Raw genomic sequence first — 144,179 nt, forward strand, 5'->3', positions numbered from 1 at the left:
AATGCCAATCGGAACACCGACTCTGACGCAAATCATTCCTGTGCATCTGAACTCAGATACAGTAATCAATAGTTCTATTCTATACCGGTGTTTTTTCTGAGAGACCACATACACCAATGTTATATTCGACTCATGTTGCCATTTCCGTACACTCGTTTAGATATAGTATTTCTTCTAAACTTTGCCAATAATACAATGTAAAACAATGACACAAAACCGCTCTAGTCTTTTTTTCTAAGAGGCGGAAACTAAACATTAATAGACGTCCTCACTTCCGGTCGGGTACCGTCTTCGACAAACGGCGCCGGGAACCACAGGAGGGGGAACTTATGGCAACAGGTAAATCATCTAACCTCCAGCACACCAGCCTTTACGCACTTTCTAAACGCCATTGAATGGTATAGAAGCTCAGCATACCATAGCGCTTTTTTGTCTATTTTACTATCTCCACAGGTGTACCCGCCTGTTTGCAGTCTTTTCGAGCGTTACAGCTCTGTTCTATTCTCCTCCCGGTTACAGTCACCTAGATGAGCCCGATAAGGTATGAATACATTTCTAAAGTCTCATCGCCGCGAGGTACTTAATTTCCTTAAATTCCTTTAATGGCTCTATATGTGATCTCGCTGTAAACCCCGTGTTTTTGGTTATAGGAGCTAACCTACCACGCGTATACAGCGCGTCCTTCATACACTCGCCTTTCTGGGCGTTGGTCTGATTACCAATCCCGGTTTCTGTTATTTAAAAGGGTGAGTTTCATTAACTTTTATTAGTTTTCATTCACTATTTTTAGCCTTAGGACATGACTAGATCGTTTCCTACATCACACATTTCAACCCACCACCAATACAAAGAAAGTTGCGTAAAAAAACTCTGCAACGCAATCATATCTTCCACGTATATGGTAATTTTTTGCGTTTGGTGTTCCAAATACACACTTAATAGTGTGTTTTTCATAAAACTACACCCAGAGATTAACTATCCTCCTTTTCCGTGTTTCGACACTGAACTTGACCAGTAGCGGACATAGTGACCGCTTCTTTCCGTTCAAGGTTAACACCACATGCACCTCATGAGTGCCCAAAATTAAAGCATCACTTCTCTACTCTTCTACAACCTCCTTAGCATTAATTCATAAGGTCCTATATGTACCGGCCTTACTCTATTTAATGGTCGATTCTTTTAACAGATTATTTTAATATATGCTTTGATCATACAACGTGGTATGAAACGGTTACCGGTCGTATTGCATTAACTAGTCGATGTTCTTCACAAAATGTTTTGATACATGTTTAGATCATTTAAGAACTCACTGAGCGGTCACTACATGTCACAATGGGTTGTACATCCTATCACTTGCACTTTATTTCTTTCGTCTGGAAGTATTGACGTTTTCAAAATGTATTTACGTGTACTGGTCAATGTGTTTTCCCTTTCAGAACTTCCCAACCATAAACTTCATACAGTCACTTTACACACAAACTGCTTAATCACGGTATAAAAACCTCACCAGTCACATACACCAATGTCACTTCAACTATAGAATTCAAGTCATACGTATTTACACCTGGTCACTCCATGGCATGCCCACAATGTATCACGAAGGGTCCACCAACCACCTTTCTTCCATTGCTTAGCTCACATAGGACAACCATACAAATGCATTTTTTGTATCTATACCCAGCCCTGAAGATTCGCAGTCTGGTTTCCCTGCGATGAAACACGTGTTGGCCATAACAAGAGAAACAATAAACTGCTTCCCACAACAAGAACTCTACTCCTTATCAACCTTCTTTCCTGGCATACCGCCATCTACTGACTTTGATATATGTTGATGTGCTTGTTCTACTACTGTTTCCAAAACCAGAAACTACTGTGACTTTACTGCATTTTTTCCTAGAGCAGGGGTATTTGTTGCTTTTTGTGCCTACCTGTGTGGATTTATCCACCTTGAGCGGTCACGAGGGATTACCGCCCGCCCCTTTGCCTGGAATCTGTTACTTGAGCCTACCTTATAACCCTGCGAACACACGGTTGTGCGCCTGTCCTTATCTGGAATACCTAAAACCCTCCCAGCTGTATAATAATTGAGAATATCAAAATTATATTTGATCTTTTGACAGTGTTTAATTCTTTTACTGATTGGTAAAATGGTTGGCACAGAAGAATGTTGACAGATTTACCCACAGAATTGGTAAACACCCTTTGATACATCCACCTCCATTTCTAACAAGTCAGAAATGATAGCAGGCCACCTCCAAAACACCCAAGCTTTAAAAATTGAATACAAGGTGTAGTGACTGGTACCTGTGAAAAGAGTGGTCATCATGTACATAGGATAGTGATAACATGACACAGTGCTTTCCACTAGGCATGTGCAAATCTTGAGCAATTTGCTATAGCATAATTCAGCAAAATTACCACAAGATTACACAAAATTACATGAAATACATCTCTCACTCAAAAAGACACTGCTGCCAGCGTTCAGATTTGTAGTTTTAAGTTAAAACAATTACCTGAACCATCTGCAAAGGTAAAAAAAAAAATATATATATATACCTGAAATGTTTGTCGACCTGCCCAATTTAAAGGTACAATGAAACGGGTTCTAAACATTGCTGTTAGTGTTCAGATTTGTAGTTTCACGCTCTGCTCAGGTTTAAAAAAAAAAAAGAACTACCCAAGATCCACTCACATTCAACTTTTACCCAAACAGTACATCTCACGTTAAAATTTCTACCAGAAATTACACCATATGGCGTAATGGTGTAATCTCTGTATTTTCGTGTAAACTATGTTACGCAAAATCACCCAAATAACACTGCTGTAATTAAAATTCCTCCCTGGCCTACTTGAGACATACCAATCCAACTTCATAGCTGCAAGATGTCCCACAGTTATGTGTGACACCTTCAGCTAATCCTAGCTTTTTATTCAACTGCACTTAACTGCTGGCGGTTTTGACCCCACAGGAACAGTGTGTAGGAAAGTAGGATCTGCTTCTTATGGTTACCCCCATTTTTTGCTTGATGTTACACTGTTTTTGACTAGTCTGACTGAGGTCCTGCTAATCAGAACCCCAGTCTATCTGCTTTCTCCCTAAAATGTTATTTATGTACTCCAGATTGGATACAGGGGTACCCTAGTCAGTCCCTAGTATATGGTACACATATAGCCAGGGCATAGGTACCCCAGAGGCCTCCCATGGGCTGAAGCATGTATTATGCCACCCATGAGAAACCATGCGAAATGGAACAGGTCTGCCATTGCAGCCTGTGTAAGATGGTGCATGCACCACTTACTTTAGATATAGGTTTACTAAATCTATAGATCACTACACTTAAAACCTATCAGTCACCCCTCTAGCAGGTCTTGACAATCCCGAAGGCAGGGTGCTGGCTTTTAGGGTGCCCCTGCCTGAGCAGAGCCCCTCTGCAGTCTTCGGAGACCATTCTCCCGGGTTGTCGGTGACGCAGCCAGACATATAGGTAGAGGTGAAACATTATATGATCTCCTAAAATGATATCTCAAAAACAGCTGCAACAAAACAGGTCTTGTTTGGTAGCTAACACCTTGGAATCATACCTCCACACCAGTAACCGGTGTGGGAGGTATGATTCCACCCTTCTGAAGCAAGCTTCATGGGGTCACTGGTCTTCCCAGTACCAGCCTTCTCGACCCGGGCAGCACAAAATGGTTGCTGCCGACCAGAGACCATTTTTGCCCTCCTGATGTGCCAAGCTTGAGCAGGGGAAGATAGGACCAGCTCCCAGACAAGATTTAGTGTTTCGGGGCTGGATGGGTGCACTTCCAAAGTACAAAAGGGCTTATTGGCTGTAGGACCCTAGATTCGACATGGACAAGATTCTGATCAATAAACTACTGACCTACGACCGTCTGGACACTCTGGACTTCGACTGGGCCCGATTAGTCTCCCTCTCCATGTCTGTGCCCGTGCACCATACAGGCTCCGTGCAGGACCTGTGGAGTGTCAAGGACACTGCAGTATCTCCCTTGGGGTGAAGGAGTCACTCCCCTGCATTCGCAGGCACCGTAACACAACTGACCGGTCTGCTGATCCTGAGCTCCTGTGGACCCGAAGGTTCCAGTAACACAGGAGGTGGGTTCCTACGCTCCTTGAGATCGAGCTGCCCTCTCAGCTAGTTTGAGGACATTATCCCTCATGGGGACCGCATAACCCGAACCCCTGTGCACCGCATACATTTGCAAGTGCATATGCTTGTTGGCGTTCCCCAACCAAGTGCATTGGGCTATCAATAGCCCCAACCGCTGCGCACATTTTGTACAAAGGACTTCGGCCTCCACACACTCTGTTCCCTGTAAGCTGTTGTTTTTTGAAACTGCTTGACGTCCCCTCACGACTCCGGTGCCTTCGGCCTTTGAGTCCATTTGAGGGACAACACTGCTTTTCTTGGGCTCCGCTGGTCACTCCAGCTCTGCTCTGATTCCTCTTGCTATGGTGAGTCTCCTGGTGCTGCTGGGCCAGCCCGGGACCTTCTTGTGAGTTGTATCTGCCAAGGCTTGTTGGTGCTCCCGCCAGACACCGACCCCTCAGCATTCGACATCCTTTGTGGGACAGCTCATATCTGGCTCCTGGTCATCCCAGACGTCTCCGGGTCCCAGTGGCTGCAGAGTAAAGGCCTCCCTCTTCACACCTGAAGCACCAGACATTGGTGGGCATTCGTCTACTGAGACCCTGGTCACTCCTGAGTGACCCAGACTCTGTCCCCTCTGCTTTCAGTTTCCTTCCTTAAAGAATTCACCTGTGGGTTTCCGCCAGACACTTTTCTTCTTTCCAGCAGTGGCATTTCTTTGAAGGCTCCCATTGAGAACGATGGCGATTTCAGACGCCACTTCGACCCTATGCACCCGGCTTCCTTGGGATAGGTATCTCTGGTACTTCCATATCCATGGGCAGGGTCGCTCTCCAAGCTTCTATGTTCTAAAGGGTTTCTTCGTAATCTACTTGGAAGGGTCCTTAAACTGTAAAACAGTTGTGCTCTCACACTGCACCCGTCCTCCATGGGGTCTCTCCTTGCTCACCTTGGGTGGTTCCTTGGGGTCCCAGCGGTTCTACAACCCCCTGTCTTGACTTGAGTTGTTGTTCATATATCACGATTTTAGTATATGGTTTGGTCTCTCCTTAGAGCCCACTGTGTATTAGTGCTACTTATGTTTGTTTCTGTGCTACAGTATTGTGTGCTTTGTGTTTATCTGTATGTAGCAGATACTGTGAGGTATTTAAGGTGTGCTAGAATAATAAATACATATTTTTATAACTACCGAGTGGTTCTCCTTTCATTTAAGCAATACAATAAGGTTGCATCATTCTGGTAAACCCAGCTGCTTGACATTCCTTTAAGACTAAGCCTGAAGGCTGCTCCGCACAGATACCAATTGGATAGCTTTCTAAAGTTACCTTTGACCTCTTAAATCACCATAAGGGTTGTTAAGACTGGTGCAAGGTGCCCACTTTAATTAGTGGACATCATATACCAGGCCAACATCTTACATACTGTTAACAACAAATGTTTGAATCTCTGAATACAATGTGATGTCTGTTAAAAAGTCAGGGCTTCTTTAAAATGAGACATTTCCCATGAGGACACTTCCTGAATATATTAAGGTGGTGCTACTGTTGTGTAAAGGTTCATAGCTGCCAAGAGTGCAAAAAAGCCGGATGAGTATGATTAAATCATTAGTTAGAAGGTGCCACAGAATGCAGGGCTACAGAATGAGCTAGTGCAATTCAAAGTTTTAAAGGTTTCCCAAGGCACTATGCAGTTGGCAGGTTTGACACCCCTACAATGTCATAACATTCAGTAAAAAATAGTTGACTGACCTCCAACTGTTCCCAGGTAATTATTAAAACATTTGAATATAGCACTCTTACTTTTTTAAATCCATGTACAGTCATGGAAACCAGTGTCCTGAAACTATTTGTGTGTGTGAGAGGGCAATAAGATGCTAGTGTGTGAGAGAAATACACAGACTTTCTATGCTTTAAACAGTCCAACATGGGTCCATTGGACACACTGCCAATGGGGAGACACTACATACCCTATATTAAGTCTCTTTAAGTTAAATATGTGCTTTATACCAATCGCTGCAAAAAACACTGTTTTGTAAACACTGGCCAAGCACGGTTTTTGCCTGTTTTGGAGGTTAGGCAGCTGAATAAACATTGATAAGCACCAATTTTAAAAGGTTTGGAAAACACCACTGAACCCACAAAAACTAAACACTGAAAACAGGGCAGCCTACATATTACCAACTTGCTGGTGAAAAGTTGAAAAATCATGGATTGAGTTCTGTTAACTCAGATTGTCGAGCAAAGAGGAAAACATAGGGCAGCCAGAGAATGCCAAAAATGGGCAGACACAGATCCCTTTGCCTATTAAACTTTTAACCCTATATTGACACACCAGCACACTTCTTAGGGTGCTGTATCTACAATAAAGTTAATCTCTGTACGGCATGGTATTTCACTGCTCAAAGGAGTTTATCAATGCATCTGAATGTCACCCACATCCTTAGTTAGTCTGCTTCTCTGCTAGATTTTAAGAATGTGCCTTTTAATTAAACCTAGAAGAAAGATGTACAATCTCTCACTCCAATAATATAAGCATTGTGCAACATCTCCCATTCGCTTTAGCAAGAAGTATTAAACAGTGTCTTGATGTGGTAACGTATGGCAAAATATTTGTCACAAGAAGCTAATTTTCAAGTGTAAATAGTAGATACATTGCATATGTTTGAACTGATTAATTTTTTCAACCAGGCTACTAACAATGAGAGTGAGGGAGTGTGTAAGCCACAGCTTTTATTGTACATATAGAGTATCATGAATTTATTATTACACATTTGGGAGGAAGGCATTGGGGGCAAGGTAGACCGATGTTAAAACTGAAAGGTAATGTCTAAATATCCTGAGTAGGAAAGGCACGCATACCGTGCAAACTCTTCAGTAGAGCATAACAGGGCAGCGAAGGAAACTACAAAGAAGGTAATACATCCTAAACACAGTTCTAAGGTAGTGCAGTTGTACTAAGGTATACATATTTTTGATCAAGTAGCACCAATATAATACATACACAATTTACATCACATCATACGAATAACGACAGAGAAAAACTTAAAGTTAAACAGCTCTGCTTTTTGATGTATGTGGCACAGTTTAATTCCCTTCTCCTTCCTGTCCTATGAAGTGATCTGAAAACTCCTGTTTGGAAATAATATACACAAGGACATCCCACACTTTGCCGTAGACAATCTTGTCCTCAAAGTTGGAGTCACACTAGCACATGCTTTAAGAATAGCAAAGATCTGGAGGTTAGGAAGACAGACAGAATTAGATAACAAAACAAATTGTATCCATCCAAAATGCAGCTCACTATCTCTTGGCACTTCTCTCTTGGAGCTGGATCATGAGGTTAGTGTTCATGTTAGGATGGTTTCGGGCTAGGCAAGGCTTTTGGAACCAGTTCGATTGCTACATTTAAAAAAATGCTATGGTGGATTGTTTTCTTGAAGTTTGCTCCGCAATTCAGTGGCAGTAAAGTTTATCAATGCTCAGTTGTTTTAGACTAATTGTAAATTTAAATGTGTGATAGCCTGCACGCTGATAGTTTTAAAATCTTCCAACTGTGTCCTGTCTGTTACCCTGTTTACAGTTCGCACGCATATGTATGTGTTTGTCCTCCAACTTACGAACGCTTGCAGGGTAATTTGGTCTGTGTCTCAATGCTGTTAACATCAGACATCCTGTACAGAATAGCTTGTGTTAAATAATCGCCAACTCTGTGGGCATTAGGTTAGCTAAAACGGCTACATTCTCAACAGAATAACCCTGTAGGAGTGGAACCTCATGTTGTTACATTTGTATTCAACCTTCTCTTGGGGTATACAACGTTTACAACGCGCGCGGTACAACGAAGTACCATTACCACGCAGTTATAACAACGAAAGTTGTTACAACGAATTGCGCTGGGTGGCGCTCAAGGATAATAAATCCTTTAATTTACTATGCCAACACCTTCCCTACTATCCACGGGGACTGGTGTTGGAATAGTAAATTATATTTTTTAAATTTGCGCCCCCCCAACGCAAGTCGTTGTAACGACTTGCGTTGTTACAACCGCGTTGTAATGGTACTTCGTTGTACCGCGCGCGTGGTAGTGACATACATCCTTCTCTTGGTTATGTTGTGATTATGATTAAAGATGAGATGCAAATGTATTATTGGCTTCTCCAATAATCCCGCCTTTGAATGGCTATACTGCGGTGTAAGCAAAAGGTATATCTGTCCGGCTTTGCAATTTCATTCTCACTGAATTTCCTTTCAGTGCAGAAATCCTAACTTGACTTTGCAAAGTCATGATATGGAGAACTAATACCTGGAAGGGTTTCTGTCACTTAGGAGCTGCAGCCCATGTGCTATGGACAGCCACTGGTGAATTTAGTCCCAACCGTTGTTGCTAAGCATCATTTTTAAAGAGAGTACCGTCCATTGGAGGAATGGAGTCAACTACAACTCAAGAACCGCTGCCACAGAACAAATTCCAACACAAACCACTATTGGGTCACCAAATTCAGAAATTTGAGCAGAAATTGATAATATACATCATTGGTCGAACATGATCACATTGGACTGAATGGGGACAATACAAGGCCTCGCTCACAGAAAACTATGAAGATAAAAAGTTTAGTTTTCAAATCACCAGATAGATTCATACCTTTAACAGAATAGAATAAAATAAGCAAGACACTACACAACTGTGGGGGCCACGTAAACTGTGGCAACTATCAGTACTTGTCACAGCTTTGTGGTAGAAATCCCATCGCTTCTCCTGGCTCCCATATATTGCAGTTGGGGCAGGGTAAGATGATGTCGGCACTTAATTAGGGTACTATGATGGACGGATGAAAGAGACTTATCTGTTGGTTAATAATGTGTAAACGATTGTTAAATGCACACGCTTCCCCTAAAGTTCATAATTAGAAGAGGTGCTTCTTCTTCCGAAGAATATTTTATTCCCACTGACCTGCGTAGAAAAGAAAAGGTGATCTCGACCGAAATGCACTTTTCTTGCGACTCACCATAAATGCATTTTTCCAAAAAAGTGTAAAAATGTACAATGCATACCGATTCACATACAGATGCACTGCAAGCACACCCAACTGTTTATCACTTTATAATCAGTGCAGTTCTTCGGTGTTAAATTGCTTTTCCTCCAATTCACACCTGGTAAACCACATTTTGTGGACTTGGGTTTAGCTATTAATTTCCTTCTGCTGATCAATTGATTTCGGAAATCTCGACGTGCCTTCATATTGCTCAAGCGCTTTATTTTGACTTGTGTGCACCTATTTTCCATGCCTATGTGGATCTCTCACCTTTTGGATTGATTTGAAAATATGGAACCGGGAGGTGATTATGTCTGGGTAGGGCTCTTGTAAGTAATTTGCAAGCAAGAAAATATTAGATTCTACCTCCTATCTTTGTCTTGGATTTGTTACCTCCAAGTCAGTAATTAGGATTAAGATGGGGGACTGCCATGCAAATATTTGCTTGAACAATTGAGCCATCTACGCACGCCAGTACGTGATTCCTACGGGCTTTACAGGAATCTTTTGCCAAGCTAATAGTGTCCAATGGGTAATCTAGTGCATTGTAAATTGGGTTAACTGATCTACAATCTTGTGTTCTTGGCTATCCCTCCTTTTCTCCCACAGCACAGAGGGCTGTTGCTCTTGCTTGGGGGGTCCAGACTGCAGGAGCACTGGTGACATAGCAGAGTCCTGCTTAATACCAGCAACTAGTGCAACAGAGTTATTGCACACATTGAACTTTACATGTCTAGAGACCTGTCCTTGGCTTAAAATATTGGCAGTTGTGAAGGACGTGGTGGGAGTAAAATACATTTGAGGGCCTAAATCAATAGGTGAAAAATTAGCTTGAGGAAAACCTTGTGGAAATCTAAACAATGCTGCTGCTATTACAGAAAAATATTGTGAAGGTTCAAATTTAAACCTTGAAGAAATACTTAAAGGCTCAATCACTGAACTTTGCTGAGAAGGTCGAGAATTAATCTTGGATACTGGATAAGAAGCAAATACCAACAGTACTGGAATCTGTTTCAAACTGTTGTGCTCTTTTTGTACTTTCTATCTCCCAGTTTGCCTCTCCCTTAGTCTTGCTCTTTTCATCCTGGTGTCTGGTTTTTGGAGTCTTAATACATAAATCCGTATTATAGATTTCGAAGACCTTTCCTACTCGGGATTGATTTCCGAACACCGAGTGAGGCTTAGAATTTTGGAACACAGTGAGGCTGCAGTGAGCCCAGTTAAAACAAGTAAGGGACCTTAGAGATAGAATTCTCACACCCGATGAAAGTGATCAGGCACTGTGCCGATCTCTCTGCAGGAGACTGATAATGACCAGGGTTCTCTGCGCCAGATTGGTCAATTTACAAGACAGGAACACTCCTTCATTGCAAAAAAATATTCTCACCTGCCTTCAATAGATAAACCAATAATGGAGAATCCTAAATCTAGGCTTTTCAATCAATAAACACTCTCAAGTGCATGTCCATAAGGGGTACACCTCCTAAATAGTCAGTCAAGAGCATCAGGAGGAAGGAGGTAATCCTCATATTGGTACCGAAATGCAATGCTTAATCACTCCTCCCTAAATGTGACAGACGGTATGCTTCCTTGAAGTCAACAGTCTCTTGCAGAGCTGGACTAACTCTCAATATAAAAAACCTTTTTGTCCCCATCAACTTTGGTGGATTCCAGCACAGAAGGGACAGGAACTCACGGGTCAAGGTACTCCAAACAGAACAATTTGCATCTATTTTTCAATATACAGTTTGTTAGAATGACATTTAGGATTCTGCTGCCATAGATATCCAGTGTTCACTGATAGCAGGCGATCAAGCAATGTATCTTAACACTTTGGGAATATCTTCTTTATTAACATCCACATTATAGTTTTTTCAATAAAATCACAGATGACACCAAGAAGGCAGTGCCTAACAGCAGGGGTGCTCTTTATAAGTAGGTTAAGGAATACATTGCTCCTATCATGTTGCATATTGAAACCCAGGTGGACCATTTGAAACCCTTTCATCCAATTGGTTTATTGCTTTCTAACCCGTATTTATTGATTTAACTTTCCCTAGTTTTATTAGCTGGTTGTTTGTGGTATTATTGATCAGTTATCAATACTCTATCACCTTGAGGTTTGGAAAATGAATCACCAAATTAATGTTGTATGGTGTATTATAAAAGAAAACATAGTGGTCTAGCAACCCATTAAGATGTTATGCGAAATCACTTTTTGTTATTTGATTGGTATTAGGGAGCACAAATTGTGACATCACTTTATTTTCTCCAAATGAAGACGGTGAAACATTACCATAGCTGTTTAACAAAACGGTTAGGATTCTTCAGAACCTCTATCTATGCCATTTCAAGTAACATAATCTACACATTGTTATACAAATTGTTTTAATTTAAATGAAACATGTTGAGAGCATAGAATGTTGTTCAAAGTTGACAAAGTTAAACAAGCTCAGGATTACACTAAATTCAACTTTAACAGTAAAATGTGAACTGCAGCCAATGGACTAGGTGGATGGGTAGGAATTGTACTGCTTGGTAACAATAGGTCACCAGGCTGGTACCAGAAACATGTGAGAATGCAAGTAAGAGTAGATGACTCGTGTCCATCACGTCTCAAATTGATTAACCCCTTCCATGCTCATGACGAGCTCAGCTCGTCATGAGGCACAGTTGAGCTGTGCTGATGACGAGCTGAGCTCGTCATGAATAGTAGGATTCAAGGGATATCAGAACTCTGGGGGTAAATGCACAGCAGCCAAGGTGTTAAATAACCAAATGTGGGGTTGAAGCCCTTTGTTAGGGAAGTTTGACCTGGTACCCCATAAATCATCTACAGAATGCCATAGTTTTCCCATCTGGATTAAGATGATTTTGGGAACATTGCTGTACTTTTGATCCACCCATTTCTTTTGGACAAGGCAAAGGTTTTTCAAGAAAATCCATCCAGAATGCCAGAAATCCAAAGAGCATTCTAAAAAGGGGAGATTTTATACAATGTAGACAACTGGAGAAAAAACAATCCAGAGACTCTAAATGGGAATATTGCACTTCACCACTCATGATGGTAAAGTGATGTACAGTTCTAATATTATTTTTAATGTAATGTTCTTGCAGTAACTGGATTGAAAAGAAAAAAAATCCAAAAATCAGGAATGGTGGCAATTAAAGCTTTGTCTAAAGGCACTGGCTCTACAGATCATGCTTTTGTTTTTTGTTGCATTGTATGGGAGAAACAATGACAATCCAACTAAATCTTTCAACAAACAAAAAAAAATATCAAAACGTTCACCAGTTTCACTTATGGGTATCAGTGTACTTACCTTTTCAGTTTAAAAATGTTTAGCCTTTGAAATAAGACCATGGAGAAGTCATACTCTGTTTGATGTTTAAGGCATCTAGAAACAGTCATAATAGGCAAACCATTTGTGACATGGGTCTGGTTTCAATTGAACAAAATCACAGGCAAAGAGCTCTCAACTAGTACCACCACTACCTGTCAGGCGTCATCAAAATGCGCAACAATGTATTCGGTGAGTCAACTAAGTTTCCAAGTACCAGGCAATCTTGTTTCCTGAATAGTGTGTATGCTTATCTGAGTGAATCAAATTTAGGTACCATTGAATCACTCTTCTCAAAACAAAACAAAACAAAAAAAGCAACCTTATGACATTTTCTTTCTTAAAGTTGTTTCATAGGAACAATGTAACATCATTTGCTCTTTTCCTTTACTGATCCCTGAGAATCAACAATAATTAATCGATAACCCTTGAAAGAGGCTGGTCAGACAAAGAACTTTTGCCCACAAAGGTACAACATTGAAAGTACAGCAAGGAGAAAGTAAAGATATAAAAAGTAGGTTTAAACTAAATCAAATCAACTCAGGACAATCTCCTGTACAACATGAAGATCCAGTGAAAAAAGGGCTAAAACCAACATACAGAGTTATATGCATTGTGAGACTGGAAGCATATTGCCAACCAGAGGTTCTGCTTTGCACACCCTGGCATGACTTAGGCATGTCTCACTGTTCCAGCTTCTTGGGTTGCATTACATTTGAGGAAAGCTTTGCGAGATGTATTACTCCTCCTCTGTGACTCCAAACCCACAGTTGTTAGATCCTGAGTTCACATGTAACTGTTCTTGTCCTTCCCTCCTCAGCTTTGATTTCTGGTTCTGTCCCCCTGCTACAGACCGTCTTCAGTGCTACATTAACTCCAGGTCCCAAGTATCAGTGACCATCACAGCTGCGTTACATTGAAAGCATGACCTTCATGCCATACAGTGCTGCAAGCTCTCTACGCATTCAGTAGCAACCTCTGTACAAAGCGACCAGCTATAAGTAGAGCTGCCTCACAAAAAGATACTCTCAGCAGACCTGTAGTGGCCTTGCTCACACGGGGAGAACCTATGCAGACACAGACCAGCATCAGGTGAGTGTCTAATATGGACAACCACACTAGCAATTGATGGTTCTACCTCATCTGAGCACATTTTGCTGACAAAGACCACCTCTAAGAGGCTCTGCATACATGAGACAGTCCCTGCAAACACTGAACGCCCTATGTGGTTTCACCTCACATGAACAGTGCATGCCAAGACCAGCTCTAAGCACTTCCATTGAAAGAAGAAAATCCGTGCACAAGCATAAACTGTGCTACAGACATTTCAGGTGGGGACAGCTCAGACATATTGGCTTTGCACAGGCAACCTCTACAGTCACAAGCAATAGAGTGCAAATACATTTTTTAGGCAGCACCAGCTCCCAGCTGGTTGTTGGATTGTGAAATTGTCAAGAGAAAAGGTGACATAGCACACAGGATACTCACAGACACAAGACTTCCCTCACCTAACATGTCGGTGTTAATGGTCTTTTTGTGCGGGCAGGGCTTGTATCACCACAAAACTAAACAGAATGCGTGGGGATATAGACTGCACACAAAATAGGTTAGTCTGTTAAATGGCATTAAAGATAAATATTCCCGACATGCCAGAGTCACTGGATAAACATGATCCAGTCAATCCATATATTTCTAAACATCAATTTCACCTTTTGCTAGTCTTTACAAAAGTAAATACAGTTGCAAGTAAAATTGTTCCACTTAAGTACAGGCCAGAGAACTTATTCACCCTGCATGGGAATATCCATGAACGAACCTTTACACAAAGCCTTTTAGTTCACGTACCTAGAGTGGCAAATCTTACTGAAAGTTGCTCTCTGACACACTAAAGAGGGTTCATACTCTGCCATTAATGGCAAGGTCTTAATTTGAAGAAACAACTTTTTTGTAACCACCTTCATACAGGCACAGGAATTATGAAATTTAAAGTGAAGTTGCTTTTTTGAGCTGTGCTACTTTTAACATTCTGTGGTAGTTGGCAACGCTATTCAACTTCAACCTTGCCCCCAAATGTTGAACTTAATCATCATATTTCATTTGCAGAGTAAAAGGACACTCAGTTCAAACCAAACCCCTGCTTGGTTCCTCCAAAAAAAAGGAAGTAATATTTAGGAGAAAAAAAAGACCGTATAAACAGAGACCTTTAAACACAACCCTAATATAGAGCAAATTCATTGTCAAGGTCTTTGAAAAGATGACTACATCCGTGTAACAGCCAATCCCCCTCCACCCCCCCAAAAAAAATGTATTTTATTTTGGTGGCAATCCATTTTCTTTTGTACTCTCTTCCACAGCCACCTCTTGACTTCTACATCTTGGATACTGGACAGCTTGAAAGTCATTTGAAGTGAAACATTGTCAGTATCATGTGCTGAAATCCCATCCAATACAGAGTGCAACAATAATCACCATGAAATGTTCTTCAAGAACGGACACAGCCATTGAGGATTCCTAACAGACAGCAATCACATTGAATGGGGGGTCCAAGCATGGAAGTCTTTCGGAAAGGGTAATAATCCATAGTATAACGTGAGAGACGTGGCACATGGAAGCTGAAGTATCCGACCAAGAACAACCTCTATCCGTGTCCATGTGGCAATTACACATCATGTGTCATAGCAAGAACCAGGTGGATTAGAGAGGGTGAGGACTGTGCAATAAGAAGAAAAAACGACAAAAGAACAGCCAAACGCAGTTCATGAGTTCATGAACCGTCCCGATACTGTTCATCCCTTGGAGGTCTCTGATAAGACACAAAGTACATACCCCAGGGCTCACACAAATATGTACGTACGTTTAAAATAAAAAATAGTAGCTTCAAACGTCTTTTGTTTCCCTCTGGAGACCACAACCTTTTTTGGAACCATAATAAGAAGGAGGACCTCTTGCTGGTATTGTGATATTTGGCTCGGAAGGGTCGGAGTATCAAGGTTGTAAACGTTCCAGATACTGGGGCAGAGGGTTCTCTTTTACAAACTTTTGAATGTACCAACAGGTGAGGTGGGCCTTCAAGTCTTCTTCAACCACAAAATCCATGGCTGCCTGTGGAGCAAAGAGATGATGTTTCAATAAAAGCACAGAATATATAACTCAAACAATCCTTTCCAACTGTTTTAATGCACTTTATACCGGACATTATGTAGGAATGCAGATCTGCTGGTAAGAACTCCATTAACACCCAGACGTGTGATTTTACACATCACATACACAAATTCAATTTTAAGTTTTCAAATATATAATCATCGTTCAGTCAAGTGACTTAAAAAATGCCCCACAATACTAACAATGCATCAACACCTAAAATGTGTTTAGGTGAACGTAACAGTCAACAACAAAACACAATCAAGAAGGCAAGATAATAACGTGGATTACAAATCCTTCTCAACACATGGGGTCTCCTACCCTTACTGCATGCCCAGCATCAAGTAAGTCAGCATCCCATAACCAGAGTGTAAAATTATGTACCCAGCCATGCAGAGAAAACCACTCAATGAGGAGCGAAGATATAACACCCAATTGTTCTGCAAATCAATAGTACTCAAATACTGGAAAGCATTAAAACGTAGTTAAATGTAAATGTATAGGCATTTATATAGCGCACTACTTACCCGTAGGGTCCCAAGGCGCTTCGACCGCTGCGAAACCCTTCCTGGCTTCCCTGAGAGATGGTCCCTTAATGGGTATCTCCAGGGTGAGACCAGGCATCCCCGGCGGTCTGGTGGGGCCATTAGTGAAGATGAGGCAAGCTAATGCCCAGAGTTGCCGAGTGTGATCGCTGATCAGAGTGGGCACCGAGGCGAGAGAATTATCGAGTCCGCTGACCCTGGTCCAGAAACCTGCCGCGCCGGGAATCGAACCCTGGTCCCGGGCCGTCCTCTGCTCTCGGGTCTGCCGCCTCTAACCAGTGAGCCACACCACTTCACACTAGTTCAACAAGCAGATCTCTTAGGCTGTCAGTGCACCTATGGGATATAGGAGTGATGGGCTTGAACAAAGAGCATACATTCGCAACTCAGTTGTGCATGAGCTGGAGATCTACACCAGATTGACTTTCTACAGCTTGAAGATCATTGACCAAGATACGCTGAGATGAAGACACAGGAATCAAGATCTTCTGCTGATAAGATGGGACACCAGCCCAGGCAGAACTTAAGGACTTTAATACTCGTACTCGGCAACAGCTGCAATTTTCACACTCTGTTGGGCAATTAGACAATCAGAAGAGACGCTCAAATCTAGGTAATAGCTCATACATCTCAAGCTAGAGGCACATTCAGCAGCAATTATGCTTCCATGGATTCAGTGGAGGGAGGTATTCTTTAAAGTACCAACCTTTGGATGCATCACACAAACCGGCAGATTAGAGGAATAGTTCAGGCTGAATAAGTGAGAATCTCCTAGGTGTTAGAGCAAACTCTGGCACAGAATGGGACACTTAAAAAAGGGTCAGGGGCATGATCACAGTGAAAATATGAGCAAAATAGATGGGAAGGTACTGTTACTCCAGATATTAGAATGAAAACACCACACAAGTAGTTTATATATGTTCTAAAGGGGGATTTAAAGTCCATGACCCAATTCAGATCCAGGTGGTCCAAAGGTGTGTGCTTTTCTTCGGAATTCTGAGGAAGCTCATGTGGCTTGCTCAAAGCGTTGTGGTTGTTGGACACAGCAAGAGGTAAGGAAGCAATTGGGGACACAGTGTAGACTGTGAGCTGGGGAGATGTAGACCCAAAGTGGTGAGAAGCAAAGGGAAGCATCCTATCCAGTCAGAAAAATGATAGCTGAGAAGTGGACCAGTGGCTGAGATCAACTGGTGCATTCCAGCAATAAGTTTTCACATTCCTCAGTGCAATGCTCCAAGTGCATTTTGTATTCCCAGACGTGGGTCTTGTGCTCACCATGACACTGGAACCAATCTACACACTACTGCAGAGCTTCAAATATGAGGAAATTGCAATTGGTGTGCTTATGATTCAGACAGAACCTTGCCAGGCAGTTCAGGCTGGACTGTTTGTACTGGAGCAGAACCAAGGCTGATTTTCAAAAGGCCGATTCTTGTCGGAGATGACATGGTGGGTAAATGATGGAATGCAATGCGGCCTAGAGTGATTACCAGTGGGCGAGATTAATTCAAGCATTCCACCACCATTTCTTCATATTCCCCAGTTCAAATGTAATCTAGTTAGAGTTAACAGAAAATTCTCACTGGTGTAACTGAGCCCCAGCAAGACCCAGTAGGAGCTCCCTGTGCCAAAAGACGAGAAACAGAGGAGGATTCCAGCAAGGCACAAGATGACATGGATAAGAAGAAAGTTCAGTCCTCAAGTACATAAAGATTTCTTTGCACTATGCTGCAGTACTGCAGCGGACTGAAAACCCGACATTCTGGCCCAGGAAAATATGGGTAAAGGAGTTGGGTGATCTTATTAAGCAGGAAAGGCTGGGTGTAGCCTCATTAGAAGTACTGCATTAAAGATAAAAAAGACACTATGAAGATAAAGACTAGGCATAGATGCAAAGATATAATCTATAATTCCAGAGTGATAAAAAAAGTGCAGGTGAAGCCAAAGCAGGGTGTTATGGGGCATGCAGACCAGAAAATTCAGCTAGTAAAGACATGAGAGGCAGAAGAAATTTAAGGTACATGAAATTCGATCTATTATTCAAACCAAAAGAAGACTGGAAATACAAGAAAATGTGAGTAGGGCGGCCAACCTGAAAGTTTTGGGGGTTCCCAAACCATAGCAAGTGAAGATATGAGGGGACAGATCTTGAGCATTTTGAGCCAAGCAGGATACTCACACAGAACTGAAATAAAGACAGATAAAGGCTGCCTAATAAAGGGAAGAACGAACTGTGCCATTAATCAACTCAGATTTGATTGTTAGAGATGGTATATTAAGAGTGGCATTAACCTATAAAGAGGAGCAGAGTCCCCAGGCAGAAGGTCCTTAGGGTTTGAGGATTCCCAGATGTTATCACTGAAATAACAAAGTTCCAGGTCCCCTTTTGAGAACTGGCTGGCACAGATATGCAGTTCTCTGCCTGGCCATTGACACAAGTTAGTAGGAAAGACAAACTTCTATATGCTTCTTGGACCACGGCAACTCTCTTCCTTTTTCCATTCAGGCATGCCGATACGCTGTGCATATTATTATACAACTTCTTGACATAATTCAGCCCAGGACACTCTAACCCATTCGAATATAATGGACTAGGCCTACAATTGAATTATTGGGGACTCCAGCCATACCGGAGGTGTACTTTACTCATATGTGTATCACATTAGTATAAAGCTTCACCACAGGACATCATTATCTTTAAAACAAAAAGCCCCAGGCCTGCACAGCATACAGGAGTCATAACACCTCTTGGCTGTCCTAATCTCCTATTTGTATATCCTATTGAAGTTACAATATAGACGACAACTTTAATTGTTTCATTAAATGTAAGAAATGTACTTCACTGATTTTGCATGAAAAATGACCTACTGCTTTTTCTATGTCTTTTTAAACATGCCTAGCATCCAACCAGAAAGATACCTTACAAAGGCAAGGTGAGCTGTTACAGGGATCTACTGCGTTGGTCAGCATCCCATTGGGTCTAGTCATTCCCACTAATGGCTGATCTTGTTGCAGCTACTGGAGATTATCTGGTCATTGAATACGGGACACCTTCTCTAGATGAGATTGCATATCATTTTAGGGTTTTTTTTTCTGCCATTTACCTTTTGTTTTTAAAGTGGCGCATTTCCTACACATCCATTAACTGAATGCTCTTGCTTTTAATTATTTGTACCTGGCTGGTGGGGAACCCTCAATTCACTACGAGTCGTACTATTGTTCCATTGTCCTATGCATTATATACACTGCTGCACAATACTCCTGTTTTCACTCACTGTGTGATTGCAGGTGTTAGGTCTGAGGCAAATCTGCCTAACGAACTTTCCTGCTTTTGAGTAAGCAGCAGAGCAGGTCCCAAAGTCCTAGTAGTATAATTACTTTGCTACTATTCCGCTTCCAGTCTGATGTAGTTTGTGCTTCTGAGTGTGCTCAGATGGCAAATGTGGTGAAATAATTTTGTAAATGTCAACTAAAAGCTTAGTGCTCTGTGGTCTACACGTGCTGAGTGCAGCTGTATGAGGTTCTTGTTATCAGAGGGGTTGTGGCATAGGCGGTTTAGGCTAGAGTTCTGATTGGCTACTAGGGCTACAGTTTCCTATTGCACTTGGGGAGAAGGGCTTTGACTGTGATTGGCTGTTAGGGCTAGGGCTCTGATTGGTTAATAGGGCCAGGTCTCCAATTGGCTCTAGGGTTTAAGGCTAGAGTTCCATTGGCCAATAGACCAAAGAGGACAAGGGCAGGTGCCTGTTTGGGCCTGTTCGGGTTGGGCCCAAGTCCAGAGATGCACACCAAAGGATACCCGAGAGTTCGCTAATCTTGAGAAAACCAAATAAGTTTCCAGTCCTGGCACACAACAATATCAAGATTTATTGCACTATACAAAGCAGCGCCACCCTAAAAACAGGGGTTTCAGTCCAATAAGATTTCAACTTGAAGGCAACAAAGCATGATAAAGAGCAATGTTCTTGCAGAACTAGAGATCCATAGAGCACACAATGAAAAACCCAAGACGTCACCCACTTAGAAGCAAACATGATGAGCATATATCTTTGCCCCGACAAACAACATAATCCTCGACTTCTACATAGTTGGTGACTGAAATTGACACTCAAATAACTGGAATACATTCTATTTTCACAACTTGTCTCATCGCTTGTTATTCAATACAAACCCTACATCAACACATTGCAAGGAGAACAGCTAGATCTCATACTTTCATCGAACTATATTCCTTACCAGATCCATTATGAACCCATCAACATTTAATCATTACTAAATACACTTACAAGTTAACATTACCATTGACTTCGTCCCACAACATCATTATGCCATTCGATCAGTGCTCTGAAACAAACTGTTAATACATATTATACACTGCACATTCTCCCCTCACAACCTTGGTTAGCGAAATGTTTTTGAAATCTCAAAGATAAGTTATACAACTTCTACTGAGTGGGAACAAGGTCACCTCAAACAAAAGGGGACTAAACAAACCATTCTTCACACAATCTGATGCCGTGACAACTCAACATCTTTATACTTTTAAAACGTTATCTCTCTTCAACTTCACCTTCAATGACTTGCATGCACTGTTAACAACCTCCTTTCTCCTCTATGCTCACTCATCAATGACCCATCCTCATCTGCTTATGACTTTGCCACATATCTCTTGAAAATCACAACTAAAAGAGAGGCTCATACCTATGTTACATATGACTCCTCGCCAATCTAACATCTCTGACCTATTCAATTACACACACACTTTGTCACTAGATCCCAAATCAAACTCATTCTAACAGCCTTAACCACAAATCCATCCTGTGCACTATCCAACTCATTGTCCTCACACCATCAAACTGCTTCAACTCCCCTCCAGTGTTTACCTGATTTTTCAGCTACTCTCTCACATTAAGAACAAATTTAACATATTTCCTTATAAAAAATGTTTTTAATTCTACAGCTGTCTCCTCACCACTTAAGACCCAGTTTCTCAACTCCCCTGTTCCTTCAAGATACTGGAAAGAATGGTTTTCAATTGACTCATTTTCCATACCTCTAACAATGTACTTTACCCCTTCAATCGGGTTTTCTTATTACCCACTTCAAAGAAATAACTTGTGTATCCAAATCTAAGATCACTGTTCATCATATGCTTTCTTCCATCTTCACCACCTTTGAAGCTCTGAACATCCTAATCCACCCTCTGTTCCATACTCCCTTGGGATCGCACCACCTGCACTCATCTGGTTCACCTTAAACCTCTCCAGTCACTCTAGACTCAATAACAAACACTCCCCCTTTCAGTAGGCATTCCACAACCCTTTGTCCTTGATTTCTCCTTTCTTCACTCTACAAAACCTAGATATTTTCTCATTTGGATTCTCATCTCAAGGTTTTGCTAACCATACTAAAACATTTCCCTCCTTTCGCACATTTACACCCCATCTCCTGTTACCCATCTCACGCTACTTCCTGCCATCAGATAATGGATGGCACTAGGTCATTCATCTAACTCCTAAAACTGTGGTCCTATGCTTTACCTTCTCATCAGTGCACAACTCACTCACCAAAACTCTCCACTTTCCATTAGACTACCTAATTTCACCTTATTGACCAGAAGTCTTGAGGTTCTCTTTAGCTCATTCGCAAAAGCTTTCATGAGTAACACAGCTACGCAGCACATTTTGTATTATTTAAGATTTGGAAGATACACTCACACACATCAGTTAATACATCCTAAACGTTAGGCAACTCATTCGTATTCAGAATGGACTACTGTGATAGTCACTTAGAAGGGTATCCCTATTACCCCTTCATGCCACAATTAAAGCGCTTAACTATGCTACAAGTCAAACCCAAGAATAAGGCTGGGTTCATGCTAAAAACTTTTATATACAAAGAAGTCAATGGTCTAAATCTAGCTACCTGTTTTGCATTATCATGAACCACACATTTGAATCTTAAGATCCATTTATCAAACTTTTAGTCATACCCAAGCCATCCTTCGCCACCTCCAATTCTCAGTCCTACTTCAAGAATCCCTGCACTTAACTCCCTACCACGAGACATCTGTGCAATGCGCTATCTTTAAGCACTTGGAACATCACCGAAAGGACATGTAACAACTCAAAAGAAAAGAGTGGTTTATGCCCAGTCAGCTATAAACGTGTTGCATGAATTTATGTTCTATTAACTAATGAAATGATATGGCATTAGATATGCGTTTGCCTTAGCCAAACATATTTGCACAACTGACATACTTAATCTATGCCTTATGTTAATTCCCTAAACTATGCTATTCTACACCCTCAATTTATATTTCATCATTGCTGCTACTTAAAACATTGCTGATTGAAAAGAAACGTTACCCCTGCTAAATAAATAAACAAAATACATTCTCCATCTTTTCTCCCAGAGCCTGAAATCACCTCCCTAACATTAAATCTCTGCCACCACCCACCATCATCTACTTTATAAAAGAACCAAAGGTTTAGGAGTTTCTACAATACCTCCCAACTTTTAGTTCTCAGAGTCTACAATACCTTAGCAGCTACCCTCTTTCATATTCACTGGTGTAATTTTGCCTACCTGCGAAAACCAAACGACAGGCTTTCCTCTTTGCCCCATTCTCAACATCAGACAGCTTTGCTTTAGCTCAAAGTCCTAATTTTTAGAATTATTTTAATAAACCATCTGTTATTTCTATGTAATCTATAAAAACTGGGATCTCTCATCTGTTGTACTTCCCGCCTAGTTCACGGTTTACTCTGATGGGATAACTCAGTGCTTTTAATATTACTACCAACTGAGATTAAAAATAAAGTACAGATTACTGAAGCAAAGTTACACTGGTACAATTAGATTAAGAAATGTATTTATTAACTCAATGAATTAGCACTTGCGCTGAAGACTGGAAGCATTGATACAAGGACTCGTAGCTCTGTGTTTTGTGCTGGTGGCCACACCCATGGGACAGCCATCAATTTACACTCCTGTTCATGGGAGTCTTCAAAGCCCCACTCATTTGCTATGAGTACAGGGTGCCATCAGAGACCTTAGTTTTCAGCCTTAATGGCCCTAAAGTGGAAATCATAGGCCCATGGCTTGAGCTAACTTGCATCTTATCTAATGTGGAGGCTCCAACTAAAGTTGTAGGCAGATGTTCGGTTCTAGAGATGAGGCTTTACCTTCATCTCATTACCCTTATCTTACATAATCTATAATAGTCAATTAGAACAATGCACATTATTTCTTACTTTATTTCTAGGGACTTTAAAGCTTTTCAAAATACAGGGCTTTTTTAGATGTTGCCTTTATTCAGCAGAGGTACACTATTTGGAGTCTCCAATCCCCTAAGAGGAGTCTTACCCATACAAGGTTTATTCCACGTTGCACTTGGAGGAAACATATTCTTCACCATGTCGGAGAAAAAGGGGAACTGACTTCCATAGGAGCTGCGATGTCCCCATGTCTGCATCTGCTAAAACACATTTTTTTAAGCTTGTTCTTTTCTGTTCTGCAAACTAATTTTTCAAACAGTTGTTGGCAAACATGCAGTGGTCCCCTCTAGTGCGTGCTTATGATCCTTTCCTGACCCCTCAAAAGACAATTTACTTGGTCTATCCAAGACGTCTTCAAAGCTTTTACCTGAACCAGCGAGATTGGCAACCTTGCCGTGAGCAGAACCTGTGGTACTTATTGAGAGGGTCGGGGCTATTGATCGGGGGATATTGATTCCTTCTGTTGGCACACTCCCCATCTGAGGGCCAATAAGTTGTTTTAACCTGCACCCATATTTGGCTCATTAAAATTGTAGTATTTTAACGTTGTGCGCGGTGACTACGACCGTGTTATTACTTCACTTTGTTTATTTTAAGTACTATGTGGTGATTATGACCACTCACTCCCTACCTGTCGTTCCTCCTGTGCTGGTCCCCGTTCCACCACGGCTTGTGCCGGTTGTGCTGAGGGACAGGAAGCACCGGCGCACCAGCAGCGTCACCAGAGCAGCCCCACCCCTTCCCTACTAAATTCACTACCTAGCGCGGACGCGGGCAGCGGCTCGCCGAAGGCAAGCCCGTCTGCGCCCGTCCGCCGCCCAAACCCCTGGTAAGTTTAATAACTTGCGAGACTCCCTAGCGGCCTGTTGTACATTCATCATGATTTGCTACAACCGGCAGGAACTGCTCGCCTTAAACTTGCACAATCCATCAGAATCCTGGGCAGTCTGTTCTACCACCATCCCTTTTAGGAATGAATTGACTAGGGCAGCTGTTTCCTCTTCTTTCACTGGGGGTTCTGAGGAACTTGTGCCTGAAAACCCTTCTGAACTGAGCAATATCAGTCCGAATACGGATACAAAATTATTTACAGCCCTCTACCTTAACACTAGATCTATCCCTAAACACGCCCTAGAGCTTTGGTGCTTATTGGATAATCAGAAACCTGACATTTGTTTCTTTATGGAAACGTGGCTCAATAGTCAGGCCTCTTCTGACATTGCCACGGCATTCCCTAGTGAATACCATCTGATTAGGCAAGATAGAGCAGGTAAACGTGGGGGAGGCATTGTAGTAGCTGCAAAGGCCCCCTTAGAGATTACCTGGCTTGACTCGCTTTCTAACGACACGCTCGAAATTCTGATAATTAATATAAAATACAACACTGTGTCGTTAGGTAGAGCTGCCCTGGTATATAGACCCCCGGGAGGAAAATCTGAATTCGTTAACAATCTGTTAGATATTTTAGCCTCTCATGTGTTAGCCACAGATAATTTTAATCTTACTAGGTGACTTTAACCATCATACAGAGCTACTATATGACACCGACTCTTGTCATTTATTTTCAACCATGGAAACCCTGGGACTAACCCAACGGGTACAAGGCCCCACCCACCAAGCAGGTCACTCATTGGATCTAATATTTTCCAATATAACTGATTTAAATTGTGAGACCCCTTTGCAGATGATTTGGACTGATCATTTTTTAATAAATTCTAATTTTCCTAAACCTTCCAGGTCATGGACCGCTACTCATAAAGAATCCATTTCTATTCGACCTTGGCATAAACTGACTCCCGAGGCCTTTCTGAGGCACTTTAAGCCTCTGGACAATAGTCCCAATAACATTGAAACTATGGCCATTCAATTAGAATCGTCTATTCGTAATACTTTTGATGTAGGCATCCCGGAAACGAAAGTCATTTTAAAAAGAATCGCCTCACCTTGGTTCACTGAAATTTTGAAAAGTGAGAAAATGGTCTGCAGATCGGCGGAAAGGCTATGGCGGAAGTTTAGAACGCCGGAAAATCGCAAGAACAATAAACTAACCCATTTCAATTATATAAAACATATAAAAGCAGCCAAATCACTGTACATCACGCAATGAATAAATAAGGCCTCCCAATCCAGCAAAGAATTATATAAAATACTTAGGGAATTCACCACCCCACAGGTGGAGCAATCAGCATTTGCTCCCACCTTGGAGTGGGTAAACTCATTGTCGTCTTATTTTTATAGTAAAATTCAACTAATCTATTCTTCGTTCCCTCCCCCCCATTTAAAAGTGGCCTTAAGTGAGGCGGCTTGTCCCAGTCTTGAGCCCTCCCTCGAAACCACTGACTCTTCTTTCATGACAGAATTTGAACCCACTTCCCCAGCAGAAGTGCTATTGGCACTTAAAAAAATTAAATCAGGATCTCCCACAGATTCTCTGATTCCACGTAAGTGCAGCGAGCTATTTCCGTTGTTAGCAGATAGTTTGACCAGTATCTTCAATACTTCCTTTGATAGTGCTACCTTTCCTAGCAGCTGGAAACTTGCTCAGGTTAGGCCGATCCTTAAAAAGCCCAACAGCGACCCTTCCATCATGTCCAATTACAGACCAATATCTCTACTGCCTTACTTTGGGAAGGTTCTTGAATACTTAGTCAACAAACGTGTCTCTTCTTACATCGAAACACATGCACTTCGACCCATCGCAGTCAGGTTTCCGTGCCACTCACGGCACTGAAACCGCAGTGATCGAAATAGTGGACAACATCCGACTCTCCTTGGACAGAGGCGAGTCAGCCATTCTGGTCCTATTGGATCTTTCTGCTGCTTTTGACACCATCTCCCACAGCATTTTGAAACATCGGTTGTGGGATATTGGTGTCAGAGGCAATGCCTTGGCCTGGTTCGTGGACTATCTCAAGGACCGTCACTCCTACGTTAAGATGAACTCCCATGCATCAGTTAACACCCCTGTTTCTGTCGGGGTCCCACAGGGATCGATCCTCAGTCCCTTATTATTTAATCTTTATCTCTCTCCTTTAGCCCACATCATAAAATCCTACGGCTTCACTACAGTGTCTTACGCAGACGATACGCAGGTGCTTATCACCTGCAGATCCAATCTCCTGGAAACCTGCACCAGATTTAAACACTGCATGGTTCACATCAAGAATTGGATGAGTGAAAACAGACTCCAACTCAACTGCAGTAAGACCGAAATTTTGCTATTCGGCAAGGCCAAGACCATCTGGTTTCAGGATTGGTGGCCTCTTGATCTAGGGCCTTGCCCTGAACCGAAAGAAGCCGTTCGAGATTTAGGCATCACGCTTGACGATGCTCTCTCTATGAAAGCTCACGTCAATCAAGTATCCGGAACTTGTTTCAGAATACTACGGCAATTGCGAAAGATCTTTAAATGGCTTCCACTCGAAACTAGAAAGCCTCTGGTTCAGGGACTGATAATCAGCAGGCTTGGTTATGGAAATGCGATGTTTGCTTCCATAAATGAGAGTCTGCTGACCAAGTTACAAACCATCCAAAATACGGCTGCAAGATTAGTGTTGGGTCTGCCTCCTAGATCTGCTTCCAAACCCATCCTTAAAAAGCTGCATTGGCTACCTGTGCGCCAAAGATGCCATTTTAAAATCCTGAGTCTAACCCATAAACTCCTGCATGGCATCGGCCCCTCCTATTTAACAAAAAAACTAATCCGGTATATTCCCGCCAGAGTCCCGCTCTAGCTCGAAGTTCTTGCTGTCCCAGCCTAGAGTCCGGACGTCCAGGAATGGATGTCGGTCTTTTTCATATGTGGCCCCTCAACTTTGGAATAAATTACCTATTCATCTCCTGTCCCTCTCCAACCATCTGGAGTTCCGCAGAGGTTTGAAAACGTGGCTCTTTCCCTAATAGACTCCCTGTGACGTGTCTCTGCTATGGTAGGTTGATGCCTTTCTTCTGCAAAGCGCCTTGAGACCTCTGTTGGTGATAAGTGCGCTATATAAAAGCATTTGACATTGACATTGACATTGAATGGCTTACCTGGGCTCCTACCTCACCATTTCTGTAGATGAACATGTCTTTACCTGGGGTATGTAGATGTGGGGATGGAATTCCTTGAGAATCCTCTTGAAGTTCAGGGAGCCAACCAAGAGGTGGAGTACCTGAGAAGATGTACTGTGCACTGATCACTACAACAGTGATTAGTGGACTCTGCCACTTTGCGGAGTGAGTAGGTTACCTGCTGCCTTGATACCCATATTAGACATAGAACTACTGCCAGCATTTGGGGTAGGGCACATAGCCAACGCAAACCTTAAAATAGGAAGGCAATATTTATTTAAATCATGGAATCAGTCAGTCGTTATAGGCTCTACGGCAAGACACATTTTTCAGGAGCAGAGTGATTATTTCTATTGCAGCAGCACCCAACCATGACAAAAGAGCTTGTGCCAGAACATTATTGGAAGTGAGCTTTAAGTAAGAGAGCTTAGTATATTATTTATTGGGTAACTACAAGCCAAATTATACAGGTTTGGTCCTTTACACGTTAACAGTTTTTAACACAATAAAGCAGCAGGTCAAGAATTTCCTGTAGAAACAGTCACTAACATTAACAAAGAGATATATGCCAGACAATGCACACCTCAATGGGGTGTTCAAAGATAGATGATGTGGCATTCTTCATTATATGGATCATCATACGACGTACTCAGGTTCATGAGGAATGACAATATGCATCCTTCCAAGGTGGTTACCGATAAGCAACCAAGACCATTACCCAGCTCTCTACATGGTGCAGTCATTTGTCACCTGGGGGCTCAGCTAAAGCTAATCACTTTTGCTAACCACTATCTTCAAGCATGTCTATTAATTATACCTGCACCCATCTATCTGCATGTTTGGTTTAAACATGATTTCAAACTTGTGCTGAAGAAATCCTAAGTATCAAAATGGTCAGTTTATTGTCTGACAGCGTGAATAGGTTTACACATAGATGGGGTAAGATTTCCTTTGATATATTCTAGTCCTATCATTGCAATAATTTCAAGAAAACCTTAGAAAAGTTAATCTTAGAAAATTAACACTTCAGCAGAAATACTCCTTACATTGAAGAAATAATACTGAAACAGCAGCTACCTTGATGACCGCATGCAGGAAAGTAACAGGATATTCTGTATGCATATAAGGGTGTGAAAACCACAGAGAAAAGTTTGAGCCTTTAGAAAAAGAACTGGGATGGATGCTGGTCGATCTAAGGGATTTTCTTTCTATTTTCAGCCTGAGGGTAGAAAAGGAAGCTAAACCAGGATGCAGGAAACTCTTTCCCTTGCTTTTACCTTAGCCAGGTGCTTGGCGATGCCTCTGCCTCTGAAGGCATCAGGAACTTCAGTGTGCTGCAAGTCCACTGTCCGTTTTCCAACATATTCATACAGCAAAACTGCCCGGTCATGGCATCCTGGTAATATATATAAAAACCAAGGCAAACAGTTAAAGGGAGCAAGATGCTCATCAAAAGGAAGAGAGGAGTCATACTACTCAGTATATTTTTGTCCTTCTCAGAGCTCCTAATCTAAACATTTAGGGCAAAACGAATGGAAAGAGGAGGCTCTTATATTGGGGTTAATTAGACACTTCTTGTACTCATGCAGTACTACAGCTAAGAATATCAGCATATGTGCTTCTCCACAAATAGAGAGTTGAGAACAAAATGATATATGGGAGACAATGGGCATAATAGTATCTAATAAGTTTGAGATTGTTGGAATTAGGATATAGCAAGAGTGTGTCATATACACACTTTTAACCAATACAACTCGGTTGTATAGTCATCTCTTACCTTTATCCAAAACTGCAAAAAAGGTTTTAACCAAAAAGTAACATACCATCACTAAACTCGTATTCACACTGATTAATAGTACTGGCAAATAAAAAGGCACAGAAAAGTTACCTTCCCTGGTTTCAAAGTAAGAAACAATAAAAATAACAACTCGCACAACTTTTTCGACACACAAGACGTTTACTTGTACTCGCAGTTTCTGTTATGGTCCTCCATTACTTGCCCACATGGGTTCAAGATCATGTTTGGAATGCCCAGGCAAGGTCTGGGGTCTCTATGTTCTCTAGCAATCAGAGTGGCGCTTTCATCCTTTCCCAGTGGTTTGTATTAAGAACCATAATTTCTCTGCTCATATTGTTATACAAAAGAATACTTCTTAGAAGACTGAAATCAGTTCTTTGGGTACACATCTAAGAAAAGTTGCCATCTTGGCTACATTGGTCTGCATCTGACTTTTATGCACAAATGTACTGCAATGTTCTGCTTGCATACAGTTCCAATGTAAAGGTGGGTGCATGCAATTACATTTTGCCTGGTCAGGAATATGGTCTGTCGGTGTATTTGGTTCACATTTTCCATGCTAGGACTTTGTTCACAGCAACTGGAGGTTTCTCACACAAACATGGTTATTCGGAGGCAACAGATGGGAATATTGTACATGAAGTCTGGTTATATTGTTTAAGTTGTAAGTTTGGTTATGGGTTTTCATTTTGACATTCCATTATATCAGCATTGTATGCAAGCAAACATTATGTGTGGGCTATGTGAAGTAATACGGTTATTCTCCTAATATGAAAGATGGAAAGGATGTAACACACTATTACTATGACGGTATCTTAAACATGTCAAAAATAATAAGTGAAAGGTGTAATATGCTATCTATTGCCATTGTGGAGTGTGGGGAAGGGGTAAACGTAACATGAAGTGAAGCCTCAAGTGGGTTATGTAGTCCCATTCCCCAATCAAAAAATGGCAATAAACAGCATATTCTCCGCATATACAGTTAATGAAATTCTGTCTTTTTAGGTTGAGTCTGTTGTGAGGCATACTGTGGCTTACCAAGAACATAGAGGAGCTTGGAGCATTTCCAAGGCTTACCATTGGTTAGTTTCTCCTGTCACTTTGCATGCTTATTTGTGTCCCTGTTTGCCAATTTTGTGTTTGTCCCACCCATGGAACATTGCCGCGTTACTAAGCCTGGGCGGTGAACTCCGCTCCACTTGCGGAGTTTCCGAAACTTAGCGTTACGCGGAGCTCACAGAGTTCAGGAAAACTCCGCTTAGCGTAGCAGAGTTTTTTTCCTCGCTTGCGATCCTCAACGTCAAGTTGGCGACGACGAGCGAGGAAAATCAACTTCCCGGTGAGATTTTTCCTCGTTGGCGATAGTCAACATCAAGTTGGCGAGAGTGGAAAATAAGCATCCCAGCGAGATTTCTCAATGCGGGGTGGTCAGGTTTGTCATTGCGAGTGTTCGTGTAAGCTCGCGACCACTCGCGATAAGAATCTGCTTGTTTGCGTTGAGAAAGCTGCCGTTTGAGTAAAAATCTACTTGAGCTGCAGAAAAGAGAAAGAAGGGACCGCTTGCGCTGTACAAGGTGCCGTTAGCAATGATTGCACAGTGCGGACAAACATCCCCACTGTGCAATTACCGCAAACAGCATTTTTCTATGGAACTCTGCCGCTTGCGTAGCGCGGCAGAGTTTTTTTTGCCACTTCACGGAGTTGCGCGTAACTCCGCCCAGGGTTACTCATTACCGTCTCTTTGCCTGGTATCTCTGCTTCGATGTCTTGCTTTTCAAGCACTAGTTTTATTCATTTGTGTTCGGCACTCCATGAGAGTGCACGTGTTTTTGAGCCGGAACCTCATGTACCTCTTGCCCCTTGACTCGTGTTTCTCTCTATAGTCCAAGAGCTTCTTTCTGCTCCCTCTCTGTAGTGGTTGCCTGCATGCTTCTCTCCATCATCTCCCTGCCCCATCTGTGTTGCTTCCCCCACCTGCACTCTCCTTCTCTCCCAGTTTCGTTCCCCCCACCTGTGCCCTCTATGTTGCTTTCCTCAAACCTGGGTTTGCTCCCCATTCCTCTTGCCCTCCAGTGTTGCTTTTGCTGCCCTTCTGCCCTCCGCGGGTTGCTTGAACCTCCCTCTCACCCACCTCAGTGTTGTCTACATCTCCTTCCCGCCCTCCCCTTGTTGATTCTACGTTCCACTGTCCTCTCGTGCATGTCTGGTGCACATAACCAGCGGGCAAAAAACCATTGTCAAAGCCAATAGGTCACAAAGGTGAGACCAATTGGCTTTGCCAATGCTTGTTTCAAGTGTGGCAGTTATAGGTAAAGGTGTATTACCATGTGCAGAGCACATGTGGTTAAATGCATGCAATCTGACAATCAAAATAACCAGAGCGGATTACAGACCTGGTTTCTTCTGTCCTATGAATGTAGTATGTAATCTGTTAGAAGAGAAACATTGTTTTCTGTTGTCAGTTAAGCTGCACTGTGCTAATAACATGGGATTTGGCCTTTGCACTGCAGTAATACTTTGGTGAAAATGTGTTTACTAGTTTCAACTATTGTTATGCCAGGTGCTCAAACATGCACCGACAACCATAACGGTTTTCGAGTGGAAATACAATTGTACAGAGTTTGCATGAGTACAGTGCATTTTCAAGTTATTCTAGGTGATCGTTCCGTCTTCAAATAATAGGTTGTGCTACACAGGTTGCTACCATAAGTTAGTGGGACAGTGTTGAAAGGAGCCCTCTCTAGCTATCCCCCAGGTCTATTCCGTAATGTTTATCCAAGGACCCCATATTATTAGGAACTTCTTTGGGCACCCTCTGGCCTTTTATGTGACTTTTTCAGCCCATGTAGAAGCCCATCCTAGTTTTCCATTTCTGAAGGTTTGGCTGCTCTGCGGCTTCCTAGTACTTGGCCACGAACTATTGTGTTATTTAACCACATTTATTTCCACTGGCATGGAATAAATATATAACATGACACAAACACAGAATGGTTTCAGCACACTAAAGACTGATCAGTATTATAGATTTTTAGACACAATTAAATATCAACATATATTGCAAGTAGACACATAAGAAAAGGTCAGAATATAGTCGATGTTCTTTTTTTACCAAATCTTTTTCTTCCTTTATTGTTCAATTTACGAAAGTTCTTCCATTTCATAAAATATCCAACACATAGCCAACGCGTTTCGTCTCTTTTTCTAGAGACTTCTTCAGGGCTTTATAATGAATTGTATATTCCTCTCAGTGGTTTCGTGTGAGAAGAAAACTTCCCGTAATCGAAGGACCCTCGATTACGGGAAGTTGGACGTGCGGTTACGATGCCACTATGTTCGACCTAATCACTTTATGAAGCTGCAATAGAAGGTTGTTCTTACTTATGAGAATAAAAATTTGAGTTGGACCATAGGCTCGCCAGTTCTCAGAGGAGAAGCGATATTCAATTATTTTCTTCTCACACGAAACCACTGAGAGGAATATACAATTCATTATAAAGCCCTGAAGAAGTCTCTAGAAAAAGAGACGAAACGCGTTGGCTATGTGTTGGATATTTTATGAAATGGAAGAACTTTCGTAATTTGAACAATAAAGGAAGAAAAAGATTTGGAAAAAAAAAAAAAAACGAACATCGACTGTATTCTGACCTTTTCTTATGTGTCTACTTGCAATATATGTTGATATTTAATTGTGTCTAAAAATCTATAATACTGATCAGTCTTTAGTGTGCTGAAACCATTCTGTGGTTGTGTCAAGTATTTGTAGGTTGTTACTTACAAGTTGTGGGGAGTGGAGGGGGAAGCACTCCCAGGTTTCGTGCACCTAGTTACAAAACAACACTACCACTTAGGTAGAGTGCGGGTTCTATTGGCCTCTGCCCTCTGTAGTTTGCTAGTGTGAGTAAATATATAACATGGTGCACTAATGGATGTGCTGATCTGGGATGTAGATCACGTTTTGCCACAAAAGAATGCAATGCAGATATGTGGCACAATGTACAGTCTTCTGTATAAAAGGATGTAGACTCCTCACCCACACTAGCTGGCGTGCTTAACCACAAGGGATGCTCCTAACCAGGAAACAAGTTGATTCAGCAGATTCACTATGTGAACTTTCTTTGAACGTGTACGGATGTTTACATTTAGAATTGGCCTCTTTCTCTGTTAAGATTGTATTGAGTAAGAAAATCCTCTACTGTTCGAATATCTATGATCATAATAATCAACGGCACAAGAGCAGACAAAAATAATTGCACATACAGTAAATTCGCAATTAAAAAAATTAATCAGTACGCAGTTCTTTTTACCCAGCTGTAAGCCCCACATTTGATCTAGTTTGTCGACAAATTATTTTGAGTGTACCTCCGCACCAATTAAAGGGAATCTGCTATTAGGCAAGTCCGTGGTGCTAACAAGCATTTTGCCCTCGGCTATCAGGTCTTCTGTAACTTTTTTTATCCAATCTGCTATTTTGCCACTCTGTAAACCCGGTCTTCCAGGCTTCTACTTCTACTGCCATAGAGGTCACTCAATGTATTCCATTCTGCCTCCTTGTGGACACCATACCAAGCGGGATTTCATTTTTAAGTGTTTCCAACATGGTATCACACCCATCACCTCCACTCAGAACTTCGCCAACCATGGGCAAGCCCACGTTTAATCCTTCAATCAAGTCCTACTTGGACAAGTCTAATCACAAGAGTTCATAGAAAACCTCCATCATCCTACAGTGGTCAATATGTTTAGCCCTGAATTTAATGGTCTTGAATTTAATGGTCTTAAATTGGGCGGCTTTCTTCAGAATCTAAAAGGACTTTGCTCCCTGGCTAACCTTCATTTCCCTACTGTGTCTCATGTGTCAAAATGATGATTGCGAAGGATGAAAGTAGAAACTCGGTCTGTGGTGGAATAAAGTCCTCCGTCACTTTTTATTCAGTTTAAGAAGGCTCAGGATGGTCAACTTCGTCTTTACCACGGGTGTCGGTGCATACTCATCCGATAGACATCCTTCATTTGCTTTTAGTGCCATGGCTGTCAGCTTTCAATGAAGACCTTTAAATCCTGTCAAAAGCTTTCCCTACTCACGAGGAAGTTAACAGGAGCCTGCACCTAGGTTTCTCACACCCTTATAATGATACATATACCAGTGACCCAAAGGCTGGAGGTACACACCCCATTAAAGAGGGACCCTTCTAGGTACAGTACACGGGAGTAGCAGCGCAGGTTCTACACTTTCTATGGAACGAGACTCCATGTTTCTCCCACTTGTTGGAGGTACCCAAGTCTGTTTGATCGCTGCTCGTCAATTGAATGGATGGCCCGCTCCAAACAAAAACAATAAAGGAACAGGCAAGGTCCAAATCTGTGCCATATTAAGCTATCTTCATAACTCAGTATGTGAAAGATGCTTGCTCTCACCACAATCTAGCACCACTATTCCCATCAAATCCAGGCAGGTGGCAAACTCATCAGCAATGGAAACAAACCGGTAACAGGCCATGAGTACATTTAATCCCTCCCAGAGTGGATGGGTGAGCACTAACCAGCTATTTCTTATTTCTAAATCTATTAGTAATAACTCATCCTCACGCCGCTGAGTTTGCACTTTGATCAGGCTGTTTTTTTAACTAATCTTTCTGCAGAATGCCGAAAATGATGTCATCAAGTGACATAGTGGTGCAACCTAAACCGCCCTAGGAAACGTTTAGCGAACGTGATAAAATGTCCGCCATTTAAACAAAAAAATTAAGAAACTGCCTTTCTTCACACGCAGTTAGTATTTTAAATGACTTTGCAGGTGTTAATATATTAAGGTGGATACAAAATATGGAGAAATTAAATATGTAAAAAGTAGATCTTGTTTCACTCTATACAATATCAACAAACAGAAAAATGTAAGGCGCATTGAAGCAAACTAAGCCAGAATCCCCCTGCTACATAAGGATAAAAGGATCGCTGTAAACAATTGTATATTATGACCAGCTCCTGCCCCTTCTAGATTGTCAGAAAGTTAACAAATGGATTCTAATTTCAGAGGGTAAATATATTGTTTAACAGGAGAATTCGCCTTGGACTCGAGTTGCTTTGGAGTGAGTAAGGGAAAGACTGTAAATGAAAGTGAAAAAGAATAGCAAGGTCATACCCTCGTCAATAACCATTTATCAGTGTTAATCTAAAAGAGGTTCTGCCGAACATGATAATCACTTTGCTATATACTATTCAACTAACCATGTCCACCAGTGTGCTCCTCATTGCGATACATTCAAAAGTTCAGAGAATATACAAACCTGCACTACGGAATAAGCCCATTGGCGCGAAAGACAAAAACACAAAGGTTTTCAAACAAATTCACCTGTGCCACAAAACAATCACCCCTGCCCTGACGACCAAAACCCATCTTCTATATATGAGAAAGAGAATTAAGTAAGGGAACAGTTTCCAAAGTGCAAAAAAATCTGACCCAGTGAGGTGAAAGTATAAAGCCAATTGTAACTGTGAATAAACGCAAACAAGTCTGTGATTAAACCAAACTGCAGTAAAGAAGAAACCTAATCATTGCCAAGATTATCCCTATAGTGCCAGAAAATGCCCAACTTTGCGACAGAATAAACCCGACTGCCCTTAAGAATAAGCTCGGCCAGGCAAATGGCCCAGCTCTGTCAGAAAATCATCACCTCCATGCCAGAAAACAAACACAGCTCCAGCACAGTCCCAGAGAATGAGTCCAATCAAGCCAGAGAAGAAGCCCAACCGAGCCAAAGTTTAATCCCATTATTGTGCCACTGAATAAGACTGCTGTGGAAATGAGATGGTCAACCACTGTGATGCTGAATATGAGAAACAGTATCAGAGATAACTTCAAGTGCTGAAACTATTCTGATGAGTGGGCATGTATAGACGCTACTAGGAGAACATCTGAATTTCTTTATTTGGGATGCTGTTGGAACAGGTGTTACTTCATTTGTGTAGCAGTTCCAGTTGCTTCTTTTTTTTTAATAAAGCAAAAGACAAACCTGAATACAAGGGGGACTAGGGAAGGTGGAGAGTGACACCTGGGTGAACTGCAAGCAGATACTACGGAGAGCCATGAGGAAAGACTGAGAAACTGAGTCTGATGATAGAGGGCTATAATGAAGCTCTTAGGCTCAGAGGACATCATACCAAAATGATCAACAGCTTACAGCCAAATCAGAATGGTCCTTACATTAGGCCCAATTCTAACTTGACTAGTTGAAATACTGGCCAATCTTCTTGCTGAAACAACATGATGATTACGCAATTCTGATTGGTCAACTATTTAATCAGTAAGAATTGTCCCTATATCAGGATCTGTAGCATGTTCCGAATTTTTTTATTATTTTTTACATTTTTCATAGAGATGGTCATTAACTGGATCCATTTCAAAAAGGCTTTGTGCGAAAACATGTTAACTAATTGGGGAGGTTGACTGCATTTTGTTTGCAGAAGAAAAACTAAGATGTTTCCAACATGAAAGCAACTTTAAGCGCCAAATTATCACATTTGAATGTGACAAATTTGTATTTTTCCACCTTGCCAAAATCATTACTTTGCATCAAGTTTCACACTATTTTTGTTTCAAATACTGAAAGCTACAGACTCAAAATGCTATTTGTTGTTTGTCTCCTGTGGGCCAAGACAGCGTCTCAAAGTTGTTTCAAAACAAATGCATACTCCCACCCAATGCGGATTGATCAAGTTGCCACTCTGGTATTTTCCGGGTGGGCTTCAGGGAAAGGGGGCTGTATAGGTAATGATCCAATAATGCCACCATACTTGGCGAAGCCTCAAGCCTTGTACACTGCAACAATGGTTTGAACATTTTTGTCAGAACTCGTTTGATTCTCCTTTTCAGCCCTGCCCACTTCTCCAGTATATGTTTATACTATTGAGAAGCTCTACTCTAATGTGAAATTCAAAACAAACAAAATCCTTCGAGATTATCAGACTAAAAATGTGGGGGTGTGGTTCAGGAGTACACCTTGCAAATATTCATACTGCTGGTGTATTTGCAGTATTTTACTAAGTATCTGTAAGCTTCTAGGGTAAGAATCTTGACACATGAGCTTTGTCCACTGCCCACCAGCTGATATCTACAAGCTTTTCAACACCCATTGGGATGAAGGGTTGGAACATTGGGAAACAAATTTGAATACTGGCCTCAGCTCAACATCATGCAGTTCGAAAGAGGAGGGAATCATTTTATTTGCCTATGATTTAAATTTTTTTTAAAATAGTCTGGTTATGTTGCAAGCATGTTGATGCCTTTGTGTTAGGGTTGGGCTATAAATAAAACAACAAAAAAACGGTTTTTAGACAAAATATAGAGTTTACAATATTAAGTGACAAATATCGGAACTTGATGATACAAATATAGTAATGCACTAATATGGTTTACATGAATACCGATTTTTGAGGCAAGTAATATAGTTTTAAAGAGTATTGGTGTTTTTAATATCGTTTTCACTGTTAAAAAGATTGTTTTTTTAATAATTTAGTGGCTATATTAATTTTATGTGTTAACATTGTTTATATATATTTTTTTTTAGAAATATAGCTTGCAATTGTAAGTGATTTAGCATATTTAATTTAATTATGAATAGTAATTTATAGTGTTGTAGCGGGTTTTTGGGTTTGTAGGGGTATAGGATCAATCAGAATCTTGATTTGGGTAGGGAGGGGGTTCCAGGTCTTGGCGGCAAGGCAGGAGAAGGATCTGCCGCCGTATGTCATACGTTGGATGCGGGGGACAGCGGAGAGAGCGATGCTGGCGGAGCGGAGCTGGCGGGTCGGGTTGTGGAAGCGGAGTCTGCTGTTCAGGTAGGCTGGTCCGGCGTTGTGGAGTGCTTTGTGTGCGTGGGTGAGGAGCTTGAAGGTGATCCTCTTGTCGACAGGGAGCCAGTGTAGGTCTCTTAGGTGGGGGATGATGTGGCTGCGGCGGGGGGACGTTGATGATCAGTCAGGCGGAGAAGTTTTGGATGCGTTGTAGTCGTCGTAGGTGTTTGGCTGGGATTCCTGCGTAGAGTGGTTGTCCTAGTCCAATCTGCTGCTGACGAGGGCCGGTGTCACAGTTCTTCTTGTTTCGGTTGGGATCCACTTGTAGATCCTGCAGAGCATGCAGAGGGTGTTGTAGCAGGAGGAGGAGACAGCGTTGACCTGTTTGGACATGGAGAGGGAGGAGTAGAGGATGAATCCTAGGTTGCGTGCATGGTCGGTGGATGTTGATGCTGTTCCCAGTGTGGTCGGCCACCATGAGTCGTCCCAGGCTGAGGGGGTGGGTCCGAGGATGAGGACCTCCGTCTTGTCAGAGTTCAGCTTCAGACGGCTGCTCCTCATCCGGTCAACGACGGCCTTCATTTCCTCGTGGAGGTTGGTTTTGGAGGTGTGTGGGTCCTTGGTGAGGGAGAGGATGAGCTGGGTGTCGTCGGCGTAGGAGATGATATTGAGGTTGTGGTGGCAGGCCACTTATGCAAAGGGGGCCATGTAGATGTTGAACAGCGCCGGGCTGAGGGATGAGCCCTGGAGGACGCCGCAGATGATGTCGGTGACTTCGATCGGAAGGGTGGGAGGCGGACGGTCTAGGTTCTGCTGGAGAGGAAGGACGTGGTCCAGTCAAGGGCCTTCTCTTGGATTCCGACTTCTTGGAAGCGTGTCTTTAGAGTGCAATGACGGACCGTGTCGAAGGCGGACGGCAGGTCCAGGAGGATGAGGGTCAGGGCCGGACTGGGACCCAGAACCGGCCCTGGCAAAGTGCTCGGCCGGCCCCCCTCCCCCCCTCCGGGAGGAGAGGGGAGGCGGGAGAGGTGCGACCGCGCTCTGTGCCAGGGCCGGTTTTCGGCTGTTTTTGTTACAGGGCCGTTTTTGCAGCATAACGGCCCTGTAACAAAAACGGCCCCAGGGGCCCAAAACTGGCCCCCAACCATGCGGCCCACCGGGGGATTGCCCGGTGCCCTCAACGGCCAGTCCGGGCCTGATGAGGGTTGATGTTTCGCCGTTGTCTAGTTGGCGCCTGATGTCATCACCCATCTGATCTTCCAACACTTTCTCTACTGCTACACAGACTGTGAGAATAATACATTTTACCATTTCAAAATCCAACGAATTCCCAACAGTTGCCCCGTTTGGAGTGGGATTAGTAAATTTCTCTCCTCCGAAGTCCAACACTTTCCCTACTGTTGCTTTGACTGGAGTGAGAATAGTAAATTTAACCCCACCGAAGTACAATGGTTTTCCTACTGTTGCATAAATTAGAGTGGGAATAGTACATTTATTATTCTTAGACTCTAACAGTTTTCATAATATTCGTTATATAGATTTTATTGCATAAATTGGTTTAAATATTTATACTATTTGTTTTTACATTTATTTCACTGCTTATATTAATTTTAGTAAATGTGTTTTTTGGGGTTTTAAATTTTTTATATTTTATTATTGCATAAACAGGTTATTAGGTTTTTGATGTTGAATTGGTTATATTTTTGTATGGGGATATATATATTACTGCCCTGCACTTCAAACGATTACTTTCACATGTTGGTGCTCAGCAGTGGGTACAGGACCCACTTAACATCACACAATAGAACTGTGCTGAATCCAACACAAGAGCCCGCATTCCACAATGTTTAATCCGCAAAGAGTTTTAATCAAAACTGAGAATTACTTCATGCTACTCTTTTCACCATGTCTACAGGTGATGTTTTTGTTTTTTTAAGGGAGCTTGTGCACTCTTCACAAGTGGTTTTGACAAAGTCTGGTTGGTTGAAACGTGTTTTTCCATGAATTATTTTAATATATATATATATATATATATATCTATCAGAAGAAGGGTAGCCGAGCCCGGTTCCAAAGCATAACACGTCCTTTATTTTCATTCAGCCACTCGAGTCCTAATGCATTTCAGCTTAATAAAGCCTTGATCACAGGTAGGAATCATTGCAATTAATTACGCAAGTGCTCAATTTAAAATGTCATGTGACCTTCATGCTGGCACTCCAAGTTCCAAGATGCACCGGTATTCATAGTGTAAACGTGGGCAATTTGATATTACTGCTGCATAGCGTTCATAAGCCTACATTTGACACTCTTTACAAATTGCATTGAGGAATATATAGATATATCACCGCGTGCCTACAGGAATTTGAGAGTATTCAGGCAAGCATGGACATCTCTAAGTGGTACGAGTGAGGACGTGAACTGGCAGGAGATCTGTACCAGAATGTAGCTCTTCTGACCTTTGAAGAGGCACAAGACTGGTTCCAGGTGCCAACGGGGTACTTCCTGCAATATGAGAAGATCTTGCATATGGTTCGTGAGATATGGCCCACATTTCCAAAGGAGGCGCGCATGCTGACGACACTGCTGGACCCAGGCTCAAGTAGGGGCCTGATTTCGCACATTTACAATGCGCTAAAGGAAGACCGTATGACCGACTTAGCAGTCAGGGGGAAATGGGACGAGGACTTACCTATCCCATTGACAGATGGGGAGTGGAAAAGCGCTCTAGCACAGGTGGCAGAAGCAACAAGTAATGCTAGTTTTAAGCTCACCCACTTCCATTACTTGCATCGCACATATTGGACCCCACAGTATCGAGCGTGGTTTACTCCAGGGTTCACTTAATCCTGTCCATGATGCGGCACAGACCCTGCCACATTTGACATATGACCTGTATTTGTATATGTCTACAAACGTACTGGAATCGGATTGTACAGACTCTTTGTGCTGCAACAGCAGTGCGTATAGAGGGCTCTATGAAACAGTGCTTATTAGGCACACTCCCAACTCTGAAGAAGGGGGCATGGATACGGTACAGGTTTGCAATGTTGGGCCTGGTTCTGGCAAGGAGGCGGATCGTGATACATTGGATCTTCCACGCGCCCACCACGTTGGATAAATGGAAAGATGATGTGCGCGAGTGGGGTGCGGCAGCAGAATGTCGCCTCAGGGTAGGTAGAGTGGGTGAGAACACAGATTTGACAGAATGAGGACAAATGCTAACAGAAGTGTCTGACAATAACCCAGAGCAACGATGGAATTGCACCTACAGTCACTCGACCACACTTCACCGGTACTCACCACCGAAATATGCTAACGGCCCTCTCACACACACCTTAAATTAGTTATGCCGGCTGGCCTGACTGCCCACAAAACAATTAATAGTGCCGCTGATAGCTGCCGGGGGGTGGGGGTTTCATGTATCCTGTTATATGTTCTATGATTATTATAAAAAAAATGTAAGTATTGCAATATATAGTAATCCACTATTTGAGTGGAACTTGCAGTACGTCTTCATGCAAAACAAGCATTTGCAATGCAATAGGTCTCGCATTAGGAAAGTTTGATCTATTGGTATTGTAAATGACAATTATTTTATTTATGTGTTGGTTTTGAAAATAGAGAAATTAATAGCTTTGTCATTTACAATGCCAATAGTTTTAACTTTCGCAAATATGACACCTATAGCATTTGCAATGCAATATGTGTTGTATTTACGTGACCTAGATGTATTGATATTGCAAATAACATACAGCTAGATTCATCAAGCATTTTTGCGGGCGCAAACGGTGCGAATCGCTGAATTTGGCCGTTTGGGCTTGCAAAAATGGCATTTGGAATTCATCAATGGGTCATGAACTCGCAATTTGAAAAATCGCAAAAAATTGCGATCGCATTTAAGGAATCTCAATTTGAGATTCCTTAAATGCTATTCACGAACCATTAAAAAATTGCGATTTCGCTATTTTTTGCCGCTATTTACCGCGAAGTCTGCCTTCATGGTAAATAGCGAAAACTGAGAAAAATGCACTTTTGTGCATTTTTCTCAGTTGTATGTTACACACACACACATGTCCTTTGGACATGTGTGTGCGCAACATAAGTCTAAATTTTCATTTATGGGGTGCTACAGGGTGTCCTTTGGACACCCCTGGCACCCTTGAAATTGCATCCTTATTTGTGATTAGCAAATTGCTAATCGCAAATAAGGAATAACTCCCCATTCATTCCTATGGGCCTTAGGCCCATAGGAATGAATGGGGAGTTATTCCGTATTTGCGATTAGCAATTTGCTAATCACAAATAAGGAATGTGTAGGAATCGCAATTTATTTAGCGATTCCTACATGAATCACGTTTTGCAAGTCCTTAATAGCGATTCCTTAATAATCGCTATTAAGGACTCGCAAAACGGGACAATGATGAATCGAGCTGAATGTCTTTTTTTGGTGTGGAAAATGTAAATATTTTTTAATTTTTGTTTATGTTTTTCAAAATATAAAAGTATTAATTTTGTTATTAGAAATGCCAATAGTTATTAGATTAGCAAATGTTACATCTATAGCATTAGTAAAGGTACATGTTTAGTTTTCCCCTGTCTTACATGTATTGATCTGACAAATCACAATGTTTTAACAAGTACAGAAGTGAAAACATTTAACATCTTTTTATGACATTTGTAATAAAGCTTGAAACATTGACAGAAAATATTTGAACCAGTTGTTGTTGAATGTTCTGGTGCCACTGAGTGATGCTGTGGTGGTGCCGAGTGATTCTAGGGTGATGCAATAAATAGAGTGAGTGCGATAGATAGATAGATAGAGGGAGGGCGATCGAGGGAGGGCGGTAGAGTGAGGGAGGGCGGTAGAGTGAGGGAGGGCGGTAGAGTGTTAGGGTGATGGCGGTAGAGTGGTAGGGTGATGGCGGTAGAGTGGTAGGGTGATGGCGGTAGAGTGGTAGAGTGAGGGCGGTAGAGTGGTAGAGTGAGGGCGGTAGAGTGGTAGAGTGAGGGCGGTAGAGTGGTAGAGTGAGGGCGGTAGAGTGGTAGAGTGAGGGCGGTAGAGTGGTAGAGTGAGGGCGGTAGAGTGGTAGGGTGAGGGCGGTAGAGTGGTAGGGTGAGGGCGGTAGAGTGGTAGGGTGAGGGCGGTAGAGTGGTAGAGTGAGGGCGGTAGAGTGGTAGGGTGAGGGCGGTAGAGTGGTAGGGTGAGGGCGGTAGAGTGGTAGGGTGAGGGCGGTAGAGTGGTAAGGTGAGGGCGGTAGAGTGGTAAGGTGAGGGCGGTAGAGTGGTAGGGTGAGGGCGGTAGAGTGGTAGGGTGAGGGCGGTAGAGTGGTAGGGTGAGGGCGGTAGAGTGGTAGGGTGAGGGCGGTAGAGTGGTAGGGTGAGGGAGGTAGAGTGGTAGGGTGAGGGCGGTAGAGTGGTAGAGGGAGGGCGGTAGAGTGGTAGAGGGAGGGCGGTAGAGTGGTAGAGGGAGGGCGGTACAGTGGTAGAGGGAGGGCGGTACAGTGGTAGAGGGAGGGCGGTACAGTGGTAGAGGGAGGGCGGCATAGTGGTAGAGTGAGGGCGGCATAGTGGTAGAGTGAAGGCCGTGAGGGCTGTAGAGTGAGAGCGGTAGAGTGAGTGTGTGAGGGCGGTAGAGTGGTATAGTGAGTGCGGTAGAGTGAGGGCAGTAGAGTGGTATAGTGAGGGCGGTAGAGTGTTAGAGTAAGGGAAGTAGAGTGGTAGAGGAAGGGCGGTAGAGTTGTAGAGGGAGGGCGGTAGAGTGGTAGAGTGAGGGCGGTAGAGTGGTAGGGTGAGGGCGGTAGAGTGGTAGGGTGAGGGCGGTAGAGTGGTAGGGTGAGGGCGGTAGAGTGGTAGAGGGAGGGCGGTAGAGTGGTAGAGGGAGGGCGGTAGAGTGGTAGAGGGAGGGCGGTACAGTGGTAGAGGGAGGGCGGTACAGTGGTAGAGGGAGGGCGGTACAGTGGTAGAGGGAGGGCGGTACAGTGGTAGAGGGAGGGCGGTACAGTGGTAGAGGGAGGGCGGTACAGTGGTAGAGGGAGGGCGGCATAGTGGTAGAGTGAGGGCGGCATAGTGGTAGAGTGAAGGCCGTGAGGGCTGTAGAGTGAGAGCGGTAGAGTGAGGGCAGTAGAGTGAGTGTGTGAGGGCGGTAGAGTGGTATAGTGAGTGCGGTAGAGTGAGGGCCGTAGAGTGGTATAGTGAGGGCGGTAGAGTGAGGGCCGTAGAGTGGTATAGTGAGGGCGGTAGAGTGTTAGAGTAAGGGAAGTAGAGTGGTAGAGGAAGGGCGGTAGAGTTGTAGAGTGAGGGCGGTAGAGTGAGGGCAGTAGAGTGTGTGAGGTAGAGTGAGTGTGTGAGGGCGGTAGAGTGGTAGAGTGAGGGCGGTAGAGTGGTATAGTGAGTGAGTGCGGTAGAGTGAGGGCGGTAGAGTGAGGGTGTGAGGGAGGTAGAGTGTGAGGTAGAGTGAGTGTGTGAGGACGGTAGAGTGGTATAGTGAGTGCGGTAGAGTGGTAAAGTGAGGGCGGTAGAGTGAGGGCGTGAGGGAGGTAGAGTGTTAGAGTGAGGGCGGTAGAGTGAGAGTGCTAGAGTGGTAGAGTTAGGGCAGTAGAGTGAGGGTGGTAGAGTGGTAGAGGAAGGGCGGTAGAGTTGTAGAGTGAGGGCGGTAGAGTGAGGGCAGTAGAGTGTGTGAGGGCGTGAGAGCGGTAGAGCGAGTGCGGTACATTGAGGGCGGTAGAGTGAGGGTGGTAGAGTAGTAGAGTGAGGGTGGTAGAGTAGTAGAGTGAGGGCGGTAGAGTGACAGCAAGAGTCGCCATATACAGAAGCAGTTGCTCAAAGGGCTGTTTGCAATAATCTATGAAGGGGATGCCTCAACTTCTCTAAACTGATTGGTAAGAGGCTGCCTCTTTCGACTGACCTCTGCACCCTACATGTTTCTTCTCTAGCATGCTGGAGATGTCAGTAGATTTCTAGACAATCTGGTGTACCTAAAAAGCCGGCGAGTTTGGGGTTCATTGCAGGATGGTATAGACGAGAAGTAGGTCCCTGTCTCGGAAAAGCTGATCGTGCTTCACGGGGGTGGAGACAGGATTGCCCAATATGCCAGCACTTCTGAAGAGCTACTACAGATAGTACAAACAGCTTGGGTAGAAATGATATGAAAACAAAGACAAAAGAATAACACACGTTTGTCAGCCTACACAGTACCATGTGCCTTACTGAAGCTTGCAAAACAGTTTTACTATGCAAAAGACAAAAAGACCGACTTTGTCAATGTTTGCATTTAAAAAATGAAAAAGAAAACTTCAAAGCCATTTATTAAAGGGATGTAAATGAATACTGAAACCATCAAACTAGTAAGATCTACTGCCAGCGGTAACTAAAAAAAAAAAAGAAGGAAGGAGCTGGCCAACGAGCAGTGGAGCCATTCTATTTAAAGGACGGAGCCACACTATAACAGGGTGGACATGTGCAGAACGAACGGGATGCGGTGTAAAAGGTGTGGGGCAAAACGCTCAATGGTGAGGCATTGGAGAGACACAGAGACGGGAAGGGACTGACCAGAGGACAGAAGAAAAGAGGAATGCCTCTGGGACACTAAGGTGACACTGGGCATGGAAAGGGAGGCGACAGTGAAAAACAAGAAGGGGGAGCAGCAGGCCATGCAGTGAATAATTAGGGGAGGAGAAAGGCCGGCCTGAGGCAGAGCGCACGCTGGGAGAAGCATGTGGGAGGGAGGCTGGGCTGCCTTTGATGTGGTGATGCGAGGCAGGCAGGCGGCTGGTGGCAATCAATCAAAGCATTTATATAGCGCACTACTCACCCAGAGGGTCTCAAGGCGCTAGGGGAGGGGGGTCCGCTACTGCTCGAACAGCCAGGTCTTGAGTTGCTTCCTGAAGGCGAGGTGGTCCTGGGTCAGGCGGAGGTGGGTCGGGAGGGAGTTCCATGTCTTGGCGGCGAGGTAGGATAAGGACCGTCCCCCTGTGGTGGCTCTTCGGATGCGGGGGACGGCGGCGAGGGCGTGGCCGGTCGATCGAAGCTGGCGTTTGGGAGTGTAGAAGTTGAGGCGGCTGTTGAGGTATCCTGGGCCTTGGTTGTGTAGGGCTTTGTGTGCGTGGGTGAGGAGACGGAAGGTGATTCTCTTGTTGACCGGGAGCCAGTGCAGGTCTCTCAGGTGTCCGGAGATGTGGTTGCGACAGGGGATGTCCAGGATGAGTCATGCTGAGGCGTTCTGGATCCGCTGGAGTCTCTTCTGGAGTTTGGCGGTGGTTCCGGCGTAGAGGGAGTTGCCGTAGTCCAGACGGCTGGTGAAGAGGGCCTGGGTGACCGTCTTCCTGGTCTCGGTGGGGATCCAACGGAAGATCTTACGTAGCATGCGCAGGATGCTGAAGCACGACGAGGAGACGGCGTTGACTTGTCTGGTCATGGAGAGGGAGGAGTCCAGGATGAAGCCCAGGTTGCGTGCGTGGTCTGTTGGTTTGGTTGCGCTGCCTAGGGCGGGGGCCACCAGGAGTCGTCCCAGGCGGAGGGTGAGGATCCCAGGATAAGGACTTCCGTCTTGTCAGAGTTCAGTTTCAGGCGGCTGTTCATCATCCATTCGGCTACCTCTTTCATCCCTTCGTGAAGGTTGGCTCTGGCGGTGGCGGGTCGTTGGTGAGGGAGAGAATCAGCTAGGTGTCGTCGGCGTAGGAGATGATGTTGAGGTTGAGGTTGTGCTGGTGTGCGATGTCTGCGAGGGGGCTCATGTAGACGTTGAAGAGGGTTGGACTGAGCGAGGAGCCTTGAGGAACGCCGCAGAGGACTTTTGTGGCTTCAGATCTGAACGGGGGGAGACGGACTCTCTGTGTCCTTCCGGCGAGGAAGGAGATGATCCACTCCAGTGCCTTCTCCTGGATTCCGACATTGCTGAGGCGCTGCACTAGTGTACGGTGGCAGACAGTGTCGAAGGCCGCGGAGAGGTCTAGGAGGATGTGGGCTGCGGTTTCTCCATTGTCAAGCAGGGCTCGGATGTCATCGGTGGCTGCGATCAGGGCGGTCTCGGTGCTGTGGTTGGCCCGGAAGCCAGATTGCGAGAGGTCGAGTGATCCGTTCGTCTCGAGGAAGGCGGCCAGCTGCTTGTTGACGGTCTTCTCGATGACTTTTGCAGGGAACGGGAGCAGCGAGATGGGGCGGTAGTTCTTGAGGTCGGTGGGGTCGGCTGATGGCTTCTTTAGTAGAGCGCTGAGTTCGGCGAGCTTCCAGCTCTCCGGGAAGGTAGCGGTGTCGAAGGAGGTGTTGATGATGTCCCGCAGGTGGGGTGCGATGACAGCGTCGGCCTTGTTGAAGACGTGGTGAGGGCAGGGGTCGGTCGGAGATCCGGAGTGGATGGAGTTCATCGTGCGGACGGTGTCTTCGGTGCTGATCGGGGTCCAGGCGCGGAGGGTGTGGTGGGGGGCGGTGGTTCGGTCGTGGCGTGCGTCGGTTGAGTGCTGAAGCTGTTGTGTATGTCCGCGATCTGGTTGTGGAAGTAGGAGGCGAGGGAGTTGCAGAGGTCTTGCGAAGGGGTGATGTCGTGGTTTCCGGCGTTGGGGTTGGAGAGCTCTTTAACGATGTTGAAGAGTTCCTTGCTGTTGTGTGCGTTGTTGTCCAGTCGTTCCTTGAATGCAGTTTTCTTGGTGGCGTGGGTCAGTTGGTGGTGTTTTCGGGTGGCGAGCTTGAGGGCAGTCATGTTGTCCGGTGTTGGGTCTCTGCGCCAGGTTCTCTCGAGGGCTCGGCAGTTCTTCTTGGAGCTCTTGAGTTAGTCGGTGAACCATGGGGCTTTCTTGCTGCCGGGTCTGCTAGGCGGGATCCTCAGGGGGGCGAGGTCGTCTGCGCAGTCGCTGATCCACTTCGTGAGGTTGGTGGCCGCTTGGCTGGGGTTTGTTGCGCTGGTGGGTGGGTTCTTGCTCAGGGAAGTCGCGAGCTGGTCGGCTGTGATCTTGTTCCAGCTTCTGCGTGCAACCTGTTGCTGGTGGTGGTGGTTCGTGGTCCTTCTGAAGCTGAAGTGGACGCAGCTGTGGTCCGTCCAGTGGAGTTCGGTGGCGTGGCTGAAGGTGATGTCCTTGCTGGATGAGAAGACAGGGTCGAGTGTGTGTCCGGCGTAGTGGGTGGGGGTGGTCACCAGCTGCTTGAGTCCGAGGTTTGCGAGGTTGTCCAGCAGGGTGGTGGTGTTGCGGTCGTTGTTGTTCTCCAGGTGGAAGTTGAGGTCCCCGAGGAGGATGTAGTCAGCGGAGGGGAGGGCGTGCGGGCTGACGAAGTCGGCGATGTCTTCGCTGAATTGTGTGCGTGGTCCCGGGGGTCTGTAGATGAGGGTGCCTCTGAAGGTGGTCTTGGGGTTGATGTGGACCTGGAAGTGCAGGTGCTCGGCGGGTGGGAGGGTGTCGTCGGTGTTGGTCGTGATGCGGATGGTGTTCTTGTGGATGATGGCGATGCCTCCTCCAGTCTGGTTGATGCGGTCCCTTCGGATGATCTTGTAGCCGTCTGGGATGGCGATGTCGGGCGCTGAAGAGGCGTTCATCCAGGTTTCCGTGAGGAAGGCGACGTCTGGTGAAGTTGTGTCGAGCAGGTTCCAGAGCTCGACGGAGTGTCTGTGGACGGAGCGGGTGTTGAGCAGGATGCATTTCAGGTGGCTGCTGCTGTTGCTCGTCTTGGTCGGTGCTGGGGTAGTGCAGGTCCGGATGCAGGTGAACTTGCAGGAGTGGCAGCTGAAGGGTCCGTGGGTGCGTCTCGGGGTGGCTCGGTAGCAGCCCGGGATTCAGCCGGCGTTGAGTGCGTTGAGTTCAGTGGTGTCGTAGGTCCGGCGGGTGGGCTGGTGTCTGCGGGGGCCAGGGACCCTGGCGCTGGGCGCGGTCCAGGCGCGGACGGGCGCAGACGGGCTTACCTTTGGCGCACCTTCGGCGCTCCCGCTGCACGCGTCCGCTGCGCGGTTGCTCTGGGGGCGTCATAAGTAAGGAGCCGGGAGGGCGGGTCAGCTGGGTGGCGGGAGCGGGGCGGCCAATGGGCTGGTGGTGGGCGGGGCTGCAGGGAGGCAGCGGCGGGACCTCTGGATGGCGGGTGTCTGGGTCGCGGAACCAGGGTCAAGCGTGGGAGGCAGGGGGAGATCCGGGCGGCCCAGCGGCGGCTGGGTCGCTCAAAGCAAGGAGGCAGGCAGCGGCAGGCGTGGGAAGCAAAGGGGGTGACCCGGCCTCGTTAAAGGCGCAGCGGTCACTTCCTAGCTGACCCCGCCGACCCCTTAAGTAAGGAGCCGGGAGGGCGGGTCAGCTGGGTGGCGGGAGCGGGGCACCAATGGGCTGGTGGTGGGCGGGGCTGCAGGGAGGCAGCGGCGGGACCTCTGGATGGCGGGTGTCTGGGTCGCGGAACCAGGGTCAAGCGTGGGAGGCAGGGGGAGATCCGGGCGGCCCAGCGGCGGCTGGGTCGCTCAAAGCAAGGAGGCAGGCAGCGGCAGGCGTGGGAAGCAAAGGGGGTGACCCGGCCTCGTTAAAGGCGCAGCGGTCACTTCCTAGCTGACCCCGCCGACCCCTTAAGTAAGGAGCCGGGAGGGCGGGTCAGCTGGGTGGCGGGAGCGGGGCACCAATGGGCTGGTGGTGGGCGGGGCCGCAGGGAGGCAGCGGCGGGACCTCTGGACGGCGGGCGGCTGGGTCGCGGAACCAGGGTCAAGCGTGGGAGGCAGGGGGAGATCCGGGCGGCCCAGCGGCGGCTGGGTCGCTCAAAGCACGGAGGCAGGCAGCGACAGGCGTGACAACGGGAGGAGAGGTCCGAGCGGCCCAGCGGCGGCTGGGTCGTTCAAGCACAGGAGGCAGGCAGCGGCAGGCGTGGGAAGCAAAGGGGGTGACCCGGCATTGACGGAGGGGTGAGAGAGCGGAGGGAGAGAGAGAGGAGAGCAGGCAGAGGGGGGATGGGGAGAGGGAGAAAAAGGAAAAAAGGAGAAAAAGGAGAGCAGGGGGAAGGTAAAGAGAGGGAGAGAGGAGAGGTCAAAAGAGAGCACGAAATAAGTAGGGAATAGTATGGGATGACAGCGAGGGAGAGTGCAGGAGACCAAGGTCAAAAGAGAGAGCACGAAACAAGTAGGAAGAGAGAGGGCGCAGTGAGGAAACGCCCTAAGAAAGACCCTTATAGAGTGTAGCTACAAGATGACCACATGCCTTCAGGGTACCGAGTTTCCTTTTACAAGTCATTGTTTTAGAAACGTTAGTCCTTTCTTTATATCTGTTGAGATGAATCAAGACTACAGCTCCCAGAATGCAATAGTCTGTTGGAGGAAATTCTGAACTGGCCTATGGTCTCCCTGATGACATGGAGTTATATCGTAATCTTAACAGAATACAGGGAGCGAGAAGGTGGTAATAATATTACTACATTGGCAGTGTCAATTACATAAAAGCATTACAACCATACACAAACGAGAACCATGGACAGAAGAAAGACATTGATTAAACACAAGTTTAGAAAATCATAGCTGGGACTACCCTAATAATAACAAAACATAAACAAGCAGTTAATCAAGCCCACCGTTCACTATCAAGACCTTGACTGGATTTTTTTTTACAAATTATTGGGTCCAAAAGCTGAGCATGATAGCCACAGCGATCAGTGACTGCACGTTCATGTCCACTCCTGGTGTTGCCACCACGTGCTAGTCCCTTTAATTTTGCCGCAGATATTTCCATAACGTTGATAAGACAGCCTGTTAACTGCTAGCTGTTTCCTGAAAAGCAAACGGCCCTTGCCAAATTCACAGTCCGTTTCCCAAAACGGTTGCAACAACGCCAGGGAGGGGGAGAGTGTGTGTAAGGGGGCTCAGAGGGTGAGAGGAAGACCTCAGTAAAAATCAATGCCAGGAGAAAACATTACATGTTGTATTAATCCAGGAGCTGGCTAACGAGCAGTGGAGCCATTCTATTTAAAGGACGGAAGCCACACTATAACAGGGTGGACATGTGCAGAACGAACGGGATGCAGTGTAAAAGGTGTGGGGCAAAATGCTCAAAGGTGGGGCATTGGAGAGACACAGAGACGGGAAGGGACTGACCAGAGGACAGAAGAAAAGAGGAATGCCTCTGGGACACTAAGGTGACACTGGGCATGGAAAGGGAGGCGACAATGTACAAGGGCGCAGGACAAGCTACACGCAGATGCATGGGCCATAATGCAGGGAAGTGGCCTGTAAGACTTGGAAGCACCGAGGTTAGTGGGATGTTAAAACAAGGACAGGCACGGGCACTGACTGCGGCACCTTCTGCACATGTTGCATCTCTTGAAGGCAGAGTCAATGTGAAAGAGGTGTGCGCGTGAAGCACTTTACCGCCTTCCGAAGCAGCGGTGGCGACTGAAACACTGAAGAGATCACGAGGAAATCCGGCTGGGGCCCACAGAAAGACTGCTACAGTGCAGAAGTGACAAAGAGGTACGGACACGGTGGGGAGAACGTTAAGTCCGACGAAGAGAGATTGCAGTGCGGATGGGGGCGGGGGAGAAGGGGAGTGAGCGAGTTGAAGTGTGAAGCAGTTCAAACAAAAGTGAAGATCTAAGGAAGGGTGGGAGGGACTTTGGCATATGGGGGGTGAGGGGTTGAAGTAAAAATCGAGACTACAGAGAAATGTCTCGATTATGTAGTTAGTGTCCAAATGCTCATGTTCCAATGAAGTAATGCCTCTTCGGCAATTATGCATGAAGTTTGGGCAACGACGGTCTGCGGCCAGGGGAGATGTCCTCGGGTGTGGGCTGCCAGCACAGTAGGAGAGTGGAGCGGGGGGGGGGGGGGCAGAGTCTTTTTAGGCCAGCTTTGAATGAGAGTCACGGGCTGGCGGCCGTGAAGTGTGAAGCAGTGGGCGGGGAAGCACAGGAGCAAATGGTAAGGTCGGGTCTGATGTGGCTTTGAGGTGGGGAAATGCGTGTGCTTGTGGTCACGTGATTTCACGTGAACTGTTGGAAATCCGCACTCGCAATCCGCCTGGTTTAACTTTTTGGTTTCACCGCAATAGGTCTCTCTGCGAGACCTAAAAAAACATATATATATATATATATAAACACCAAACTTCCTCCTTGCTGTAGAAAGAAATGCACTGCTCACTGGACTTGCGGGCAAAAGTGGGTTTATTTCAATTAGTACAGCAACATAACAGCAAAGTCCTTTCGTGAAACCTGACGCGTTTCAGCCGTCTTGCAGCCTTGTTCACAGGTGAGTTCAGGATTGTGGCGTAATCCGCTTACTGGCGCGCCTTTTGAAGACTCCCAGAGTCCAAAGTAGTCTTCCAGTACTACAATCCCCATAATGCACAGTAACTCATTTCCGGATTGGCTTCTTAACATTTTGCAGTTAGTTTTCCTTTTAATTTCATATTCGGGGACACTGCAGTTAGATGAAGCTTTAAACGGGGAGCCTCAATCCCTCAGGCTCCTTCCCGGAGAAAAGGAAGTTGGTATTTCAGACGTTGCGTCTAAAGAGGAGCCCCCCGCCTGCATGAAGCAAAATGAAAAATAAAGGTTTGAAGATTCCAGCCTTTCAAATTACAAGCGTTATCAGGCAAGGGAGTGAAACTGAGTTTGTCGGTTTCACGAAGGACAGAAAGGCTCACAAGGGTTTTCAAAAGACTTACAGTGATGACAGCGTGGCAATACGTGAATGTTTTATGCCAAGTAACCCCGTTTAAAGCTTCATCTAACTGCAGTGTCCCCGAATATGAAATTAAAAGGAAAACGAACTGCAAAATGTTAAGAAGCCAATCCGGAAATGAGTTACTGTGCATTATGGGGATTGTAGTACTGGAAGACTACTTTGGACTCTGGGAGTCTTCAAAAGGCGCGCCAGTAAGCGGATTACGCCACAATCCTGAACTCACCTGTGAACAAGGCTGCAAGACGGCTGAAACGCGTCAGGTTTCACGAAAGGACTTTGCTGTTATGTTGCTGTACTAATTGAAATAAACCCACGTTTGCCCGCAAGTCCAGTGAGCAGTGCATTTCTTTCTACAGCAAGGAGGAAGTTTGGTGTTTGTGTTTCTAGGGGCTCTCCGTCCCCTAGCACTGCCTGCCCTGAGGGATTGAGGCTCCTTCCTGGAGAAAAGGAAGTTGAATATATATATATATATATATATATATATATATATATATGACACGAACTCCGCTGTGTCCCAAATACCACTTCGGAACAAAAACGAAAAGCCAGACCCAAATGGAAAATTGCAAATTTTATTTATTTAATCCTCGTGCAGAAACACACGCCGCCATTATATATATATATATATATATATATATATATATATATATATATAACGCTCCAAAGTCCTTCCCACTCCTCCTTGGAAAGAATACAACAGCACTCGAGGTTGAGGGTTACAAACGCGCTAGATTTTATTTAGCGGAGGGGTGCACACAGATGCGTTTCGGCGGTCTGCCTTCGTCAGTGTGTGATGCACTGTGTTTGTTTCCGACATTATTTTTAACATACATGGTCACTCCCACTTCCAGTCAGGTGTGGACACAAACAAGGGGACTAAAGCCTAGCATGAGACAGAGGCGGCCATCTTGTAGTGTATAGTAGATGTAACACGACAATAGCAAATTGCTTTGTAAAGCCCACAGATGGGCAATCGCATTGTTCCCTGCTAGGCTTATCACAATAAAACGTCATAAAATCGACGTAAACAATAAAGCCGTGGATCGGCTTGTGTCCCCATATACAATACATATTCCAAATCACCTGTACACAAAAGAAAAATGAATCAAATCTCAAACCACAGCTGAAAGCTGGACGTAGCTGAGAGGGGGGTTGAGACAAGTGGGTATAGAGTGAGATGCATCGCGTACAACGTCAGAAGGGGCATGTATAATTGTTCACAGTATTCAACCACATTTCAAATGAAAATTATAACGTGAATTCAAAATTAGAACAAATGTGATTAAAGTGCATCTTATATACAGTGGAAAGCTAAATATGTGAGAGACATCTAAGTTAGACTCCTGCATTATACCCAATCAAATTTAGATTCATTCAATCTGGATCACAAGGTATTAGTGATATTTCCTAAATTCATAGTAGTAGGTTATACGGCAAAACCAGGTACTGTAGGTTAAGTAACAATGACGTGTCTCTCACACGCTGATATATATAAGACGGAAAATCGGATATAGGTTTCAGAGCTATTATATACATTGGTATACATTTGTTTCAAATATGATAATGTAAGAAGTTCTAATTCCTGTTCAATAAAGTGCACTATCATCTAAGAATAGTGTATATCAGTTGTTGTTCTCCGCTCATTTCCCTAGATGGAAAGCCATCTCCTCCCCACTGTTAAGACCTTTGGGATGTTTCGTACACAGATCGATGATATATCGGGACTCTAGTCTCCTTAATCTGCGTAGACGGTCACCTCCACGAATATTAGGGGGTACAATATCGAGGCCGAAATACTGGAGCTTATTCCGGTCCAGATTGTGTGCTTCCGCGAAATGACGAGCCACCGGATAGGTCTGATCTGTTTTGTCGATGGCTCGCATGTGTTCTAATATTCTGAGCTTTATCTCCTTGATCGTGCTCCCAATGTAGCGTAAGCCACAGGGGCACTGCAAGCAGTAGACGGCATACTGTGTGCTGCAGGTGATGAATTTATTTATGTAGATTGTCCTGCCAGTTTCTGTTATTGTATACGAGAGTACGCGTTTACTACCTGCGCACGCTTTGCAGCGGCCGCAGGGGTAAAAGCCTCGTTGCTCCCTTAAAGTGTTAGTTCTTGGAGACACTTTATCAAGATGACTGTGCACTAATATGTCGCCTAGTGATCTCGCTTTACTGAAGGTTAGGAGTGGCTGGGTCGGAAGGTCTTCTTTGAGCACATTGTCGGTTAAAAGAATATGCCAGTTCTTGCGTAGCATAGCTCTGAAGCTATCCGCACCTGTTGAGTAGGGAGTTATAACTCTGAACTTGCCCTTGTTGTCACCTGGCAAACCCCTTCGGTTGACCTGTTCAGTATTACTGGTCAAGAGGGACTGTCTCTCTATTTTCCTTACTCTGTTTAGAGTGTTACGGAGCATTCTCTCGCCATATCCCCTAGCTCTAAATCGGGATATGCATTCCGAAGCAGCCGCTTCGAAATCCGAGGGTTTAGAACAGTTCCTACGAAGTCTTAGCAGTTCCCCATAGGGGATGCTGTTGATTAATTGGGGTGGATGGCTACTGCTGGCGTGCAGTGTGGAATTGCCAGCAGTTTGTTTTCTGAAGAGGTTAGTGTGGAGTTGACCATCTTCTGCGTATATTTTGAGGTCCAGATAGTCCGCTGCCACTGGACTCACTGTTCCCGAAAATCGCAGATTGAGTTGATTATTGTTGAGTACATTGATGTACTCCTGAGCTGTTTCAAGGTTACCTTTCCGCACAATGAAAAGGTCATCGATGTATCGATGCCAGCAGATGACCTTACCCTCTTTGCGTCCAACTATACAGCTCCTGGGTACCTGCTCCTCCCACCAGCCCACGAACAAGTTCGCATAGCTGGGAGCAAAGCAGGTACCCATCGCCGTGCCAGACTTCTGGATGTATAACTGTTCTTCGAACAGGAAAATATTGGTTTTAGACAAAATTCTACGAATTCTAGAATCATTAGATTATGTCTAGAAAATCGTAGTTGGCGTCGTTCCAGTGCCCATTTCACCGCCTCTAATCCATAACTGTGTTCAATAATCGTGTAGAGGCTGGTGATGTCTAATACCATCAAAAGATAATCCTGTTCCCACACCAGATTATTCAATTTCGTCAAGAAGTCTTTTGTGTCTCGTACATACGAGTCCAAAGTAGACACAAGAGGAAATAAGGTGTGGTCCACAAAGCGAGACATATTCTCCGTTAGACTCCCAATTGAAGAAATGTTCGGGCGTCCAGGTGGACAGTCAAGATTTTTGTGAAGTTTTGGGAGGTGGTAGAAAGTCGGAGTCATGGGGCAAGTGGTGCGTAAGAACAGGTGTTCATCTTTGTTCAGCATTCGTTGGTTATACCATTTAGAGATGAGTTTATCGTATTCTATGATACTCTGTTGGTAGGTCTCATTGGTGCATTTGGTATAAAAGTTTTCATCTGAGAGTTGCCTCAATGCTTCCTTCGTGTAATATTCACGAGTCATTAAAACCACGTTCCCGCCCTTATCAGAGGGCTTCACAATTATTTTCGTGTCCGTCGTTAGTCCTTTAAGGGCTAGTCTCTGTTGTTCCGTGATGTTCTGGTGGGGATTTTGTTGGTTGTTTTTTCGAAACTTTAATAGATCATCGTTCATAGCTTCCGAGAACACATCTATAGCATCCCAAGGGGATTGAGGAACGAAGGTGGACGCTGGTTTAAATCCACTGTTTTCACTGTCTTGTTCGATACCCTGCATTTCCGCTCTCTGGGCTGGATCCAAGTCTGCAAGGTCCTGTGTTTGTTCCAATTCGAGATCTGTTAGTATCTCTACTGAGCGTAAGTCTTTGCCGCTCAGTGCGTCTGTAGCTGTAATTCTTCGCCCTTGGTGTTCTTTATTTTGTATATGTGGCCGCATTTTGAAATGTTTATGTAATTTCAGTTTGCGCGTGAAGCGGAACAAGTCTATTTTGGTTTGGGTGTATTCCAACTCACTATTTGGACAAAAAGTTAGTCCGAGGCTTAGGACTTGTTCTTCTTCCATTGTCAGTTCTCTAGTAGTGAGGTTGACCACCGTTAGATTTGTTGCCTCATTATCAGTGCTATGGTTTCCTGAGGGGTTAGTGGTAATGTTAATTCCACTTGGATGGATGACTGAGGCTATTGTTTTTTGTTGGTGCACTTCCGATTGGTCCAGCGAGATACTCGGGCGCCGCCTCTGCCCCTTCCTCTTGTTCCCCCCCGCCTGCCCGTCTGGTTCTCCGTCTTTTTCTGCTCCTTGGGTATCCGTGTCTGGGGGCTTGTTCTTCCCACCTCGGAGCCATGTGCTTTGTATTACTTCGTATTCCTCCTGAAAAGGAGTCTTGGTGCTTTTGTCTACCACTCTAGGCCCCCTGTTGGTAGTGCGTATATCTGGGTCTGATTGATTCTCTTCCGATTCATTCTCGGTTATGTCTGATTCGGAGGTAACTTCTCCAGTACCGCTAGTTGTCACAGCACCTTCCTTTCTGCTCTTCTGCAGGGCCTTGCGTGGGGCGTCAAACTTTTTTGCATACGTGAGGACGCGTCCAGTTAGATAATCGTTGGTGTCCCTCTCGTATTTTTCCTGTTTGCGGAGTCTTATTTTGGCTTCATATTTGATTAGCCTGGCCTTCATTTGTTCCTTCATTTGTGTGATGTTTGCCACTTGACTAGGATCAGTCTCACTCTCAAGTTCGTTGTTAATTGCTTGGATGTCTGCCAGTGCTCGCTCCCTGTCGCTCCAAGTGTATTTCACAAGTATTTTAAGTGTGCCCTCACAGTATTGAGCAGTATGCTCGAACCAGTCCGTTAGCAATTGCGGGTCCGGATTCTCGTAGGAGGGGACAGTGTGGACTCTCAACCCCCTTGGTACCCTTTCTTCTTCAATATAATTAGTGAGGCTTGTCGCCTCCCACCATTTGCGGATTTCCCTTTCATGCAGGCGTTCCAATTTCGTCATTGTTATCAAGAGTGGATTACTGGGCGTTACCACTGTGGGCGTTTCAGTTGATGCAGGCGGTCTTGTCTGCCTTTTAAACATGCCCTTTGCTGCCGATTGCCATTCCGCATCAGAAAACATGTCGGAACAGCGCGTGTCATAAACAGTATTAGACTCGTACTGTAGACTCGCGCTTGTAGGTAGTGCTGCCACCCCCGCAGTTCAAATGCGCATTCTCAACCTCAATCCTCTGTCGCCTGGCCACACAATTCCAAAACTCCCTGACGTGCAGAGATGGGAGTGTACGATTAGCAGATGCATGCAATGCTCACCGGAGACGTCTTCCTCGGGAGACACGGGGCTTGCGTACTCCTCTGTAATCCGTGACCGGACTCGAGCTCCCAGATTGGATCAGGCGGTGCGCAGCCGCGCACTTCAGAAACGCTCCTTTCTCCACGAAAAAGCGGCTGCTCGCTCGTCGGCGGGTGCTGTCGGCGGTTCGTGGACACCGCCACACATTAACGCTCCAAAGTCCTTCCCACTCCTCCTTGGAAAGAATACAACAGCACTCGAGGTTGAGGGTTACACACGCGCTAGATTTTATTTAGCGGAGGGGTGCACACAGACGCGTTTCGGCGGTCTGCCTTCGTCAGTGTGTGATGCACTGTGTTTGTTTCCGACCTTATTTTTAACATACATGGTCACTCCCACTTCCAGTCAGGTGTGGACACAAACAAGGGGACTAAAGCCTAGCATGAGACAGAGGCGGCCATCTTGTAGTGTATAGTAGATGTAACACGACAATAGCAAATTGCTTTGTAAAGCCCACAGATGGGCAATCGCATTGTTCCCTGCTAGGCTTATCACAATAAAACGTCATAAAATCGACGTAAACAATAAATATATATATAGGAAAGAGAAAAAAAGTGGCGGGGATTGCCTCAATGTAATATGTACACGATTAATGTACATGATGTGATATGATGCAATGTTACCAATAAAAACAAGTTTAAAAAAAAAAACTAATATGCGTGTTTGTATGTTAATATGAATATATATAGTATTAGAGGAATTTATTTAATTTACATTATATTTCATTAATAAATGTCAATATTTCAAATGTACAACTTTACACTGTCTCTCATACATCGTCGCTCCTCTTGCACCAAACTCACGCACTCATACACGGGTGCTGTATGCGGGGGGTGCTCCCGCAATATATGACGCTCCTAGTCGTCTTCTTCCCAATCCCAAAAAAGACACAGCACGGATGGAGAGTCATGGATTTTATTAGACTCTCCACCCGTGAGTGCTGTGTCTTTTTTGGGATTGGGAAGAAGTCGAGGAGAGTTTATATATACACACATGTGATCAAGCTCCCTAGAGGAGTGAAACGCGTTGTCGGATGGACATTTGTCCTTTAATTTAAATAAAAACTTCACTCTGCCACCTATTTGAGGATTTGCATCTTCTTTTTGAAAGAATCTTTCGCTGCAGTGACGAGGTTGGTCTGGAGGTCCGCACCTGGTGTGTTTCCGTCACTCACTGACGGAACAGGAACAATATATATTATATATATATATATATATATATATATATATATATATACATACATATACATACATACATATGTACACACATACATTCACAAACAAATGTATGTAACTATATTAGTGTCAAGGATATTCTTTTCCCTGCATTTTTGTACTTACCATTATAAGTATAGGCGCACAATATTGTGGTAAAAAATATTTTTGACACAAAATCTTTGTCGACAATATTGTTCACCATGATATTGTGTCAATGATCCTAAAAAAATGCTCATTTACGTTTCCATTCACAGGATGGAGTTAGCGTCTCGTGGGTTTTATTCCTATTCCTGTACAAGCAGGCTGTTTGTTATGAATGTCTGAGTTGAAAGCACCGTAGAAAGAGGAGAATGAGCTATAAATAGGCAACGGCCAGAGATGGCTTTCGGGCTGCTGCTACTGCTCGAACAGCCAGGTCTTGAGGAGTCTCCTGAAGGCCAGCAGGTCCTGGGTCTGTCATAGGTGGATGGGGAGGGTGTTCCAGGTTTTTGCGGCGAGGTGGGAGAACAATCTGCCGGCGGCGGTCGCTCGACTGATGTGGGGGGCAGTGGCGAGGGCAGCGGAGCGAAGCTGGTGGTTCGGGGTGTAGAAGATGAGTCGTTTGTTGAGGTGTGCTGGTCCGGTGTTGTGGAGAGCTTTGTGAGCGTGGGTGAGGAGTTTGAAGAAGGTGATCCTCTTGTTGACGGGGAGCCAGTGCAGGTCTTTCAGGTGGGCCCTAATGGGATTTTGCACCAGAATCAAGATTCCATAATGCGCAAACATTACCGCATTTGTGAGGTTTTCCCTGCATACGATCTACCTGCCAGAATTCAGTTGGGAAAACAAATGCAGAATTTTGAGTTTCTTCACTTTCAAACAGTGGCGGTCGGCATGGCTCGCGGGTAGTGAGGTGTGCTGGTCGTGGAGGGAGGTGGAAAAGAGCACGCATATTAAACTAAATACATAAAGAAACTCACCTTGCCGCCAGGTCCCGAGTCTCTGCTCCTGCTCTCTTCGAGGAACTCCAGGAACAGGAAGCAGGCCCCACTGACCAATCACAAGTCTGCAATGCAGCATTGTGATTGGTAAGCACCCAGGCTCCCCTGCCAAATCACAACACTACAGGTTTTGAGCGTAGAGGGTTTTGAGCATCATGGTTCGACGCTCAACCAGGGAATGGGGGCCTGGGCTTGTTCTCCACGCAGAGTGTAATGCACCCAAGCATGGAGGACGGGGAAAGTGCGCATGACTGGTTTGGGCGGCCCGAGAGGGCCAACCAAACAGTCATTGGGCACTTAGGAGTGGGCCAACCACTCCTGCCCTGAACAGAGAGCAAAGCAACCCCGCCCACCTGCCTGCCGCAAAGCAGAACGTAGCATTAAATAAGCAGAAATACAAACCTGTAAATAGACCGACTCTATACATTCAACAAAACCCGCAAAATAATACCAGTGTCCAGGACTCAATATTTCATTATTATAAGTGAACATAAAAACTCTAACATCAGCACAAAACTTCAGAACGCCTAATGAGAACTCCCAACCAGTCATCACAAAAGCTCCACTTAGTTCTCCCTCTCAAAAACAAAGGTCAACTTGGCTGCCTTCTTCCTTTTATCTTTTACTATAAGTTGTGAGGTGGACTCAGTAAGTGGCTCTTTTACAAGGGGAAACATCATTTACTACAAAGTCTTTACCACGCGTGACGTTTACTACGGTTCACTTACCACGCAAACGTCTTTTCAACGCGGGTGCATTCCACAACCGTCTTTACCACGCAACGTTCATTCCTTCCAGTCTTCTTTCTTTCATCCTGCGTGTTCATCATTAAGAAAAAGGAACTATAAAAAAAGGGGGGCTTAGGGGGTCTCCCCCCCCCCAAAAAAAACAAGTGGATTGAAAAAAAAAAAAAAAAGAAGAAAACTGAGAAAAAAACGATATTAAGTGCTTCTGACTATCAAGAAAAGCGCCTCCCCAGCGACGTGACGTGCACGTCATTATAGTAGTCCTATCTCTATTTTTCAAAACATGTTTTGACGCTCGTTTCCGTGAAGGGCAGCTGGTGAAAGGCGTGGAGAGGTGAGATAAGGATCCAATGTTTATACATAAAAAAAATATAATTAAAGCGCATTGTAAATTAAAAAAGGAAGGTAATCTGTAGTATTGGTTTGTTATAAACATCGATATTTTGCTTTGTTCGGCAGTTTAGAAATTATTTTTTTTAGCCTATCAGTATCATTATGTACAGGACGTAAGAGGTTAAGTAACGTAAATTTTGCAGTGTACAATCGTGCGTTGGAAAAGGCTGCGTGGTAAAGACGCATGTGAAGTAAAATGTTAGCGTTGTATTATCACATATTCTTTTACAAGTAGGTGTATTTGGAGTGCTGGTGGGATTTCCCCCCCCCCCCCAAAAATTGGAAAAGATGCATATCGTCTTTGTTGCTTTCTACTTGCTCTCTAAATAGCTCTCAGACGAAAAATTTCTCCTGCTTTCTAGTGTAGGGCATTTGGTTTTCTCTTCTCGCTGATTTACGTCCATCAGAGCTTCCTATTTCCCCCCACTTCATTGGTATCTAATACTGCCTCATCACTTACACCAGGGCTCTGGTCAATTCCATGATACTTCGTTTCGTGTTTTGTAGGTTCTTCCTTTATGTTCTCCTTCTCATTGGATGGAATGGGCCCCACAGCGGCCCCTAAGGTATGACATTCTACTGCTACACCCTTGATCTTGTTTAATGCCAATAGGTGTGCAGGCGAGTTTGTTATTTTCTGACAATGTTTCACCCCAAGCCACAAATTTGTTTATGGAAAGGGATATCCACATTATGTATCATGGTAGCTTTGAATCTTCTGCCCGAACACACTGTGGAGAAATCCACAACACTAATTATATTATAAGTAAGGAATAAATGTCTACTGATAGAATACCAAAAATATTTTCATCCAAGGACGGCACTATGTAAGGACTTCTGATTGTGTGAATACCTTATTTGGAATCCAGCGAAAGTCAAAATGATGGGCCTAGTGTTGCCTGGTAGGGACCATCATTCGTTGTGCTGAGTAGTTAAGAGGCATCCGACTTATGATCTCAAAACCCTAGCTGACATCAAAACAAACAAACATTCTAAAATACTTACTTTAGTTACAATCATATATGCAGACCTGGCCATAAAGAAAAAACAGTTTATTTTCTTTACACTGGGTGACAAATTTGAGGCATGGATTATTATGGGATTTCCTTTATGGTCTGGGATGCTGAGGCAACAGCCAGTCTTAGGCATCTGACTGGAAGAACAACATTGTGGATGTTCTCATGTTAAATATGTACAAGGTTATTTAGGGAATTGTCCACACAGACATTTAATGATACTTCAGCTTCCAGAAGCACAGCAAGAGTTTTGGGGTAATGTCAGAGAGGATAGTACAAAGTGCTGGACAAAGCACACCTTGTGCAATAAAGGTAAAGCTAAAACTATCATATTTTGATTAATAAGCAGGGATGAAAAGAAAGCAAAAAAAATGACGCGCTCTTTAGGATGCAAAAGAGAATATCCAGACGTAGAAGGCGTAATGATATACAGGAATTGCTGCGTTTCTAATTTTTATCTGTGCTTTGTAATATTTTTGTAAATACAATGTATTTTCTGTATATAGTTCATAAGTACTTTATGATGAGATTACGCTCTATAAACGCTATAAAAGAACGTACATATTTCTGTTAATAGAGCGGTACTCCAAGTCAAAGCCGCAGGCTCTGAAAGTGATGCTGGCTAAAGCGGCAGGACGACTGAGTGATAAACATGACACGGGGCCACTTGCCAGCACTGTGGTGCTTGAGCAAAGGAGGATGACGTCACTGAGACTCCACAGAGTAAACACTGAGGGCGATTATCACTAAAAGGCGACGGCCTGAGCGATGAGCGCGCAGCTACATTTATTTGGCATACTTTGTGCTCTAGCAGCCTCCGAAGTGCTGAGTCCAAACCTCAGCCTATTAATAGCTGTTCCAAGGACATAGCTTCTGAACGTAACAGTACATGTTCTGTAACGTGTAAAATATGTAATATTACATTCATGTAACGTTCTTGGTTCTATTGTGAAACGCTCTGTCGCCCTTGGGTAAAGAAAGCGCTATATAAATATGCACTAAATACATCACATAAATAAATGCATACAGCAGCACCGACCCGCTAACCCTTCCCCTTGGCACCGAGGAGTCACCAAAGCGAGGCGACCAGCTGAGCCTGCAGCTGTTTCCAGCAGAGGAGTCTTTCTACTCTGCACATATTTGCATTTGCTGACATTCTCGCTCTTGGGTGCAAGCAGGAAATCTCACATTGTACCATGAAAGCGAGGATGAAAGAAGAATGAAGGAAAGGAGACCCCGCAGTAAACTCGCCCCACGAGTTCAAACGATGAGCTGTAAGAGGATGCAGGGCAGAGCTATCTGGGCATGGCATGAACAAGGGGTGTACAGGAACGGGGGGGGAGCCGAGAGCAGCATGGTATGGTCAAGAGGCATGCAAAGGGAAGGAGGGTGAGAAGAGATAATAATAGGTCAGAGAGAAAGACTTAAGTCGGGAAAAAAAACAAAGTTGAAAATGTGTCTGGAAAAGTGCAGGACTTGGGGGAAGGTCCAGAGAAAAGAAAGAAGTCATAAGATATGATAGGGGAGATCAGGAAACAGACTACGTCAAAGGATGAGACAGAATTAGGGGAGGAATCGATGAAGGGGGGCTACGAAAAGAGATGAGGTAAGGGGAAAGCCAAAGGGACAGGACGCTAGAGGAAGTGGTAATGATGAGAGCAGGTGAATTGACGCAGTGGAGCAGATGCCAAGACAAGTAAAGGCCAGACTCAAAAAAAGAATCCGGGAGAAACTTAAAAAACCAACAACAAAAAACACAACAAAGATCTGAGTAACGGGCAAGAGGTCGCTCAGAGGTAAAAAAAAGTTAAAGTGCGGTGAAGAGAAAAGGTGGGCCAGGAGAAGATTGCATTTGAAAAAAAAAAATCCTGATGCAAAAAAAAAGTGACAAGTCTGGAAAACAGGCAAAACAGAAATGAATGGAATCAAAAGAAGATGCAACAAGAGACGAAGAAACGTCTGGAAGAACCCTTGAAGAAGAGTCAAGAGGGGCGCGGGATAAGTGGAGCGATTACAGAGGGGGGTGTCAGGGGAACCGACGAGACTGTGGAAACGACAGGGGGCGAATCAGGGAAAATGACAAGAGAATAGGTGAGGAGTGTGTCGGAGATCAGAGGAAAATAAAGGGGAGGAGGCAATGGGGAATAAAGGAAGAAGAGGTTACGGATAGAAAGGTATGGAACCGCGGAAAGAGACTTATGAGACCAGGTTAAAAACACAATTACAAAACAAGGAAAAGACACAAACATGGAATCGGGGAAAAACAGAATTAGGGGAAACATACAGGGGTGGAATCAGACGAATATACAACAGGGCTGAAAAGCAGGGGTTAGAAGAATAGACAAGGGGTTTAAAAGAGAGGGGCTCATTTGTAGACATGCGGGAGCAAAACAGGCGACTGTAATCGAGAGAAACGTCAAGGGGATATCACTTCAGAAAACAAAATATGACTGTAAGATAATACAAGGGACGCACGGGGGCAGGAAAAGTGACAAGAAGGGTCAGGCTAAGGGCAAGTGTAGGCGCACAGGAGAGGGAATAGGTGATGTAGCGATAAGGGGAAGAAAGACTATATAAGAACGTATGTATGATCTCACCGTTGAGTCGGACACAAAACTGCCTCCTTCGGCGGTCGTGTTGGACCTCTATTGGAAAGGTCTGTTCCAGGCTCTGAGGGGTCGCCATGGCTGAGGAATCTTCTGGGGTCCCTGCTCGTGCTCCTCCACCCGGGAAAAGTCTGCCACTGAGCAGAGCCAAGAGCCGGGATCAGCTGTGAACGCACGTGACGCCTCGCAGCGAATCGCCATGCCCGCGCTCTGTTTTCATTCCTATCCGTCCACTCTTTCAGCTCTGATGAGCAAGTGACAGCTTCTAGCCAATCAGAGCTGCTATTTTAGGTATCTCCGCCCCCTTCCGCCTGGATGGTGACAGCGACGCTTGCACGGCTAATCGGTGCCGCTTAGTGGTAGCCACGTGATCACCAGGAGCCAATCTAGACTGTAGTCCCTGTTGACTTCCATGTTCAAGTGTTCAGCGCCGCTCGATCTCCCTCAGCTGAGTGATAAACGAGAGGATTTTTTTTTTACAAAAGTCTTCTTTTATTAAACAGGCTCACAAAATCTCTTACAATGCATTACAAGCATACATAATTAACCATTTGAAAACATTGGCGTCTAAATAATTTTAAAAAAACCAGCACCACATTTAAATTACACCCATGTTTCAGGATATCACATCTTTAACCATAGTTAGGAAAAACAGTCTAGACTCGGAATTGCCTCTATACAGAAAGTTCACTGGCTCATCCCAGGGTATTATCCCTTCTAGGTTTCTAAAGTTCACCCAGGGGGACCATATTTTATCACATTTTATCTTGCTTCCCCTACTATCATATATCACCTTTTCCTCTTGGGCGCACCAGTCAAGGCCTGCCTTCCATTCGGTTACAGTGGGGGATACACATGGCCCCCATTAAACGAGAGAAGATTGAACCTTTCGTTGATCTCGGTTTCTCTTCACTCACAATGCTTTCTTCAATAAAAGCTATGAAACTGGAACCTGCTAAGATTATTGAGGGAGCTCGGTCTTGGAACAGAAGGACCCAGATACAGAGGAGCCACCATGGTAGGAAGAACTGTAGAAAGGAAAGGAGAGATTATGTAATTAAGGGCAGGTCTTATTGAGAGTTTGGAACGAGTTACACTGGATAGAGCAATGTGTATCCTTAATCTGGACCTCAACGAGCTAAACCACATCATGATTTTGCCCTTCTCAGCTCGCTGCTATTAAATTGGGAGTGGTGTAATCCCTATAGTCTTTGGTGTTCCCCGCTGGACAAGTCTCTCTCATTTATAAACCCATGAAAGTACATAAAGCGAGATTAAAGCATTTCTGATAAGAACAACAGATACGCATCTTCGTCTAAAGGTTTACTTACTCAAATACATAAAAATACAGATATGCATTAGTTGGGCAATCAAATAAGATAGTCCATACACATACAAATCATGAAGAAGACAGCACATTACTCAGTAAAGTTCTAATAGAAATCCACCATAGAATCACCTTCTAAGAGAGGAGAAAGTGTCTCCTCACAGTGCTTAATTTGAGCTGGCAATTTCCTGTAATTGGCAGCACTACTCTTAATTGTTAACTGTGGCATTGTTGATAGTCTTCCACATGGTGGCGCTATTTGTCCAGTGTAGAGATGAATACAATCACAGTTGTTTATTAATTCAAAATACATAAAAATTACTAGTAACTGACACCCAAGCCTTTCTAACAGGTACAAGGCCTGAAATAGTCTGAATTGTCACACTTCTTGGGTGAGCAGACTTTGAGAAGAAAAATCCCAGGACAGGTCAAAGATAAAAGTAGGGCTAAAGTCTTTTGTGTTACATTTATGTCTGGCCTGTCTCGGTTTTTGCTTAGTCATATTAATACATATAACCTACTGGTGGTCTCCAGTAGGTAGTAGTTATAGTTAGGACCATGTTTCCATAGGAAAAGCATTTTTTGATTTGCCTATAACTTTGGTGCCGGTTGACAAATCTTCCCAATATTTTCCCAAAAAGTGTAGTTAGGTCTTGTTGTGCATGGAAAGTTGCAGGGTGGCAAGTCAAGTGGGGGCCGAGAAAAAGAGGTGTAAAAAAAAGAGAATTTTCCCATGTTAATTTCCATAGGACCTTTGAACACTTCTACAGCCCAAACCGCTGGATGGAATTACAACAAATTTGGTAGAAAGGTAGATTTTGTCACGCAGATTGGGGCTTTTTAGGTCTCGCTGAGCGAATGTGCATGCATTCTCAGCGAGACTTAAGTAAGGGCTCTTAAAAATGCACCCAAAGGCGGATTGCCTACAGTGCATGTGTGCGGGCTCGTGCACATCGCACACCATTTGGCAGCCTGTAAACATCGGCATCAGACTTCAAAGGAATCCGCTCGCCCGTCCCCGCCACGCAATGCCGAGAGCTTGTTAAAGGAGCCGCTCCTCCTACAAGCTCTTAAACACAAGGAATCCACTCCCCCGCCCCCACCATGCAATGCCCCGAGCTTGTTGCAATTTCACAACCCCACACACACACACACAACCCCCCCCACACACACACACAACCACACACACAACCCCCCCCACACAACCCCACACAAAACCACACAACCCCACACACACAGGCCCACAACCCCACACACACAACCCCACACACACACAACCCTACACACCCCTCCACACACACACAACCCCCCCCACACACAACCACAACCCACACACAAACAGCCCCACCCCACAAAACCCCCCCACACACAACCACAACCCCTCACCCCCCCACACACAACCCCCACACACACAACCCCCTACACACAACCCCCACACACACACATAACCCCCCCCCACACAAACAGACAACCACACACATGCAAACCCCCACACACATGCAAAAAGACACACACAACCCCCCACACACACAACCCCACAAGCACACATACCCACACACACAACCACACCCACATACCCACACACATACCCACACACACAACCACACACACAACCACACACACACAACCCCACACACACACAACCACACACACACACAACCACCACACACCAGGTTAGCAAAACATAGCATAGCAAACCAAAACATAGCATAGCATAACTAAACATAGCATAACAAAACATAGTATAGCATAACAAAACACAAAAAACATAGCATAACAAAACACAACAAAACAGCATAGCATAACAAAACATAGCATAACAAAACAAAGCATAGAATAGCATAGCATAACAAAACACAACAAAACATAGCATAGCATCACAAAACATAGCATAGCATCACAAAACATAGCATAGCATCACAAAACATAGCATAACAAAGCAAAGCATAACAAAACAAAGCAAAGCATAAAAAACATAGCATAACAAAACATAGCATAACAAAACAAAACCTAGCATAACAAATCAAAGCATAGCATGACATATCATAACAAAACACAACAAAACATAGCGTAGCATAACAAAACATAGCAAAGCATAGTATAACAAAACACAACAAAACATAGCATGCCATCACAAAACATAGCATAGCATCACAAACCATAATATAGCATAACAAAACATAGCATAACAAAACAAAACCTAGCATAACAAAGCATAGCTTAACAAAACACAACAAAACATAGCATAGCATAACAAAACCTAGCAAAACAAAGCATAGCATAACAAAACATAGCGTAGCATAACAAAAGACAACAAAACATAGCATAACAAAACAAAACATAGCATAGCATAACAACACAAAGCACAGCATCGCATATCATAACAAAACACAACAAAACATAGCATAGCATAACAAAGCAGAGCATAGCATATCGCAACAAACCAGAGCGTAGCATAGCATAACAAAACACAACAAAACATAGCACAACAAAACATAGCATAGCATAACATAGCATAACAAAACAAAGCATAGCATAACAAAACACAACACATAGCATAACAAAACTTAGCAAAACACAACAAAACATAGCACAGCATAACAAAACACAACAAAACATAGTATAACAAAACAAAACATAGAATAGAAAAGCATAGCATAACAAAACAAAACATATCATAGCATAGCAAAACATAGCATAGCATACCAAACACAACAAAACATAGCATAACAAAACACAAAAAAACATAGCATAACAAAACAAAACATTATATAGCATAGCGTTTGGGGGCAAACAATCCTACGGCAGTTCCTGTGTCACGCTCTCCCCCGCCGCTGCTCTGCAAAAGCGGCCGACGAGAGGGGGGAGCGCTTGCTCAACACAAACGCCTACAATCCCCAGCATTCCCTGTGGGCCACCGGCAACGCCGCCAGCAGCGTCAATTACCAGCGCCCGGAGGCGCTTAAAGATCTGTAGACCCTGCAAAGGAGCGGGGACAGCATAGCGCTTGGGGGCAAACAATCCTACGGCAGTTCCTGTGTCACGCTCTCCCCCGCCGCTGCTCTGCAAAAGCGGCCGCCGCGAGGGGGAAGCGCTTGCTCAACACAAACGCCTACAATCCCTAGCATTCCCTGTGGGCCACCGGCGACGCCGCCAGCAGCGTCAATTACCAGCGCCCGGAGGCGCTTAAAGATCTGTAGACCCTGCAGAGGAGCAAGGACAGCATAGCGCTTGGGGGCAAACAATCCTACGGCAGTTCCTGTGTCACGCTCTCCCCCGCCGCTGCTCTGCAAAAGCGGCCGCCGAGAGGGGGGAGCGCTTGCTCAACACAAACGCCTACAATCCCCAGCATTCCCTGTGGGCCACCGGCGACGCCGCCAGCAGCGTCAATTACCAGCGCCCGGAGGCGCTTAAAGATCTGTAGACCCTGCAGAGGAGCGGGAACAGCATAGCGCTTGGGGGCAAACAATCCTACGGCAGTTCCTGTGTCACGCTCTCCCCCGCCGCCGCTCTGCAAAATCGGCCGCCGAGAGGGGGGAGCGCTTGCTCAACACAAACGCCTACAATCCCCAGCATTCCCTGTGGGCCACCGGCGACGCCGCCAGCAGCGTCAATTACCAGCGCCCGGAGGCGCTTAAAGATCTGTAGACCCTCCCGCGTCGCGGGACGAGCCCGGGCAGAGGGCGGGCCGTCTGTGGTCGTCCGGGGACGACGAGGGACGGGACGGGCCACCCCCCTTGGCCCCAGCGGACTTCTAACAACTGACCCAGGTACTGCACCGTGTGTTTCTGGAACACGCAATCTCTATTGAAGCCCTCTATAAAAGTATCTAGACCAAGTTAACGGCTGCACATAGAGGACCACTAGAAACCCAAGCTGGGTAGAACTCTTTAAATTGTGGGACTTTCAATTAACGCAGGTTACCCAAACTGATCTTAGCGGTCACTAGAGTGATTTAGTGGGAGACTATAAGGAAAAATGTCTAATCATCCGAACACACGTTCGGCTGGGAACAAATCCAACAAAAGAGAGACCCCCAAGCAAACACGAGTGGCAATGAAGGAGGGTGCCCTCCCGAAGGGGAATAAACCCACAGCAATTGACTTAATATTAAAAAAAGTCACGGGGGAAATAGAACGTATGGAACGGAGTTTATCCTCCTCACCCAACCTCAATGTAATCACCCAAACACCCCCCAGAGACCCACCAATAGCAGACAGCCCAAATATGCATGGTAATGTGACCCAACCAATCAATGACACTGAGGATGTCCCCTGTGCACAAACCCCAGGCCAAGAAACCTCTGAGTGCAATGAAACGACCCATCAGAAAAAAAGGAAGCGACAGGGGAGGTTCAAGGGGCACCAGAGACAAAGGAAAGCTTCAGTAAGAGCCAATCCCTCAACACGCACACAAGAGTATATACTAGTAGAAAATAACTCCCAAGTAGATTCCATTCCACCAGGGTGGGTTGAGACAATAGTCGCAGATCTCAAAAAACAGCTAGAATCCATTATTGCGGCACAATTAAAGCCTATTATAAGCAAGGTGGACAAAATAATGTGTGAGCTCTCTAAACAATCTAAGGCATTTGAGCACACACTGGCAAAAACTTCTACTGGTCTAACTCAGCCAATTGAGGTAGCCACTAATGATAATGTAAATAAAAATAGAGCGCAAAATAACAACTGTGTCAGTCACACTCAACACACAATTGCCCAGATTCACGAGGCCCCAAAAACTGTCCAAAATCAAAGAGGGGGTTCTAATGACAAATCAAGAGGGGGACACATTCAAAGTACGAACACCAAAAACATGGAAAAACCCCCTTTACAACCATTAATGCAATGGAGACAGGAAGACCGCCCACAGAGGGATGGGAATTACGATCATTGTTATACAGACTCCGACCCCTTCTATACTACTAACAGTCACGCCCCACACATAGATCCTCCCCCCGAGGCGAGCCCATTTGTAATAGTCTTTGCAAGGGTCCCAGAAATCAGGCCCACAGAGAGAGAATCACATCATCAATTACTCACCAAAATCTCCAAGTGGTTGAATATTCACAGACCTTTAAATAACGGGGAAAGAGGAGAGATAGTACACGTAAGAAGAGTAAACTGGATTGGGGGGAGAAATAAAGACATAAGAGGAGACTGTATAGTCGCAAATTTTAGGGATACCAGTCTGGTTGACTACATCCTGAAGAATGTTAACAGGAATCAAACCAGCACAATTTGTGCACTCCCACTCGGGTATTTTTACCCAAGGACTCGGAACACTAATTGTGCGGATGATGAGGGTGGGTGGATTCTTGGAAGACCACAACGCACACATAGACCAAGACCACTAAGCCACCCCGACCAGTCCTTTCCCCCACGAGACTACTCCCAATGGAGAAATAGATTTGCCCCTATTCAATCACTCGAGGATATTGATTGACTCATCCCACTAGAAAATAACTCTGTATCAAGTCTAGCGACTAGTGGACACCCAGGCTCAGAAATAGGGGGTGAACGTGGGAGGGAGGAGAATACACAAACCGGGAGGTTAGAACCACACTTGAGCGAGGGGGAAAAAATGTAAACATCAAAGATACACCAATAGTGGGGGAGGTTAGAACAAATGAAAGTATGACAGCTAGTGGCAAAGAGAATAGGGATGGCCTGACCGTCCTATCCTGGAATATTGCAGGGCTGGAAGCCAAACTAAAAAGCAAGGAGTGGTTAGAATTCATAAGGCGCTTTCATTTTATAGCGCTCCAAGAAACATGGGCACGGGATTCGGACCCTGGTCAATTGGAGGGCTATAAGTGTTTCTTTAGACCTGCCCAAGGAACGAATTCTGGGAGAGCAAAAGGAGGCCTAGTAATATACGTAGACTTAGACCTGAATGGCACCTGGTCATATCCAGACTGGATGTCAGACAATATACAAGTAGTCTCACTACAATACCACGGGAGAGTCTACTTTTTCTAAATTTTTATAACTCTGGGCCGGTGGAGGGGAATTTTCCCATACTAGCAGAGCTGGAGAACAGATTAAATGAGGAACTGGACTTAAGGACGAAGGGGCCAGAACCAACTGTCCTGTTGATGGGGGACTTTAATTGCCATCTATGCCCCAAGCTATTCCCTTTATCTGCCGACTGGTCAGCCTGCCCACTAGAAAAGGGTCCCCATTTTACACACAATAAAGAGGGCACAGCTCTGATGAAGCTATTAGATAACTTTGCGCTCACTCATGTCATGGATATAGCTGCACTTAAAGTAGGGGAATCCCCAACACCCACATTCAAAGGGAGAGGTGGTGGGTCCATAATAGACTATATAATGATCTCTGCCTGCGCTAGAGAGCAGATTCTAAAAACAAGCACAGAGTGGAGTCCCTTTAGTGATCACAACCCCATTTCAATAGAAATTAATCGTAAAGATGTAATCAGAAAAAACCCAGGGGTGATCAAGGAAACCCATATCCAACCAACAGATCAAGGGAGACGCATAAGGTGGTCACTGATTAATCCGCAAGAGTTTTACGCTAAACTAGTGGGCGAAGGGATAGCTCATATAGAGACCTGCTTAGATCTCTCAATAGAGGGCAGAGGAGTGGTAGTGGCTTTCGAATCTTTAACCAAAATTGTGGAAGGACTATTGAAAACTAAGAAGCCCGTAAAACAATCATCCTCCCCAAGATGGTTTGATTCAAACTGTTCCAGGGCCCTAAGAGAACTAAAGCAGAGTTTATAAAAGGCCCCAAGGGACAAGACTGAAATTGCCCGTTGTAGAAAGAACTACAAAACCCAGGTAAAGATAAGAAAGAGTGCTCTCCAAAAAGAAGTTTGGGCAGACCTTAGGGAGGCGGGTGAAAACAAGGACTACGCACAGTTTTGGAAAATCATAAACAGACCATGCTTCCATGACTCAAGCTCCCCAGTCATCAGCTCTAACATATTACCAGAACAATGGATCACCCACTTCAAATCCTTGTATAACCAGCAGGAGGTAGACATTGGAGATGGAATATGGAGGGGACCAAGGGCAGAAGAACTAGAATTATCTTTGGAGGAAGTCCTTAAAGCAATCCTAGGGCTGACGCAAAACCCCACCAGATCTATTCCTCAGTAACACCGAGTTATGGGCCCCAGTGGTAACGAGAGTACTCAATGCAGCAATCAAATCGGGCCTGCCGAGATCATGGTCCACTGCGGTGATTGTCCCTATATATAAGAAAGGCTGCAGGGACAGCCCGCAGTGCTACAGACCTATCTCGTTGATTGATGTCTCTGCCAAAGTTCTCGGGAGGGCGCTCCACAACCGCTTAATGGATTGGACTGACACTCACAACATCCTGGTGGATACCCAGTACGGGTTCAGAACAGGCAGGTCAACTAGTGACCAATGCCTCAACCTATACCTCCTCACGGCTAAGTACACCAAGACGACTGATGGAACCATATACATGGGGTTCATGGACTTAGCAGCTGCTTTTGATAACGTCAATAGAGCCAAACTATGGACACTCATGTTTAACCTGGGAATTGATCCGGATCTTATTAACATTCTTAGGGAGCTGCACTGGAACACCACTGCCAAGGTCCGCTATAGTGCGGGGGGGGGTGAGTACCGATCCCTTCCCGTGCTCTGGGGGGGTGAGGCAGGGGTGTATCCTGGCGCCATTCTTGTTCTCCCTCTACATAAATGGCCTGGAGAGTGCCCTGATAGCACTGGGGACTGACTGTCCAAAGGTGGGCTCGCGTCATCTGCCAGTACTTTTGTACGCTGATGACGCGGTCCTCCTTGCGTGAACGGCAGTTGGTCTGCAGCTCTTAATTAAGGGTTTCTCTGACTTTATGAGGAATTTGGACCTCTCCGTCAACCTGACAAAATCTTTCATCATGGTAGTGGGGAAGAAACCACATAAGAAATTTGTGTTCAAACTAGGGGATCATGTTTTGGACACTGTCAATTTATTTCCGTACTTGGGTCTTTTATTTGACGGAAAAATCAAGTTTGCCCCTCTGATAGAGGAGAGGGCTAGGAGACTAGTCTCAGCAAATGGAGCTATACTAAACTTTGCCCGACGAATGGGAGGCTGGTCCCCAGAGCAGGTGATGACATTGTACAGATCGGTCAGCATTTCAAAGACCATCTATGGAGCCGAAGTGTGGGGCTTCAGGGATGCACAACTGATACAAAAAGAGGAAGACAAATTCTAAAAAAAATGTTAAAGCTTCCGTTGACCATCCCAGCAGCGATAACACACGAAGAGTTGGGTACCCCATACATATCCGACCTGATCAGACTGAGACCCATACTGGCCTGGCTTAAAATTTGGTCAAACCCCAATGCGGAATTGTCCAGACAGATCATCCAGGATTGCCTGCGGAAAGAGAGATGGCTCCAAATCCCCTGGCTGAAATACGTCAAAGACACATTGGGGGATATTGACCAGCAAATGTTATTTCTGGACCCCTCAACTGTGGACATATATTCCAGACACTCTGTGCAAAAGCAACTACTCGAAAAATATGATTGTAGGAGGAGGGAGCTTGACTCTATTAAACCCTCGGTAGTTGCTCATTCGCTTGTTTGCAATGAAAAAACAAGGCAAGCTGGGACACATTTGAACTATACAACCAAGAAACGATCGCCAAAACGCTAGCGAAACTTAAACCCAACAACCACTACCAAGACCCGCTACCCGCAAAATGTGTAAGAGAAATCAGTCACACTCTAGTTCCAATCTGGACGGAGATAATAAATGCCTCACTAATACAAGGGACCCTTCCGGACTGCCTAAAAACGGGGCAGGTAGTTCCCATTATCAAAAAACCGACAGCTGATGCAACAGACCCGAACAATTATCGACCAGTGACCAACATCCCGTTACTGGCTAAACTTCTTGAGAAATGTGTACAAGGCCAACTGAGTCAACATATCGCTAAGTTCTCACTACTAGACGACTGCCAATCAGGTTTCAGAACAGGTCACAGCACGGAAACTGCGATATTACATATTGTTGATGACGCTCTACAAGCCCTCGACCAAAATCATGCGTGCCTACTGATTCTACTGGACTTGTCATCGGCATTCGACACGGTAAATCATGCGATTCTGATGACCAGACTACAAGACAGGATGGGTTTATCTGGTAACGTACTGAAGTGGTTTAATTCCTTCCTGCAGAACAGGACTCAGCTATTCTTGGTCAACGAGGCAACCTCTTCTCCTCGCCCTAACACAATAGGGGTCCCTCAAGGCTCAACGCTATCCCCTGATCTATTCAACTTGTATGTAGAACCTCTCACAGAGATTCTTCGGATCTCACAGATATCTTACCACATGTACGCAGACGACACCCAAATATACATGAAGATTGCCTGCAGTGAAGACATTGATCTTATGAATGAAACTCTAAAGAGAGCATTGCAGTGGCTTACAGCCAATCACCTGAAACTGAATGCCAATAAAACTGAATTCCTGTTAATCTCACCGACAAGGAGTTACACAGAGGCAAAGGAATGGGCGAAATTGGTGACAGCACTGAACTGCACCCCGACCATAGTTAATTCAGCTAAATCATTAGGAATTACACTAGACAAGAACTTAGACATGAAAGAACACATCAACTTGATGGCCAAGGGCGCCCGCTTCCATTTAAACTATCTAAGGAAACTGAAGCCCTTTATCTCTGAAGCAGACCTAAAACTTGCCATCCAATCGTTAGTTATCTCGAGGATCGAATATGGCTGTACCACATTAGCTGGCCTACCGAAAACATCCACTGCACCACTAAAAGCCTGTCTCAACGCAGCGGCAAGACTCATCACAGGAACTAGGAAATTCGACCACATATCTCCTCACCGAAGGCTCTAAACTGGTTACCTTATGATGCTAGAATTAAAATGAAGATGGCCTGCATCACACATAAAGCGGTCCACTACAACATGCCGAGGTACCTCGCCAAGAAAATTAAGATATCGGGAGGCAACAGAACAACAAGAAGCTCTAAAGAGCTGCTATTGCGGCCGGCATTCTTCCATAAAAAAAAGACTTATGACCGAGCTTTTTCAGGAGCGGCCCCCAGAGTCTGGAATTCACTCCCTCCTTACATCAGGAGGATTCAAAATACCGCAGCTTTTAAAAGGGAACTGAAAAGCCACATGATGAGTAAATACCATATATAGAGATGGCCACAGACTTGTGATACGAACATTTCTGCCAAAAAGGACTGGAGTCACCACGAACACTTGGAAGACCAATAAGACAAACGACTGATGCCACCCAAGCATCGGCTCTACAACCTATTACTACCTCACTATTAGGTGATATCTATGCTATACCGTTCACCGGAAGATATCACCCTTACCTTGAACTTGTTAATATTTATGTTCGATGCATCCAACTATTCCCTCACTACTCTTATGGCTTATTACGCCGATATTGACTTGTTAATAATATACAATACTACCTCATAGAACTTGACTGCATGACTATGACACTACCTAAACATAGGCACTCCCTAATACAAACTACTTAGGCGTTAGGAATATATCTTACCTTAATCACCGTAGACAGCACATTACCTCCCACACCTGATTTGTTTTTGCTGCTATAATTGCTATTATAATGTCAACTGTTTAATTCTTCTATGTCCCTAGGTAATACCCTTTCTAACCTCCCTGATAGCTCTCTGCCCTACCTCTATATATGTTTTGTTGCTATAAATGTTACCACTATGTCAATCTGTTTTCCATATGTTAAGCGCTCTGATACCCACGGGTCATGTCCGCGCTATATAAAACACTATAAATAAATAAATAAATAAATAAATAAAAATAAGTGGGCATGGAACCGTATCTCTTTTTAATGTACAGTCAACACGAGAGGTTTTTAATGACTCGTTTTAGGCTTATTTGTTGCACCACACTTTAGCTTATCCGTCTGGGTTTACGCAAACAATTGAGCAGAAGGGTGCATGCGGCTGCGACAATAGGTCTCTGCAGGACACCCTTCATTTTGAATTACTGTGTTCTTTTTATAAAACACCGCGCCAAAGATTCTTGGTGGACATTTTAAAGGACTCAAACATTATCCATGCCAAATCTGCCTTATTGTTTTTGCAAAGAGCCACTGAAATGCGTACTTTGTTTGCTATCATGAGTTTTCTAAAAATTGTTTTTAAACTAAGAAACACAAGGGGCTGATAAAATTGGTTGAAATGGGAGGAAACTAAAAAGTCATATGGGGCCTTGTGTCATATTTGCATTCTGTTCCTACTATCTACAAAAACTCCTTTTAACTTGTCGATCTTTTTAAAAAGGTATGATGTTCAGTATGTTTTTATGTGATCATGTATTACTATGTATTTTTATGATGGTTTTTAACCTTCGAAATGAATAAAAGAACTGAACTGAACATTATATAGCAAGCATAGCATAACAAAACAAAACATATAGCATAGCAAAACATAGCATAGCATACCAAACACAACAAAACATAGCATAGCATAGCATAAAAAACATAGCATAAGAAAGCATAGCATAGCGTAACAAAACATAGCATAGCAAAACAAAACATAGCATAATAAAACACAACAAAACATAGCCTAGCATAACAAATCATAGTGTCAGGCTCTGCTTTCTGGCCTCTTCGGGGCTGTGTTGCTATGCCTATGACCTCCCCTATGAACGACCGCAGAGTCTGAATCAGGTAACACAGACAACCGAGGGAGTCCAACCGGGGAGGGAAAGGAAGGGGACAGCAGGGAGGGAGATCTGCAACGATAAAGAAGAATTTGTTTAGAAGACCCCCCCCCCCCCCGAGTTGATGTGGCTGTAACCCACCCACTTTTGTTGCTGACCCCTTAACGCACATAAAACTGTACAACACTACACTCGTACCTGTAAAGGAAAATACGATTGTTTGTATCTCAAGAAGACACGACGTGAGGCGGTACCAGGCACTCTACCCAACTGCGAAATAAGCAAACAGAGAGTCACTTTACGAGAACCCTTAACCTGTAGGGGTTATGCTATGTAAAGGGAGGACTAACACTCCTACCTAAAACAAGTTATAGGCATTCCTTATTGGGTGTGCTTAATCTTTCTGAGTTAGTACCCCTCTTGTGTCTCCTGAGTAAGAATAAAGGATAAACAAATATAGTGTTATAACATCAAACGAATATAAAAGCAATAACGAATCTGGTCCTCTGTTCAGTTTCACAGGAAATGCGTGTGAGTGTTTCAAGAGCACACCCACTTAGCGTAACACAGTCTGTGCACAGCAAATGTCGGAGGTCCAGCCTCTTATCCCTGATAAAGAAATGCCAGGAACTGCACACAAGGTAATACTCTTTCCCCCTCAGCCGAGAGGAAAAAAACACCCGTTACCAAGCTGCCACTTTCCCGCTTGGCTCTAAGGTTCTTTTGCCCAATGTTCTCAAAGTCACAATAGCACTTCCACTTCCCCCTCAGCCGAGAGGAAACAACGGGAAATGTCACACGGCTCCACGCCACCAGCGTGAAGTACACCGTTCAGACACAGCGTGTCTCGAAGTACCGGAATTCACGGACCAAATCCGCGTTCTTACCGCTATAGTCAGCAAACAAACCGTCATCCGATCTTCAACAAGAATTATCGGCAATGCCGTGGCTGCCGGGGTTCCTTTTGATTACGTGTTGCACACGCTCCGTGCGTTCTTCACGTCATCGCACCATTGCCTATCGGGAAACGTAGTTCTCATGTTTCCGATGTGCGAGGAGCGCGGTTTTCAGGCTGTATGTGTTTCTCGGGCGTACGGGCATTCAAATCATGACACATAGCATAGCATAACATTACCACAGCATCACTGAACGCCACAGCATCACTCGTTCACCACCACAGCATCAATCTGTGCAACCATTCAACAACAACTGGTTCAAATATGTTCTCTCAATGTTTCAAGCTTTATTACAAATGTCACAAAAAGATGTTAATATTTCACTTCTTTTCTTGGATTTTCGTCACAATAAAATACACTGAACATAATCTTCACAAAAGTTATTTACAAAAGTTTAAGCTATTGTTCTAAATTACAATAACTTTTATTTAAGTATTAATTATTTAAAAAAATTAAAAGCCATTGTTATTTGTAATATCAATACATGTAAGTCACGTAAATACAACACATATTGCATTACAATTTGCGAAATTTATAACTATTGACATTGTAAATGACAAAGCTATTAATTTCGCTATTTTCAAAACCAACACTTAAATAAAAAATGTGTCATTTATAATACCAATAGCTCAAACTTTCCTAATGCGAGACCTATTGCATTGCAAATGCTTGTTGTTATTTGGTGTAAATCTGTTCAGTAGTTGTTGAGAAATTTAAGAGAATAAAGTTAGTATTATCTGTGGCCGCGATGACTTTGCGTATAAATTTCGAGCTTGTGCAGGGAAATGCTGAGCTGTGATTGGCTGCCAACAATTCAACCAGGAAGTGACGGCAGCCATCTTGGGGCTCAGCTTCAGCCGAGTCCCACATAAAAAATGTAAACGAAATAAAAGGGGGCAGAGTAGGAATACCCGACCACTAAACCTTGATCTTGGAGTCCCCCTTGGACCCTGTCAGGCCAAACTAGGATTAAAAAAAAATAGAATTGCTGTGAAATCGCGATATTCGCAAATTTGCAGAAAAAAACAAGCACTGGATCCCACGCTTGCTTTTCAATGACCCCTGCGAGGGTCAGGTCCTGGGGGCATAACATAAAAATAGGAGGGAGCCCATGGGGCCCACTCCTCGAGCTTGTAAAAGCACAGAGGACCGCCACCTCCCCGGGGCACTGCTTTTAATTGATGTGGGGTTGTGCCTAAGCAGCAACCCCCACACCCTAGGTGTCACCACATCCCCAGGCAAGTCTCAAATAAATGCGGGAGGTGCAGTGCAGCTCCCCTTCAGCCCCCGGGGAGCACTACCTCCTCAGGGCATTTAAAAATAACTGTGCTGGCGGGCCCTCTGGGCGGCCACCTCCGTGGGGCTAAATATCAAAATTAATGCAGGGGAACCCCTGAGACATCATCGGAATCCCTGCCTCTTTCTCAGCCACTCTGCAAAGCAGCATCCTAGCGCCCTACTGGTTGGGGGGATGAAGGCCCCTTGGCTGCTGAGGATCGTTGGGGGCCAAGAACCCCTATTGTTGTCACAAGTAGGTCCTCCACAGCCAGATTGCTAAAATGTCATCAGATGCATGCCCCCTTTCTCAACAACTCTGCAAAGGGGTCTCCTGGTGCACTACAGGTTGGAGGTTGAAATCCTCTTCGCTGCTGTGGATCGTTTGGGGCCAAGAACCCCTATTGCTGCAACAAGTAAGCCCCCCGTAGTCAGACCGCTGAGATGTCGCTGTAGGCCCGCCTTCTTTTTCAACCATTCTGCAAAGGGCCTCCTGGCACACTACTGGTTGGGGGATGAAGTCTCCTTGGCTGCTGAGGGTTGTCGGGGGCCAAGAACCCCTATTGTTGTGACAAGTAAGTCCCCCACAGTGGGACTGCTGATACGTTGTCAGAGGCCCGCTCCCTTTCTGAACCACTCTACAAAGGGGCCTCTGGTACACTACAGGTTGGAGGATGAAGTTCCCTTGGCTGCTGAGGATCGTTGGGGGTCAAGAATCCCTATTGCTGTCACAAGTAAGTTCCCCCAGATGGATTGTTGAGATGTCATCGGAGGTCCGCCCCCTTTCTCAACCACTCACAAAGGGGACTCCTGGCGCACTACTGGCTGGGAAATGAAGTCCCCTTGGCTACTGAGGGTTGATGGGGGCCTAGAACCCCTATTGTTACCACAATTAAGTCCCTCATAGCTTGATTCCTGAGATGTTATCAGAGGCCCCTGCCCCTTTCTCAACCACTCTGCAAAGGGGACTCCTGGTGCACTACTGGTTGCTGCCATGATCGCTTGCGCTCAATCGGGTTGGCCTACGGCACAAAATAATTCTGCTCCATTGCGGAGTGTGGAGTTTATCCGTATCTCCGTGTTCCCAGCAGGAATACAGAGTTGCTGAATTCGATATTTTACGCCAAGGCCTAATAAAAAAAACAAAGGTTACAGGGATGTTGTGTAGGAAGGTGGATACCTGACTATGGTTACCCCAGATTTTTTGCCTAGTGTTTAGCTGGTTTTCAACTTATTTGGCCTGGGATCCTGATAATCAGGGCCCCAGGCTATCTGCTCTCTCTTTAAAATTGACTCCATGCACCCTAGGTACATCTCCAATTGGATACTGGGTCATCTTATGAGCCCCTGTACAGTGTACTATAGGTACCCAGGGCATAGGTGCATCCAAGGCCTACCAGGGTCTGCAGCATGTATTATGCCACCCCTGGCTGGCCACCCAAATTGACACAACTGGCTGATCACTCAGCTGGGGCAAGGTGGTGTAATCACCCCTTGCTTAGATATAGTATACCTATATCTAACCTTATGTCTGGACACATATACACCTATAAGTCACTCCAATGGCAGTCCTTAACAATCCTGGAGGCAGAGTGCTTGGTAATATGTGAGATGGTGCTCTAGCATGAGCTGAGTCTGTCTGCAGTTTTCGGAACCATGTCCTTATAGCTGTTCTAGGATATTGCCATACCATATACTCTTAAGTGCATTATGAACCTCGCTGTTCAATGCTATCTGTGGTTCAGCTTTATCAAAACATGTCGTGTAAGGTGTCATACCCTTTGGAATACTACCCCTTCACCAGTCCTGGCGACGGGGGTAGCATTCCACCCTTCTAGAGGGAGAAGACATGTTACTTTCCTTAAATGCGGTTAAAATCAACCAGAGACTCAGCATCACAAAATGGATGCTGCTGCCACAGACACAAGTCTGGCCTCCTGCTGCTGACCGAAACTCCGGAAGGGGAGGCCTGAACAAAAGGTTTCCTGTCACAGGGAGGTGCTAGCACCACCCCAGACAGGAGATAGTGGATTGGGGCAGGGAGGGCTGAATGAAACTAGACACTGCCTGGGGCACACAAGGTGTCCCATGCATAGCCCAGTTCAAACCGGTGCTGGGGCACTTCAGCCCCAGCTCTGGCGCGAAACTGGACAAAGGGAAAGGGGTGTAACAATCCCCTTCCTGGGTCCCACCCATAGGAGGGACCTAGCAGGTAATCCAGCCCCTTGATTTGGAATAAAGGTAGGTGCTGTGTCCTTAAGCTTGTTTATCCTGAATGAAACTTTGACACGAAACTCTGGACCCTTCGACATCCTACTCGATGTAGAAGACTGAAGAATCTCCCTTGTGGTCAAGGAGTTACCACCCTGCACAAGCAGGCACCATCAGCGCTCAAAGGTTTTCTTTGTTGTTGCTCCCGCCAGAGCTCGAACGACAGAGACCAATAAGAACCGGACTCCCAGACATCCAACAGCCCGATCCACAGCCACAGCAAAGCTGAGACCCGTGGAGGCGACGTGAGAAGTGGTACCGGCCATCTTGGAAAGCCAGTGAAGTGCTTTCTGTGCAGCTCCCGAGGCACCCTCGAAGCTGTGCATTGGGGATTGAGAAGCCCCAGCTCCGAGCAGCTTTTGCACCAAAGATCACCTCTCCACACTCACCGAGTGCTGCGTGGTGCCCTTTTGCATTTTCCTGCTCGACGCATCTGTCCGGTCACTTGCTCGTTGGCTAGTGGCCTCTTGACGACGAACCTACAAATTTTCACTGCTGGTCTGGTTGCTCCAGACTGGCCCTTGCTCCCCTGAAAAGGAGCAGCCCATCATACCTTGCTGGTCTGACCCAGAAGTCATCTCCGATTCCTGCGTGGGTTGCATTTGCCAAGGCCTGTTGACTCAGATTCGAGAACCGACACCGCCGACAGCGAGAGCCTTTGTGGGACAGTCCGTGTCCACCTCCTGGTTGTCGTCGATACTTCCTGGTCCACGTGGCAGCGGAGACAAGCTTCACGACATCACCTGATCGCCACCCGACATCGCCTGGTTCCTTCCTGGTTCCTTCCTGGTCACTGGCTAGTGACCCAGACTCTGTCCCCTCTGCTTTCATGTACTCTACATCTTCGATCCACCCTTGGATCCAACTGGACTCTTCTCTCCTGGTCGCCTGCAGCATCTTTTCACCAAGGCTCCATAGAACTCCACAACAAAACCCGACGCACTTTGACACCTATGCACCCTCTTCCTGTAGGTGAGTTAACGAGAGTACTACTGTGCTCCAGTATAGATTTACATCCCTAGTGTCCTAGTTTTAAGTGGTTAAATTCTAGTCCAGTCAGAAGACTTCCAAATCTGCAACTTTCTCACTTTTACGCACCATTGACTTCTATTGGTGCAAGCGTGTGCCTATAGACACTGCACCCACATCCTGTGGGCCTCCCCCGTCCTAACGTCTGTTAGTCCAGTGTAGCCCCAGCGATTCTCAAGGCCCTAGGCCTTACCATTGTTCGTGATGTGGTTCTTATACCACTATTTTAGTATATGGTTTTAGGGGCCACCAGGGCCTATCCATATTTGTGCAACTTTTGTATGTTATATGAAGTTCTTTGTTTAACGCTTGTGCTTCTGCCCTCATAAAGAGTACAGAGGATTATTCTAGTAATAAATACATATATTTTATAATATATAACTTGTGTGGTGTCCTTTCATTTGGTATTAAAAGGGATTGCATATGGTAAAAAAGCTGGCTTCACATGCCCTCTTGAGTTTAGCCTAAGACTGCTTTTGTCCATGCTACCAATAGGATAGCTGGTCTATAAGGTTGACTTACAACCATTCACCATAAGGATCGATTTGGACTGGTGCAAGGTGTTCACTAGAATAGTGAACATCACATACCAGGCCAACCTCTCACATGTTATAGTTAGGAAATATAATTTTTAAAACCTTAGAAATTCACTTAAAAAACAACGGTTACAAGGACATTATAGTTAGGATTTTTTTTTTAAAACCTTAGAAATTCAATGAAAAAAATAAGGTTTCAGGGACGTTCTGTCTAGAAAACAGAATTAAAAAAATCTTTAGGAATTCAGTGAAAAAAAACAAAGGTTACAGTGACGTTATTGTTAGGCTCAGATTTCACTCATGCAAAACCATAGAAAATCAGCAGTTATAATTACCTGAGCTAAATTTAACTTACCTCCTGGCAATGCACTGCTGATGACCTCACATATTACAAGAGTGTTTGGTACCAACTTACTCCTTTCATTAAATCCACACTAATGCTAGTGTGATATTTATTGTACCATGTACCCAGAGGGCACCTCAGTGGTGCCCCCTGAATCCCTACCAACCCCGGAGTGGTCTGTGACCGGCTGTAGGCCACCAGCCACCACCAGACATGTTTCTGTGAAATATAGTGAAATATGTGAATATAGTGAAATAAGTGAAATATAGTGTAGGAACGACACATGTGTCGTTCCTACACTATATTTCACTTATTTGTAATACTTTTGTCACATTTGGTTTCTTTGTTTGCAGTAGCTGTACATTTAAGGTCCTGAAGAAAGCAAGGCTACTGGCCGGTTTTTGCTGAAACATGTCGACCACGTTACACCACTAGACAGGTCATATATTTACCCTGTCTTGGCTATTTTTTAATATTGGTGCTAGGAGCTATACCCTATTAAATTATTTTTTTGCTCCTTAAAACCAATTTTACTTACCCCCTTATACTCTTCCTGGTTTTTCTTTGCACTGCACACCACCCTCTTTTTAACCCTGTCAGTTACTTTACCAACACATATGGTCTTGACCATAACACCAACACTTACTAACTAACAGGAAGGTTAATTCCTTTCTGCTAGAGAACCAAGATCTAGTATAGTGTTGGTCCTCGGAGCCCCAAATGATGAAGGGCGGTTCCGAGTGGTGACTGATGGGAGCCAGAGACCAGACACTGATCTTGATCTGGCATGTTTTACATCACTCCTCTCTCAGTCATATGGCTAGTGGGAGCGTCACACCTTCTCTGTCTTCGATAATTAGCCTGTCTCACTCTTGACCCTCTGGTACTCTTTTGTGATTAACTACTTGCTCCGACAAGCCATTTCTTTAAAAGCACGTCCTAACACTCCAGTCACTATTAACTCTATCACTTTCTTTGTGAGATCGGATCTAAGTAAACTTTCGCTAGAAAGGCGATGGAAACTGAAGCAATTTATAGATCCGATTAAAGAACTTGGATTTCAAGCTTATTTGCAGGAGCCTGCAAAACTGAAAGTGATAAAAAACGGCCGCTCCTATTTCTTTCTAGAAGTAAATGAGGTTGAAAATGCTATTGCCTCTTGGCGAGAGGGGAAATGATTAAGCCAATGAGTGATGCTCAGCATATATGGTTGCGTTGTTCTTTTCGGTCTTATTGGTCATCTGGCTATATTTGTGTTAATCCTTTTTTTATTATCTTTAAAACTTACAGGATACTTAGATGATTGCTCCTATGGCTAGGTTATAGCCGAGATAAAGAGTAATGTGTAGCACGGGGGGTGATTGTCTCTTTTATTGTGTTGTAATGATTAGATTTGAATACCTGGACCCTATTAGCGCTCTATCCGCTCATCGACTGCCAGGGGAACGGCAGTCAACAGAACGGGGGGATCTGCAGGTAAATATGGGGTGGGGGGGAGGGAGGAGCAGAGTGTGGGCAGGGCAATGGGAAGAAATGGCTTGGGGTAAAAAATGCATCAAAGGACACAAAAATGACAAAAAATGTAAGAAGCTTTATAAGGCCGTTTTGATTTATTATAGTGGTCATATAGATAAGGAAATATACAATTGGAAATGCACTTAATAAAATGTTTAACCTGGAATGTGTCAGGTTTAAATAATAAAGTAAAGCGGCGTCTTGTTTATGAGGAGCTTAGGATGTACAACCCGCAAATAGTGGTTCTTACTGAAACTCATATCGCTTACAAAGATAAACATCTGATTAAACAACTAGGATATGATCCCTTAGTTTGCACTGAATTTAATGCTTCAATTCGGGGGGTAGCGATTTTAAAACATAAAAGACTAAAATGTGAGATAATCAAGACCTTAACTGATAAAGCTGGTAGATGGGCGATAGCGCAGATAAAGCTAGGAAATTGTAAATATACAATATGTGGAGTTTATGCCTCTAATCAAGATGAGCCTATAATTTTTGACCAGATTAATATGGAATTACTTGGCTGGGAGGGGGAATATATTGTGTTGGGTGATTTTAATTGCATAATGAATTATAACATGGATATTACTAGAAAAAATTCTTTTCAAAGAATGAGGAAAACCAGAGCTGCAATTCTGGATTTGGCAGCTATACATCTTTTAAAAGATGTATGGAGATGTCTAAATCCTGAAATAGCCGGCTATACATTTTATTCTGCAGCACATAAGGTATGCTCACGCATAGACATGATATGGGCTTCAGATTTGATTTTTGGTAATTGTTCAATGGCTATACATCCAAGGGTGACCTCTGATCATAACCGGATTTCTATAACATTTGCACTAGCAACTGAGGAGGCTACCCCTCGCTCCTTCTCATTTCCTCGTTATTTGTTTGCTGATATGGTGTTTGTAACTCAACTTAAGGAGCATATAAAAGAGTTTATTGCTATAAACATACATTCCAGTTCACCCTGGATAGTATGGGATTCCTGTAAAGCAAGCATACGTGGATTTAGCCAACAATACATCTGGCGACAAAACAAAGAACTTCGAACTTTAAATGAGCGAAGGCTCATTGAAATTCGTGATATTGAACTCCAGATATCTGACGCTATTTGTAAAGGGGTTTCAAACCTAGATGAATTAAACTTCAAACTAATCGAGCTTAAAGCTGCATTAAAAGATCTTTTAAGGGGTAAAAGCATTAACAAATTAAAAAAATATCAATTAGAGCAGTATGAAAATGGTGATAAGAGTGGTAAATTACTGGCTTAAAAAGTTGCAGAAGATCGATCTGTTAATATGGTTAAAGAAATCAAAGGGGACAATAATCAATTATTTTGTGATCCAAAATCGATTTTACAACAATTTGCTTCCTTCTATCAAACTTTATATACACCGGAACCTGCTATTCCAGATGATAGCATTAACGATTATATTAACGTAAACAAAGTCAATAACTTAGAGCCGGAACAATCTGCTCAATTAGCGGCCGACATTACAGCAATAGAAATTAGGGAGGCAATTAAATCTTTAGCGATGGGCAAAGCTGTAGGGGAAGATCTTATCCCTTTGGAACTTTATAAATACTGTACTGAGGAACTAATTTCATTATTTACTGATGTGATTGGTGCTATCGGTAAAGGGCAACAAGCACCTAGATCCTGGAATTTAACCCAAATTATCTTCTTTTTAAAAAAAGGTAAGGCACCCCAAGAGAGGGGATCTTATAGGCCAATTTCACTTATTAACAGTGATGCAAAAATCTTTGCCAAGATACTGGCTGCTAGATTAGCACCATTCATGTCCCAACTTGTTTCTCCCCAACAACACAGTTTTATTCCAAAGCGTGACACTACAGCACACATCAATATGGCTATATCTGCCTTTGATGCTGCACGGGCTAAACTCACCCCACTCGGTATGATATTATTAGATGCAGAAAAAGCATTTGACCGAGTGGGGTGGGGTTTTTTGTGGGCAGTTTTACAGGCATTTGGTATTAAGGGTCAACTGTTACGATGGATTCAATCAATATATGATAACCCTATGGGTAAGATCTCTTATATGGGGAAATGCTCCTCTTTGTTTTCTATTAAAAGGGGTACAAGGCAGGGGTGTCCTTTATCACCCCTGCTCTTCGCTTTAGCGATAGAACCTTTTCTAATTGCACTTCAGCGTCAAGCCTTAATTTGTCCTTTTATTAATGGCTCAAATAAATTAGATATCACTGTATATGCTGACGATATTGCCGTTTTTTCCCCAGATGTTGCTAAAACCATGAAAGGCATTTTAATAGAATCAGGTATATACGGCTCTGTTTCTGGGTACAGACTTAATACCACAAAAACCCAGGTTGTTTTGAATTACCAGCCAATTGCCCCTATTTCTGGAACAAGCTGCGCAGCTACCTACCTAGGTGTTAAAATCTCCTCCGATATTGATTCCATCATAGGATTAAACTACGAACCTCTACTAAAAGAGACCGCTATGCAACTTAAGAAATGGCATAAATTGCCAATTAGCATGATTAGTCGAATAAATTTAATAAAAATGAACATTTTGCCTAAGTTTTTGTATTTATTTCGAGCGATTCCCCTACGGGTCAATAATTCCTTTTTCATTAGATTAGAAGGTATCATTAGCAGTTTTATATGGGGATATAAAAAAGCTTGGCGCACCGTAGCATTGCTGAAACTCCCCTTTAGTCAAGGAGGACTGGTGTTCCCGGACTTCAAATTCTATTACTGGTCAGCATTTCTGACTCGGATACGCAGTTTGACAGTTATGGATAAATGCTTGCATTTTCATAGGTTTCTACTAGGACTGGATGCTAATATGTTTCTCTATAGGATGAACGACCCCAATTATTTCAAGAGGGTTAAATTTAAGACTATACGGGATACCGTGAGTGTCTGGCGATCTATTATGATTAAATGTAATACCTCTCTTTTACATTGTAAAACACCTTTATGGGGCAATCCAGGCTTTCCTATAATTTTTCACGATTCAACTTGTCGAATGTTTTTAAACTCTGGTATTAGATTTTTGGGAGATTTATATGATCATCAGGGTTTTATGGCATTTGACAAAATGAAATACTGCTATAATTTACCTGATCTAGCAAGGTTTAAATACTATTAGATTAAAGACTTTTTGGTGAAGAAACTAGAACTCACTATGGTATTAGACTCTGAGCTATGGGATTGTATTTATAGAGATGTAGACAAATCTATCATAAGCTTAGGATATAAGCTTTTGTCTGATCTCAGGGTCAGCGATGTTACTACTTTAACAGAGAAATGGAATAGAAAACTGGCGGTGAATGTACCAACTGATTTAATTACTACATCTCTTAAAAGTCTTAACGTATCTGTTCAATCTTCTAGCTTAAAACTGTAAATGTTTAAAACTGTTTGTCAATTATATCACACCCCTGAGAGGATACTCAAATGGGCAACGAATAATAATTATTCTGATAGAACGAAATGCCCTAAATGTGATCTGAGGGGTGCGGATATTATCCACATGTTTTTTTCATGTCCACGTCTTAGTGAATATTGGGAAGGAATAACTAAGGTGAGTTCTGATAGACTTGAGCAACCCTTCTCATTCTCACACATTGATATTTTTGTGGGCATCAACGGGGGTGATAGGTTTAGAGACCTTCTGAATATTCTAATCACATGTGCAAGGTTAATTATCGCCAGAGCATGGATCCAAAAAAAACCACCAATAGTTTTGGAATGGTGGAGTTTAGTTAAGGAAACGTATAGTATGGAAACCGCTATTGCGGACTCAAGGGGGCTTCAGGCCAAAAGAAAAATCGATAGAATTTGGGCTTTATTCATGTCTCAATAATTCTTTTTTTTGTCTGCTTGACCTTATTGATATATCAGTTATGGCCTAAGTTATGTTGTATAACTACCTAATGTAGTCTTTGAAATGTGTTCTATATCTTCTTTTGTAATTTTGAAATGTTTTTTTTTCTGCTCTGTGTGTTCCTTGGATGCAAATAAAAACTATTTAAAATAAAGAAAAAAAAAAAAAGGATCTCCTTCTAGAGTCATGTGTCCATTATTAATCACTGTGATGCACTAAGGGCCAGATGTAGGTGGCCAAATACTGGTCGGTAAAAGGCCGAAATTCGGTAATTTCGGGCGTTTCCAACCGGTATTTGGAATTTGAGATGTAGGTGCCAAAAATGTTCCGAATCGGTAAATAAGAGTCGGTATAATTTCGAATCGGAATTCTCCGAATCCTTATTTACCGAGTTCTTATTTACCGATTCGGTAAATAAGAAATGGAAAAAATAGGCCCATTGAGATGTAGGAAAGGGAAAAAAAACAGAATTCAATGAAATTCGGTATTTAAGAGTCGGTATTTACCATGGATTGAAAGCAGGTGGTAACCAGGTGCAGCCTTTAAAAAGGGGCCCAAAATGCAACAGTTTTGCAAGAATGGCGGCATTCTATGTGATTGCGAGGCGTCAACGGCTACAGGCAGCAGGAGAGAGGGTTTGGAGAAGGGAGGAGCAGGTCTACAGGCAGAGGATCACCCTATTCCAACTGACTGAACCAGAGATACTGCAGAGGTACAGGCTACACCCCAGAACCATCCTGGACTTGATTAGGGACCTCCACCCATACCTGGATCACCCAACACCCAGGGCCCACGCCATCCCACCCTATGTGCAGGTGCTCTGTAGCCTACACCTGCTTGCCTCTGGGAGCTACCAGAGTGTGATTGCTGCAGTTGGTGGTGTGTCCCAGAGCTGCCTATCACGATTTTTCCGGAAGTTCCTGGAGGCCATGACGCAGAGAATGGAACATTACATCCAGTTCCCTGACACACCTGTGGAACTTGCAAAAACAAAAACTGATTTCTATCAACTGGCACACTTCCCTCACGTGATAGGCTGCAAAGATGGCACCCACATTCCACTCTGTCCACCTGCAGCCACTGAACACATCTACAGAAATCGTAAGTCAACGCACTCCATCAATGTGCAGGTGATATGCAATGCTGCCAACATCATCTCAGACATAGTGGCCAAATTCCCAGGTAGTACCCATGACTCCTACATCTTCCAGAATAGTGGGATATACACACGTCTTGTTGCTGGAGATTTTGGCGACGGATATCTGCTAGGTAACGGATATCTGCTAGGTAAACAACAGTGACACACCCTGATGGTCATGGCAGATGTATGTGTGATGCATATGTAACTAATGGCGCTCTCTTTTTCCCCATAGGCGATAGTGCATATGCCCTGCGTTCCTTTGTGCTCACACCCTACCTCAATCCAACTACCAGGAATGAGAGGCGTTATAATGTGGCTCACAGACCAACTTGCAACGTAGTGGAGCGCACATTTGGCCTACTCAAAAGCATGTCCCGCTGCCTTCACAAGAGTGGAGGTGCACGGCAGTACAACCCCATCCTGTGTTGCAAGATAATAGTGACCTGTGCCATGTTGCACAATCTTGCCACCAAAGAAGGCACAGAGGTGGAGGTGACACATCACAAGGACATTGATGATGACCAAGAACAGGCAGAGCCCCAAGCAACAGGAGCAGCAGCAACAGATGGTAGATTGAGACGGGCAGAGATCACACGTCAATATTTCTAGGTAATTGATGAGACACAGACAGGTGTAGTGTTTGAAGAATGTGGTTTAAATTTCACTACAGCATGCAAATGAACAAACGCCATTGTCCTACAATGTCTGTGTCCATGACTGCGCGTGCACAGTTACCCTCACTGTGAGCAGTCCTGTGGGGTGAAGGCAATGTTTAATGTTTACGGCCACGCACTACATTGCGGGATTTACGAGGCTGGGTATCCATATCTTGGCTGGGGGCTGACTCAGCATTGCTGTGCCTGACGCTCCTGCGCATCTCTGGTACAGGTGTGCTGGAGCCACTCCTGCTGGTGGACCCTTCTGTCTCTTCCACACCTGTGTCACCAGCAGTGCCTGTTTGATTCGTGAGCATCTGCTCCACTGCAGAGGTGACTCTACCCATTCCCTTGTTAAGTCTGTGCAGCAGTGCACTATTGCATCCTGCATGGTTATTGAACGCCGGCACAGCAGTGATCTTGCTGTGGCAAAGCGGTTAAGGGCCTTGGACTGCTGCCGCATACACTGCCGCTCTCTGCGACGCTCTAAGTGGTCCCTGTCCAACTTGTCAGACAGAGCGCCCATGTACTTAGTGATGTCTGACATCCCCTTAGCAATTGTCTCCATGCTCCAAGCAATGTTGCCTATTCCTTTGTCAATGTGTGACAGTTTGCAATTGATGCTGCACACCTGCCTGTGCACAGCCAACATTGCCTTCGCCTGCAGGCGCTGTACTTTCACCATTGTGGACTCCAGGCCACAGAAGACGCTCTCTCCTTCCTGCCCCTCGCCACTCTCACGTGCCCTTCTACCAAGGACACTGGCCCGCGCAGCGCCTGCTGAACTCTGCTGCCTGGCCTTGTCAGCCACAGGTGGAATGCTTTGTATTTCGCCCTCCTCATTCTCCTCATCTGAGGTTTGCAGAATCCTCAGAGGGGGCACATCAGGCCTCCTTGCCCTTCCCTGCATGGGCGACTTGGTCGTTGGTGTTGGCGAAAGCGGTGGTGCTTCAAACTCAGGGGTTCCGAACAATAGAGGGGATTGCGGCAGAGGTGTTGTGGCTCGCTCAGGTGTTGAGGCTTCCTGGGATGTGTTGTTGTCTCCCTCTACAGCGCTATGACCTGCGCTTTTATTTTCTTTTTCCTTCCTTTTAGGTGCTGGTGCCCTCTCTTCCCTTTCTGGTGCTGTACTGCGTGAGGACTCTCGTGTGAAAACATATGGACATAGGATCAATGGTGTTGTTCACCTGTGTGTATTTCTTAAATAAATTGATTACACACATTTGCCTAGTGTACATTGTGTGCATTAAGTTGTGTGTGGCATGCCTTGCTGAATTATGGTGTATGCATTGCATGTATGTAACTATGACTACGTCTCCCATGATGCATTGCTGGTCCCCAGTAAAAGCTGTTCAGGAGTGTAATGCTTACACACAGTGGGGAAGGGGGTCAGGGTAATGGGTGGGGATTAAGGTCAATGCATCTTACCTTGTTTCTTTGTTGCTCTGGCAGAACTATCCAAGTCAAAAATCCCATGGATGCATTCTGGCTCCAGGGTTGATTCTACGAGCTCCTCAAGCTCAGTTAGTTTTGGTGCTCTGTTTTTTCCACCTCTTGTGACACCAGCTTCCTTTGTTTGGGCAGCAATCTTCTTCTTGGTGATGATGCGCAGGTCGTACCATCTTTTCTTGATGTCGTCGATCTCCCTGTGCGTCACCCCAATGGCATTGACCTTTGCCTGTATGTCAAGCCATATGTTTCTCTTAACAGACTCTGCAATATGCAGAGACTGTTTCCCAAAAATTTGGGTGTTGTACTTTACAATTTCTTCCACAAGCACCTGCAGTTCTGCTGGGCTGAATTTAATTTTTCTTTTGCGCTCTCCACCATCCTTTTGCCTTTCCTGAGACTCCAATCTGATGACCAGGTAAGCTCTGGAAAGCCAGCTCCTCTCAGTTTCCTCCTGCTCTGCAAATTGTTCAGTTGCTCTGCACCTGCATGGGTGTGGCCACTCCCAGGTACTGGGGAGGGGTGCTTCATTCTGTTTAGTTGGTTACTCTGGGCCTTTGTTGTGGGGTGTGGTGGGTGTCCCTGATTGGTTAGCAGGCTCACATGTCAATATTTCAAACTGCCGATTTAGTATTTACCGAATTGGTATTTACCGATTCGGTAAATACCGATTGGATATTCCGATTGGTACCGAATCGGTACATTTTACTGAAATTTTACCTACATCCCGTTTTCCGATTCTAAAATACCGATTCGGTATGAGTCGCTATTTAAGAGTCGGAAAAAAGGATTTACCTACATCTGGCCCTAAATGTCTTACACTCCTTCGTGTTAGGTACGAGGCTGCTCAACCACAATACCACCAATAGAGCACTTTGGGTTTTACATTGAGCCCTGTACACTTTTGGGGAACCCCTGAACTCTGTGCATGGTATTACCACCTAGTGGCAATATCATTTGTTATGTTTTTCAAATATTTTTATTAGCAGTGCAGTATCAAAGGTCACAAATATTTGTATTTTAATAAAACATCATGCTGATACTTGTTTTTCTTTTTTTTATGTCAACAAAATATTTCCCTTTCCGCCTCTCACCCCTCCTCCCTTCCAAGTGAAACAAGATGCAGTAGGCGAGCAATGGTGAAAACCTTGTGGTGGAGTGTCCAAAGGTGGGTACTTGGGCCATAGTGCATTCGTCCCTATGTGTTTTTAGCAGAACAGTCGCTTGTTGTTTACTTTTTTCGATGCAGGTCTACCCCTAGCACTTCTCATTTGTGCATTGGGGGAGGTCAAACTGCCCTCTTAATTCATTCAGACTCATTCTCTGCTGCTAACCTGTCTTCCCTGGTGCTCAGTTCTATTATCATCTGCCTCCATGCTTTCAGATGATCTTCAAGTTTGTCGCCCCGTCTAGCCTGGCTCATTCTGACCTCTTCGGCCGTGGCCCACTCCACCAAGTTCCACAGCCATTCCCTGTGATCTGGTGGACGCAGGCTCAGCAATCTAATATCTATATGGTATTTAGCCAGAACCAGCACCAGGTTCAGGAATCTACGGGTACGTTTTTTTATGTACTGGATGTTAGACCTGGCATCTTTTGGCATGTTTCCCCTGTCTTTTGGATTTCAGCCCTCCCAGTTTTGAATCTGTTTTTGCTGGTTTAATGTCTCTGTGCACTTTCTTACTGCTGTTCAGTGTTAAAGCGCAAGTGCTTCTGTTGTAAATGTATGTATGTATGTATGTATGTATGTGTGTATGTGTGTTCTTATATAGCGCTCGATTTTACCCTTGGGCATCTCGGCGCTTGCCTTGGAAACCCGTCCTGGTTTTTCCCTGTGAGATCACCCGTGCTGAGCATCCCCAAAGTGAAAGCCAGGCATCCCGCCGCGGGGGGCCGTTGTGGAGATTAAGCAAGCTTGTTGCCCAGAGCTGCATAGTGTGAACTCGTGCTTAGAGTGGGCACCGAAGCGAGAATTATCGAGTCCGTGGACAATTGGGTTCAGGACCCTGCCGCGTCGGGAATCGAACCCTGGTCCCGGGTCTGACCTCAGCTTCAGGGTATGCCTCCTCTAACCAGTGAGCCACACTTCTCCACTGGCTCAAATGGTGTTATGGATTGGTGTTTCTATGATAGCAAGATTTGATTTACTGGTAAATCCCTAGTACAGTGCACTGGGAGTGCCAGGGCCAGTAAATCAAATGCTACCGGAGGGCCTGCAGCACTGATTGTGCCACCCACAGAAATAACCCTGTAAAGATATGTCAAACCTTCTACTGCAGAGTCTGCGCTCAGTTTGTAACTGCCATGTCGACTCAGCAAGTGCACCCACTTTCGAGGCCCTAATCTTCCCATTTCTTACATATAAGTCACAACTACGGTAGGCCCAAGTTACACCTGTGGGCAGGGTGCTGTGTATGTTAAAGGTAGGACATGTACTGGTGTGTGTGGCATGTCCTGGTAGTGAATTACAGTGCATTTAGTTTTTCACTATGGAAAGGCTATCTGTCCCATGGGATAGAAGAGGAGATTTACTTATAACATCTTATAAGCATAACTTCCCATTGGGACAAGATGGGGAACTGGAGTTTAGCATGCCTGGACTCAGAATGTAAAAATGTATTTTTGTATTTATTTTTTATTTTTTTATTTTTTATTTTATTTATTGGCATTTCAACAACATACAATCAAGGAGCACAGTGATGGCACTTATAAAACAAAACCATCTCAATATTACTTGGCATGGACACATTAATCAGGAAACATGACATTTTCCTCCCATCCAGACAGCATCATTATCACGTATACAACAAACTTCCTCATCCCGGGCCTCTTCAGAACTCCTCGCATCTCACCCGTGCACAGCAACTGGGGTCCCCCTCTAAATTCAGCCATCCAGAGACTCCACATCTGTGGCTTGTAATGTGTCCTCATGTGCATCCCCCGTCTCTCTAACTAGGGGAGTCCCTACCGGCTCGCCATCACCCCATACAGGCCTCCTCTCCAGGTACAGCGCCCAGTAATTCTTAGGACGGTTACGAGGAGGAAGCAGTTCACTATAAAGTTCCGTTTGGGTGCAGCAATATAACATGTCCGTAGACCATCTAGTAAGCGTCTGGGTCGGACCTCGCATCCAGGCGAGCGCGACACAACGTTTGGCAACTAAAAAAGCCATATCTACAAGCCTCCTTCTTGCAGGCGCTATATCCTTTGAATATCCCAGTAAGGCCAACAATGGAGAAGGGGATAACGACAAATCAGGGACTCTATTCACCTCAGCATATACCGCTCACCAGAAGTCTGCAATCTTCGGGCACAGACAGGCAAGATGCAAAAAATCAGCAGTCTGCGCCCTGCACCTTTCACAACTTGAGCTCTCACATAAGCCATATCTGAACAGGCGCTCAGGAGTGTAATAAACCCTATTAAGGAATTTAAAGTGCAGGAGACGGTGGCGGCTGTTAAGGGACACTCTCTTAATATTGGCACAGCAGTTTCTCAATGTTTCCTCAGGGAGATCAGTAGCTAGATCAGCCTGCCATGCAAGTCGTGGTTTAGTATAATTTGCTGTACGTTCCGCCAGTGTGATACGGTATAGGTTCGTAATTAATTTAGCCGGTGTCTTAGCTGTAACCACAAAATCAAACGTCAAGACCGTTTGGGGTTCTGTCATATCCTCTCCAAGCAGTCCTTTGAAGGCATGGTGTACCCTATGAAATTGAAATCGAGGAAGAAGCAGGGACTCAGTGCCGTCCCTCGGGTTCAAATCTTCCCAGGTGCAAGCCTGATTATTCTTGAAGAGGTTGCCCATATTGTTGATATTCAAGTCGGCCAGGAAAGACAGCACGCCCTTATCCCCACAGGGACTAAGCCACGAGCACCATGCCAATTGCGCTCCCGGTGCATACAGCAGTGAGCAAGCCTGTGCGTCCATGAGGTGATGCCAGGCGTGTGTCATCACGTTCATAGAGTCCAAGATGCCCGAACGTCGGTCTCTAGGTCGGGACAGCAGTGCCGGCAACGGGGTCGGATCGGCCACTATTGCTTCAATCCGCAGGTGCGGTGCATCAGACGGGCCGTGTATCCAACCATACCATGTGCGCCCTGAGCGGCACAATAGTATAGCTAGAGGTCCGGAGTGTGTTGTCCGCCTTCTTCATAGGGGCGGATTAGGATGTTCCATGCCACCCTGGGCTGTTTCCCAGCCCACACCAGGTGAAGCACCAGGGCATGTAACTGCCTAAAGAATGCTCCCGATAATACCATAGGGATGTTACTGAAAAGGAATAAAAAGCGGGGGAGGACTATCATTTTCAATAATGATATACGGCCCATCAAGGACAATGGAAGTCCTATCCATTTACCCACGTCATCCTCCAACTTAGATATCGCTACCCCATAATTTTCCCTGAGGACTACTTCCGAATCCGTGTGCAGTCGGATACCCAAGTAGCGGACCGAATCAGTAGTCCACTGAATGGGGTAGTCCGAGTCTACTCTCCTGGTGGCGGGGGTAAGCGGAAACATTATGGTCTTACCCCAATTTACATGTATCCCCGAAAGCAAACTACACAGCACCACCTCTCGTAGCACAGTCGAGAGGATGTCTTCCGGTTGTCTCACATATAGTAAAGTGTTGTCCACGTACGTGGACACTATTAAATGGTATGAGGGGAATCGAATACCCCGATGACTGTGGTATTCATACAAAGCGCAGGCTAATGGTTCCGCAACTAAGGCGTACAACAGAGGAGAGAGGGGACAGCCCTATCTGGTGCCTCGTCCAATTGTGAAGGCCTCTGTCGTGAGCGAGCCTATACGGACCCTCGCAGTGGGGGAGGCATATAGCGTGTTAAGGAGCTGTAGAAAAAGATCACCCACTCCCATGCGTCGCAGCACTAAGCGTAGGAAGGGCCACTCGACAGAGTCGAATGCCTTTTCCATATCTAGGAATACCGCTACCGCAGGCACATCTTGCTGCGTGTGTTGAAATGCCGTAAACACTGTTCGCAAGTTATAGGTCAGATTGCGGTTGGGGATGAAGCCCGCCTGTTCTGGAGCTACCAGCGTAGGGATCAATAGGCTGAGGCGGTTGGCTATGATTTTCGCAAAGATTTTCGCGTCTACGTTGAGCAGCGACAGCGGACGGTAGGAAGCGCAGTCGTCTTGCGGCTTCCCAGGTTTAAGGATGGCAACAATAATGGCTTCCCACATAGTTGGGGGCATTTCCTCCTCTTCTGCCATTTGCTCAACTAGTGTCAGTAATTTAGGTATCAGTAAATCAGAGTACGTTTTATAAAAAGATTCCGGGAAGCCATCGCTGCCCGTGGTGCTACCAGCCTTCATTGACGACAACGCCCAAACCACCTCTTCCCTCTTGAAGGGGCGGGCCAGAAACTCCTGATGCGTATCAGTCAGCCAGGGCCATTGTATATGCATTAAATAGTCTAAAATACGTTCCTCTGGAGCCGGCCCCCTGGAGGCGTAGAGCTCTGCATAATAATCTCTAAAGGGAGCCGCAACCTGTGCCTCAGACAATTCCTCCCCAGTATGCAGTGTCCACAATGTCTGCGCTGTTTCGCTATACGCGCCAGCACTGCTCCCGGACGCTCCCCCTCGCCATATGACCTTGCTATGGCATATTTCCCCAGATGCTTCACCTCGGCGTCAGCTTCTTCATGGTATTCACGGATCATTTGTGCCAAGTCACTAGTCAAATCTACTCCTGCGTCAAGGAGTCGGAGAGATTCGATATCTTTTAGCCTAGCCTCCAGTAGGGTCAGGTGACCTTGTATGGATTTGAGGACACCTGAATTTTTAGAGATGGCTATTCCTCGTGTATATTGGCCTTGTAAGCCTCCCATACTGTCAGGAATGAGTCCACCGAGCCCACGTTCTTATCAAAGAACTCTTCAGTAACCGCCGCCAGCTCCTCCCTAAAGGCAGTGTCCAACAGCACGTATGGGGGCAGGCGCCAGGAAAAAGGGGGGGCCGTCTTGTCAGGGCTCTAAGAGTAACAAGCACCGGGGAATGATCAGAATATGTGCGGAGTAATGTCACACATGACTGTACCATAGAGAGGAGTGGTGAGGTTAGTACCCTCCTTGTTGCGGGAATCTAGTCCTCCAGAAGTCCTGCAGTCCCAATCGAGTCATTTCGGCATCAAGGACTCGAGCAGAGGCCGATGGGTGTTGGTCGCGTTCATCTGACCTATCCAGGGCGGGCTGTCTGACCATATTAAAATCACCGCCCCATAAAACATGCTCCCCGCAGAGTTCCCGTGCCTTGGAGGCCAAAGTCAGATAGAAGGAAGGGCAATCGAAATTCGGACCATATGAATTTACTATATGCAGAGTCATACCCTTACATACACATTTCGTGATCACGTACCGCCCTTCTGAGTCCATAGCAACTAGCGTCAACGTCATAGACGCCTTAGGGTTCACCCATGTGAGTACTCCCCTGGCGTGGGAAGTGAATCCGGCAGCGTGTATATGGTTATGTAGTCCTCTATAAGTAAGTGTCGAGCTCTCAGGTCGCAGGTAAGTCTCCTGAAGCGGAGGTATTGAAGAACGCGTCTGACCTTTCTGTGGTCATTCAGTCCTCTAACGTTCCAAGTCAGAAGTGTGATTGTGTCGTTTTCATGTGGGGGCTGTGTCATTGCAGGTGGTATAGTGTGTATAAGCAGTCAGATGGGATCGCCCAAGTCTGTGCCCTTTGTGTCCTTTGTGTCGTGCTCTCACTAATAGTACTCCGTTCATACAACCCTCCCCTAACGCAATCAACAGCAAAAGGGGAACATGTGATTCCTCCCAACGCCCACCCACGCCTGCCCATCCCCAACTCGGCCGCGTTCCATCACCCCTCCCAGCCTGCTCCCTACCGCCTCCCCCCACTGAACTTCAAAACCTCCCGCAACCATCCCCTTCTTCCCTCCCTCCCGCTACCCTCGAAACCAATACAAATCGCAATTCACAATTCAAAGCGATACAACAAAGAGGCTCCTCAAATATAGAAGCTGAATAGAAATTAGTGTTCCACACACTGGGGCGTAGGTAGCCAGATCACAACAGAGCTTTATCAATGTCCTGCAGTGGAGTTCGCTGCATCACCTCGCCCCCCCACCCTAGAAAAAAAGGAAACAAATCACCGTAGCAAATGCCCTCCTAATGTACAATGATTCCCCTATGATAATGGGGTATATCAACAAAAATTAACGTTTCATGCCACCCTCTCTCGATATCAACTGGTATATTCATCATCAATACCTCTGGCAGCTTATCATAAAAAGAAAGTTTGCAGTCTCACGCATCCTCAAGCCCAGGTGTGTTATCACATGTTTCCCCCATAACTCTGAGCGGCAGCCGCATACACCATAGTAGGATGAAGGGAAGGAAACATGGCGCTGTCAGAATATCATCAATAGGATAGCATCCCTCTCCCACTCATACATTCCATCCCGCCTCCAGTTCATGTCAATTTATCGATCTCAGCGCAAAATTAAGGCCCAGTAAAGGCAGCAGCCCAGCACTTAAACAGCAATGTCAGGGGCAATTAACTAGGTCTCTCAATTATACAGTTCCCCAGTGAACTAATACTTCACCCAGTCGTAGTCAACAAACTCAGTCTTGTTCCTCCAGGGAGCTGCCGGAGGCCTCGCCCAGTCCACTTCCGTCCGAGGGTTGCTGCTCGCCTCTGCGCCAGCTCTTCTTGGCCTTCTGAAGCGCTCTCGGGTCCGTGAAGATCGTAGAAATCCCCTGCCTGTTGACCCTCAGCTTAGCAGGATAGAGCATGGCATAATCCACCCCAAGTTCACAGAGTTGCCGCGTCACTGGAACAAACTGGCGTTGCGCCTCTTGCACTCTTGCCGTAAAGTCCGGGAATAAAGTGAGCGTACTTCCCTCATATGTCAACGGTTGTTTCTCACGGGCCAGCTTCAGCGCGGTGTCCCGGTCTCTATAGTTAAGTAGTTTGGCCCCAATAGGACGCGGAGGGGCCCCCTGTTTAGGTCTCGGGCCCAAAGTACGGTGCGCTCTTTCTATGACGAACATCTCCGAAAATGACGCTTCCCCCAGTAGCTTTTTCAATAGAGCTTCCGCGAATAGTTCCATGTTCCCGGTCTGCATTTTTTCCGGTAGTCCCGTGATGCGTTTGTTGCATCTACGAGACCGCGCCTCCAAGTCCTCTGTCTTGTCCTGTAGTAGCTGAATCACCTTGCCAAGCTGCTTATGCTCAGAGTCTAAGGTCGTTTGTGCTTCCTCCACTTCACCTATGCGCCGCTCCGACATGTCAATACGTTCGGCATGCTTGTCGAGCCGTTCCGCCATCCTATCCATGCGATACATGAGGGCGTCCATCTTGGTCCCCAAGGAGGTGATGCGGCCTTGCAAATGCTTTTCCATGGCTAGCAGTATGCTGCAAATGTCTGGTTCTGTTGCATCACCGTCCGCCCCATTTCCCGCTCCGTCGTGCTCCACGCGCTGCGGAGGCTCAGCGGATTTGTTTGCTTTATTAGTGAATGTCAATTTAGGCTGTGAGCGATCCGGGCGCCCCATGGCAACTCTACTGTCCACTGCTTTAGCCAGATGCATACCTCTGTAGTTAAAGATGTTCTCCGAGACCAAGTACCGGGCTATCCCAGAACAATTGACTGCGCAACTCAGATGGTAGAACAGTCGCCCAGGTTGTCCAGCGACCCAGACCAGGCTTGCAAAACAGTGGTTCCAGACATTAGGTTTCTGCGTATAGTGGCGCTCACCGCTGCCACCCCACCCCAACGATCAGTAAACTGGGCCCACACTGTGTCTTAACAGCACTAGGCAGGATGCCTGGTTAAGTCCCGGTCGTTATCACCAACGTTCCTGCTGCCACCGGCGTGCAGCCGGTTACGCCGGGCGCAGTTCCCGCTCCTCCCCCGGGCAGTTGAGTGCTTCGGGCCTCTGGAGTTCTCGCAGCTGCGGGAAAGACTATGTATCAGGTTCCACCAGCACCGGGGTATTGATGGTGGTGGGGGAAGTGGGGGCACCAACCTCTCTCCTATGTGTGTCTTTGCTTTTCCGTGCCTGCTGCCTGTAGGCTCGTTTCTCAGGCCTCCACAACGATGCCGACAGGGTATAGAGACAAAATATCGACTCCAAAATATCGACTGGACATAATATCGAGTTTAAAATATAGACTGGACAAAATATCGACTGGACATAATATCGACTACAAAAATATCGTTTTTCAGGTAAGTGAAGTAATATCGACTGTATAAAATATAGATAGCAAAAATATCGATTTTTTAATAATATATAATATTTTATAGTGTATTTTTATGTAATAATATGTGTGAATAGTGTGTAATAATGTTATAAAATATTTTATTACATGAATTTTGTTTTGATAATAATTGCGTAATGTAATTCTGTAGCGGGTTGTGGGTTTATAGGGGAATAGGGTGGGAAGTAATTTAATAATAATTAATTAATTAATATATGTTTGTTAATATTTTTAATTAATAATTAATTGATAATTAATTAATATTAATTAGTTAATTAATTAATATAATTTTGAATATATTTTGTATTAGTAAATAATTGTTAATTAATTAATTGTAATTAGTTAATTACATTAATTAGAGTACATTTTTTATATATATAATTTTGTGTTATTTTTAAGTAATTAATTTTGATAAAATAATATTAATTATTAAAATAATTACACCTAATGTTGTAATATATTTACTTTATTGTTATTGTTAATTAATAATTAATTGGTAATTAAATAATATTGATACATTTTGGGTAAAGGAGCATTTTTAGGGTTCAGGGTCAGTTTTCAGTTCATGGGTAAAGGGGTATTTTTAGGGTTCAGGGTCAGTTTTCAGTTCATGGGTAAAGGGGTATTTTTAGGGTTCAGGGTCAGTTTTCAGTTCATGGGTAAAGGGGTATTTTTAGGGTTCAGGGTCAGTTTTCAGGTCATGGGTAAAGGGGTATTTTTAGGGTTCAGGGTCAGTTTTCAGGTCATGGGTAAAGGGGTATTTTTAGGGTTCAGGGTCAGTTTTCAGGTCATGGGTAAAGGGGTATTTTTAGGGTTCAGGGTCAGTTTTCAGGTCATGGGTAAAGGGGTATTTTTAGGGTTCAGGGTCAGTTTTCAGGTCATGGGTAAAGGGGTATTTTTAGGGTTCAGGGTCAGTTTTCAGTTCATGGGTAAAGGGGTATTTTTAGGGTTTAGGGTCAGTTTTCAGGTCATGGGTAAAGGGGTATTTTTAGGGTTCAGGGTCAGTTTTCAGGTCATGGGTAAAGGGGTATTTTTAGGGTTCAGGGTCAGTTTTGGGTTTTTGGGTAAAGGGGTATTTTTAGGGTTCAGGGTCAGTTTTGGGTTTTTGGGTAAAGGGGTATTTTTAGGGTTCAGGGTCAACAAATCAGATTTAAAAAAAATATTTTTATTATTTTCATTTATTATTTTATTATTATAATTTAATTTAAGTCGTTTTAAGTATATTTTAGTAATTAAAATTTAATATTAATTTAATTTAACACTGTTTTTAATAAAGTCGATATTTTTTACATCTATATTTTTGTTAACGATATTTTGTACTCGATATTTTTGTACTTACCTGTTTGTAGATACAAACTCGATATTTTGACTGTCGATATTTTGTCCACGATATTTTGGCAAGTCGATATTTTGTCAGTCGATATTATTTCAGTGATCCGCCGACAGAGAGGGGAGGAGATGCCACAAGTCTCCAGTTGGTAGTTCAGTTCCCCCAGCGCCAGGCATGAGTGACAGGCGCCATCCCCTCAAGGGCCCCGGAGACCCCAGGGAGACTCTCTTGCTGGGTCCGACGGCCTCACTCAGCAGCAGCAGGCCCAAAGGCCCAATTGAAGCCGGGGGCTCTAGTAGTGCGCAGCATCAGCGTCAGGCCGCTCTGGGTATCGCTGCACCTCCAGCGCCGCCCCCTGCGCTCACCATCTCACGTTGTTCTGCGGGCAACCAATCCTCTCCCGGTCTCCATGCGGGGGCTTCGGCGCGGTGTCGATACAGGGTCCCGTCAGGCTGACATTACACCCGGGGTGGTAGCAACTCCAGCGGCGGTGCTTGATAGGCCGTACCACCGCTCCGCGCGTCTCTAGATCCGGTGAGGCTGCAATTCGTTCGGCAGTTTCCCCTGTCACACCAGAGCGCCAGGACAGCTTTTAGATCCAGTGAGGGCACTGCATACGGTAGGATAGCTGGCAGGATCGTTTTTTAGGCGGAGGACCCGATGGCTCAGGCAGCCATCTTCGTCGCTGGCTAGCTCCGCCCCCCAAAAATGCATGTTTTAGTAAAGATTAATTTTTATGTTCTGTGTTTGAAAATAATTTTTTTAGAAAGTAGGTATTTTCTTGCTTAGCCATCCTGTGTGCTACTGCACTTTGTACCGCAGCCCAGACGCAAGTGCTCCCGACTTCAACCGTGAGGAGTTGGATCTGAAATGCGTGTCACTTCAAGGGGCCGATGATTCTGGCATCAACCTCCGGAACTGAAGCCTGCGTATGCCAGCTATTCGGGGCTCATTGAGATGTCGCCGACGCCCTGCATTTCTAAAAGGTACTGTTTTGCGGGTCTACCCAACACCATAGCTGGCCCGCAACGCCGTGGTCAGCCAGAACTATTTGGATTTGTCGTTCACGACGCCTTGTTAGCCCCCGGATGGAGCTATCGACTTTAAGGAACTGTATTTTAAGCCTATTTTTGATTATTGAGATTTCTGAGAACTGTATAGTGAATTGTTATCTTTTTTGGTCTTGTGTGTACAGATAAAATATTGGTTATTTTTCTGAGACTGGTGTGGTATCCCTTTGTAGTGTTTTCACTGTATTACTATTGGTTATGTGAAAATTCTTTACACACTGCCTCTGAGATAAGCTTGACTGCTTGTGCCAAGCTACCAAGGGGGTGAGCAGGGGTTATTATAGGAGTGTAACTCCCTACTCCTCACTAGAAGGAAGGGTCCATACTTGGACAAAGGTGCAAATCTTTGCCAACTAGAGACCCCCCATTTCCAACACTGGGGCAGGTATAAGCCCCGATAATATTTCACATGGTGTCCCTTCAAGTTGCCATACTGTTACTCGTTCAAGGGTAGTAAGTGTCTCCTCCCAGTATGGCCTTATGTCCCTGCATCCCCAGACCACTTGTAGAAAGTCTGCTTCAAGTTCCCGGCAGCGTGTACACTCATCGGATTTGGGGCCAGATGTAGGTAATCCCAGATTACAGATTCTTAAATACCGAATCATACCGATTCGGTATTTAAGAACAGGCAAATGGGATGTAGGTAATTTTTCCTAAAAAATTACCGAATCAGTAAGGTTTGGTCATTACCGAATCGGTATTTACCGATTTGGTAATTGCCATTCATTCCTATGGGCCTGGAGGTCCATAGGAATAAATGACAATTACCGAATTGGTAAATACCGATTTGGTAATTGGGGGAAACATTGAAGGGTGGCAGGGTGTCACTTTGACACACTGTTGCACCCCTCAATTGTGTATGGGTGCACATGTTTCAGACATACATGCCTAAGGGCATGTATGTCTGCAACATGGCACTGTTGGAAAAGCAAAAAAAATGCTTTTTCAAAGGTTTTCATTATTTACCACCAACTTCTAGTTGGTGGTAAATACCAAATCCTTAACTGAGGAATGTGCTTCCTACATCCTGGATTCGGTAATTTACCAAATCGGTATGTTAAGAATTCGGTATTTTACCGAATCCTTAAATTACTGATTCGGTAAAATACCAAGGGCCAGAAGTAGGTGGCCGTTTGAGGCCATTTACCGATCGGTAACGGACGATTTTGGCCGTTACCGATCGGTAAATGGGTGACAGGTATGTAGGGGGCATTATTTTACCGAATCTGTAAAATTACCGAATCGGTAATTTTACCGATTCGGTAAAATAAAAATTCGGTAAATTTACCGATTCTAAGGCACCCAGATGTAGGTGGGACTCTTCAGAGTCCCAGAGGCCTTACCGAATCGGTATTTTACCATCAAATCCAATTTGATGGTAAAATACCGATTCCGGTGTGCATGCACATGTGTGCATGCACACCTATGCCATGTGGCAGGCAGACCTGCCCTTAGGGCATGTATGCCTGCCACATGGCACCCAAGCCTGTTTTGGGGGTGCCAGAGGGTGTCAAAGTGACACCCCCTGCACCCTTGTGTAAATCGGTATTTACCGATTCGGTAAATACCGAATCGGTAATGCCCATTCATTCCTATGGGCTTCAAAGCCCATAGGAATGCATGGGCATTACCGATTCGGTATTTACCGAATCGGTAAATACCGAATTCTTCAGAATCGGTATTCTAGCACATCTGGAATACCTACATATCCACCCCTTAGATTTACCGATTTTTAATTACCGAATCGGTAAAATTCGGTAATTAAAAATCGGTAAATCTATTTCACCTACATCTGGCCCCAAATCCTTAAAAAATGCCACCTACTTCTCAAAAACCCAATACCGGTCGGTAACGGCCGAAATTCGGTAATTTTGGCCGCTACCGACCGGTATTGGGCGACCTACATCTGGCCCTTGGTGGGGTAAATAGTGTGCAGGGTCTTAGGGGTAAGATATAGATGATGCATAAAATTAAATTGGTTCAGTTTAAACCTAGCATTCAAGCTAATTATGAGCGTAACCTCATGAATTTTTTGACAGTCTTGTTGAGCTATGTCTTCCTAAAGGTTCTTCCTCCCATATAACGTGTGATTTTGGGGTGATTCTTGGGGCGTCCTCCCTTAAGGACCTGTATACATTTGCAATGAGCTTTCGAACCCCTGACATGTCAAGTAATCTACTCAATGTCTGAGAAGGGACAGGCTAGTTGGGGAAGCTTGGCCATATCTCTTGTGCCATGGCTGACATTTTTTGGTATTGCAGATACTTCACAGCATTTGGCGCAAACAAGTTGTAGGTATCCTCCATGGTTATGTATTGTCCGCCCAGGTAGAGGTCTCCCAGGACTTCACAGATGCCAGCTTTCTATTTTCTCATGGACATGGTATGTTCAATGTCTCTAAAAGAGATTTGAGTATCCAAATAGGCATGCCTTTTGTATACAGGGCTCAACAGAGTATCGATGTGACCAGTCTTTGCCATACTCGGCCCGCCAATCTGACCAAATATGAGCACTAATCTTAGGTACATGCTGCCAACACAAAGAGCTCAGGCAGGCTGATCTGACCATCCAGAGCTCCTAATAGCCTTTTCTCCCAGTTATACCCCTAGTCAAACCAATGGACCACGTTTTGCAGTACTGCAGCCATATTATAAAACTCTAGGTTAGGGAGTTCTACTCCCTCTCTATCCCATGTTTGTTGTAACATTTGTATGATGATGTGTTTTTGCTTTGTAGACCATAATAGATCTACTATTAGTCTATCAAGTTCATGAAAATTGTGTTGGGGAATTTTATAGAGCGAGTTCTGTATAACATACAGGCAGTGAGGGGGATCACCATTTTCACCAGGGCAACGCGACCCATTAGGGTCAACGGAAGATCCTTCCAGAACAGGACTGAAGCGCACAGCCCTGCCAGGTCTCTGCCCATGTTAAAATATAGGAACCTCTGTTTATCTAGGGCCAGCCTAATGCCCAGATAACTTGCCCCCTCTCGACACCAGGAGTGTGGAAGCAGATCAGGTTCGAGAGTCGCAAGTATCCCTAGCAGCATCATTTGTGATTTCTGTATATTTACTGAGAGACACGAGACAGTTGCAAATTCAGATGAAGCTGTCTGTAGTACCGGCACTGCCTCATCTGGGTTCCAGAGGTAAAGTAGGGCGTCATCTGCATAGAAAGACACCACATGGGTGGATCCTCCAGTTGGTATGCCCCAGTTTCCCAACCTGTTACGCAGCAGCACCGCCAGCGGTTCCATCGCCATCGCAACAAGCAATCGAGACAGATGTCATCCTTGCCTAGTGCCCTTACAAAATGAAAGGGCTCTGAGATGTTGTCACCTGTTTGAATACGGGCTGTCGGGGCAGCGTATAGTATCTGCACCCATCTGATATACTTGGGTCCAAACCCCATCTTTTTCAAGACCTGGCAGAGGTAGTTCCACCTCAATGAGTCAAATGCCTGCTCTATGTCGAGAAAGGTGAGCGCACATGGATCCATATGGGTTTCAGGGGCCTGCAGGATATGAAAGAGTCTTTGGAGACTCAATGCAGTACTCCTTTTAGGTATAAATCCACACTGGTCTTCGTGGACTAGTGCAGGCAAGTGAGGGAGTAATCAGGTTGCCAGCAGTCAGATGAATATTTTAGTATCGACATTAAGCATCGAGAGGGGTCTATAAGACCTCACCTCATTCACTGGTTTGCCCGGCTGTGGCACCATAACTACAAGCGCCTCGCACATTGTGTCAGGGAGACGCCCCACCATAAAGGCCTCATTATATACCGCTAGCAGTCTACCTGTGAGTGCAGCAGCGTACTTATGGTAAAACTCAACGGGTAATCCATCCCAATCTGAGTTTTTGCAGGCTTCTGGTTTTTTAGTGAAGCAAGAATCTCCTCCCCATTCAGATCCGTCTCTAATGCATTCCTGTGTTCCTCTGAAAACGTTGCTAATTCTATGTCAGCAATGTAGGCTTGTGTTGTAAGGTCAAGGATCGTTAGGTGCAGCGCAGATATCTGTTTAAGATGTTCCTTCATTAGTGTGTTTATGGATGCCTGAGAACTGTGCAGCGTGCCCCCTGCATCTTGCAACGGCGGGATCGAGTCTGTTAGTTGCGTCTGTCACGCGAGTCTAGCTAACAGAGTCCCGGTTTTGTCCCCCTCTGCATGCAATCGTGGTCTGTATACCTAAAGAGTATATTTTTCTAATCAATGCCAGTCTTCTTTTGTTGAGGTTTTCAGTTTGTGCGAATCCTCTAGTCTATGAGGTTGCATAGGGAGGGTCTGCTCTATTTCTAGTAGTTTAGTTTCGTCATGATCTAGGTCACTGTTAGAAATGGGATTTTTGGTAGACTAGGGCGTGGGCCAAAGCCAGGCAAAAACCACCACTCCAGTCAGGATAAGGGAGTTACACTTCTAAAATAACCCCTGGTCACCCCCTTGGTAGCTTGGCACGCGCAGCCAGGCTTATCTTAGAGGAAGTGTGCAAAGCATTTGCACATAACCAATAGTAATACAGTGCACGCACTACAAAAGGACACCACACCAGTTTAGAAAAATATCCAATATTTTTATATAATTAAGACAAGACCAAAAACTATAAAAATCCACACTTAAAAGCTCACAGTTCTAAAAATACGCTGATTAAAAAAGGTTGCTTGTGGGGATAGCTCTGCCCGGGCTACCATGGTGTCGTGAACAACAAAATCCAACAGTTCTGGCTGGTCGTGGGGTTGTTGGCCAGCTACGGTGTCGGGAAGACCTGCAAAACAGTACCTGTTAGAAATGCAGGGCATCGAGGCCCTTGAAGTCACTCGCGTTGCAGGTCGAGGTCTTTTCTGTTGGAATCAGGAGAACTGGCGTCGGAAGGCATCGTGGACTGCGGTGCGAAGTGAAGCGGTGCGGCATGCGGTGCCTTCAGGTCGTGGTGTGAGCAGCAGCTAGGTGGCGGCGTCAGATGGCGTCGTCGGTGAGACCAGGGTCGCGGTACGAGATGAAGGTGGTGCTCGTCACGGTGCTAGCAGGTCACGGTGCAAACAACGGCTTCGTCGTTGCTGGAGCGCTGTCATTGGCTGACAAACTGGAGTCAATGGCAACGGCGTTGGTAGGCCAAGGCTGCGGTGCGGCATGAGGGCGGTGCGTCCTGTGATTTATGAGTGGGGCCCTCGAACCACGGTGCAAGCAGCGGCGTCGATTTTGGCGGGTAGCGGTGCGGCGTTGCGGTGGTGCCCTCTGCGGTGCCGAAGCTTCGGCGTGAAGCAATGTGGTGCAGAGTGCGGTGCCCACGGGTCGCGGTGCAAGCAGAGGCTCTGTGGCGGCGTCAACAGGTGTTGTCGTGAGACCAGGGTTGCGTTGGGGCACTGCGGCGGTGCCTTCTACGGGGCCTTCAGGACACGGAGTCGGCAGTGGCATCGTAGACATCGTCTAGTTGGTATTCTCCGAGTTGCAGCACAAAACACACAGTCCCCAGTGCTGCGAGTCAAAGAACTTGAAGTCTTTGCTGTTCATGAGACTTCGTGAACAGGGGGCAAGCTCTACCTCAAGCCTTTGGAGAGACTCACAAGTTAGGTTGCAGAAAGTAAAGTCCAGGCCTTTCACTGCCCAAGACAGAAGCAGCCACTGCAGGTCAGCCCAGCAAAGCACTCAGCAAAGCAATCCTTTCTTTTCGCAGCTTCTCCGGCTCTTCTTCTTGGCAGTCTTCTTGATCCAGATGAGTTCTAAAGTTCAGGGGTCTGGGACCCAGTATTTATGTCCAAAAATCATTTGATCTTTCAGGCAGAGGGTGTCTGTGCCTGACCAGAACCAGTTGGGCCATCTCTGGTGTGAATTCATAGCAGTAGGTGGTACGACATTTGTCAGAGGCAGACCAGGCCCTTTGAGGTGCAAGAAAATCTCCTCCCCTTCCCCCATCGTAGCCCAGGTCTATTCAGCCCTTTCCTGATCTACCTAGACTATCTGGAGCCCCTCCGGCCCCCCAGCCTTATGTCATCCAAAACCCAGACAGGCAATTTGCATTCCAGCAGAGGCACACGGGATGACTGAGCAAGAAAATACCCACCTTCTAAAAGTGGTATTTTCAAACGAAGAATGTAAAAATCACCTTCACACAAAGATGCATCTTTAGACTCTAAGTTCAGGCATACTAAATTTTATTTTCTAACAGAATTCCCTGGGCCAGTTATGTTTATAAGATTTTATAAACAAACCTCCCATTCTGTCCTATGGTGAACAGTTGCCTTGCAATTCACTATTAGGACATGCCACACACACCAGGGCATGTCCTACCTTTCACATACACTGCACCCTGCCCACAGGGGTACCTTGGGCCTACCTTAGGTGTGCCTGACATGTAACAAAATGGAAGGCTGGGGACTGGCAAGTGTCTGCACTGGCCAAGTCGACATGGCAGTTACAAACTGTGCGCAGACTCTGCAATGGCAGGTCTGAGGTATCTTTTCAGGGCTACTCACGTGGGGGGCATAATTAGTGCTGCAGGCCCATGAGTAGCATTTGATTCACAGGCCCTGGCACACTCAGTGCACTTTACTAGGGACTAACAAGTAAATCAAATATCCAATCATGGAAACACCAATCCATAGCACAATTTACACAGAGCACCTGCACTTTACCACTGATCAGCAGTGCAAAAATTGCACAGAAAGGTTACGCCAGCAAAAACAGAGTCAAAACCGGAGGTCAGAAAGCAAAAAAAATCAGGGGGAACACGCCAAAAGATGCCAAGTCTAACACACGTCCCCTTCAGCTGAAAGTAGGGAGAACTACCCAAACACCTGGGAGTTCTCTTCACTAAGGCGGAAGAACCTGGACAGGCCATCTGCGTTGGCGTGCTCTGTGCCAGGGTGGTGTTCCACCGTAAAGTCCATTCCCTGTAGGGAGATGACCACCTCAGCAGTTTTGAATCCCTCATCTGCATTAACCATTTGAGGGGCCTGTGGTCTGTCTGAACTCGGAAGTGAGTCCCAAACAGGTATGCTCTCAGCTTCTTCAGTGCCCAGACCACAGCGAAATCCTCCCTTTCTATAGCACTCCACCTCTGCTCCCTGGGGAGTAGTCTCCTGCTAAGAAAGACTACCGGCTGGTCTAGGCCCTCTTGTTCAGTTGTGAGAGCACCGCTCCCATTCCATGCTCTGATGAGTCGGTCTGCACAACAAATTCTTTGGAGAAGTCGGGGGCATTGAGCACGGGGGGCCGAGCACATGACGGCTTTCAGAGCATCAAATGCTGTCTGGCAGGACTCCATCCAGGTCACCTTTATTGGCTAATTCTTGGAAGTCAGCGCAGTTAAGGAAACAACAACTGTGCCATATCCCTTAACAAACCTTCTGTAGTACCTGGTGAGTCCTAAGAAAGCCATCACCTCTGTCTGGGTCCAAAGCCAGGATGGCATCAATCTTGGGCTGCAGGGGCGCCAACTGGCCGCTCCCTACCTGGTGTCTCAAGTACACCACCGAACCCTGCCTGATCTGGCACTTACTGGCCTTAATCGTGAGGCCTGCCTTCTGCAGCGCCTTCAACACTTCCCCTGTAGTGTAGTAACTATATTCCCAATAGGCTCTGCGCATTGGAATAATATATCCTATAGATGTGACGTAGGACTTAGGTCAACTAGGTCTCTATCGAATATATTAGACTTAATTGTGAGTGCCAGGTAGCTCAGAGGTCACTAGAAACTTTCTTGAATAAACAAGAAGGGATTAGTTTCTGACAACCACATAAACATGACAACTTTGTTTCCCCAAGATAAAATGTATCTTCAGAGTTGTGGAAACAATAGATAGATATTTCATTCAGTCATTCGTGCATGCTTCGTTTCACCAGAGGTGCAGAGAAATAGAGAGACGGGCGTTTTCAATAAAAGTATTTATTGAACAGTCTTCTTTCTCATGCAGAAGAAATTAACTGCTAATACTGGCTGTAAAGTATAATGCATACAGCAAGAAGAGTATTGTAAGCAGGGACACGCAGACAGAGTTGCTTGTTTAATCTTCTTCTTTATTCAGATGAGTAGCAAGTAGTACAGCAACATGAGCACAGGAACCTCCTCCGCCTTCCCCTCCAGTAACTGACTCCCACTGCATTCTACAAACAACCTTCCACGCACTCTACACTCGCACGCACATACACGCGCCACACACATACACGCGCCACACACACGAGACACACACGCACGATACATACACGAATACCACACACCCTCCTCCTCAAAGAACTTAAGAACCATCGGAAGAATCACCCTAACTTAAAATCCAAAAACCTAGCTGGCATCTTCCTTACTCTATCGCCACGGCGAAGACTTTCACCACTAATATCAACATTTGATCGAGATGATCCAACACCATCAACATCTATAACATCTCTAGCACCAGATGGACCAACGTCATCAACATCTCTAATACCGTTACCAGTTCCACAACTAGGCTCACACGTACCTGCATTGCCAGTCAACCTCAGCCCCAAATCTTTTACCAAACCAAAATCATCGCCTAACAAGTAACCACTACAGGACCCACCATCAGAATGTACACCAACCACACCACTCCTCTCATTACAAAAGCTCAATTGGCGAAAATTCCACCTTTTGCCATCTTCCAATTCAACAGCACTACCAAAGACCTTCATTACCTTTAAAGGTTTGGACCATACACTTTCACCTTTCAATACCTTCCTAGGGTTCTTCACCCTAACCATCTGACCTATCTTAACTAGTGGCCAGTTACATCTGTTACCGTGATACTGCTGATTGCGGTCTTGATACCTTCTGACTTCAGATCTGACTTCTTCATCAATGTCCTTAGTGTTACATTGCATTTTATCATTTCTCTTCCTTAACCACCAGGGAACCAACCCCGTAAATGGCTTCCTGCCTCTCAAAATTTCGAAAGGTGTCTTCCCTGTAGCTGAGTGGGGAGTTACACGATAGGCAGTCAACCTCTCTTGCAAAGCCTTCCTCCAGGGTAACCCTGCACTTAATGCTAATTCAATAACTTCCTTGACCACCCTGTTGAAGCGCTCAACCTGGCCATTTCCTTCTGGGTGGTATAATGATGACTTAACGTGCTTAATGCCCATTACCAATAAAAACTCTTCCATTTTTTGTGAAACGAATTGGGGACCATTATCCGAAACCAATATTTCAGGTACACCCTCTCTTGAAAATACATCCTCTAAAAACTCAATGACAACATCCGTAGTCATTCCATTCACCATTCTTACCTCGGGCCATTTCGAATAATAATCCACTAATACAATGGCATAGCAATCTATAGAAGACAAAGCTGAAAATGGCCCCATAAAGTCGATAGCTACTTTCTGCCACGGGTATTCAGGTAGCTCCACCATGGTCAATGGCACACTCAACGGCTTAGCTACTTTATCACTGCTGTTACAGATTTTACAATCCCTTACTAATTTGTCCACCATGGAGTCCACACCTGGCCACCAGAACCACTCCTTAACTCTTCTCTTAGAACTGGACATACCACCATGTCCTAAATGGCTTTTCTCAGCAATGTCTTTCCTTAAGCCAACTGGAGGCACAATCCTGTCACCTCTTAAGATGATATCATTGACAATACATAACTCATCCTTAATCTTAGAAAAGGCAATAGATTCACCACGTAAATAAGACTCTCTAGGCCATCCTTCAACTATGAACCGTTTAATTTCTTTTAGGACCACATCCTTCTCCATCTCACTCACCCAAGATGCTTCAGAAATACTGCTAACAACATTCTGAGCGTCTATAAGAAATACATCCTTAGCAGTAAATGCCACTTCACAGTCAGTGTTGGTCTTTGCATCAGACAAATCTGCATTGGGTAATCTGGATAGGCCATCAGCAACAACATTGTCTTTACCGGGAATGTATTCAATGTCAAAACTAAACATTTGCAGCTTTGAAGCTAAACGAGCTAATCTTGGCGTTAAGTTCTTCCCACCCTCAGGTCTCAAAATGTTCACTAATGGTTTGTGGTCAGTACAAATTTTAAACTTCCTTCCCCATATATACATTCGAAATCTTTCAGCTGCCCATGAAGCGGCCAACAGTTCTTTTTCTATAACGGAATAGTTCCGTTCCGCTTTGGTCAAGGTAGTGAAGCATACGCTACTACCCACTTTTCAGACTTGACCCGTTGGGAAAACACAGCGCCAATACCATACCCAGACGCATCCACAGATAGAACACATTCAGCCGTTGGTAAAAAAGGTTTCAAACAAGGCGTAGTAACTATTTCCTTCTTCACTTTCTCAAAACAAGTTCTCTGTTGATCACCCCATGCAAATGTTACACCTCTCTTTAGTAAAGATCTTAGAGGTTCAACTTTTGAAGCATAGTTCTCAATAAAGCGTGAATAAAATTCTGTCAGTCCAAGAAATGACATTAATTGTTCTTTGCTTGTAGGTTCTGGAACAGCTAAAATAGCATCCACGTGGCTAATTTTGGGTCGAATACCATCCTTAGATATGACGTGACCTAAGTATTCTACCTCAGATTTCCCAAATACACATTTCTCATTTTTAATAGTTAGTCCACTTTTCCTTAATGCTTCCAGAACTGCGAGCAAGCTTTTATCATGACACTCTTTGTTCTTCCCGTATATTAAAATGTCATCTTGAAACACTTTAGCATTTTCAATACCCTGTAAGACCCTGCACATTTCCCTTTGGAACACTGCAGATGCACTGGCGAGCCCAAAAGGCATACGTTTATACCTAAACATTCCTTCTGTGGTGATAAAAGCAGTGCAGTGTTTAGAATCGTCCTCTAACACGATTTGATGGTATGCACTAGTTAAGTCTATCTTGGAAAACCAAGAAGAACCACCCACAGATGATGTCAATTCTTGCAAATTTGGAAGAGGGAATGTGTCAACCCAGATAGCCTCGTTTAAACATCTTAGGTCTACACACAAGCGCAAATCGCCATTGGATTTAAGCGAAATAACCACTGGCGAAACCCAATCAGAACTTTCAACTGGTTCAACAATACCATCACTACACAGTTTTTTAAGTATCTCACCCAATTTTTCTCTATAACTAATTGGGACATTTGGGGGCGGAGCTAGCCGGCGTCGATGGCGGACGCGTGAGCCCTCGGCTCCTCGCAAAGCTCCAGAATTATCCTGCTTGACTATCCTTGATGTGCTCGAATTGGCTATAGCTTGCCAGGAACCATCTGCTGGCACCCCGGGCAGTGATCGAAGAGCTTTTTGGCCGGCTGAAGAGCGGGAATTCCTGTACATTCCGGGACATTGTGCCTGGTGGCGCGCCTGTGGCGGACTAGGCCGAAAGCAGCGGGCTATCCTGGAGAAGAGGCCGGGCGACGTCACTCTGCGTGCGGCCATAACTCCGGCGGCTGTCGTACACCGTGCAAGCCGAGGCGCGATTGGAACGGACCCTGGATTGCGAAGTCCTCCATCTTCTACCCTACACTGCCACGGTGGGACAGGGGACTGGAGAAGCAGCGGAGCGGTGGAGCACCAAAACTGAGGCACCGCGCCACGTGGCGTAGCAACCTGGCTCACTTGCACAGATCGCATGAGGCTCTGCCGTCTCCCCTTATTCTGCGGAGGGACTGATTATCTGGGACAGCTGAAAAGGACCTGTCCCTATCTGGCACTGGGCCGTTCCGGAACCGGCGGACTAGGAAGTGCTGCCCGCCATTGACGCCGCCATTTTCTACGCATCGGATACCTGACTGCTGGCGCCGAGGTATCGAGGACCGTAGTGGACACCTGATCGGCCTGTGCGGCGAGCTTCTTGGCTCGGTGCTGACACGCATCGTAAATAACATGGGGAAGAACGATGCGACCCAGGGGAAGATCTCCTTTGAACGGCGCCGTCTGAAAGGATCAGAGGTTCCGGCACCGGACACGTCGCCGAAGGGTGCGGCAGCAGTGCCGACCCAGGCTCCGACGGAGCTCCGGGACATGTTGGCAGCCATGGAGAAAGGCATTCAGGAGAGTATTGCGGCGGTGGGCAACAAGATAGACGCTCTGTCGTACCGCATGGACCGTATGGCAGAGCGGGTGGACAAACATGCGGAGCGCCTTGACATGGCGGAGCGCCGGCTCACTGAGGCCGAAGAAGCCCAGATGGAATGGGACAAGGAGCGCAAGCAATTCGATAGACTCCTGACAGTCATCAGGGACAAGACAGAGGACCTGGAGGCACGTTCTCGCAGATCCAACCTCCGTATCACAGGCGTGGCGGAATCCACGCAAACGGGGAAAATGGAACTATATGTGGAGAAACTCCTGAAAACACTCCTGGGAGAGGAAGTCTTTTCCCCCATGTTCATCGTGGAACGTGCCCACCGCACACTGGGCCCGCAGCCCCAGCCTGGCTTGCCACCTCGCCCCATAATCGCGAAACTGCTCAACTATCGCGACCGAGACACTGCTCTGAGAGTGGCGAGAGAGAAGGGCAAACTCCAACATGAGGGCATGAACATCTCCCTCTACCCGGACTTCACCGCCAAGGAGCAGGAGGAACGGCGGCAATTCGCGCCATATAAGAAGCAGCTCAGAACGCTAGGCCTGGACTATGCCATGATGTATCCGGCCAAACTTCGAATCATTACTGGTGGGAAATCGTACTACTTCACGGACCCGAAAGAACTGCATAAGTCCCTTAAGACCTGGACACGGGAAAGGAAGGAGAACCGGAGTGGCCGGGAGGACGAGGAGGAGGTATCTATGGAGGAACAGGACTAAATGGCGGCTGAAGAGGGGATTGATCCTCTACACACTGGTCGGATCACGGACCCGGACAATATGGGTGCCCCGGCCTTGCAATGGCACCTGATCCACGATTTTGGGACGGACAACTTGGTTACCCTATGGTGCTGGTAAGGGGGTGTGTGCTTCGTGGCAGTATACACTGAGCCGGGGGAGCCAGTCAGAGTGGTGCTGAGTAACACTTTTCATCATGCCTTGAGCATTGACTCTTGAATGGAGCTGAGAGGGGAGCGGTACTTGCAATGTCTTGGAACAGTTAGGGGTGTACTGCATTGGTGCGCTCTGCCCTCGAGCTTTTGGTTGCTTTTTCTCACTGAGGGGTTGGTGTCGGACTATTTGACACTACACCGGTAAGGGATACATGGGGGGGGAGTGTGGGGTCTGTCTGACCAGGTTGGGGGAGGTCGGCTGTGGGTGGGTTGCTGTACTTGGGGTGGAAGCCAGACTCGGGGAGGGGAGGGGGGATGTTTGGTTGGGGTTGTTGACGGGGTTTGCCTGTGAAGTGTGTGAATTGAGGTGTTCTGCTGTCCCTGTTCGCGAGCGCCGGAGGGCGTTAATGAGTTGGGGGGTCCTACTGTGTCCTGCACTATCCATCCTTTCGGTCCATGCTCTGAACCCACTTAGCAATGGCTGATACAACACCGACATTGCATGCACACGCCCGGAATGAGCTGAATTTACTGACTTGGAATGTGCGGGGCCTGAACGACTTCCGCAAAGTGAGGAAAGTCCTTAACTATCTTAGCAGACATCACGTTGACATAGCTCTGCTGCAGGAGACACACCTACCACTCTCCAGCAGAATGCTCAAATCCAGAGGTTTGTCGGGGAACACTGTGGCGGCGGGTTACACTACACATGCCCGAGGGGTGTTAATTTGGGCCAATCCAAAGTCACAGTTGCGGCTCATTCCGGTGCACTCAGACCCGGACGGTAGATATGTCCTGGCGAGATGTGTGGGTAAGGGGATGGACATACTAATAGTGAACGTCTATGGCCCTAACTATGACCACCCTGAATTCTATAAGACCCTGTCAGCTATTGCAAGAATGCATGCACAGCCCTGGATGTTGTGGGGCGGGGACTTTAACTTTGTGTTTGACCCATCAATAGACCGCTCTGCGGGCCCTGCCCGGAGGCCCGTGGCCTCGGCCACGTACATGGCGGCTGAGATGATCAAATCTGACTTGCTGGATGTCTGGAGGGAAAAGCATCCGAGGGCGGGTGGGTTTACACACTATTCTGCATTTCACGATGTACACACCAGGATAGACTACTGGTTGGCACCCCCCTGGTACTTAACAACATTTGCACATGCACAGTCCTCCCACGCACGCTTTCAGATCACTCCCCTATTCTCCTCCACCTCGCAACACCCAGGAGGGGGATCCCAGCTTTCACCTGGCGGTTCCCGCCTTTTGCACTGCTCGACGAGGCCTTCAGAGGGGAACTGGCAGAGGAAATAGAGCAGTTCTTCACTACAAACATAGGCACAGTGGATGACTTCTTTACGGTATGGGAGGCATTTAAGGTATACATCAGAGGGGTGGCGATGTCGAAACATTCTAGTGTGCTAAGATCCATTCGTAGGGACCTAACAACTCTGGAAACGAAGATGGCGGATCTTGAGGCAGAGCAGCTGCGGCTGGGCGGCGAGGCGGGAGACGGGGCGCTGTCCCAACTCCTGTCCGAGTTTCAGGCACTGGCGGACAGAGAGGTCCTGTACATGGGCAAATACGCCACGGCGAGACAATATGGGGAGGGTGAGAGGCCTGGGGCACTTCTTGCACGCATCGTTCGCAGCACCAGACGACCGCTGGTCATAGAGGAACTGAGAACTCCGGAGGGAGACACGGTGACGGACGAGGAGCAGGTACTCCAGACGTTCAGGAGTTATTATGCGGAGCTATATCGAGCTAAAACACAGGGAGTGGAGGGTGAGATGGAGGACTATTTAGACCATATAGCCATGCCGTTCCTCAAGGACTCGGATAGGGAATTCTTAATGGCCCCCTTCCACCAAGACGAAATATTAGAGGCACTGGCAGGCATGCGCTCGGGCAGTGCGCCGGGCTCAGACGGCCTCACGGTTGGCTTTTATAAGGCATTTAAGGATCTGCTGCTGCCACACTTAATCACCCTGTTTGATGCCATCTGCGAGAATGGTGAAATGCCGACCACCATGCGGGAGGCGCTACTCATCACCATACCCAAGCCCGGTAAACCCCCCGATCTCTGCGGCTCGTATAGACCCCTTAGTCTACTTAATGTAGACGCCAAAATCTATGCCAAGGTTCTGGCCACCCGCCTGGCCCTGTTGGTACCTGGGTTGGTCGCCCCAGAACAGTCCGGGTTTGTCCCGTGCAGGAATTTAACCTACAATATCAGAACTGTGTTAGGCGCGATGCAACATATTAAACAGGAGAATAGCGCATTGGCAATATTCCTTGACATGGAGAAGGCGTTCGACTCGGTCGAATGGCCCTTCATGGTTCGGGTGTTGCGCAAGTTGGGATTGGGCGAACAATTCCTTCAGCAGGTTGGAGCGCTATACCATCGACCCTTCGCTAGGCTCCGCCTGGGTGACAGGGTAACGGACCCGATTGACATAAGCAGAGGCACTCGACAGGGCTGCCCTTTGTCGCCGTTGCTTTACGCACTGGTGGCGGAACCCCTGGCGTGCGCCATGCGGGAGTACCACAGCCTAGAGGGGGTTAGCTTCCCTACATATAAGATAGGGATATCAACATACGCTGACGACACGCTGTTGTACGTCAGAGAACCGGAAGTTAATTTGCCTGCGGTGCTCCGCGAAGTGGTCCGATTCGGCTCGCTATCGGGCCTGAAGGTGAACTGGGACAAGTCGATTGCGTTCCCGCTCACTCCGGCGACACGGCAGTTCGACATGGACTACCCATTGCACTGGTCCGCCGACTCAGTTCGCTACCTAGGCATTCAACTCCACTCGGACCCGGAAGTCCTCGTTCGAGACAACTACGGTGTGGCCTATAACAACCTAGTGGATGACGTAGATACGTGGATCCGTCTCCCACTCTCCCTCTCGGGTAGGATTGCGCTAATGAAAATGGTGGTACTCCCCCGATTTCTGTTCCTCTTCCTGAATCTACCTGTGGTTTTATCTAAGACCTTCTTTCGGCAGCTCACCTCGGTATTGGTGAGATTAGCTTGGGGGGGGAAACAGCCCAGGGTTGGGTGGAAGACTTTGATTCTACCTTGCGAAATGGGGGGACTGGGGGCGCCGGACCTAGAACGGTATTATAGAGTCGCCCAGGCGTCGCACTTACACTCATGGGTGCATGGTGACCCTCGGACCCCGCACCTTATACTGGAGCGGTTGTTTGCGGACCCGCTCCCTCTACCTGCTACTGTCTGCCTGCCCACAGACCGCGCAACTGGCCGGATGGTCTCCCTGAAAGCGACCAATCACGCCTGGAATTGCCTAGTGCGCTCTCGGGGCTGCACTCTGCTTTACTCCCCACTGTTACCGGTGGAGTGGGCCCTATGGCTCGACCCGCTCGGTGAGAAGGGTGTAGTCAAGGCGCTGAGTTCTCTTGGTGTAACGAAAATGGAGGACCTGTTTGAGGGAGGTGTACTCAAAACCTGGGACCAGCTACCAGTTGCCGGGGCAGGCCACACTCTCTTACAAAAATTCCACTACCACAGGCTCCGCTCGGCCTTTCGTGAACTTCTGGGCCCGGATTTGGAAGAACCTGAGGAGATCCCGGAACTAACATATATACTGAAATCCACCTCCGCAGCGAAACTCATTACACAGCTTAACAAGCTGGGTGTGACACAGCAGCGTCTGCAGCCGTCGAAGGCCAGAGAGGCCTGGCAGGCAGACCTACAATCCCCCATAGATGATGGAATGTGGCGCTACTGCTGCACAAGCACCCGCAAGATATCTCTAAACGGACGGCACCGCTTGGTGCATTTCAAATATTTACAACGAGTGTAGTACACCCCTGCTCGCCTCCATCGCTATGGTCTTCGCGCCTCGGCCGAATGCGAACGCTGCCGGACTCCGACAGCTGATTTCTACCATTTGGCATGGCAGTGCCCAGGAGTGCAGGCATTCTGGGGGGAGGTCTTTGCGGAACTCGACCAAATACTGGGGGAACCTTTACCTCGTGCCCCTGCTTTGGCGCTACTCGCTTATTCGAAACCGCTAGCCCCGGGACTGCGTCGTCTAGTGGACATGGCGTTGCTCCTTGCAAGGCGTGTGGTTGCGACCTGCTGGATGAGGGGGCCCCTCCCCACAAAAGCTAAATGGCTGAGGGACCTGCAGTACTGCTGCACCCAGACAGAACTGTATAGCGACCTTCTTCCGCCCAGAAGCAGGCCCAAGAATTTTTGGGACCTTTACAAAGAGTACAAACAGAGGAGTGAGGAGGACGGCTCTGACACCGCGGAGGAGGTGGAACTGCAAGATAGAGTAGAAGAGATCGTAGCCAGCACTGAGCACGGAGACACGGGGAAGGCGGGAATGGGGAGGCCTCTGGTTGACTGAGGGTGGCTGTGAGAACCCGGAGATGGGCTGCTGAAGGATAGCAGAGTAGGGGCAGGTTTATAGGGGGGACGGGGTGGGGACACGGGGTAGGAACATTCGGGTGGTTGTATAGTCGGGACGGGTTAGGCAGACACACAGACACACACGAGCGGGTGGGGGGGCAGTTTGTTGGGCGCTGTTTAATTTCTTATAGTAGACATGTTGTTCGATCGCTGACTAGCATATGGACAGGTTGATTGCCAGTTGTCACACCACTACAATACGCTAACTATGTTGGGAGCCCTCGATTGGCATGGTTGCGCTGCTACTATACTACCTCGCCGCCAGGCCTCCGGGATGCTGGTACTAAGGCTGTGTACGACTTACATCTAGCAGTTTCTGAGAACCTGGCGCCGATCCCGGAGCTCATTCATGCACATGTGTTAATGCTGGTGATGTCAATGGCTTTGCTGTCAATAAAGATCTTTTGAATTAAAAAAAAACTAATTGGGACATTTCTAAGTTTTTGCCGAATAGGGCATGCACCTTCCCTTAATATTATTCTGTGCTTGAATCCAACCATTTTACCAATTCCACTTGAGAATACATCAGGAAATTTCTCTGGAAGATTTGAGTAAGCATCCTTTTCAACACACTCATCCTGAATAGAATAAACCGGGCATTCCAGTCTAGGGTCAATTTTCATACCTAAATCATAAATGTGTGGCCACCCCAAGATAGTCGCACCTTTATTGGCCACGTAAATTTTTCCCTGACAAGAGTTGCACCCAAAACTTATTTGGGCTATTATAAAACCTTCTAAAGGTATTCTGTGTCCGGTGTAACTCCCAGGATGTATATCAGGACCTAATAATGGCCTGCTGGGCCACAGAGATTTGAATGAATCCATACCCATAATGGTATACCAGGCACAAGAGTCAACCATGACCTTTACTTCTAACCCATCAATATTAACAAGGCATGATGGTAACTTTTTAACCCTACTCGCCCCTTTAGCCACTTCATCGTGAATACTGCATATGTCACCCACTACATGGAAAACATCATCTTGATTTTCGCCCTGGACACAATTAATGTCATCCTGCTCATCATCTTGCAAATAATTAACTTTAGCTTTGAAATTTCGACATACTCTGGTAAAATGTTCTTTTTTTTTACAGTTGGTACAAATTTTATCAAGGGCAGGGCACCACTTATAATTTGCTAAATGAGTAGAAGACCCACATCTAAAACATGCAAATTTTTTCGGGTCATTATTTCTTTCGAAACTCTTTTCATTGCCTTTCTTACTGGGATAAGATGAATAATTTGTCATCTTATTATCACTCTTGAATTTGGACTTGTCACCCTTACTTACAACATTAATGGAATTAGAATCAGAATCATTCTTTTCATTCCTGACTTCACGAATGCATTGGTCGGAAATTTCTACACCCCTAGCTACTTCAATAGCATTTTTTAAAGAAGTACTTCCAGATGACCATAGTTTCTCTTGGATTTTCTTCGATTTGGTCTTCATAAGAATCTGATCACGCAAGACTTGGTCATACGTCATGCTTTCAAATTCACATGTGACAGCTAAACCTCTTAAGGCTGATACATATTGATCAATAGATTCATCACTTTTTTGAGCCCTTGAATAAAACTTAAACCTTTCCATCACTACATTAATTTTCCTCCCAAATCTTTCTTGCATTTGTTTAACAGCACATTGGTAAACACCCATGTCACCAGCATTCTCAATTTTAGGAAGATTTTTAAACTCCCTTAATCCTACAGCACCTAATCTATGTTTAAGTAACAACACTTTTCTTTCTTGCGAAGATTCTTCTTCAGCTAAAACTTCAACGTAAGCTTCAAACATATCTAGCCATAGGTCCCATGCAATAGGAGGTTCACCAGATTCTGCTAAAAAGAATGGCGGTGGATGAATTGAAGACATTTCAATAAAAGTACAAGTTACACCATACAGAAGAAAAGAAAGAAAAATATTTTTAAAAAAAATTTCTTTGTAAATACTTGCGCAAAAAGTTCACCAGAGTTCAAAATGGTATGGTAATACCTAACTTCTTTATAATTATGTTGCCCAAACAGTTGTAAATGCTTGCGCAAACAGTTCACCAGAGTTCAAAATGGTATGGTAATACTTAACTTCTTTATAATTATGTTGCCCAAACAGTTCACCAAAGTTTAAATAAAATTAAAAATGGTAATTCACAGTTATTTGTGTTGAAACGGTATCCGGCGTTGAAATCAGCATCCGGCAATTGGTATTTGTCGAAAATCCTTTGTAGACGCGTTATTTCCTTAACGCGTTGTGTAATTGACGCGTTGCTCCGTTAGCACGTTGCTAGGATATAGTTGACAACAAAAATCGCCGCTGTGCGTGAAGAAGATGTCACGTGAAAACGCTTAGCGTAGTGACGATGTGATGGAGTCACGTGATGACGCTCCGCGTAGTGACGACACTCTGGGGTTTCACGCTTAAGGAATAACAGCTTGCGCGCGCCGATGCTGGTTAGGAAGTCAACTTAAAAAATGCACTATGTCGAACAGTGTATTTGAAGGTAAAAAAAAATATTAACGTACCAAATTGCCAAGAAGATCGCCGCTCACTGTATTAGTTACCGTTCTGAAGTTAGTTGAGCATCATTTCATGAATAATGTAAAGTTGGGAGAATCCCAAAAAAATTTAAAAAATCAGTGCTCAATGTCGCTGTTGCTGTAGATCCCGCTCGTCGCCATGTATTGTAAGCAGGGACACGCAGACAGAGTTGCTTGTTTAATCTTCTTCTTTATTCAGATGAGTAGCAAGTAGTACAGCAACATGAGCACAGGAACCTCCTCCGCCTTCCCCTCCAGTAACTGACTCCCACTGCATTCTACAAACAACCTTCCACGCACTCTACACTCGCACGCACATACACGCGCCACACACATACACGCGCCACACACACGAGACACACACGCACGATACATACACGAATACCACAAAGAGTATTATAAAATAATAGTGTAAAAGCATGGTATGGTTTCTAAGCCATAAAATACATACATAAATAAATAAATAAATAAATAAATAAATAAAGACTAAAAGTACTCAACTGGTGCTTCTAAAATACGCCTACCTGATGTACCTAACCTAAGTCTAGTACGAGGGAAGGAGTAAGTGTGGTGTAGCATAAGTTTAGTATTCTTTTGCCAAGAATCTATCCAAGCTTTCTCTTAGGGTCTAATCAGCTCCGTACCTTGGTTTAGAATGAAGGAGGTCTGGTATCTCTTTGTCTCCGGACTCGATTTCCCAACACCCCGCGAGGGGAGCTTGGAAACACTGGAGCTGGATTTCTCGGCAAGAGAAAAGACAGCGTCTCTCTCAGTGCATCGACTGGAGGGTCGGCTTCCTTCGGCACTTGCTGTAGTGAGATGCGTCGGGCAAGTAGATAGTCGTACTGCTCCAAACCACTGCGTGTTTGCTAGGGCAAGTGTGAGCATATTTATACCTTGAAGGTGCCGAGTTTTACGTAAAGGTGGACATAATAACATCATCAAAGAGTCGCAGTTCTTTGAAAACTCCATGAGTTCTAGGACAAATCAATATTCAAGCAAGGGGAAGTCCCTAACTGCTGAAGCCAAGTTTTCCAAGAAATCGTTGTGGCTTTTCGGAACTAATGGAAGTATCCATGCCTCTATTTGGACTGCATGGGCTATGTCTAAATATGGTTATGATTTCTATGCCTATATAAGGACAAGGTGATTTATACCTTTATAAGGGCATGAATCGGGAAAATTACACTAGGGTCCTAAATTGCTATACAACACCCACTCCACTTTATTATGTTCGACATTACTAAATTCAAGCACTAAAACATATCTAAAGCATGTGTTTACAATCACACTTAAAAATACATAAAAATGCATTTGAAATGGTTGTACACGAAAAAATGAGCATTCACACTGTACGCATTTGTAAGCATTGATTTCATTTTAAGCATGTACTATCATATTGGCAATGCTAACTGAATGAATCATTAAAATTACATTTATGAAATGGCTCTTAAATACAGAAGAAAAAGGTCGAGACCATCCCATAGCAGAATATATAACTGGGTTGGTTTGTGGATAAGGTCAATATTGTTTCTAGGAAGTATTCAAAGAATTCTTGTTCTCTAAGAATAGTTCTACTTTAAGCAGATTACTTTGTGCCAAAGTTCAGTTTTTGGAAAATGTCAAATCAAATCGTAGAAAAATAAAGTTCCAAAGTTAGAATTTTTTGTTTTGAAAAAACGAAGGTCGAATTCAAAGTTGATAGAACGCTGTGTGCTAATTTCAAAAGGTATTCTCGGTGTCAGCAGAAAACATGAAATCTTCTAAGCTGGCAAAGAAATCGTCTAGCACAGTAGGTGAAAGTTGAACCACTTCATTAAGTAGATCAATCGTACACAGATGAGAAGCATCGCCGTCAGCGTCAGTCGCATTAGCAATGTTCGCAGTAGATGGTACCTGTGTGCCTGTTGGTCCACGTAGCTCACCTTCAGCTGGAATTGCTGGTGAGACCTCAATGAATGCCGTCATCAGGATTGGTAGCCGCTGGGGGCAACACAATGCATGAGCCGTTACCGAACCAAGCAAAGCGTCAACATCCGTTGGCAGTGCTGATGGAAGTGTCAGACAAATATCCAACACGTATTCCTCTCCACAAAGCAGGCATCGTAGAACAGGTAAAATACAATCTTGCCAGATTGGTCTGAACAATAGGAACCACTTGGTATTCAGATCTCTCAAACGAGCCAAGACAAGAATCTGTGATATGCGCTCACGATACTGCATTGCCAGAAGAGTGTTCTCTATGGTAATCTGGGTATCACTGGTGACTGAACTTGCCATATCGGAGCAAAAGGAACAAAAATAGTATCCCTGCTATGAGTCCCAAAATGAGAGGCAGGCCGCCGAACACAGAGTGCACAAAGTTTGGAAAAATGCCTAGGACTGCTTTAAAGGGTGCTAACAGTCCTGAAAAAATCATCTTAAATACATGTACAATACCACTTGTATCAGACATGTTTAAGATACGACCTAACATTTCTGCTAAATGAATGGGCAGTTTGTTGATAATAGGGCATGTATCTCTGCAGAGGACCTTGCAACTTGCAGATCATACATCTCTTTGGACGAGGTCAGTGGTACCGTTTTTTGTAAAAGAATGGCTTTCATTCTGCTTAAAGTATCAATCCGTATGGAAGAGATGTTCAGTGAAGACCATAGCGGCGACTCCCCGTCTGTCTTAGTTTTAGGAAACAATACTTGCATACAGCAAGTGACCCTAGCTGACATACTAACGAGATAGGCTATTCCTGGCATAATTCCACAACAGCTGTGATCATTCAACATTATGTAGCCCCCATTTTATAGCTGCCTAAAAATTGGATCCATCACTGCTGCCGGAGAACCTTGCAGGTGGCAGGATAAGTTGGTCGAAGAACCATCGCAGGCTCCATGTAAATTACTACCCTGACATAAAAGTGTACCGCTCATTGTGCTTTTGCAATTTTTACCACTAAGAAATACCTCCTTTTCCCCACTCCAACATTTGTGTGTGTATGATAAATCCCAGGTTGACTTTATGTATTATTTACCCAACCTTTCCTACAGGACTGCTTTTATGTGTTTCAAGCAATACTGAAACTGGAAAATCGTCACTGGCATCGTGATGGTGCCATGTATTAGCCAATCTACGGCTGGTTTCTCAGAAACGGTTAATGGTAATCTCTCCAGTTTTTCTATGCACAGCACCGTATAGTCTGCTCCCCTTTGTGCCAAAGAGATATGTTTCTCTGTAAGGTTAAACCCAGCAAACAATGACGTGGTGTGGATTAGACGCCAAGGCACATAGCCTGAACGAAGATTTTGTAACGTGCAGCCTAGCAGCATTATAGAACACAATTGAGACTGTCCATGTTGTAACATGAGCAAGTCCTGTTCCATTATGTCTATGGCAGAGGATACAACGCTGTTCAAAGAATAAATTCTGGATGACAGAGTCGTTAACCCATTGCCAACTACAGAGAGAGCTTTCTCTAAATTAATACGATCAATTTCTCGTATTTGTTCTGCAGTTTCCATTTGCATGACTTTCCAAGCTTTATTATAAGCAGCATAAATACCGGCATATATGAAACGTTTAGGACGTGGTTTACGAGGTCCTAGTAAGAAGTCTCTCAAATCAACGCCATCTTTAAGTAAAGTTAAGTGTTGTTTTATATCTGGGAGTGCCGATCTTTGTAGCCACTCAAGGCACAGTTTTCTTACACTGTATGTTGTTATCATCCCTGGATGTTGTCGCTTGACATATCTTGGATCTGGCCTAGTTACGGTAAACCCTTGTTTCTTATTCAGGAAACTATCTTGACAGTTATTTGTGTCTGTGGGCCAGATTAACCATTTCTTCCAATCAGGATTAGTTCTGTTCTGTTGTAAAATATATTTCACGTCTACCTCCTCATCTGTAGTTCCATTACTATCAGGTGTGGGCTTAGGAATGGACGGTTTGTTTAAGTCTTTTATCTTAGCCAGGCCAAGATAAGATGTCTGTTGAACAGTTTCATTTAAGAACATTATTTGTTCTGGGATGATGCAGGCTCTGAATTAGGCTTCTAAACCTTGCACCTGCCAGTCTTTTGTGCCCCAGACAGCTTTTGTCTCAATGGTGTGTCGCCAAAAGTCAAAACCTATTGTAGACAATTGAGCATAAAAGGCCGCAGAATAAAGTTGCTTAGTATTAGTCAACATACTTTTCATTTCTGTCTTATTAACATTTTTAAAGTAAAATGTTTCTGGATTTGTGACATTAAAACCTGAGAAGTATGGACATTTTTCATAAAATATTTTTGAGCTACCCTTTGGTGGTGACGGACAATGTTCCCATTGATTATAAGTAAAAACATTTCTAGGGTTTGCAGATTTGTGCAAATAGTGATGACCATAATGATTAAAACAATATATTTGTTCATAATCTGATGAACCTTCTAAGTATTCATGTTTAGTAAATTTTGCTGACATTTCTAAGTCTGCCATCATGTTGTTAACAGTCTCAAAGTCCCAATCATCAGAAACTGTGCTGGGTGAAACAAAGTCACTCAAGGAAACCTTAAATTCGTGTGGAATCTTCAATAGTTCTACAGGACCATAAATGTCATAATCAGTTCTGTCCCATGCTATACCACCAGGTAGAGGAACGGCTGTGATGTTCACTGATGACAGGTCTCTTTGTTCACAATGAGATGATTTGTGTGGCTTCAGGAGCAAGTTGATGTTCTTACTTGCTGTGTCCATTTAACTATATTTTGCATCTATCAGCTTTCCCAAACTTAAAACGAGAATGAGCCATAGTAGGAGAAAAAGTACACCTAACACAATCCAAAATTCAACCCATGGTGAAACCAGATATGTATTTGCAAGCTGGTGAAAAAGTTCTGTTACTTGTTCCTTGAAAGTTTTATTTGCTGGCGTTGTTTCGGGCTCACTAGGATCCTCAGAAAATTTATCAAAAGTGATGAAATAGCCAGAGGCAGTTCTGTCAATTGTTGGTATTGCATCCGGATTATTTGAAATCGCTGGAGCTGCTTGGTCTCTTGACATATTAGTATAGTCAGATGCTACATCATTGTAGACGGGAGTTTCTTGACGAACTGTTATTTGGGTTTCAAGAGGCACAAGTTCCATGGCTTTGTTGCATAGTCCTTCTTTTTTTTAGTGCAGATTTTTCAAAGGTGATGAGTCTCTCAGTTTGAACCTCTTGGATAGTAGCGAGATTTGGTCGTCTGCTACACCTTTGGAGTCCACTGGGCCTTCTACTTATTATCCGCCACATGATGTGGTTTTACCAGGTCGATGGACGCGAACTGGTTTTCCTTTCTTCCAGCAAGGGGCGGCAGTAACACTGTCCTTGATCTGTGGATTGCTAGCACAGGTACTGGTTTTCTGTAAGAAGGCCCAAATTCCTTCTTATCCGCTATTTTTTCTCTGACCAGATCCCCAATCTTTAGAATCCAGACAGGTCTTGCTGGGACAGGTGGTTTTTCTTCAGTGGTCGTTGGCTTATGTAATGTGTTGCTTAGACTTCTTCTTGTTTCATTTAAGTCCTGTAAAACAGCCAAACGGTCTTTGATATCAAAGGGTTTTTGTTCTACCACTGAAGTATGACGATCAAGGTCTTCGACAATCATTCTAGTACCAAAAAGGATTTCCTATGGAGTGATTCCACCCAGAGAATTTCTTGGCACATTGTTATCAATCAATCAATCAGGAGTTTGTTAAAGCGCGACTACTCACCCGTAAGGGTCTCAAGGCGCTAGGGGTGGGGTGGGTGGGGGGGTGCTGGTTCCATTCCATCAAGGAGGGGGTCTGTCGAAGAGCCAGGTTTTGAGGTTTCTTGCGAAGATGGGGGGCGGTGTTGTCTGTCTGAGGTGGAGCGGAAGGGCGTTCCATGCTTTGGCGGCGAGGAAGGAGAAGGAGCGGCCTCCCGATCTGGTCTTTCTGGTGCAGGGGACCTCGGCGTAGGAAAGCTGGGCTGATCGTAGGGTCCTTTGGGGTGCGTGGAATTTGAGTCGGCTGTTCAGGTATGCTGGTCCGGTGCTGTGGAGGGCCTTGTGTGCGTGGGTGAGCATCTTAAAGGTGATTCTCGCCTCGACAGGGAGCCAGTGGAGTGTGCTGGGAGATGTGGCAGTGTTTTGGCAGGTTGAGGACCAGTCTTGCGGCGGCGTTCTGGATGTTCTGTAGCTTGCGGATGAGGTTTTTGTTTATTCCGGCGTAGAGTGCGTTGCCGTAGTCGAGTCTGCTGGTGACCAGGGCGTGAGTGACTGTCTTTCGGTGTTCGAGGGGGATCCATTTGAAGGTCTTACGAAGGAGGCGGAGGGTGTGGAAGCAGGAAGATGAGACAGAGTTGATCTGGCGGTCAATTTTGAGCTCGGACTCCAGGATGATTCCCAGGTTGCGTGCGTGGTCTGCGGGGGTTGGCGGGTTTCCGAGGGCGGTGGGCCACCAGGTGTCGCTCCAGGCATCGGGGTTTGGGCCCATGATGAGTACTTCTGTTTTGTTGGTGTTTAGTTGTAGGCAGCTGTTTTTCATCCATTTGGCGACAGCTTCCATGCCTTCTCGAAAGTTGCGTCTGGCGTTGTTGGGCTCGTTGGATAGGGAGAGGATGAGCTGGGTGTCGTCTGCATATGACACGATGTTGAGTCCGTAGGTTCTGACGATGGGGGCAAGTGGAGCCATGTAGACGTTGATGAGCGTCGGGCTGAGGGAGGAGCCCTGGGGGACTCCGCAGGTGGTAGGTGTGGGGTCCGAGAGGAAAGGGGGGAGTCTGACGCACTGCGTCCTGCCGGAGAGGAAGGAGCAGATCCAGTCGAGGGCCTTGTCCTGGATTCCTGCATTGTAGAGTCTGCGTATTAGGGTGCGGTGGGAGACTGTGTCGAACGCCGCTGATAGGTTGAGGAGGATGAGGGCTACTGTTTCTCCTTTGTCTAGTAAGGTGCGGATGTCGTCTGTTGCGGCGAGGAGGGCGGTTTCCGTACTGTGTTTTTTTCTGAAGCCGGATTGGAAGGAGTTGAGGATGTTGTGTTCTTCAATGAATGTGGCGAGTTGGCTGTTGATGGCTTTCATGATGACTTTCGCTGGGAACGGGAGCAGGGAGATGGGTCTGTAGTTTTTGAGGTCGGTGGGGTCCGCTGAGGGTTTCTTTAGGAGGGGGTTGACCTCGGCATATTTCCAGTCGTCGGGGAACGAGGCGGTCGCCAGGGAGCGGTTGATGGTTTGACGGAGCATGGGTGCGATGGTGTTGACGGCTCTGTTGAAGATGTGGTGGGGGCAGGGGTCCGTGGGGGCCCCTGAGTGGATTGACTTCATTGTCTTCAGTGTGTCTTCGGTGGTGAGGGCTGTCCAGTCATTAATCGCTGGTTTCCGGGTGTCGGGGGTGGTTGGTGAGGGTTCAGTGTGTTGGTTGTCTTCGTCCAAGTTGTCGTAGATGCTCTTGATTTTGTTTTGGAAAAAGATGCTGAGTTTGTCGCAGAGGTCTTGTGAGGGAGGGTTGTCGGTAGACTCGCTGGTAGGTTGGCCGAACTCCTTGATGATGCTGAAGAGTTCCTTGCTGTTGTGTGCGTGGGTGGAGATTCTGTCTTCAATCGCTTTTTTCCTCGTTTCTCTGATGAGTTGATGGTGGGCATTGGTGGCGGCTCTGAAGTTGTTGTGGGCTTCTGTGGATTTGGTGTTTCTCCAGGCCTTTTCGAGGCGGCGGCATGTGCGCCTGGACTCTCGAAGTTCGGTGGTAAACCATCTGGCTTTCTTGGCACGGGTATTGTTGTTTTTCTTGAGGGGGGCTATGGTGTTGGTGCTGTCCGAGATCCATCTATGCAGGGTTCGGGCTGCAGTGTTGGGGTCGTCGTTTTCCGTGATGGTTGGGGTGGAGTTGTTGAGTGAGGAGGTGAGCTGGTCTTCGGTGATTTTGGTCCAGTTTCTTTGTGGAAGCAGGTGCTGGTGTCTGTGGATGGTGGGTGTTCTGAAGGTGAAGTGGACGCAACGATGGTCAGTCCATGGGAGTTCGTGGTGTGGCTAAAGGTGATGGATTTTCCTGTAGTGAAGAGGGGGTCGAGGGTGTGTCCTGCTGAGTGCGTGGGCTCGGTCACGATCTGGCGAAGTCCAATGTTGTGGAGGTTGTCCAGGAGGCATGTGGTGTTGGGGTCCAGTTGATTGTCGAGGTGGAAGTTGAGGTCTCCCAGCAGGGTGTAGTTGGTGGATGCGATGGCCTGCGGGGAGATAATGTCCGTGATGGAGTTGGCGAAGGGTCCACGGGGTACAGGGGGTCAGTAGATGAGGGTTCCTTGGAGGGCGGCAGTGGGGCTGGCCAGTATCTTGAAGTGAAGGTGTTCCATCAGTTCTGTGGCCTCGTCAGGGAGTGTGCTCAGGCTGAGGCTGGATTTGTGGACGATGGCGATTCCTCCTCCTGGGTGGGTGGGGCGGTCCTTCCTGGAGATCTTGTATCCTTGGGGAATGGCGATGTCCGGTCCCGAGGTGGTGTTGGTCCAGTTTTCGGTGAAGAATGCTACGTCTGGGGTGGTGCTGTCGAGGAGTTCCCAGATTTCTGTGGTGTGTTTGTGGAGGGATCGGATGTTGAGGAGGATGCATTGCAGGGTCTTTGGTTCGGTTGTGTTCTTGTGGGCGGGTTGTGCTGGATCCGTGTTCTTGGCGGTGCTGCAGGTGTGCCGGCAGCGGTGACAGCTGAAGGGTCCATGGGTGTCGGCTGGTGATGCTAGCTTGCAGTTGTTGTTGCAGCCTGGGTTGAGTGCGTGGAGTGCTGCTGGGTCGTAGCGTTGGCGGGGCGGAGGTCCAGGGTTCCTGGCAGTGGCGTCACTAGGGTTGGTGTCACCCAGTGCGGTGACTCATGGTGTCACCCCCTCACGACTAGGGAGAGATGATGAGGGGCACTGTTGGAGGGTAGTGGTGAGAGAATCTGCGAAGGAAGTCCGTCATTGGGGGCACCAAAAAAATTGTGGCACCATCAGCACTAAAGCTGGCCCTGGAATCACCTTAACCCTTTCTGATCTGGAGGAGTGATTGTGACCTTAATAGGAGGGGAATGCTTGCACTTCGACATCGCCCATTACAAGGCCTACACCTGTCTCACTCTTAGAGCGAGCGGAATAGAGGGGAAATCCCAGCACTCCCTGAGCGTCTATGACTGGTTCCACAGAGTCTTTGTCTGACAATGCGTCAGGTGTTACTTCATGTAGTCACTTTGAATCCCAGCTAGGCAGTGCTTGCACTATCTTGGCTGTAAAGTGCCTGCACTTCTGAAGACATCTTCTGCATCAATCATCCGGGTTTGGGTACTTGACACGTGTAGATCGTCCCTTTAGATGAGCTCGGGATAGTCAGGAGTACTCTGCGAACACCCTGGCAGCGGATTTTATGGCAAAAGGCAGAGCTGTGAACTCTATGTTCTTATATATCATGAGGCGTGACACCTTGAAACCCAGTCACACTAATATTATATACATGTATATTCTGGTCTGCAAGAAAAAAAAACAAGCCCCTGTAAACAAACTTTTTTTTTCTCCATGGGTGCAAATCTATTTTTACTGTTGAGGCACGCCTCGTGCTCACCACAGCGACTTGGGGAGATGTTCCGTTCACTTTACAACTGTGAACGTGGTTGTTTCATCCGTTGTTTCTGAGTGCACTTTTTTAAACACGCATCCTCGCGTTTATGACCCTTAGGAGCGTTTGGTGGGTGGCTGCGTTTCTGTGAGTGGTCTCTATTCTCTAAAGAGGCTTGTTTTATTTAAACCTTCATGGTTGTTCTGTCCATAGCTGCCAAGGTTTCATATTGCTATGTGTGACATTTTCAAAGTTTGAGTGTAATTATGAGTGACTTTTCTTCAACGATAAGTGACACTTTCATTTGATCAAAATCAAGCAATGAATACTACGGAAACATAAATAACAGAAATTACACCCATTTGAGCAACAAGAAACTCTAAGAAGAACTTAAAACTGGTGCAAAGTGCCAGAAATGGAAGGGCACTTAGGTGTGAGTGTGGGAAGTGCTCTGCTTCCAAGTGCCTGGCATCACACTTCCCTCGACGACCTACAGCCCTCCGTGGGTTCTGGGGAACTCTGTCTGCCCTATCATGACTCTCTATAACTGCCATGTTTTCAGTTTAATTGTGTGGTATTTCCATGATTTCAGATTACTTGGGAGTGACATTCTACGGCCAAAGCATTGACACTTCGAGTGACCCTTATATACTGTGCGCATTACAATCAATGCCTTGCATAGTTAAAGTGCTTTCTCAGTCGCAGAAGCTGGGGATGTCATAGCATTATAAATAGAGAAGTCACTATGCCCTGCTGGCTGCTGCGCCAAGCAGGATTAAATTATTTTTCTCTCCTTAAAAACAGACAGGCATTTGCAGGAAGACTGAATTAACCAGTTGAGGTTTCACAATATAAGAGTGTATTTGTGACTGATTACTTGAACTTGCATTCATCTTTCAATTATGGTGCGTGCTTTAGATGTGTAAAGGTGAAACACTAACAAAAATACATACAGAATAATGTCTTTTAACAACGCCTATGGACCACGCACTGACACTGCCCCCATTGCTGCTTGACTCACCTGTGCAATACCAGAAATTACTGACAGGGAAGGCTGAGTCAGTAGATAATCACGTTCTGCAGTGCACCGAGAGGAATGGTGTGTGTGCAGCCCTTGAGTGTCATGCTACACCTCAGGCTGTTTTCTAGCGTTGCTACAAGGCCCTAGTGAACTCACGGTAACTGCAGTGGCCAGTGCGCGCTTGAGATGATTTGTCGGCTGAACAGGCAGACTGGCCCCAAGTCAGTGTGCCGCCACTCACAAGGGATGTACAGTAACATAGCCCACACGTGACTGGAGGCAGGAGGGCAGATGAGGCCTAAACCTAACCGACCGAGTCCCGACCGAGTCCCTGTCCTCCACACACGGGGATGATGGTGCTGGGGGCTGTTAGGGCGGGCTGTGGCTACAGGACTGGCGGAAGGCAATTAGCGAGCCCACTACTGGCTGCAATTATGTGCGTGCGGACATTTGAAAAGTTGCGGCCGCCGCCTGCATGCGAGCTCTGCCATAATTATAAATAATGTTGCCATAACTGTACCTGAAACACTGCAACTTCACAAGAAGGCCGGTGGGGTCTGGTCTATCGCGTCGGGATCACACAATGTGCGGCAGTCTATTTTGCGAGCGCGAGCTGCCATACCCATTGCATAACTTAGTGCAGTCCATAGAGAGAGACTGTAAGGCGCCCGCACGCGCTGCAGGAGTCAGGAGCCGGACAGTAGTTCCAAAGTAAACTCCCCGCCTTCCGCAGGCGCAGCAGGACGTGACGTCAACCGGCGGCGCCAGGTATGGCTTTTATGTCATTGGGGCTCCCCTGCCTGTGATGTTAGTAGCCTTTGCGCACTACCGTGCGAGAGCGGAGAGACAAGCAGGGACATCATTTTCATACTTTGGAGCTGTCTAGCAGCTTTCTGTCATCTCACCACGAGGTGCACTTTCCCCCATACGCGTCTTCGTGTAAATGCCCAGCATGAGTTCACATGTGCACATATGTGGTGTAATATAGTCTCACGGTGTCACCCCATGAGGATGGTGTCACCCGGTGCGGTCCGCACCCCCCGCACCCCCCTAGTGACGCCACTGGTTCCTGGTCCTGGTCGCGGACGGGTCGCAGACGGGCGCAGACGTGCTTGCCTTTGACGCGCCTTCGGTGCACCAGCGGCGCGCCCGCAGCTCGCGGCCGCCATTAAGTAGGGGTCGGGGAGGGCCGGACAGCTGGGAGGCGGGAGCGGGGAGGGGAGCTGGATTGGGCCGGTCGCGCTGGGGGGGGAGGGACCGCGGGGGCAGCAGCGGGGGGGAAAGGTAAAGGGAGGAAAGAAGGGATAAATAAAAAAGGGAAAATAAGCAGAAATAAGGCACAAAAGAGCAGACATGCAGAAAAGAGCAGAAAGGTGAAAGATAGAAAGGGTAGAAAAACGAGTGAAAACGAGTGAAGAAGCAGAGGGAGAAAAAGGAAAAATGGGCAGAAATAAGGCACAAAAGAGCAGAGGTGCAGAAAGGTGAAAGATAGAAAGGGGAAAAAAACGAGTGAAGGAGCAGAGGGAGAGAAAGGGAAAATGGGCAGAAATAAGGCGCAAAAGAGCAGAGGTGCAGAAAGGTGAAAGATAGAAAGGGGAGAAAAACGAGTGAAGGAGCTGAAAGAAAGAAATGAGACAGAGGTCCACTGGACCACCAGGGATGAGGCGCAGGGAAACCTGCGGGTGGAGGAAGGCCTCGATCACCAACACTCAAGAGTGCAGGGGCAGGGGCACCTCACTTAATGGTGGAGCTGCGAGGGTGGGAGAGCAATTTCACTGACAATGAGTCAGTGGTCTTGCTCACCTGTCCCCGCAGTGGCCGCCATTAAGTAGGGGTCGGGGAGGGCTGGACAGCTGGGAGGCGGGAGCGGGGAGGGAGCTGGATTGGGCCGGTCGCGCTGGGGGGGGGGGGGCGCGGGGCAGCAGCGGCGGGGAAAGGTAAAGGGAGGAAAGAAGGGATAAAGAAAAAAGGGGAAAAAAGCAGAAATAAGGCACAAAAGAGCAGAGATGGAGAAAAGAGCAGAAAGGTGAAAGATAGAAAGGGTAGAAAAAAAACGAGTGAAAAACGAGTGAAGGAGCAGAGGGAGAGAAAGGGAAAATGGGCAGAAATAAGGCACAAAAGAGCAGAGGTGCAGAAAGGTGAAAGATAGAAAGGGGAAAAAAACGAGTGAAAACGAGTGAAGGAGCAGAGGGAGAGAAAGGGAAACTGGGCAGAAATAAGGCGCAAAAGAGCAGAGGTGCAGAAAGGTGAAAGATAGAAAGGGGAGAAAAACGAGTGAAGGAGCTGAAAGAAAGAAAGGAGACAGAGGTCCACTGGACCACCAGGGATGAGGCGCAGGGAAACCTGCGGGTGGAGGAGGGCCTCGATCACCAACACTCAAGAGTGCAGGGGCAGGGGCACCTCACTTAATGGTGGAGCTGCGAGGGTGGGAGAGCAATTTCACTGACAATGAGTCAGTGGTCTTGCTCGCCTGTCCCCGCAGTGGCCGCCATTAAGTAGGGGTCGGGGAGGGCTGGACAGCTGGGAGGCGGCAGCGGGGAGGGGAGCTGGATTGGGCCGGTCGTGCTGGGGGGGGAGGGGCCGCAGGGGCAGCAGGGGCAGCAGGGGCAGGGAAAGGTAAAGGGAGGAAAGAAGGGATAAATAAAAAAGGGAAAATAAGCAGAAATAAGGCACAAAAGAGCAGAGATGCAGAAAAGATCAGAAAGGTGAAAGATAGAAAGGGTAGAAAAACGAGTGAAAATGAGTGAAGGAGCAGAGGGAGAGAAAGGGAAAATGGGCAGAAATAAGGCACAAAAGAGCAGAGGTGCAGAAAGGTGAAAGATAGAAAGGGGAAAAAACGAGTGAAAACGAGTGAAGGAGCAGAGGGAGAGAAAGGGAAAATGGGCAGAAATAAGGCGCAAAAGAGCAGAGGTGCAGAAAGGTGAAAGATAGAACGGGGAGAAAAACGAGTGAAGGAGCAGAAAGAAAGAAAGGAGACAGAGGTCCACTGGACCACCAGGATGAGGTGCAGGGAAACCTGCGGGTGGAGGAGGGCCTCGATCACCAACACTCAAGAGTGCAGGGGCAGGGGCACCTCACTTAATGGTGGAGCTGCGAGGGTGGGAGAGCAATTTCACTGACAATGAGTCAGTGGTCTAGCTGTTAAGACTACGTTGGACACTTATTAGATGTTTGACCCACCCGTCACCCGAGCCTAATACTCTTGCTGTTATAGATTGCTTTATGTCACGTTTTTTTCTTTCCACAACCGAATTTTCCTCAGGATAGAATGGACTTGAGTACCGCAATGCAACGGTCAAGATGGCCATGGTCTCTTTGTAAGCTTTGGAGCAAAACGCAGGACCCTGGTCTGAATGTAGCGTGTCGATTGCGTATGTGCCGATAAAGACTCGCAAATCTTTTATAACAGTTCGGGCGTAAGCCGAACGCTGAGGCCACATCCAAATTATTCTTGAGCATGAATCCACTGCGACCATGATATATTTAAAGTTGCCATCCCTTTGTAAGGGACCACAGTGGTCCAGGTAAACACATGCTAGTGGTTTATCTGAAATTAAAAGGGGGGTCTGCGCCGGGCGTTTTACTGTTGAATCTTTCATTTTCTGGCAGATTTCCCATTCCAAAACATAGTTTCGGGTCTGTTTCCCCATGCGCGGCCACCAGTATCGTTGTTTTAATATTGACACTGTGGCGAAAACACCTGAGTGTGCAGAGGCAAGTCCTTCATGTGGTGCTAAGATTAGTCCTAATCTATGTTCCATGTTTAGTATCACTCTATCCCCCACTCCAGGGATTCAAGCAAAAGGAACATTATTTGCATCAGTTATATATGAGTACTTGAGTGGAAAGCCTTTTGGAAGTGTTTTATCACTGTCTTTTATTGAATCAGTGACAGATTGCATTATTTCGCTGTCTATTTTTGTTGTTGAACAAGTGATTGCAGCTACGGAAGCCGTTTGCACAGCTGCCTTTGCTGCTTCATCAGCCAATGAATTCCCTGCAACGTGAACGCCATCACGCTGATGACTCAGTGTATGGATCACGTGAGTTTTTTGCAGTTCTTCCTGTAATTGAACTACTTGTTCCCAAAGCATTTTATGCTTGATTGTGCCACCTTTTGCATCTTTGAAACCGTTTTGAACCCAGTTCTGCAAGTATTCAGTGTAAAATTGGACGCAGTAATACGAATCGCACACTATGAGTGTGGGGAATTTGCGATCTGCATTTTTCAGGGCCATCGTGAAAGCTCGTAGTTCAGCTCGCTGAGCTGTACAATCTCCTAGAGATTTAGTTTTTGTGACCATAGGTCGGAATTTACCATCGCGCCTGCGACCTTTAACAATCGCGCACACTGCACTATAAGCTTGTTTTCACCCAATTGCGGGCTGTGCGGATCCGTCTGTATAAATTATACATCCGTAATGTTCTAGAGGCAGAATCTCAGTGGGCGGAGGACATTCTTGTTCGTATTGTGGAAATTCTTGAGTTTTCAAGTAGGGGTCAAAAACGTATTCAACGTCTGTTGCAGCAAGAGAATTAACCCATTGTATCCATCTCGGATGTAAAGCTTTTGCATTAGGAATGCTTGCTTTTGTCACTGCCTCTAAGGCAGGTACAGGCGTAACGACCGTTATGCATTTTCCCTGTGCCAGGGCTCTCTCTTTTGCTACTGCAGTTTGAACTGCTGTCAGAATTCTTTCTGTCGAAGTGAATTTCATTTCAGCTTGTGTGTACAAGTGTGGTTTATAAGCTATTGGTACCTTTTCACCTTCATTAAAGGTTAAGTACGTGAATGCGCATCTTCCTGGGATGATTCGGATTACAAGGTTGCGTACGTTTATGTGTGTCTGTAAATGGGTTGTTGCTAACATGTCTGTTTGTACTGAACGCAAGATTTCTGAGTGTTTTTGAGTCCAATTAGTTGATTTGAAATCAGGTTTGATTAGTTTGTAGAGATGTTTAACCTTTTCTGCGTAATTTAGAATGTAAGATCTTCCGAATTTGAGGAAGCCTAGAATTGACTGTAAGTTTTTCAGTGTTTTGGAGGTTGGAGCAGCGCACATCTTTCTAAAAAGTTTGCTGCCAGGCTTTTGCCTTCACTTGAAAGTTTGTATCCTAAGAATAGGATGTTGAGATGGTCAATTCTTGATTTTGTAAAGTTGAATTTGTACCTTTCAGAGACGAATCCAAGTATTATGGTGTTCAACCTGTTCAAGTGCTTGTCCAAGTCATCGTCTGTTAGATAGATGTCATTGACATAAGATAATGCCTCATCATCATACGTTTGTAGTAACTCTGTTACTCTGGCTGAAAATAACCCTAGACTATTCTTGAATCCCTGGGGGAGACGACAGAAGTGATGCTGTGTCCCCATAATTGAGAAAGCGGTCAAGTACCTGCTTTCAGGTGCAATGTTTTAACAGAAAATACCGTTAGAAATATCTAACGTGGTTTTATATTTTTTGCGCACGATGTTATTCATCAGTGCTGCTCTGTGTGCATTTTGTACTGCAAAGGTTTTGCAACAAGAATTTAAATGTCTGTAGTCCAAAACCTGACGATATGTATTGTCTGGTTTGGAGACAGGAAACAAAGGATTGTTCATGGACGAGGTGCATGTTTCAATCACCCCTTGGTATTCAAGTTGATCTAAGATCTCCCTGATCTGTTTTTTAGCTTCTTGCTTAACTGTATACTGCCTCTGAGCAGTAGGTTGATTTTTTAACTGGATCTAATGGTGAGGAGAGTCCTCATCCTATCCCACATGATTTCTATATAATTCTGGACCCTGGGCTACAGCCCATTTTCTGCCATAGGTGTATTTTTTATGAATAGGAATATGATTTGAGAAGGCTGGCATATTGATCTCTTCGCCATGTGGGCACTCCCTGACTAATTCAGGAGGCCAGTCTTTTTCAGCCAGAAGGATGCATAACCCTTAGAGAGTTTTTCCCAAAAGAGTGCTCTTATTTTTCTAGTTATGTCCCCCTCTATTCGGAGTGTTATTTCATATAACTTATGGGGTACACTAACCCTGGTTTCGGCAGTTTCAACTTGAATGTATTCTTTCAAGTCCACTGTCTCCAGATGATCCTTCAGGATCTTGCGAGCTATGGTAACTTCTGCTGCGCTGTCCAGCATTGTCTGGGCCCACTCCCCGTTCTTGAGTTGTGTTCTTAAGATCCTTGGCATGTCCGATTTTTAAACCTGCTCCCTCCTTCTTTGTGAATTGCGTTTTCTTATTTTTAGGAACGTGTTGATCGTCTTTGGCCTTAACGCGTTCTTCCTTGTGTTCTGATCGTCCTCTTCTTTCCGATTTCTGTGAGGAAGTCTGAACGGTACGAGAGGAACCTGTATCAGTATCTTGATATCTATCAGGTTTTCTCAAATTATCCCTGTTTCTGAGGTTATACCTCTTATCAGAGGGCTCCTTTTGAGGAGACCTACCTCTTTTTAGGAGTAATGAGTGTGTTTTTAATAAAATCTTTTTCAGGATTTTCTGTTAGTTCGGGCTTTACTGGTTTCCAACCCAAACTATCACTACCTAGTCCTTCATAGGATTTTTCTATTACTCTGGCCAGTTCATACGGTTGCTCAGTTACATCAAGTTCTTTTAGTTTTTGGCGGATTGCCAAGGATGCTGCTTCACCTTTAATATTAGCTAATATTATAGCTGAGACCTGTTTGAAATCCTTCAGTAACTTCATACCGAGATTTAAAGCAGGCTCTACCCCATATTCATTTTCAATCTGTTTCAGGATGTCTGGTATTTCCGCCATGGACGGAACTCAATGGGTTTTTGTGTAGATTGCAGCAAAGACTGTACCCCAAGTGTCACAGTCCTCTAGGTGTGGTGCGATCCCTATTGCTAAACAGATTGTCAGAATTCAGTGTTTCTCATGAGGTGTACTATCAGGGAATACTGCCTCGATTTGAGTAATTTTTTGAGCTAACCAGAATGGAATTTGTTCCCTTTTTGTGGGTAATTTACCAATGACCGATTGTATAGTCTGTGGTGTAATTTTGTTTGTGTTCCCCTGATGAGGGGTGTGCTGTGGAATTCTTATAGCAGGTTGGACTGTTAGAGTCCGCATGACATATTGAACCAATTGTCTATGTATTTTAATCAATTGTTTTAGCTGAGCTAATAGTTCTTCACTTGACATTCTTTCAATTTCAGGATGTGGTGTATAGCTGGCTAGTACCGCCATGTTGCTCCTGGTCTACCTAGTGGACCGAGCCTGGTAATGTGATTTTGATGTTGTAGGGCGCCTTTAAACCAGAGCGCATGCTCTTAATATGTTAATGGAATTTCAATTTCCTCGAAAGGAGTGTATTCCGCTGGAGGTTCCTCTATCTTGTAGAAGTGAAACACATGTGTTCTTGGATTTGCTTCATGGAAGATAATCCATGAATAGAATGCCTCTGTCTGCGGATATTCGTGTGCCTCCATGACAAAAATTACCCTACCACCTCTTGATGATAGGCCATTTTGTATAAGCTTTATAGCGATGGTTTTCCGTACGTTTTCCGGGATGATTATAGCATTCCCATCGGTTTCTTAGAAACCTGTAAGGTTTAAACCCGGTTGGTTTGCATTTACTGCATCTCCACTGTTTTCTTCGTCACTATTCGACATTTTGTTGATTGAGAGTTTGTGAGCAAGTTTCAAGGAAACAAAGATATGGTGCACAATATTTTTGAACATTGTATCCTTCAATGTTGAACAAAACCATTGCCCATGGCTGTCTTGGGATTCGGTGTCCCCACAATGTCCATCCCTACCCTTTCAAAGGGTGTCCCGACAACGGGGAACTGTTGGAGAGGAGCTTTGACCTTCTTTCCATACTTGCCACTTGCCTGGCAAGTTTGGCAAGACCGACAATACACATCCAACTGCCTTCGCATTTGAGGCCAGAAGAAGTGGGTGACAAGCCTGTCAAAAGTCTTGTCCTGCCCCAAATGTCCTGCCAAAGGCACATCATGAGCCAGACCCCGTAGGAAGGTCCGGAAGCGCTGGTGTACCACCAGCACACAGGCTGACCCAGGTCCTGCGACCTTAAACTCACTGTTCAGGAGATCATTCTCCCAGTAGATCTAATGTGACCCAGACTGATCACCATTCACCTGGGCTGCGGCCTGCCGCCGCAGACCCTACAGAGAAGGGCACTCTTTCTGCACTGGCAGAACTCCTCCCTCCACGGACCCCCTTCGTGCTGCCAATGTGTCAGCTCAGAGATGTCCCCCAGTTTGGCTATCTGTTCTCCTGTAGGCACCGGGGCATCCCCCTCAAGGTCCGCCTCCTCCCGGGCTGTGGGAACTTCGGGGGTCGGTTTCCCGTGCCCGACCCTTTCTCTTGGCAGGGACCTGGGTGACTGTTTCAGGCTCCGGGTCCCTCTGATCACCCTTTCTGGCAGCCATGGACCAGGTGGACACACATGCCCACTCTGCCAACCCAAGCATCTCCAAGTGGGACCTGAACTCAACATCCTTCCACAAGGACTGCTCCAGGTTGTTCCTGAGCAGACAATCCACAGGCATGGAAGGGCTCACAATTACCCTGAAAGGACCTGAGACCCCCCACTCGAAGGGAACCTGCACCACCAGACACTGGCGCTCGGAATTGTCGACTGCAATTACTTGGTGGAATGCCCCGGACACTACCTGCCTCTCAGAGACCAGGTGACACCGAACTGAGGTCGCACTGGCTCCAGTATCCCTGAGAACCTCTACCTTTTTCCCATTGATGGTCACCCAGGTGCTGTATTTCTTTGTGTTAGGGGGCACCTGGGCCCATCTCTCCGTCCCCTAGTGAGACGAGGGTCATTTCTGCGGAGTCCCCACCCTTCTATGGGTCCCCCTCCTCCCCAAGCGCTACACTAGCCATCACCTTGGACTGCCCACCGGTAGGTGTCTGTGCCCCCTTGAAGCACCTGGGGTCCCCCTTCATGTGCCCCACCTGGTCCCATGCAAAAC

The 144,179-nt window shown here is 45.6% G+C and overlaps 1 protein-coding gene across 1 annotated transcript; it reads right to left on the reverse strand.

The window, feature by feature from the left end:
* Positions 1 to 12,520: 12,520 nt before the first annotated feature.
* Positions 12,521 to 65,218, reverse strand: NATD1 (N-acetyltransferase domain containing 1). Its single transcript, XM_086940863.1, has 3 exons — positions 64,982 to 65,218; positions 28,782 to 28,900; positions 12,521 to 15,587 (listed from the first exon to the last, which is right to left on the reverse strand). The coding sequence occupies exons 1-3, from the start codon at positions 65,067 to 65,069 to the stop codon at positions 15,471 to 15,473; spliced, it is 324 nt and encodes a 107-aa protein (XP_086796989.1). The 5' UTR covers positions 65,070 to 65,218; the 3' UTR covers positions 12,521 to 15,470.
* Between the last annotated feature and the right edge of the window lie 78,961 nt (positions 65,219 to 144,179).

This window comes from Lissotriton vulgaris, chromosome 10 (assembly GCF_964263255.1).
Source record: "Lissotriton vulgaris chromosome 10, aLisVul1.2, whole genome shotgun sequence".
Lineage (NCBI taxonomy): Eukaryota > Metazoa > Chordata > Amphibia > Caudata > Salamandridae > Lissotriton > Lissotriton vulgaris.

Coding starts and splice junctions, on each gene's coding strand:
- NATD1 (XM_086940863.1), bottom strand. CDS start 65,069: ATGGCGACCCCTCAGAGCCTGGAACAGACCTTTCCAATAGAGGTCCAA. Junction 28,901..64,981: donor GTTTTGTGTCCGACTCAACG/GTGAGATCATAC, acceptor ATATATTACCAG/GATGCCATGACCGGGCAGTT. Junction 15,588..28,781: donor TCGCCAAGCACCTGGCTAAG/GTAAAAGCAAGG, acceptor TTTGCTCCACAG/GCAGCCATGGATTTTGTGGT.